This window comes from Bactrocera dorsalis, chromosome 5 (assembly GCF_023373825.1).
Source record: "Bactrocera dorsalis isolate Fly_Bdor chromosome 5, ASM2337382v1, whole genome shotgun sequence".
Classification (NCBI taxonomy): domain Eukaryota; kingdom Metazoa; phylum Arthropoda; class Insecta; order Diptera; family Tephritidae; genus Bactrocera; species Bactrocera dorsalis.
In genome coordinates this window covers 25,426,075-25,553,055 of record NC_064307.1, presented here as the reverse complement: position 1 = coordinate 25,553,055, position 126,981 = coordinate 25,426,075, and the positions used below count along the sequence as shown (strand labels likewise).

The following is a 126,981-nucleotide window of genomic DNA, read 5'->3' as shown; positions in this document are numbered from 1 at the left end:
TGGATGAAGGAGACATCTTTCCATAGCTCTGAAAGTATTCAAATGCCCCCGCGGAAAGACAGAGGTGGAAGACCTCCACTTGTTTGGAAGGGCCAAGTGGAGAAGGACCTGTGTTAAGTCTTTCCCAGGTTGGCGCCACGTATCGAAGATAAGAAACGACTGCGCGCTTTTGTTGAAATTGGCTAGTATCCGTAAGCGGTTGCCATTGAAGAAGAAGAAGAACATCTATCGCATTTTGACTCGAATTGGCATTTTGGGGAAAGATGTGTGTTTCCGGCGCAATTGACTGACAACCAAATATTGCTCAGAATCCAACATTCGAAGAACATCATTTGACCGTATTCACCTGATGATGGCACCGTGCGACTCTTTTTTTTTCGAAAAAAAGCATTTGCCCATGAAAAGAAAGCGTTATGCAGACGTAGACCGTATTGTACTGAAGCAAAAGGAGACTATTTTGAATAAAATAAATAGATTTTTCCTAAAAAACCATTTGTTCTGTTTTTTTTAAGTTCTGTTTACCTTGGAGCGCTCAAAAATTATTGTTCAAGCCCACAGGTACTAAAAATATGGACCCCAGTTAATATTGCGAACTTTTATAAAAAATATAGGTCAATCCGTGAGATATGTTACAAAAACTCTGATATTATTATGTGCATGTGCTAAAAATGGGTTCAATCAGATAAGTAATTCCCTTAGTGATCGTGTTTTTCTAATAACGATGCATCGATTGAAATCTTGTATTTGCCTTCTTAGTTGAGCACTAACAACTGGTGATTGTATGTGAATAACCTTATTGAAACTCTGTTCTGTTTTTCTGTTAACCCCTATCCCTCATACGCCTAATACAAGATTTTCAAACTTACTGTAAATATCGGTCAATATGTTGAATATCTTAATAACATAAATTGAACGTATAATATTGGATATATTATAGTTTAATGCCGAAAAGATGTCATATTGGACTATGAATCACCCAAATCACCCACTGTCGGTCAATGTATTAGATATACATATATTTATAAAACTACTTGAAAATATGTTCTTGAATATTCCTGAGCAATGTGAAAAGTTAGTTAAATCAGGCCGACACTTTCCCGCCTGACTTTATGATTTTTTAATGAAATTAAATGGAGAAATTCCCTTGAAAAATGTTCAAGATCGATATAAAACGATTTAATCGACCAGTGCTTGACCCTAGAGACATCTATTGGAAAACGGCGGAAGCAAAGTTGTAGACCTATAGCGGGATTCTTTAACCAGTCTCTATGGCTCTATTTGAGACATTTTGAGGCAAAGTCAATTTGAGACTAGTTTCCATTTCACTAAACATCTCCGAACTGAAATATTTTCATTCATGAACGCAAGCGCACTTTCAACCAACAAACTCGCCTCATTCGTTAGCGGATTTCCGCAATATACTGAATTTAGAGAATCATAATATATGAATCGATTGTCGTATTTTTTATATTTTGTAAGCAACTCAACACGTGATTTAAAAATGAATAAATTTTCTGGTTGTATTCGTAAATATGTTATGAACACGGGTGGCTAAACTATATTTTATTCCCATTGTCGTCCAAAGGTGGCGTTTTTGTACACAGTGTTTAGCTACTATTTTAATATCGTCGTAAGATGCGCCGTACACTGCTCAATTAGTATTTAACAGAAGTGTAAAAACATCTCTGAATGATGAATGTAATCATTTTGTGACTGTCACTTACAGAATTTTGAAAGTCGTCTCAAGTCTCAAAAATTTTCTAACTTAAAATCTCAAATTTAGAGACTTGAGATGATATCGTTCAGAATCGCACTTATAGTTTAAAATCGAATCTCAAACTGGCTTACAAAAAGTCAATTTTGCAGCCAATTGCGAAGCCCAAAAAATTAAAGTAGTACTCCGAACTAATATTCTGAGTTTTCAGCATGTGAGAGCCATTACACTTTCACATCACACTTCAGGTCGAAGTCTCTGTTCTTCGATAGCGATTTCCGAAAAATGTAAACTATAAAAATGTCACAATATATGATACACGCAGAAAACATAGATTTATCTACGTGATACGTGATTTATCTACGTTTTCTGGTTGTATTCCGTAGTGTGTTATTCCACGGGTGGCTAAACTGTTTTATTCCCAATTTCGAAAAGCGTGGGGTGCTGTACACAGTTTTTGCATATATCAGCTTCACTACTCTTTTCAGTCTTACAGATGGCGCCGTAACAAAAAAGCGTTAATCACACGAAGGTGCCAAAGCAGAGAATGTTCATAATTGAGTCCTTGATTTTGAAAGGTACGAGTCATTTTGCATTTTTATCAGCTATTACTTATCAAATCATAATAACGAATCTGGAAGATGCGATTAGCAGCATCATGCGTATAATTAACTCTTTAAAATGACTTGTTATGCAGGTCGAACTCATAATACCCAGATATGTTACATCGGATAGGTATAACAATGCTCTCACAAAAAGTAATTTTGTCATTCTTCACGATATGTGTTCAGGTGAAAAGTAAACTGTTTACGGTACTCTTTTTAAGAGTCGTGCAAGAACGCGTTTCATACTCAAAATATTCACCAAAATCATTCGAATGGACTCGCGGATGATGAGAGCTCTCTTGCTATCTCTTTAACACTTGTCTGACGATTTTCAAGCAGCATATTCCTTACTTTTTTAATATTTTCATCAGTTGAAGAGGTCGAACGAAGGTCGTCCAGAACGAGGCATGTCTTCAACGATCTCTCGACCTACTTTGAAGGCTTTATACCACTTCTACATAGGTTTATGTTTTTGATAAAAAAAATCGCAACGCATTACTGAGGTGCACCGGCTTAAGCAGCTGTTGTAAACAAACTTGTTGACAGATCGCGCTTATAATAGATACATATATTAATTAGGGACAGTCCTTACTTAGAAAACAGAATATTTTCTGTATGGTTTGATTACCCGGGGAAAACAATAAATAAACAAAACTGTCCCAATATATTCCCAAAGTTTCTAAGTTGTATTTTTCGATGTTCCCTCTTGTGAGAAATACAAATTAGAACTTTTTAATACTTTCGCCTTCTCTATTTCGTAATATTCTCTGCTATATTTTGACTTCAGTTTCCTCTTCTCAACGACTTTTGCACAAAACTTGTGAATAAAGGGAATGACACACACACATCTAGGGATAAACTCTACCCTTGAACACATTTGACAGGATTTTCCAAGATTTGGACTTTGATTTCCAACGATAAATTATTTTTCTCACGTTTATTTCACATTCCAGCGGTATACTTTAATTTTTAATAGCATAAAAACAGTTTTGCTGGATAAAAATCAACAAAATAAAAGTAAAAAAATATTCGAATATGCATTATTCGGGTTTTTTAATCGCATTAATAAAGCTTTTCTGGCAACTCTAAAATTTATGAATGTCTATGAAACGGATTTCCTGTTAAATTTAAATTCGAATTCTCTGGAAATATATCACTGAAAATAAATTATTGAAGTATTATCTAAAATGAATCGCAAAGAAAATAATTCAACGATGGAGCAACGGGGATTAGTTCTCCAACAGCATCTGAACTGCTAAACATACGAGTACAAGGAGACCAGTGAATTATTGCATATGAAGCCAACTACGTGGAAAACATAGTGCGCAGATTCAAAAATGAAGGAAGGATCGCATCAATATCGCAAAAAAGCCAGCCGAAAAAATTGACGGTCAAAGGAGAACAGGGAACACGAATGATAACTCCTCGCAAATATTCGATTGACCACTCCAACATTGGCTGTGGAGCATTCTGAAGTGTTTGGAATTCTATGTCGGCACAAACTATTCGTCAGGCTATAAAAAATCAAGGTTCAAATGACCGTGTAGCTATGAAAAAAATTTATATAAGTGAACGTAGAATTGTCGATATTAGATTTTGCATTTTGCATACATTAAACAATAAAAACTGTTGAAATGTCGTAGTCTTGTTGAAAGTGAGTTTGTTTGACAGCGATGGTAGGACAATGGTGTGGCGTAAGCCGAATACAGAGCTTCAAAACCGGATTAATAAAAATGGGGAAACACTGAGGCGAGCATGTTATGGTGTGGAGGTGTATATCATCAAAAGGCGTTGGAAATCTGTTTTTTGTTAATGAGATTGTGAATCAACACACTTACATGCTAATTTTCGAATCAATTTGAAATATGGCTGTTAAGGATATATTAAAATTATATCAGGATCACAATGACCCAAAACATACAGCCCATATCGTACGGTCTTGGTTGATTTACAATTGACTTAAGGTCATAGAAACGCCGTTGTTGAAAATTTTATACCCTTACAACATTTTGCTGCGGAGTATAATAGTTTTGTTCACCTAAGAGTTATTTGTATCTTCTAAAAATAAACGAATTAGATATGTCAATAATAAATAAACGAATGAGATGTCATAATGAAACTTGATAAACGTATTCCTTAGCAAAAAGGAGAAGAAGAGTTCGTATGTAATTGAAATTCGGAGAAAATCCTTCCCTGATGATAAAATGTCTGAATGTCAAAAGAAAATGGGCTGAACCCGGTCAATACTTTCCTGAGCCCACATATTTCTAAGTAGCTATCTAAATGAAAATGAGAGAGTGTGTTTTAGTAATAACAATGTATTTTTTCATCATTTTATTAGTATGTGGCATGTTAATAGTATATAAAATTGATAAAATCGGGTCGATACTACCCCCAACTCCCTTTTTTTATATATATATATTATATTATATAACATTTTGTCAGCATCTGAAGATATTTAGCCGGCTTTGGTCCTTGCAGAGTATAAAATTTTCGGCTACACCCGAATTTAACCCTTCCTAACATGTTGAATTATCAAATTAGATATAGGAATATATCGAAGAAAACAACTGAAGCGGAACTTCTCTCACTTCGCAGAAACTGGGCAACAATATGTGATTAGAGGTGTGAATGTCTGATAGATATTCGAATATGCATACATACATATGTACGTACATATACTATATGTATAGGTATGTATGAGAGCAATATTGAATAACAGACAAACACACTTTAAAGGGCAACTGCAACTCAATATGCGGTTGCGATGTGAATAAGCCAGAAAAACCACATATTCAGATGTCCCCGAATCTCGGTCGCTTTCAAAAGTAATATATGATATTAAATAAAGTTTCAATAATATGAATAATGTAATAAATGTGCATATACATACATATGTACACTTTAAGTAGATATGTAAACATGTAAAAACGTTTCTAACATTTTTGTGACTTCCTTTGTATTTGTAGAGGTAACGCTACACATACATATATAAATTACATATTGAACTTAACCGTTTTATCCAACAAGTCTGTAGGAAAATCAAAAACTTGGTTAACACCAAAATCGAAACGAAACGAAAACGTTAACTTTAATAACGGTTTCATATGTGACTTTAATTGATGAATACATATAAAGGGTGATTCATTTCGAGGTTCCCTACTTAAAAAAAAAAACAGAAACTTAAAATTAATAAGGAATGTTTATTATCATTCGAAAGAAAGTTCTTTGGAATTAATTTTTTGAAGATTATCTCTCACCAATTTTCGATGACTCGTTCGAGCATTTCGACTGGTAAGCAGCGAATGAAACGCGTGATGTTTTCCTTTAAGGCCTGAATCGCGGTTGGATTCTTTGTATAGACTTTACAAGTAGACTTTACATATCACCACAGGTAAAAGTTTAACGGTGTGGTATCACATGATCTAGGAGGCCAATCGACCGAAGATTCCAACGGCCCACAAACCACACCAAACCAGGCTCTTGAATCTCTTCTGGATGCTCTTCGTTTGAAATGCGGCAATTTTGCTTGTTTACATACCCATTGAGCCAGAAATGGGCCTCATCGCTGAACGAAATTCGTCTCGAAAACGTCACATCTTCTTGGAACTTTTCAAGAGCCCATAGAGCAAAACGATGTCACTGGGGAAGAGGGAGCGGCTTCAGTTCTTGCACAAGTGTATTAAGTCTTTCCATGATCAAATGCCGAACAATACCGAACAAAAGTAACAAGACAGCATGACACGACTTACGTTGATCTCACGCGTGATCTGTCAGAAAAATTCAATTCACAAAATTCACCCGTTATAATTTTGTAGGACGCCTTCTGAAAAGGAGCCAATTTATTGGATATTAGTATGAAAGTGAGTGGACCGAATAAGAATACGGTTAACAAAAAGACCACTATGATGTTAACATTTTTTCACCACAAATTTTGTAAGCTTCTAATACTTATTATCAGCCGTAATGTCCAAAAATACTTTTTTCCTTGAGGGTACGAGTATGTTGGTATATATTCACCCACATCGATGTACGCTTGTTCTAAGCGAGGCGTAGACAGGTGATACTCTTATTTTTGTGGTAAATAAAATAAAAATCTGCTATTGAACTGCAACTTAATGTTCGCGAATTAATATATCGAGCGCTTGGCAGAACATTGTCAGTACTAGTCCGACTCTGATATAGTGCCGTATGTCGCCCGAAAAAGGTCGCAACGAAATAATTTGTCGCCCTGCTGTAAAAGTGTTTGTTTGAAGCATTTAAAGATCCTTGAAAAACAGTTAAATTTCGGTTGTAATTTGCATTGGCTTTACATTTATGCTTTCATTATGGTTGGGATTTTTTAGATCAGCAGTTAAATATTTACGGTTTAGACTGAGTTTAAACAAACATTCTACTGGCCTACTAAGTCCCAACATAGTTACAGCAAATTCCGCGTATATACCACACATTTCCGATATATAGCAGGCGATTTGAAAGGTTTTTGCGAGGTTTTTTTGGAATTTTCTTGCGGCATCAGCGTTACACTGCAGTCCTAATGCCCTTGGAAATTTCAAATAATGGCACGACATAATGCAAAATACACTTACTTTAATGTGACATAAATTTAGCAACAAATGTCTAATTAATTAACTGCTGATATAAATTTGCAATCGGTAGACGGAATGGAGAAATCGCGAGGTCGGCGTATGCTTGCTAAAATTTGTCTTCAAATTATGCTGCCAACAAGCAAAGGTGGGTTAGTGTATCACAGTTGGCTGTGTTAGCGTTCAGGTGAACAAAGGCAAAGAGGAGAAGTTTGTATGTTTACCTGCTTATTTATAAAAATAAATGTGTAAAATAAATCTTATTTGCAATTCACAAACTGCTACTAAGTAAATCCTAATGTTAATGAAGTTTAAGATATACTCAGCTATAAGAATATGCAAATATTGGTGAACTAGAACTAATTTAAAGCAAAAGACGCTGGTGAAGTGGAAAAGTAATAATTTAAAATATCTTTAATAAACCAATTTCGAGAGAAAGTGACTTAGAATGTGTTATCAGAAACTATAAAAGACAATGCTTCGCTAATTGAGAAGCATATTAAAATCTATCATCAGCATGAAGTTCAGTCTGAATTCATATTTTATTCTAATTTGTTTTGGTGTGAGTGCTTTGAACGCAGCTACTCGTAAACAAGTTAGAGACCGAAACAGAGAAAATTTAATTATTGGCGGACAAAAAGTACCAATTGATGGAGCACCCTGGGTGGTTTCTATCGTAAGAAACCATCAGTTAATTTGTGCCGGCTCCTTATTAACCAATGATGTCGTGCTTACAGCGGCCAGTTGCATCAAGGCTGTAGAACCAGCGGAACTTTTGGTTCGAGGAGGCACGACAGCCTTCAAGAATAGCGGTAAACTACGCAGAATCAAGGAGACCATTCATCATCCAAAATATGTGGAAGGCAGCCACGCTTATAACGTGGCTCTGCTACATTTATTGCGACCATTCAATCATACTGATGACCATGTGGGACAAGTAAAATTGCCTGATGTGGATTCGACACTGCCATCAGCAATAAATATATATGGGTGGGGGCTATCAAGCAATAAAACTAATGTAATAATGACTAAAAATTTGCGTTTCACAAAAACTAAAATATATTCGGATAAGAAGTGTGCCCAATATCTGACTGAAGAAGAAGAAGACACTGATTACGTATTTTGCTCTGGCGATCGCACGAAGATTTCAGACATTTGTACTGACGATCCCGGTAGCGCGGCAATATTCAATGACAACGTTCAGTTTGGTGTGGTGTCGGATGGCGGAGCATGTTCAGAAACGCGTACGACAATTCTAACTAATTTGGCCAAACACACGAGATGGATTAAGAATTTATTAAACGAATTCGAGCGTGAAAATAAAAATAAGAAAACACACTAGATTTGTGACAGCGCCGTTTCAGTAGTTCTTAAGTGAAGACAAATGTATTATGTGTACATATGTACATTCTGATTAACAGTAGCACTAAGAACGTTGTTTATTGGGATGTTATTTTACTTATACATATGTTCATATTTTTTTTTTAATAAACAAAATGTTAATAAAAAATTGCGGATCTTAATTTATGTGTACAAATAAAATACTCAACTTAAATGAGAAAGTAAATGCGAGAATTCCCCCTTACAATTCTATTCCACTACTTGTAGAAAATTTATAAGATTGCTACGCAGTACACTGGTTTTCTCGTCCTTGATGTAAGATCTATTTTGTACATACATACATAACTAATCTTTGAAAATATGTGAGTATATAAAATGTTACAGTACACCGGAACTCAGTTCTTCCTTACTTGTTATACGGTATGATATACTACTTATTTCCCAATATAGCATCCGATCAAAATTAACCCGCATTGGGCAGTTTAAAATGCGCGTGAAAACCAGGATTCTTGGCATCTTTTTTAAAGTTTCATCTTCATGTTTTCATTAGTGCATGTTTGGCAGCTGTTTGTTTTCGACGCGGCAAGTTTACTTTGTCCCACATAGTATTTGAGTAGGAGACTTCTGTTGCTTGAAAATCGTCGTTTTGACATTAGAGAGAGATCAGAGGATCTCAACATTTTTGTTTACTGTGTGTCAATGATCAACTTGTTACAAAATATCTGAACCAAAACGACGTCTTCTCACAAGAGATTATTGATAAAGTAACTGAGGACCACATATTCATCTAATACATCATTACTGGTGACGAGGGTTTATGAATATGACGTCGAAATTGTCCAATAGTCTAATGGATGAAACTTCAAAAACGAGCCGAAACCGATGAAACCGAAATTCGCTGAAGGCACAGAAGGCCATCCTATCCGGAGTTTATCATTAAGCTTTTACATGATTGCATAGTACTATTTTGAGCATTATAATTAAACTTTAAGAGGAAAATCATAAAATTTTATTTATTTTACTTAATTTGTTTTTGATTGAAACACGAAGTTTAGTCGCGGTATTACTTTAAAAACAATAAAAATATATACATAAGTACAGAAAACATAGTTTGTGTTTTACTCATTGAACATAATAAATCAAAAACTATAATTAGATAATATAATTTAGTTTACTTATGCTTACTAAAAACATAAAAAAGCCAAGTTGATAAAAAATCCTGAACGAACGAAAAATACTAAAAAAAAGGTTAAGAAAGTATAGTGGTAAAGTTTGCGTGGCCACGAGTATATACATACATATGTATGCATTTATAAACGATTGGGATGATAAGCGGAGTTGAAATCCGGGTGACTATCTTGATGAACCTTGGTGAGCGGGTTCCTTAGTGCAAAACGCCGTTAACCGAAGCCCTATAAAAAGCGCCTGTGGTGAAAATTTTTTAAAAAGTGGGCATGGAACCGCCCTTTCATAAGTTTCATGAACATATCTCCTAAATTACTAAAGCTTCAGCAACCAATTTGCTTTGGAACCCGACAGACCGATTTCGACTAAATTTAGTATGTAGCATTCTTCTCATATTCCTATGTCACAGTGCGAAACTGAGCGAAATTAGATCACTTCCACTTCCCATATATGTACATACATAGCACAATTTTAAATTCCATTTGATTCTTTCATTTTCCAGTGTACGAATCAAATAGCAATTAATATAACGGGATACAAATTTGCACTAATAATTATTTAAAAGTATGCCCTCTTTTAACCAAATCCAACCAAAACTGTTCAAGACCCCAAATACCGAAATTGACTTTTGACCGAAAATATCGGTCAATGTATGCGATATACAATTGAAATTCAGAGAGAATCATTTCCTAGCAATATCTCTGTGTATCAAAACTGTGTTGAATCGGGTCAATACTTCGAACCTTCAGATGACTATATATGTATATCCACCAATATTTGAGTATGTATATGCTTGTGCTTAAAATATATACAATTAGGCGAAAACTTGACCTAGCCCCCGCATAACTATTACCAGTATTTTCAAACAACCCGCAGACTTTGCACCATTTGATTGGTGGCTATATGGGAGGTACCTTAATGAAACCCAGGGAACATTTTTTTAGTATGTGGTATGATAATAGCCATATACTCCAGGTAATTATTTTCGTTTTTTCTAAAAAATATTATGGCGAATTTGTCGGTCAAATTGCTTAGATTCCAATCCTCAGGTTGACCTTTTACACTATAAAGTATTTCCCCGGCTTTGATTGTTGTAAGCTGCAAAATTATAAAATGTTCGGTTGCACCCGAACTTAGCCCTTTCTTACTCGTTAACTCCGCTTGAAGAAAACCCATGCTGTTTATGAATTTTAAAAATATCTTAGTTTTTTAATTAGGAATGCCACGTCAGCGTTAACGCTGAACGGTAAAAACGCGCCGCTCAATGCTTTTATTTAGGGATGGCTGTAACGGCAACGGCAAATTGCTGTCAAAATTTCTTCATGCTAATAGATTTTGTAAGGCGTTTACCTATTGATTGAGACTGAATGTTGCACATTCAATATTTATCACATTAGTATTTATTCCAGGCGAAGCGTAAAAGATTTTAGTGTAATGTTTATTTAATTCTTCGTACGTTTTCTACGAAATGTCTCAGTAAAATCAAAGAAAAGCATGTTTGGCTATTGTACTTGCTTTTTCTTTGAAGAAAATGAAGAAATGTCGGATTTTAAAAATTGTTTTGCACTTCCTCATTGACAATTTCGAAATTCGCTTTGAATTAGTCAACCCATTTTTAACAAGGAAAGGCACCGTTATGAGAACAGCAATTACGGTTAAGAAAAAATCAGTCAAACAGTCGAAGATACATGCCAAGCGTTATTGTATGTCCTTAAGGAATATGTATATGTATATGCAAGTGTAAGATAATTCATAATTTTTAACATCACTTTATAAAATTAACTACTTTATTATTTAAAAGACTGTGTCCATCACTGGTCTGGTAAATTATTCTGGAAAATTCGAGTGCGCATTCATTTGCAAAGAATTTCTACAAGTATTTAGCGCACGCAACTCACTCTTCATGTTGGATGTAAATTTTTTCAAGTTTTTGGTTCCAGTATAAGCTGCTGCGCTCATATTTGTAGGTTTTGCTGTCTCTAACAGTAATGAGCTTGCCTTTTCAGTTAATTAATTTTGTCTCTTTTCCAAAGAAGAGCCTTTTGCTCACCAAGGTGTTGTCTTTATGTCAATTGCTTATTCTAGAAAGGAGTTCATAATGATCGATATTGGAGTTTATGGTCGTATATTAGATGGACGAAAAGACGCAAGAAATTCGAATGTTGCGTACTGGAGACTTACGTTTTAGTGGTATTTTTTCAGCTACCAGGAGAAATATTTTATACAGCCGATCTCAAGGAAATGTTGCTAAAAAGTTCAAATCTATAAAGACGATAAATTTTCAAAAAAAAAAATGCTTGTGTGACAGCTAATTTGCAGTTGTTGCAAAAGAAGTAGCTCCATCGTAACATCGGGTACAATCAAAAGCGAAATATGTACATATATGTGAAGGAATGTATTTTCTCTCAGCACTTTCACGACTTCATTTCCAGCGATTTTAAATTCATTCTGTTTGTTTCTGTTTTGTGTGCCACCAACTGATTTCTGTTTACGTTTCTGTGTCCCTTCAATTCTGTTTAGAATACTGTAACTTAATTCTTCTTACTTCTTAATTCTTTTACAAGTGTGGCTGTCTGGGTGCAATTACTAGCTTAGTTCAGACATTCACCATTCACAATAGTTATTGGCCGTTCGCCGCGTTTACTAAATACCATTTTTTTTTTATATAAAATCGTTGCTTTGCTCGCGCTCGGCAGATGTCGCCCTTAATAGTACGGACATTTAGCAGGAAATGTTAATGAAAATGTGAAAACAGCTAATGTTAAGGATTAACATACAATATTAACACTCTTTCATTAAAATTTCTATTTAAAAGAATATTTCCGCTAATTTTCGTAAAGCAATCAAGTTTAATAGAACAAATATTTTATAGTCATTTTTCAAATTTTATTTATTCGACTTTCTCAATGCAAAAGCTATTTACTATATTCTGTGTTTATTTTACAGCCTCATGAAAATGGGCCGCACCATTGTGTTAATAACATTTGCCTTTATAATTTTTCGCAAAAATACTTGGGACTAAACAAGCATAATTAATTTACAAAATATGTTTATTAGAAAATGTAAATACATACATACATACATATAGACAATATACAAACCTATTGAGTTAAATTTTAAATGAATTTATCAAATCATGTAAATTTAAAATAAAAATCGTCTGTAGTGAAATTTAAAAAAAAATATTTGAAACTACAAAAAATTGTTGTAGTAAAAATTGTATTCTAACGGTAAAACAACTTGTGGGTAAAAGGTAAATTTTTCAGTACATTGAAGATGCTATACATATGTAGGAAAATATTTCTTTTATTATTTTTTTATAGCACCGCTATTAAGATTATTTTATATCATGCGATATATGTTTTTTAATTTCATGCTATCTTCTCAATTCCACCGGTGTTAATATTATTTTTGTTGAAGCACAAAACGTTCTCAAATGATGTAAAAGGAATTTTACTTATTTGACCGTTTAATCCACATAGGTATATGCATTTACATATGTATATAAGAGCGGGTCGATTTTTTTATATAAAATATTGTAAGCGGCAAATGTTCTACGGATCATTCCGAACAACTTTGCCTAATAAATTTTGGGTCTAAATCCGGTTTAGAGCCAGCGATTTTTAAGCAAAGTAAGTCAACTCTACTTCTTCTTTATTAGTGTTGTCATCGCTTATTCGGTTATAGCCGAGTTTACAACAGGGCGCTTGTCGTTCTTCCTTTTCGCTGTTTGGCGTCAAATGTAGGAGATTTCATTAAGTCTTTCCAAGTGGCCTTTTTTACCGACCCTTATACTAAAGATACCTTCTTTGCCCACCGTGTGGCAGCTCTAATAGGTTCGCTTCGCTTCGACGCGAATTGTGGCTATACGTTCATCCACCTGGTGAATTCCAGGACTCGCGACGGAGTCTCTATCTCACCACGAATCCCACACCGAATTTGCACACCTTTGCGGAATCGCTAGCAATGCCAAATCCGCTTAACTAGCCAGGGGGCCCGTTTGCCCGCACATATCGAAATTGAACCGAGTTGGATCTTCATTGACGTTTGCGATCTAGCACTGGACCAAAGGACATCGCATGCAGGGCGATGACCAGCTCCTGTGCGATTATAAGTACCTTTTAGCCTAGATCAGATCTTCCGAACTGCTTTCCCTTAGCAAGGCTCATCTTGCCGAAATAGTAGGTTCTCTTACTGAACTTTCTCCGTAAGGCATTTTATAAGTAAGGATAAAAATCTTGCCAGACGCAAGTTGAGGGGGAAACATCCAGACACTTTCTTTTCCAAACCAGGAGACTAAGCCGAAATTGACCTTAGCCGTCTCAACAAATTTGTCACAGGTTCAAAGCGATTTGACCGTAATTACATAGGAATTTTAGGTAACATAATTATCATTGTGTAAAATCCCAGAGTTGTCGGCTCATAATTTCGGCTTGGTTTACAAATAGCTTCGCGTAAACGGTGCTTAACACTCAAATAATATTCCTTGTTGACAATTTCGCCCGTCAGAAGGAATATTCCGCCGATTAATCGTCTGTTTCCGGGGCGTAAGCATAGATCCACGACTCATCGCCGTTAAAAATATGTTTCATGACAACCTCATAGTCGGAAAGCATTGTTTCACAGACGTTAATACGACACTGTTTTTTGAAAAAAATTAGTAATGTTGGAACTAATCGTGTTTTCACTTTTCTTAGGCTCGAATGCTCTTAAAAAATCGTTTTCACTGATCCTTCCGATATTCCAACGATGCCAAAAAGATATCTGACTGTTAATCAGCATTTCTTAAGCATCAATTCCTTTATTTTATTGACGTGTTGATCAATGATCATGCACTTTATACATACTATACTTCAGATAAACAGACACGGTGGAGTTAATTGAGGACTAAAGTTCACTTCGGAAAATAGTTTATGGTTCCATCCATTAAACTTTTATGCAACTATGTACATATATACATATGTTTGTAAGTCTACATCACATAATTTCGCTGCTCAAAACCGAAGGAACTAAACTCATTTGGTGAATTTCTCCAACAAGCGCCACATGCCGATCCGCGCAGTCGATTAAGAGAACCGAAAAACAAACAAACTTAACACATACACAAAGACATACATATACATATTCATTTATAATTAGGCATACAACGCATTTATTCCTCATAAATATATTTATTTATGCCCTAATCACACGTGCGCGCCAATTTTTTTGCGATTTTATTTGCAAAAATTTTCCATTGTTGCCTTCATAATATTCGCCAGTTGTAATTGTACATTCATATGTACATACATACTTATGCGTGTGTAATTAGTTGTGGATGTGTGTTTTATTTAATATTCTATCTGCTCAATTTCGATTGCACTTAACATTTTACTATAAGTCAGCTCTTTTTCGATTTGTGTTTATCCACCTTTCCGCCTATCCACTTGTAATTAATGTAATATAATTTTCAAAACAATTGAAAATATGTACATATGTATGTGAACAAACAGTTGTAACTATGCGCTTATGTGTGTAAGTGTTCACACTTAATATAATAATAATAATATTTATTTTGTGCAAATATTTACATATAAACGCTTCCAGCGCTTGGAGAGTGTCTTTCACCTTTTGCTGATTTTAATTTATTCTTTTTTATTTATTTTTGTTTACTTCATATTTACTTACAAATACTACATATGTACATATTTTAGTTAATAGTTTTGATAATAGGCGCACAATTTCTACAAAGCTTTGCCGGTGTCCCCTTTTTCCCTCACCTGTGAAAATTTATTACAGTCATTAGTGTTAGATCTTGGAAAATAAATACGAGTATAATGTGATCCATTTTGAGGTTCCCCCACTTTTTTAAAGAAAAAATAAAGAAACTTCAAATTTAATGGAAAGTGTTTATTATCATTCGAAAGATCATTCTTTGACGTTTATTTTTCGAAGATTATCTATTTCAAATGCGGCGCGACTACGCTTCAGATGCTCCATTCGTTGAGTCCAATTTTCGATAACTCGTTAGAGCATTTCGACTTGTAACTGGCGAATGACACGCGTGATGTTTTGCTCCAAGGTCTGAATCGAAACGGGATTGTCCGCTTAGGCTTTGGACTTTACGTATCCCCAGACGAAAAAGTCTAACGGTGTGATATCACACGATCTTGGTGGCCAAACGACTGGCCTAAAACGTGAAATTATTTGCTCATCAATGTGTTCTCTCAATAAATCTCTTAATTGATGCGATGTGTGGGAAGCGCCTCCGAGATCACGAGCTTCAGTTTCAAGCATTGCTGATTCCACCGACCCACAAACCATACGAAACTGTTGTTTTTTTTTATGGCAGCTCTTGAATCTCTTATGTTGGTTGCTCTTCGTCCCAAGTGCGACAATTTTGCTTGTTTACATCCCCGTTAAGCTAGAAATGGGCCTTATCGCTAAACAAAATTTTTCCCGAAAACGTCGGATACTCTTTGAACTTTTCAAGAGCCCATAGAACGAAGCGAAGTCGCTTGTGAAGGACGAGTGGCTTCAGTTCTTGCACCAGCCGTATTTTGTACGCTTTCAATTTAAGATCTCGCCGTAAAATGCGCCAAGTCGTCTCATACGTCAGTCCAAGTTGCTGAGAACAGCTCCGAATCGACTCTCCACGATCTTCGTGTACACCCTCAGCTACATAACATGACAGCTTAACATGATTCGACCATGATCTGTCAAAAAAATACTTTTGTGGTATCGAACAGGAGGAGTCTAACTCGTCTGCTTTTTTCGTTACCCACTGTGAGTCTAGTTATTACCTAACCTAACGCTGACTGATTATATCCGCTACAGATAGTTATAATTGCCGCTTGCTGGTTAGAGCAGGTGAGCTTCTGCTGCACCTGTCTGACACCGTCTGTTATGTCAACTATTTCGACCAAAAATACTGAATTGTATGTAATCATTTAATTTGAAGCAGTCTTCTGCGGTTGAATTACAACAGAAAAAAGGCTGCTCCTGCTCCTATTTCACACTGTGAAACCAACGGTGTATATTGGGTCTATCAACAAGGACGACATAATGTTAAAATGAAATAAAACATTCCAATTTGCTCAATATAGATTCCGATTTTTTGTGGAGCAGATAATTTTATGACATTTATGATTTGAGGAAAATATCGGTCACGGTTCTATTTGCATATCTCCACCCGTTTACTCCAATTTTCGATAACCCGCTGCAGCATTTCGACTAGTGTACTGAATGTTGTCTTCGAGCTCCTTGAGCGTTGCTAATTAATTGGCGTAAATCTTTGATTTAACATACCCTCAGAGAAAATAATCTAGAGGCGTTAAATCGCAAGATCTTGGCGGTCATTTAACCAGGCCATTTCTTGCCAAACTTTCCACCCAAAGTATTCATGTTTAGATACACGTGAAACATGAGGCGACGCACCATCTTGTTAGAAATTGTGATTTCATCAAATCCCGGAAAAAAGTCGTTCAACACCGTGTTGATGGTAAAGACATTTCATGCTTAATTTCGAAAGCAATACGGCCGATGATGCCGCCATACCAAAATTCGGACTAAACGTGCGTCATATGAGGTTTTACCTTACGCCAATATCGACAATTTTATTTGTTGATAAAGACATTAAGCCACAATTGAGCCTTATCTTCGAATGTGATTTTTCGATGAACGTGAATTTTTCAGAAAACGTGCTTCACTGCCTCCTGAACGTGGTCTATTCGGTCGAATATTATCCAATAATGAATCCTGGGTTTAAAGATGTGTGATGGTGTTGCGAATAGTACGTTCAGTAGGCCGATTATGTTGACCATAAGTTGAGCAAAGCTCGCGAAACACATTCTTTACAAAACGTCAAAGGCTATTGAAAAACAGTACCTCTACTTAGATCACCCGTTAGATTTCGCAGTGGACACTGTCGACCACAGAACCACTGGTCTTCTTCCCTCTACTACGGAACGAACACGCTGTGTTTAATTCCTCATGGATCTGCTCTTTTCGGTCACAATTAACCCCAGCTCATCATTTACAAGACCATTGTTGTCTTCTTCTTCGTCCTGAAACAACAAATAAGAATGCAGCGACTACCAAAATTTATTTTTTCTCTTTGATTTTTGTGATACACTCGGAACCAGTAATCTCAAGCAATAAGGTAACCCGATTTCCCAACCAAGTACTAGACATTTACCCAAATCTTGCCAAGCAAAAGCTCAATTAATAAATGAAAAGAAATTCTTTTGTTTTGTTGTTGTAAATTTACAGTCGACTTTTTATTTTAATCCGTAATTTTAATAGTAGATTTATTTTGGGTTTCATTTTATTTTAAATTATTTCATTTTTTTTTTTGTTGTTTTTTCTTTAGTGAATTTTGCAACTCCAGAATTCATTTTTTCTTGCTTTTTTGTTTTGAATAATTTAACTTAAGACTAATGGTTGCATGTGTTTTTATGTTTTTTGCTTTAACTATATGTTTATATGTAATTATAATAATAATAATAATAATAATTTGCATAAATTTAGCTTAGTTGTAAATAATTAATTTTAGATAATTAGCATAGTTGTAATATAAATTAATTCATTATTAAAATTAACATAAATTAATTAATTACAAAATACAAGTATAATTCAGCTAATAAGCATTAATTAATTTATATTTAATTAAATAAGATATTTAAATTATGCGCGCGCTTAACTGCTTTTAACTACAAATTAATTATGCTATGAAATATTGAAATATTATGTAATTATGCAAAAGTTGCTACATGTTTTCAATTTGTAAATGTATACGTGTATATGTGTGTGTGTACATTATGCATTATTGTTTAATGCGCTTTGATGTAGTTTTTTTTTATAATTCATGTGTTGTTGTTGTTCTTTTTATTTCCTTTTTTTTTGAAGGAGTTTATGTGTGAAAAGAAAAAAATTATTTTAATATTTTTCGCGTTTTGTTGTTGTACGCAGTTTGGTACATTTGTTGTAGGTGTGTGCATGTACAACACTAATTATGTAATTACAAAGGTTTGCCACTTACGACAACGCAAAAAATGCTAATAATAAAATTTTAATAATTAATAATAAACACAGTAACAAAAAGTAGTGTTATAATACAAACAAAAACAAAAGCATAACTGTGCATTCGTAAGAGTCTTCATGTTCAATGATTGATTGCATTTGTCTTTGCTTTACAATTTCACTACCAACTATGCTTAATTTCAGCGCTGCACTTTATTGTTGTTGTACAATTGTTTTTTTCCGACTTTTTGTTGTTCTCTACAGCCATGTGCTAAATTTAGTTGCTCAGAATTCCATACAAACACATGTATGCGACAGTTTAGTGCAACAATGGCAAGCTGCTACATACATACATTTCACATTCTTGCATTTTCGTTACAAAACAAATGTGTTTTTGCATTTTTTTTTTTAGTATTTTTTAAACAAAATAAAATTTTTACGGCATTCACTAGCAAACACGAATTTCTACACCCGCTTCACGCTTTTTGCACTACTTTTATTACTTTTTTGCGTTTGTATACGTCGACGCTTTGTTGCTATTGTTTTTGCTTATGCTTGGCAGCAATATAAGTGTGTTTGTTTGACACTTTTGCTTTCGTGCACTTTATTTATTCGCCACCTGCTGATTTGCTTCGAAAAGTTTTGGCGCTTACCAAGCACATTTCAAAAAATTATTATTTTTTTTGTTTTTGTACCAAAACTTTTAGAAAATAGGAGTGTTGCTTTGAAAAAGCGAAATTATAATTATATTTTTTTGTTTTTGTAACTATAAAATAGTGATTTTTGCTAGTTAGAACTAAGTGGTGGCGAAATAAATTCACTTTTCCGTGCTAACGGTACTTACTTTCAATATAACAAATTAATTACTTTAAATATTTTCAATTACAACGCAAATACTTTATTTTTAATGCTTAGCACTGTAGCTTTTAGAAAGCGGCAACCAAAGTGAGTATACACAATATTTAGCTATTCAAAATGAAAACAAACAACAAAAAGTTTTTACAAAAGAGAATAATGCAAAAACAAGAGAAAAAGTAAAGAAATGCAGTTATATAGACTACTTTACAGCTAATTAATTTTTTTTTTTTTTAATTTTTACTTGAAAAAATAGTTTTTCAAAATATTTTTTAAGCTTGCAGCTGTCGTACACATTGTATTTTAATTTATTTAAATTTAATTTTTTTTAATTTAATTTTGTTTAATTGTTTTTGCTAGTTTTTTTTTGCGTTTAAATTATTTGAAGTACATACTTTTAAGAGAAAAATTTAATTAAAAAGAATTGAAAATTTTGATTAAATAAATAATTTTAATGAAAAACAATTAATTAAAGTTCAGTTTAGTTTAGAAGAAAAATTTAAAGAAATAATTAATTTTTATTAATTTAAAAATTTTAATTAAACAAATAACTTTAAAGAAGAACAATTAATTAAAGTTCATATTTTTAGAAAAAATATTTGAAGAAAAAATAGATTTTAATTAAAAAACTAAATTAAATTTAGAAAAAAATAATTTTAATTAAACAAAAATACAAATTTTAATTAAATAAATAATTTCAATGAAAAACAATTAATTAAAAAAAACGTTAATGAAAAACAATTAATTAAAAAAAAACTTTACTGAAAAACAATTAATTAAAAAAAATCTTTAGTGAAAAACAATTAACTTTGATAAAAAAATAAGTTTAATAAAAACAATTAATTTTGATTAAAAAACAAATAATTTTGATTAGAAAAACAATTGTTAATTTAAAAAAAATATTTTAATGAAAAACAATAATTTTTATAAAAAACAAATAATTTTGATTAGAAAAACAATTGTTAATTTAAAAAAGATTTTATTGAAAAAAATTATATTAAAAAATTAATCATTTTAATAAAAAAAGTAATTTTAATAAAAAAAAAATTAATTTTAAAAAAATTTATTTTAATTGAAAAAAAATGATTAGAAACAATTTACTTTTAATCAAAAAAATCAATTTAAATAAAAAAAAATTTAATTGTTTAAGAAAATACAAAGCAAGTCTACAAATTGCTGCTATTTTGTTGTTGTATTTCTGTTTTTATACGCTGCAATACAAATTTAGAGTTAAAAAGCTGAGTTTTTGAGAATTTCAATTATTTTGCTGCCAATCACGCTGGTCAGTTTTCTCTCGCAGCATACAAAATTCTACTTTACAGTTAATTTAGTTACTGCTTGCTTGTTGTTGTTGCTACTGCTGCTATTGTTGTTACTACTTGTTTACATTTCAATTTTTGTTGCTTTTTCGGTGCAAAAACGTTGCATAAACTTGTTTTTGTTTTTATCAAATAAGTTTTTTTTTTGTTTTTGCATTGCATATAGCTTTATCTTTTGTCTATATTAAGTATCAAGTCTTATGCGTTGCGTTATTAGGGCAAAAGTACTGAGTAAGAACAATATGCTAATGGAAAATTGCAATTGTGAAGAGAAAAAGTAAAAAAAAAAAAATTAAAAAAAAATTGAAAAATTGAAAATAAATTTTTTTAATACAAAAAATAAAAACATAAAAACAATTTTTACAATTTTTAATACAACACAAAAAGTTATATTTTTTGACTTTTAAAAAAATGTTCAAAATAATTTCAAATTCAATTCAATTTAAATTCAATAAAAGTATTTAACTTGATGCACAAAACAAAAATTTGAACACGGCGGCGGCGGCGTAACGGTAACACTGCATGTATGCGCCTGCGCATGCCTATGTGTCGGTGCGACGACTGGTGCGTACTTTGCGCGCATTTTGCATAAAAATAATTTACATTTGTTACAGTTTACAGCTTACAGCTATGAACACACTACATTTGCAACGCTTAAAATTCCCGCTAATCGCATAAAAATACTTTTAATTTAACTTTTTTTATTTATTTACTTTTTGTTTTTTTTTTTTACTTTTACTTAGCTAATTATTTTTGTAATTTAGCTAAATGTTGTTATGCGCTGTGACGCACCAGTGTTACCACCTCGGCAGCTTTAAGCGGCTGGCGCCCTAAGCCGACACGCGCTCACGCATGCGTGTACACGCAGTTGTTGTTACAATTTGTTTGTGTTTGATGTTAATTGTATAGGGTATATATGCATGTGTGTGTGTGTATGTAATTATGTACTTTTATGCTACATTTTTGCATATTCGCGAATTCGCAATGCAATACAAGCGGTAAACTCGCGCATGCGCAGCGCACAATGCATGCTTAAAACACTATGCAATCGACATGCTCTATAATACAATGTTGTTGTTTTTGTTGTTGCAAAATGCGCGAGTTTCTCTCTCATTGCAGTCAGAGTCATTGCTTGTTCTACATTACTTTTTGCTTACTTGCTTCTTGCGTGTATATGTGTGTTATACATTTGTCTTGCTTGTTGTTGCATGTACAATATTATTTTGTTGTAAACATAGTTGTTGCACAATTAGCATAAAAAACTCATTAACTAACTGCTGGTAACTGTTTGCTGCATATGTACGTCTGTCTATATGCATATAAATAATTACATTGCATATATGTATGTATGTATATTATATATATATTTTTTTCTGGAAATTCATTTACACGCCTGTTCAAACGCCTGCAAGTATGCAACACATTGCTGCGCTTCGCCCGTTTTCGCTCTCATTTCATTTATGTATACATATGTATATGTAGAGTATATATAATATATATATAGTATAATTTTAGTTATGCTTACTATTACATATATATGTATGTATGTATATGTACGCATTTAATAGTATTTTAGTATGTAACTTGCTTTATATGTATGTACATAGTCTCATACATATGTATGCAATGTTTATATAGTTCGGTTTTCGCTCTCATTTTTGCTATGACACGCACATATGTATGTATGTATACATATGCACGCTGTTTTTTGCCTGCTTGCTGCTCTACTCTGCTGTGTATAATTCATTTAATTGTGACTAACTACAAAATATTCACATTTGTTTACAATTAGAATTACATTAATTTAAATTATACTTTTACACGTCAATATGTATGTATATGCATGTAGGCTTATATACATGTACATATATATAGAATTTTGCACGTGTTTTCCTACACTTTTGCCCACTACACACTATATACGCCTGCTTGCAACTGCATGTATGCATATACAATGTATGTATGTATGTATGTATGCATGTATATATGTGTGTGTCCGTCTGGCATGCATTTATAATTTAATCGCATAATTAGCATGTGTCTTAGTTGTTGTAAAGTTAGCATATGCATAAATATTGTAAAATTTACCGCGCTGCTTCTTCTTCTGCTTCTACAATTTCTAGCATTTCCATCACGCCACCTCACACATTTATACATTCTGCCACACCTACACATTGTCATACAACATATTGCTCGCGCCTCACCTTTTGTTTGCCGAGTGTCAAATTCGTTCACGCATTTAATATCAACTATTGTTGCAGTTGTTGTTGTTGCTGTTTTCACACATTTACATTTTACTAAGCACATTTTCGGACCATTTCACTTAAACGCTAAGTATTGTTTGCTAAATTTTTGCTATGTCCGCGCACAACACGCCACTCCTCGCTACGCTAATTTACTGTTACTTAATGCTGTTACATTACTAGGCTGCAATTAATTGTTACATTATATTAAATTAATTTAATTTTTTGTTTTTGTTTTTTTTTTTTTTGCTATTCGCTATACTTCACTTCTATTTTATATATAAGATTAGTTTAATTATTAATTATTATTTATTAATTATAATTATTATGTTTAATTAATAATCATTTTATGTATTTGCTGATTTGAACTAAATTTGTTCTAAACATTTGTATATGTATGTATGTGTGTGTATATATATATTTTTTGTTTTAATATTACTTTAAATGTTTTGCTGCGCGCTGTTGTTGTTGTTCCACTTCGGTTTTAGTAGTTTTTACTTTTTTGTTGTTGCTTTAACAGCGCTGCTCTGTGTGGAGTCACAGCGGCGGCAAATACATTCTGCCTTGGAACACCTAGGTTTTTAGCTGCAATTCGGCACGCATTTGTATGCTGTGTGCCTTTGCGTGTTTTTGTAGAATTCTTGTTGCATTCTTTAGTAGATATATAATATCTGGTTGACGACGACGACGTGGTGGTGGTGGTGGCGGCGGTCGCTTCATTCAATTCGACGCCGTTTTCGTCGTTCGGCCTGTGGCGGCGGCGATGGCCGCGGTCAACATGTTGCCGCTGCTGCTGCTGCCGCTGGAGTGGCTGCCGCCGCCGCCGCTGCTGAAGAACGTTGGTGAGTTAGTTCGATGTGACGATTTCGGCGAGGTGCCTGTCGCCGTCGACGTCGTCGTCGCGCCGGTATCGCTATCGGGGTAGGTGAGTTTGTGCATGCGTTCAATGGAGTCGACCCATTCGAGTGAGTAACCATCGGGATCGTCCAAATAGTACGTTCGGTTGGGCTGAAAGGAAGTAAAAGAAAAAAGTTTGAGGTTAGTTATGGTGTTTTGTTAGGAAAGCATAAATTTATGCTAATGCATTTAGATATAGTCGGAACATGTGGTGGAGAATGACCAGAATTAAATAAAAAAAAGTCTAAAAATACTAATAAATAAAAGAAGAAGAATATAAAAATAAAAAAGTAAGCAAGAAAATTTTTAAAAATTAAAAACACCACAAAAAAAACTCAAATACCCAAGAAAATTTAAAATTGCTTAAAAATTATTTAAAAAAAAACAACCAATTAAAAATTAAGATACGAAAAAAATAACTTCAAAATTAAAAAAAGTCATTAAGTCTAAAAAAAATAACTAATCTAAAATCATAAAGCTAAATTCACGAAAAATTGTAAAAAAAAACTTTCAAAAATATTTTGTACATAAAAAATGTATATAAAATATAAAAATTATGAAACAAAGTTATGAAATAATTAAAAAATACCCTAAAATAATTATAAAAAATTAAATTTTCGAATAAAAAAAAAGCAATGAAATTAAAAAAATTTTAAAATAAGAAATAACTAATTAGAAATTTAAATAATTAGAAATAGTTAAAAATTATGAAACAAAATACTAAAGTAATTAAAAATGACCAAAAAAAAAAATTTCAAAAAAGAAAACATTTTAATAATAAAATTCTCAAAAAATAATAAATAAATAATTAAATAATAAAATAAAAACAATAAAACTCCCTAAAATAATTATAAAAACTAAACTTTCTAAAAAAAATTAATATTTAGTAAAAAAAAATCTCAAAAAATAAGCATTTAAAATAGAAGTTGATTTAAAAATAGAAATAATGACAATATAAATATATAAAACTAAGCAATAATAACATTAAAAATACTAAAAATATATAAAAATACTCTAACAAACTAGTAAAATAAAAAAAAAACTATTTTTATTTAAAAATTAAAGTAGAAATAATAACAACTGTACAAAATGATGACACTAAATACCTAAATTATTAAAAATGCATAAAAAATTATAATAAATAGAATTTAAATACATAAAATTTTACGGAAAATGCATTTCCGAATACAGAACTTAGCAAAAAAAAAAATACAAATGTGCAAATTTTAAAATCTGTGAAAACAAATCCACTTTCCTACACGTGCCTTGCAATTTGCCCCCCCAAAGCCTTCACACTTGTAACTTAGCACGCCTCATTACAAACAGATATGTGTGTAGTGTGTAAAAACTGCAAATAAACTTTGCCTGCGCCCCCTCTTACGTCATTATTTAGCCGCACGTGTCAACTTTAGACTATAGATTTTACGACCGGGCAATAAGTAAGCGCATGCAGCGCTCATAAAATTCTAAGTGTAATAACAGCAGCGCGCAAAACTCATTTCGGCATGCACATGCGAACATAATATACACACATACATGCAATTATGTATGCGCGTGTATGCGTTTATTTATTAAATTAATATACACTTGCCACAGCAATAAATGCCGCTACATGCACATGTATGTATGTATGAATGAATGTTGGTGGATAAACAAATAAATTTGTTTGGCTAAGATATATGTACATATACACTTACATACTTGCAGGTACTATATGTGTACACACCCCCACCGCCACCTACAGTGCCGCACATAAGTATTGGCACAGCAATCATTTTGTGTTTTTCGGCTATTTTAAAAGCAGACTAATAGGTTTTTTAGTGTAAATATATTTTCCCTTGTTAAATCCATTCATTAACTACCATATACACTAATTTTTTTATAATAATTCATTTTTAATTATACCTTTTAATTCATATTCATAAAAAATAAGCAATTTCTGCGACACAAAAGTATTGGCACACCCGGTCTGTTAATTAAAAAATACTCAGTCTGGCCGCTACTTTTCCGAGAATTCAACGCTTTTCTTTTCATTTATTAACAGTTATTCAAATTGTCAATCATTTTTGCTTTGTGAAATTCGTTTGTGTTCAATAACGTGAAAAGTTAAATTTTTTTTTAAAAAATGTCTTCAAAACAAAAAGAAACCACTGTATCTCAGCGAAAAATTATTTTACATATGCACAACTAAGGCAAATCGTATGCTGAAATAGGTGAAATGATGGACAGAAGCCGGTTCACAATTCGCAATATCATAAAGCGGTTTAAAGGAGCATCATGTTTAAAAAGTGCTGAGCGTATCGGTCGTCCTCAGGTTTTAAGCGATCGCGAAAAGCAGCACATTGTTCGAAAAGTCAAAAAAGATCCGAAAATATCATCTACGCAGATTGCTGCTGAGGTGAAAAATGAATTTGGAAAAGATATTCATGCGATGACCGTTAGAAGAGTACTACATTCGGCTGGCTATAATTCGCGTGTTGCTCGAAAGAAGCCATTGATATCTTCACGTAACCAGAAGAAGCGCCTAGACTACGCAAAAGAGTATAACACAAAACCAAACACATTCTGGGACCAAGTACTCTTCTCAGACGAGAGTAAGTACAATATCTTTCGGAGCGATGGTGGTACTTCGGTGTGGAGAAAGCCAAACACTGAATTTGAAAAACAAAATCTTGCTCCAACAGTGAAATACGGTGGTGGTGGTGTGATGGTGTGGGGATGCATGGCTGCTGCAGGTGTGGGTGAGCTGGTATTTATAGAAGACATTATGGACAAAACGGTTTATTTAAATATTTTGAAGCAAAATTTGAAAAAAAGTGCTCAAAAACTAAATTTACCAAGCTCATTCACATTTCAACAAGACAATGACCCGAAGCATTCGGCCCATATTGTAAGAATGTGGTTAACTTATAACACCGCACACGTCTTGCCCCATCCACCGCAATCTCCTGACCTCAACCCAATTGAGCATTTGTGGGAGGAGTTGGAAAGGCGGGTGAGAAAGCGGGCAGTTTGCAAGAAAATGGAGTTGAAGCAGGCTTTGTTAGAGGAATGGCACAAAATAACCCAGCAAACAACCCAAAAGCTAGTACATTCCATGCCAAGGCATCTAGAAGCTGTAATCAAACAAAATGGACTACCCACCAAATATTAATTAAATTGCATAATATCTTTTTTCTTTATAACTTACGGAGTGTGCCAATACTTTTGTGTCGCGGAAATTGCTTATTTTTTATGAATATGAATTAAAAAGTATAATTAAAAATGAATTATTATAAAAAAATTAGTGTATGTGGTAGTTAATGAATGGATTTAACAAGGGACAATATATTTACACTAAAAAACCTATTAGTCTGCTTTTAAAATAGCCGAAAAACACAAAATGATTGCTGTGCCAATACTTATGTGCGGCACTGTATGTGTGGGTTAGTGTTACGCGCTAGTATTCGCTTACACGCCCACTTTTAGCGCTATTTCGGCACAAGCAGCACACATAAATATGTACATATGCATATGCTGACCATAATATTCATACACACACGTACATATCAACATTTATAGCTATATAAAATTGCTAATTTGTGTAGCGGCTATAAAAGCGCTGCAGCGCTGGGGCAATCGGTCGGTGTTGTTGGCGAGGATCAGCTGAAATTTAATATTCTCAACGCCGCACACGCTAAAAGCAAATGCACTGACGCAACAGCGCGCTGTGCCGCGCCACCCAGCCACAAGTAATCAAGCTACCAAGAACGCCCACTTGCTGCGTGCATGAGCAGACGGACGGACATATGTACATATGTATGTACTAGCAGAAGCGGCTGCTTCGCTTTTCATGGCTCAACCGCCAGCTATGCTGTGTGGGGTACACTTAAATTACACACACACATATACATATTCATACAAACATATATTTATGCATGGCTATATTATGTTGCCCATGAAAAATGCGTCATTGCCACATTGAGCGTGTGGCGTAAGGCGTGAGGCGCGCAGCAACAATAATCGCGGAAATCTAAATATTTTGTTTGTTTGTTTCGGATTTTCTTTTGGCAAATTTTCAAAATGTTTGCAAATTATGTATACGAAAATGAAATTGCTTGCAAATTCGCGCATGCCTTGTGCGCACAATTTACATAACCACAACTAGCAGCATCTATGCATGTGTGTGGGTGTGTGCGTGTGTGTGTTTGGCATAAACACTGCACTTGTTTATAGAATTTCAACGGTTTTATGTGTTTACTTGCTGCAACCGTGGCATATTCATTGCCATGTGTCGATATTCAAGCAAGCATTGTATAATTTGCAAACGCACACACACAAAGAAATATAAAAATATGGATTGCATAAACACTATAAACAAAATAACTCTGAAATGCTGAAAACTGAATTTAGCACTTGACTTGGACGCACATATAACGGCAGTTATATATAGCAAAGTGACTGTCACTTGCGTTGTAAACGTGACAGTGACACGCGCATTAGCGCTAGCGGCAGCCGATTTACAAAAAAACGCGGCGTTTAACACGAAAACGCCGTTCAATTAGCGGCGTCTAAGCGTAAGGTGATAGCTTTATTTATTATTAACAAACATACATACATATGTACATATATTACGAACTCCAGTCGTATGAAGGAGCATGTGTAGCGGTATTGTGCTCGATTATGTAATATCTACAATGCACTGTCGTGTAATATGAGTTGGTAAACAACAAAAAACAATAACAGTGGAAAAAATGTATGGAAAATTATTATTTTCATTATTGTTGTTTTTTTCAGGGCAACAATTTTGTTTAAAAATTGCAAATGAAATGCTCTGCTGTGCATACAGCAAGCTGTCAGCAGTCTGTTTTTGAAGAATAATTGCTTTGAAGACAATGTTATTTAAACTCGAGCTTCTAATAGGTAATACAGGGTGGTTCTTCTTATAAGAGTGACAAACAACGTCAATTAGGCGCTTCATTAAAAAAAAAAAATATTTAAAAATATTAAAAAAATATTGAAAAAAAATATTTAAAAATATAAAAAAAAAAAATAAAATATTTAAAAATATAAAAAAAAAAAATAAAAAATAAAATATTTAAAAATATTAAAAACTATTAAAAAAAAATTAAAAGAAATTAATATTCACAAAAAATAATCTCCAAAATTTCCTTTTCGGTGTTAAAAACTTTCGTTGCAAACTTAATATACCCTGTACAGGGTATAAACAAATACACTTCTTTGAAATAATACTCTTCTGCAAAATTTTGCTTTGCAAATATGCGACAGTTTTGTCTAAGAATCATGCATACGTAAGCTGTAAGACAGTTAAATGACACTCAAAGCATTTCAGACATTTCTGAAGCATATCTACTTCCTTAGTGACGTCAGAAGCGAGACTTAATGATATAGGAAGGCTTTATGCGAGTGCAAAATGGGACTGTGAGTGCTTACAACCAGCAACAAATTTTATAAATCAAGGAAACAAAATTATAAATAAAAAAAAAAAATACAAATAAAAAGAATATAAATCACAAAAGAATTATAAATCACAAAAAATATATATAATTGAAGCAAAAAAATATTATTTTCTCTAAAACTCGGCCATCAAATGTGCGAAATAAATTAAAATATCCGAAATAATGAAGTAATTAGAAATATATGTAGCTCTAGAGTATAGAGAGGCGTGTATAAGTGCTCACAAGCGGCCTATAAATGTCAGTAACACTACGTACTTATAACAGCACCAATGGGGGAGTGCTCAGTCATACTTGTTATAACTACTTGTCTATGCATGTGTATAGCTAGCTTACGTTTTTATAGCCCTACGCTTGACGACAGACAGACAGACAAGAACGGGCGCGCGAATGGCGCCAAATTGAGTTTCGCTTACAAGTTCAATAAACCGCGTGTGCTTGCTGTTCCCTAACAGAAAACTAATACGTGTGCAAAACACTCACAAGCGCTTCCGTGTGACTTCAAGGCCGTTTTCTGACCTGAGTAGTTACTATGTATGAGTAGATTACAAACTCATTGTTCATTATGCGGTCATTTCTACAACATGTGCGCGAGTAATAAAGCATTTTTATTGCAAAACAAAAATAAAAAAATAAAAAAGAGAACGGTGGCGAAATGAAATTTGAATGCCAAAGGGTGCTTTTACACTAACTTTTCTATACTATATTTGGCATTTATTTATTTATTGTAACGCATTAGTACAACAGGTGTGCGCACTCACAACAGCACAAGTCGCCGGCGCATGATGTAATATGCTATCCAAATCGCTTTGTTGCGAAGAATTTGCAAAATTTTTGCAATTATGTAACGCTGTCGCTTTATTGTGCCACACAATTTTTGCGACTATTTCATAATAATTAGAGTGCCATGGCGCCAGTTGGCTATGTGGTGTACAACAACACGCCTGCAACACCAGCGCGCACGGTATAAAAGCAGACGTTGCGGCAAGCAAAGTGGGGCATCATGTGTATGGCTGTGGATGCACAAATAGTAGCGCTAAATTTAGCGTACTAAATATGCGGCAAGTATGCAAGTGTAAGCGCACATTTTTGCATAATTCAACGCAGGAGTCAGTAATCAACAGAATTAAATGTTTTAATATACAATGATAGCGACAATATGGGTGGAAATATAAACAAATAAACAATAAATTTATTTGCGCTGTATATTATATGGCTTTCACAAGCCTCAGACCGCTAGCAAAGCTTATCAATCAATTGTTTGAACTTTCACATTTCAGTAATAATAACATCCGCTGCTTTTTAACGCCAGCGCACACTGATAAAGCCGCAATAAAAGTCATTTAAATGTTTAAAAATATAACAAACGCGAAAAAGTGTATACAAAACACACATAACCACACTTTTTTACATACTACATTTAGCGCTGCAAGCTTTGCAATGCAATTAAACTTCGACTTACCGTGTGCACAAAGAATATTTTGAAGTTTTTCGGCTCGACACGCAATTCGCCGCTCCATGGTATTTCGCCTTTCTTCACCATCTGCACGGGATCAATGTAGATGAGCCGTGGACCCGTTGTTAATAGCAGCATGCGTTTGCGCGCGAACAGACCTTTGCGTTTGTTGATGTAACCCTTCTTCAGGATGACTTCGTTATCGGCGAAGACGTGCCATTTATCAGACTTTTGTTGCTCCAAACGTTTTTGCTTTTCGCTCTCCGAAAGGTCGTAAATATCTGCACAAATATGGAAGCGAATATGTTAATATTTCTAAAAACTATACAAATAATATTCTTACTCACTTTTTACTACAGTCTTTTTCTCAATGTATGTGCCCAATTCCATGCCGAGCAAACGTGTCAGCTGCTTATCATCCAAGCCGGGTTCTAGATTCTCTGGCATAAAATAATGCGAACTAAAGCCGTCATCCTTCGATACGCCCGGCAAGTATGGGTAAATTGGTGGCGGTGTCTGCTGACGTATTGTCGCAAAATCGATGCCATTAAAGAATGGATGCGCACGTATGCTGACATAACTGCCTTTGGCATCTTGTGAGCCCAAACGTTCCTCGGGTCGTATCTTCAATAGTTGTCTGACTAGATCTTCGGCATCCTTATCGAAGCCTTGCGGAAAGTCTAGATCGCCGGAGAGTATTTCTCTGAATATGACATAATCATTGCTGCCACGGAACGGCGGCAGACCGGAAATCATTTGATACACTATACAACCGAGTGCCCAGAGATCAGCAGCAGGTGAAACGAAACCATTACGCAGCACTTCCGGCGACACATATTGCGCTGTACCAACAAAACTGCCCTTACGTCCACGATAATAATACAGGCCACCGCGTCCACCGGGCGCATTATCATCATCGCTACACGTATCATTGGTATCCTCAGTGTCGTCATCCTCATCATCGTCATCATCGCTGCGATTCTGTGAATTACGTCCGCTACGACGACCCAACGAAAATGGTGCCGGTTTGACGGGATTAATACATTCTTCAGGTTTGAAGATTTTCGCCGAACCAAAATCGGCAATCAACGTATGCATATCCTCATCTAAGAGTATATTCTCTGGCTTCAGGTCACGATGCACCACATTGCGATAGTGCATTTGCTCGCAAGCTAATACTAATTCGGCGACATAGTGGCGTGTGCAGTCCACATCGAAGGAGCCCACCTTGTTGATGTACGGCAGCAAATCGCCGTTTTTGGCATAGGTCATCACAAAGTACAGCGAACGACGATCCTGGAACGTGCATGATAAATTCACGAAACCCGGCACATTGGTCATCATGTGTAGCGCTTCGCGTTCACGACGCACATACTCCTGTTTGTCCTCGCGTATGATGTGACGTTTTTCGCAGACTTTAACTGTAAAGAGAAGAGCAGCAAGAGAAAGTTGGCGTTTAGTGGTGAATTTTTTGTTCGAGGTGAAATAGTATTGTATTGTAGATATTATTTTCAAATTTGCAATATAAAAACTTTTAAATTTTTTATTTTTTATAATTTTTAAACAATTTAAGAATTTTTTAAATTTAAATTTAATTTTTTAAATTTCAATATTTATTTTTTAATTTTTTATTTATTTTTTTTTTAATTTTATTTTTTATAAAATTTTTATTTTATTGCTAATTTAATTTTTTGATGAGAGCTAGTTGCAGTTATTTGCTTAAATTATGCATTATAATTTCTATTTTTACCTTTTTTTATAATTTTTATGTATATTTTTCAGTTCTAAATTTTTTTGTGGTGAAATAATCGAAGGCATTCATATACAATATGATTTATAAATTTTTTTAATAAACTTTTTGCTTTCTAGTATGCTTAATTTAGCATTTCCCATACGATTACCACTACCGGTTTTGTACTCCAGTAATACCCGCCCACACAAACATATGCATTTCATTGTGGCTCACACCCTCAATCAATTCTATAGCAACAAGGCGTCGAACAACGGTTTTTATAGTAGACGAGTGTGACAAATAATTGAATTATATGAGTATATATCAATATATATTGGATTAAATATTTATGTGGCGACGAAAAAACATTGCAAGCGTGGGCTAGTTGAGGTACTACATAGAAGAACCAGCAAGCAAGGCAGACACGTGGGCGTAGCGCTGATTGCATATTTAAGCCGCGAATAATGACCAGCAATGTATATATAGACAAAAAAGAGTACATACAAATCTGCATATATGTATGCATAGATGTACATATTTATATCGAGACAAATGAACTGGGCAAACTTTAAGAAGGGAAAGTGCACAACAGCTGTTCCAGAGCAACGCGACAACAAACATTTCTTGATGGATAAATATGTAAATAAGTACACATGTATGATTGTGCTTGGCTACTATATTAATATCACGCTTATAGCGCATAAATTGTTGCATATTATGTAATAAAGACTACAAGCATACATACATACATATGTTATATCAAAATAGAACTCTACTCAGTTGCCTACATAAAAATATGTAGTAGATACATAACTATATAAATATACATACAAGTTTATTGGCATAAGTATGTATAACGCCTGCATCACATTTGAAATTGCGAAAACCCACACATTCACACACCAGCACACACACAGCTAACTGCATATACCTACATATGAGCACAATCAGGTATTAACTGTAAATTTTCAAAACGTGCTGCTTGCAAAAAAGTGACTTTGAAATCAAAATCGAGCGCGGCAAAAGCAACAGCAAGCAGACAGACAGACACACGCGTGCGACAATAAAATTCATGCAAATCTCATAGCGTTGACTGTGCCGCCGTTGCTGCTGCTGCTGTGGAGCATGGAGGCGTACGCTGAACGAGATAGCATACACACATACACATGCAGGCATACATAAATATACATATTCATTTACCGTTTGGCAAATGTGCATTTATAAGCTTTTTATTAGCAACAAATGATCGCTGAATGCTGGCCAAATGGCTGCAGAGCGCGAGCACGCCGGCAAGCAAAGAGCAAGCAGGCGGTGGTTGAGATTTTTTTTTTTTTGGTTTTTGTTTCAAAATATTTTGTGACTTTCATTGAAGCGTTTGGCAACAAAGAATGTCTATGCTAATTTTTGCGCACACAAAAAGCAACAACAACAGCAATAACAAGCATTTTTAATACAATTAGCAATTAATCCACACGCGCAGCATTAGCTGAGAAAAAAGTAAAACTTGATTCGACAAACATACAAGTATATACATACATAAGTATGTGCATACATTTGTGTATATATTATTAGCAAATGCACTCGCCCCCACTTGCGTAGCTCCCAGCGCCTTAAATTTATTATTTAATTCACCGCAAATATTGAGGTAACCAACTGTCTTTCTTTCGTGCATTGAGTGTAGCCCACCACCCGCCCACATTGCGTCCGTTCGGCCGTCTGTAGGTCGTTGGGTCGCCTGCCATGCGCTTTTGCTTTGGCTTTGCACGCACTGTGCTTGTGGCTGCAAAATCAGATCTTAATCACCCCACTACCGGTCAGCTGTGCCACCTAGAGAGCACCCCCAACACACATGCACACACGCCCATATTCTTTCTTCTGTGCCGCCTCTTCCACACGCCTTGCCATGCGGTTGATCATTGTTTCTTCAAGTGTGTGCCTGTCGCTCGCTTTTGCTGCTGGCTTCTTATCGCTTTGCCTATAAAATATTATATTTATTTATACATTTGCAGTTGTTTCCCACATTTCACTTGACAACGACACTCGACAGAAGTTGCTCGCCGCGCCATTTTCATACAGTTCATTGCTGTTTTTTGCTGTCTCTTTTGTTCTGCTTATTTCTGTTATTTAAAGGGGATTGTTTTTAAATATATTTTTTTGTTATTTTTTTTAATTCGTTTGCTTGTTTTTCAACTTTGCTATTTTATTGCTGAATTAATTTTTGCAAAGTTTATATTTTTTTTGCACCTGCTGGCGCAAAAGAAAGTCAAAATGAGAGCTTATGAAACATACATACATATTTGCATAGATACTACACAAAGATGCGAAAAAAGAAATAAATTTATATAGATAAGAAAGAAGAGAGATGTTATAGAATGCTGCTTGAAATGTTAAAAAAATAATAATAATAATTTAAAAAAATTAAAAAAAAATATGTATGTACATATGTATATGTATAAAAATAAAAAAATAAATAATTTAAAAAATATAAAAAAAAATTACAAAAAATATTAATTAAATCAAACCCAAAATAAATAAAAATTTTAGTATTAAGAAGAATTAAACAGATAATAATTACAAAAAATCAGATTTGTAAACACATTATTAAATAAAGACGAAATAATTTAAAAAATATAGACAAAAAAAAAGAAATATTAAAAACAAATCATTAAAAAAAATAAAAAAAAAAATATAAAAAAAATTAAAAAAAAAATCAAAAAAAATTAAAAATATTATTAAAAATGTTTATTTTTTTAATATTATTAACAATTTTTTTAATTTTTGAAAAATATTTAAAAAAAATTAATTACGAAAAATTACATTACAAAAAAATTATTGAAAGAACATAATAATTAAAATGAAAAAATAATAATAATATAAAAAAAAAAACAATAAACAAATTGATAAAAATTAAATCGCGTGCGCCATTTTGTAGCCGCAATCAGTGAATGATAATTGTAATCAATGAATGGTGGTGCTTAAAAAATTAAACTAAACGCAAAAAAATTATAACAATACAAGTTGTAGGCAATATTTATACAAATATGTATATGTATGTATGTACGCATATTTGTTTATTTTTTAAAATAATTTTTGCCACTTTGTGCTCGCAGAAGTCACAATAAGGCACCACTTGGCGCAGATCTTCAGATTCGCTATCGCATTTAGTGCAAAAAAAAGAAAGAAAAAAAAAACAAATAAGAATGCAAAAAATAGTAAAAAAAAATATACAAGTATATATGTATGTATATATGTACATATAACAAGAACAACAAAAAAATAAAGTCGCTGAATGAATATTCTTATACTCAGCAATCGCGACGCCATCAAGGCGACAGCAAAATAAATAAAAAAGATATATTTATTTATTTCAGTGCTTTATTTTTAAACACAACGAATGTTAGTTTATTTTCGGTCGGTTTGTTGTGTCTAGGCCGAATAGTTTTTGGTCGCACCGCTGACCGATTGGTGGGTTGGTTGGCTGGCAAAAAAATAAGTTGGCACTGCACAAACAAAAGATCAGATATACGCGAAGAACGCCTGATTAGCTGTCAGCGGACCCACTAAGACCTAAAGCCATTTTTTCAGCTCACAGATGTGATGTATGCATGTGTGGGTGTGTGTGTGATCACTTGAGAGAAAAATTGTTGTAGCGAAATTTTGTTTATAATCCAATTGGATTACAAAGTAAGCGGTGATTTGCTGAAATCCACAACAGGAAGGGATTAGTGTGTGTAGTGCTCGAATTTTGAGCAGAGAATTATTTTTACTTTATCTTTAGTAATGATTTACTATTTTTTGCGTGGCTTATGGTAATTCATTGATTGATAGCTGCGGACTTTTGACTGAAAGTGCTAAGCAGATAATATTTTGTATGAAAATACCGATTTACTTGTAGTTTGCTTTCAGCAAATTTCAATATTTAGAAAAAAATAAATTTTCAAGTGTTTTAAAGCAACATGTCCCTGAGCAAAAATAGCATAAAAGCGGGTTTATGAGCTAGATGCTAAAAAAACAAATTATTTTCATATAAAAAAAAACTATTTTTGAAAGAAAAAATATTTTGAGATAAAAACCAAATGGCGACAGAATTAAAAAAAAGCTAAAGCGCTGAAAAGATTACTTCAGTATTAAACAAATTATTTTGAAGCAAAAAAATACTATTTTTGAAAAAATAAACTAGTTAAAAAAAAAATGAGAACTATTTTCGAAAAAACACGTTTGTGAAAAAAAAAACTTTGAAAAATAATATTTTGAATCAAAAAAATTTAGATAAAAAATGTTCCCAGAATAAAAAAGTAATATTTGAAAAAAAATTTCGAAAATATGATTTTTTTGAGAATTTGGAACCTAATTTTTTAAAATTTTAATTTTATTTTTTTTTAAATTTTTTATAACAAAAATTTTTTTTTTTTATTATAATTTCAAAATGATTTAAAAATATTTGAAAAAAAATTGGAAAAAAACTAATTTTAAAAAAATATTTAAAAAATATATGATTTCAGAATTTGAAAACTATTTTTAAAAAACTTTAACCAACTAAAAATAATAAATAAAAGCAACATACATATGTATTTATAAAACCGCAGCGCTAGGTCTGTGCGCAACAAATATCATTTTCAAAGTAAAAATAATCCATATTTCGAATTTCAACTCTCCATTATCGCAGTTCGAACTGGTTGGTACATGAAAAAAATATACAAAAGCAGAGGCAAGAATAAAAAATTATCTCAACATTTTCCACGAATTCGTCACTATCTTCAATGCCGCCAATTAAAAAAATTATTACTAAAAAAAAAAAATTAAATATGCAACAAAGTTTCAATTGCTAAAATTTCAGCGAAATTGTGTTTCTTTTTGTTGTTATTATTGTATTTCTTACGCCATCCTATATTATGTTTGTATTTTCAATTATTTGTACATTGTATTTTAGCGCACATTTTTATGCTGATACTGATATTGCTGTTGCTGTTGTTGTTTGAGTTTGTGTACCGAGGAAACATGTCATCGCTTAAGAATGCGTTCAGCGGAAATGTCACTCAATTGTTGGGGAGCAGTAGCAAAGGAACAACAACAAACACGAAATATGTTATAGAAGTGCCATTATTATAAAAAAAAAAATAAAAAAATAGATTAGAATATACATAAATGTGAAAGAAGCGCATACTCAAATATTTGGACTGCATCACGTGGCAGTAAGAAGCTTGAAATTGGCGTGTCATAGTTTGGGCAAAAAATAAAAAAAAAATTGTTAAAATGTAAAGTATAAGAATTAAGTAGTTAATTAATTGAAATAATATTTAATTAAAGACAAAAACCATAATATAAATAAAAAATAATAAAAAGCATAAAATTATGAATTGTAAAAAAAATTAATAAAAGATAAATGCTATTTAAAAAAATTATAATAAAAAAAACTAAAAAAAAAATATAAAAAAAATTAAAAAAAAAACAAATAAAATAAAATTAAAAAAAAAATAAAATTAAATTAAAAAAAATATAATAAATAATAAAAAAATGTACATATGTTGTTTTTGCTTTTGCCGTATAAAAAGCGTCACATTTGCTGATCGACGATTTTTTTTTTACATAAATAAAATTTAGGCAAATAATTTCAAGTTTTTGTTGCCAGACATTGTCTAGTCGCATTTTGTTCATTTTTTATTTTTTTAATGCTTAAGCTCGAATTAAACTCTGATAAAAACGTTCCCCCCTTAAGCTTTCACCCAAGCAAATTAGCTTATTTAGACAAACTCTGCTTTGTTATGCATTTTCATTGCTTTTGTTATTGCAAATGAATGCGCCCGAGGTTGTTAACTGTTTCACAGCGTCTACAACAACATGTGCAATGCACCCTAGCGAGTCAGTAGTCTGCAAGAACACAACAACAGTTGGGAATATTTAAGAATTTATGACTCGACTACCTTTGCCTCGGCATTATGATAAAGTATCGGTGGTCGATGCATAATATTTGCCTGGAACTGACTGACTGAGCGCCTTCTGTTTCTGTGTGGTTTGTTGGTTGGCCCGACTGGCCTTTTGTTGCCACTTTTTGGTATTTTCCTTTCTTCTTTACTGTAGCGCTCTTGTTCGAACACAATCGTTTTATTATTGCCGCTAATGTTGTTGTTGTGTATATTTTTATATTTGTTTTGAGGTTGATTTTTATTTTTGTTGATCTTGTTTTCTTTGCGCTTCTTTTCTATTTTTCGTTGTTGGTTTATTTTGTTTTAATTTTCTTTTTTGTTTTTATTATATTTTTCCTCTTCGCTTTTATTATATTTTTTGTTATTTTATTATTGTTCTTGTTATTGTTTGTGCTTGTGTTTTATACGAAATTCATTTAGGAAATGTTTTTTACGCCACTTTTATGTTTTCAGAAAAGGCAGCGGCTTTTTACTGCCCAAAATAATTCCATCCAGCGACGTCCCCCCCGACCGCCCACCCCCTCAGAGCGACTTGAGCGCAGCTCACCAACGCGCCTATAAACATCAAAACATAGCAAAACGCTCGCTACGCACCGATTCCAAACAGGCGGTGTACGCGGAGAGTGAGGTTAGGTTGGATACATATAAATTTCGGCTCCGGCGACCGGCTAGCTGACAGCTTTACGTGCGCTGTGCGCAAATGCTCCTACAAAGCATACACAAGCGCAACCATCACTTGCAAAAGCGAGCGCAGAACAGTCAGCAAACAGTGTCAGGCTGCTGCTGCTGCTAACGCCGCTGCTACTGCGCCGCCGCTAAGCGGTTAATGAACGACCAACCAGATTAAACGGCGTGTAACCTTGAACTCCTATGTTGGCGCTGTGCTGTTTAAAGAACACAAAAGCAAAAACAAGTACAACAACTTTGCACACACACAATACAACAACAAGCAGACAGCAAGCAGCGCCGTCAGCAGCATACCAATTAGAGAAGGTGTGTATGGTTAGAAAATTGTTGTTGTTTTTATCATTATTGCTGTAGCGCTGCTTCTGGGTAAGCAAAATGAAACAGCGTCGCTTTGTGTGTTGTTGTTGTTTTATAGTAGAGCAAAATATTTATCGTTTTTTTTAATTGCAGGCGCAAGTGTTTGCGGCGTCCAGCGAACCCTCCGAAAACTTGCAAGCAAAAAAATAACGGACAATGGCTTGAAAGCTGTTATGCGCTCACCGGCGCGTGGCTTGCAACATTTAACTTTTCAGCATGTCATCAGATATTTTTGGCGTCAGCAAACATCAGCCGCCGCCAGCAGACAGCAGCAGCAGTGTCAACAAACAGCAAGAAAGTACAGCAAAAATGCTGGCGCTGCCAAAAATAAACGTTATAACTGTATGTACATGTATGTGTATGTCCATGTGTAATGCAAATATGCGCAAGTCGCTGCAATTTTCGTTTATGACAAGATGGGAGCGCGGCGGATCAACGCCACCACCCAGCAGCAGCAACAAAAACAACAACTATTGCGTGCATAGTCAAAATGACAACAACAACAATAAAAGTTGAAAAGAAAAATAACACTCAGCAAATATTTGCGGCGCACGACGACTGTTCAAACACGCGAAAATAACAACAACAACAGCAACAAATATTATTGGAAAAGTCACAAATGCGCAGAGGCGAGCGACCCAGCGGAGCAATGCCTCCAAAACTACCGTCATGCAATTGATTATAAGGTTGAACACGGCAATTTTGCATCGCATGCAATATTGTACACATTTATATGGATGCGTATGTGTGTTTTGCATATGTATGTATGTGTGTATATGCGCTTATTTTTGCACCAGCCAAGTAAACAAGTGCTGGCGGTCGCTCACTTGTTTTATTGCCGTTTAATTTTCGGTATTGACAGTTGTTATTGCTTTATGCGAGCACAACAACAATAACAGCAGTAAGCAAATAAGCCGAAAATTATTATAAAAAAAACATTGGTAACGAGGTCATTTGCACTTTACGCAATTGGGAGAAAGAAGTTCAGTCACAAAAGTACTAAATGGAACATGCAACGTCAGCGCAAATGCGGAATGCAACACAGCAAGTGCAAAAGCACACATACAGGACCCACGTATTTAACTTATGTCAAGAGTTTTGTAATTATTTATTTATTTTAAATTTTTATAATTAATTTCTTTATATTAATTTTACAGCTATTTTTTAATTTTCTTAATTAGTTTTTTTACATTTTTTATCTTCATCTTAATTAATTTTTTTAATTAAATGATTTTTTACATTTTCAATTTTGATTTTTTTTCTAATTTTTTAAATTTTCAATAATTAGTTTAATTTTCAGTTTTTAAAGAGCAAGAAATTTTCATAATTTCAATGTTTTTAATTTAGTTTTAATGTTTATTTTTCATTTTATTTAATTTTATTTGTTTTTTTTTTATTTAATTTAATTTTATTTAATTTTTTTTAATTTTACTTAATTTTAATTTTCCAACAGTCAATTTAATTTTAATTTTAATATTTTTGTATTATTTTTATTTTTATTTATCATATTCATTTTCATTTTTACTTCGTAATGTTTTAATATGTATTTTAATTTTTAATACTGAATAAACACCGCACAGTTGCACAAATAATCGCAATGCACCTAAAACAATTCAAATAACAAGCAGCAGCACCAATGGGGAGGAATGCCCTCAAAAAAATGCGCGCCAATTTCTGGCGTTCCCAAGCAAACACGCACATACACAAACAAAAATATAATACAAACGAATACACACATACAAGGGAAAAATGCGCAGCTTCGGCCGCTGGAGAAAACCGAAATTGAGAAATAAACAAATCAAAGTGTGGCAAAAAGCAACCAACAATAAGCTCCAAAGAATGGTAAATGAGCGGAGATGAACTCAGGTTGGATGCGGCTGCCACAAATACTATCAGCAGCAGAGCAACAACAACAACAAACACAAGTAGAACATACAGAGGCTCAGGCAGTAATGGCCAAAGCTATAAAACTTCACGTTTGCTTGCTGTCATTCGCTCAGGAATGCAATCCGACAACTTTTGGTTTGCGCGCATGCGCATTGCACTCTGTTTGCCAACACACCAAGGCAGAAACAAACACAAACATCAATTACCGCTGTTGTTGCTGATGCTGCTAGAAATAATGCCATAAAACTTGCAGCAGCAAGCAAGCTACAAAACATAAACAAGAGCTTCGAGTTGCGATGAGCCGAGCGAGTAGCGCGTTGCTGCCACATAAATCGCAAAATGCATAACAGCGTCAGTGTTGCATGCAGCATACATGTGTATATGTGTGTGTTTGTGTTGTGGCAACGACATCCGCCGCCACCACACTTAATAAATAACACACATACGAGCCAAGCGTATGGCGCATGAGTGTTAATGGTGGTGAGTTGTGTAGTGTGGTGGAAATGCCAATCAGCCCCTGTTGGAGCCGAAAATAGTTTGAATTTTAAAATATTTTTTACAAAATATGTATGTATATACAAATTATAGTTAAAAAATATTATAATTAAGAACATTCCATTCGCCTAATGTAAAGAAGTTGTAATTCTCAATAGGTTAATAAAAATTACAAAAATCCATAAAATGCTGGGAAATATTTAAAATTTTGACTGGATTGTTTCATGAAACGCAGAGTTCAGCGAAGACGACATAAACAGCCTTCAAATTTATCCTTATGACAGCTGCGGAGTTAACGCTGTGTAGAGGCTAACATATAATGAAAAGCAGGACTTTGCATGCAAAACGCCTATTATTCATACTTTTTCATTACTTATAAGCAGCGTGCCGTATAATTTGATAATACTGAGTTCGGCTTAACTTTTAGTTAAACAGCGCATGAAATATAGATATTGGAACCCACATAGCGCTGCCATATTAGTTTAAATGAATTGGACCGATTTATTAGAAACCAAAATACGCCGACAAAGAGAGTGAAAAATATGTTTTTCCGTCGCCAATGCTAATTCGTGGCAACACAACAATTAGTAAACTGTCAGGGCGACTATTTTGTTAAGGTCTAAAGGGAGTGAGTGTGAAATATAGACTACTACATGCACACATAAATTTATGTTTAGGGTGAGCATAAAATAAGCACATAATTAATAGTTCGGCTATTAATAAAAAAAAGTCGCACAGCGCGAAGGGGACATACATACATATATTTTAGAAGTAAACTAATTTTAAACGTCAAAAAACTAACAAAGAGTCATGAAGCTTGGTCTAACATAACTTTTTAGCTTAAATGTTGCAGGAGTTACAGGAGAACTTGAATTCCCCCCACGCACAATTTAAGCTATAAATATACAATGAAAAAGTGTAAGAAAATCGGGGGCAAAATATCTGAAAAGCGAGGTAGGTGTACGAACACACTACGAGATGTGTAAAATTTCACACTTGAGCTACAAAAGTGAGTTGGCGTGGCGCAGCGGACAACTTGAAGCTACATGCAGCGCTAAATCATAATAAAAGCAACAACAAATGTATATATTTTAGAACTGGTCGAAAAAATGTGGCATAAAAATGTGTAGGCTGATGAAACATTTATTATTATTATTGTATATACAAATGTACGCTGCATTTTTGCATTATTGTCGGGCAATGGCGTGACACAGAGTTGGAAATGGATAACAGTTATGCAGTTTTGAGTAACTTTATTGAACTTTTAGAAAACCATTTGGTACAAAAGCACACTTTTGTTAGGTTTTCATACAGAAAAAGTAAAAAGAAATGTGGGAAATTAAAAAAAAAATATTGAAAAAAAGCAAATTATTGATAATTGAAAAATATAATTAATTAAAAATATTTAAAAATCATTTAATAGTAAAAAAATATATATAAAAATTATAATAAATGAAATATATTAAGAAAAAAAATAAATGTATAAGCAAAATATTGTAAAATAAAAAAAATTTAATTATTGAAAATAAAAAAAAAAAATTGGAAATTTAAAAAATGTTTTGAAATTTTGAAAATTATTGAAAAAAAAAATTAAATAAAAATACCTTAATAAAATTAAATAATATTCAGAAAAAGAATGAAATTTATAAGAAAATTATTGTAAAATAAAAACCTGAAATTACTGAAAATTTCAAAAAAAAAAATCGGAAAATTAAAAAAAACAGTATTGAAATTTAAAATTCTTGAAAAAATTAAAAAATAATATTTATTTACTATTGATTAAGAAAAAAATTAAGCACATAAAAAATATTGTAAAATAAAAAATTTTAAATTACTAAAAATTGCAAGAAAAAAATTTAAAAAAAGTTTTGAAATTTGAAATTTTTAAAACTATTGAAAAAAATTAAAAATAAAACATGAAATATTAAATTAATTTCAAATACTTATTTTTACAGCCGCAAATAATTCTGAAGAAAATATTATTTTTAACTACCCAATCCAGAAATTTAAACCACGTGGTCCACACCAACACTTTTATCTACTTTTATATAAAATATATAGTCAAGCATACGTCACTAGGCTCAAGCAAATCAACACAAGCGTGTTTGCTGCTTGCCTTTACGCGCCTCTTCTCGCAGCAGGCTCTAACCAACGCTTCCAAAAACAAGAAAAATGTAATAATAATCAGAACGCTGCCGAAAAAGTGACTCATAAGACTTGCTTCCTCAAACGAAGCACACACAACTGTTGTCGTTTGACAAGCATTTGCTGGATTACTTTTTCTTTACTTTATTAGTAGTTTTATTGTTGTTGCTGCTGCTCGTACACGCGGCTAAGTTTATTGCCCTTTCGGCGACATATTGACTGCACGCAAAGGATTTTTTAAATGTCATAAACGCTGCGCTGCTGCTTTGTGCTATATTACATCATGTTGTTGTTGTTGGTGCTGTTACTTTACTTCCGCTACACTTTGTTTTTGCTCTACGCGTTGCTGTTTTTGGGAAGCAGAACTCAGAATAGCAACTCGAAACTGAAGGTTATACCTCAGAGTTGTTCTACAAAAACAACAGCTTCAAGTTGTTGTAATTAAATGTGCGCGCAATTGTTTGTCGCTTCAAATGTGAAATGAAGGACACCGCAATTGAGGACTCAAGCAACGTTTATAGACTTAAATACAGCCATTAAACTTGAAGGAGGGAAGCAACAGCGCACAGCTGTCGCTGCTAACTGTCTGTCTGTCTGTCCGTCCGTCCGTATGTGCGCTTGTCCTCATTCTGCAGCTGTTGACGCGCAGTGACCAAAGCGCCGCAAAGCCAAAGGTTAAGTGAAACATGTTAATCGACGGCGAACAACACTCCAGACACAGTGCAGCGAAGAACAAAGTCACAAAAACACGACTACAACAACGGCAAAGTAACAAAGCAGTCATAAATATTGTGGGAGAGTCAAAACAGAATGCGCCAGCAGTTAGGCAGGTAGCTTCCTACACACGTCTGTATGCATATATATACTTATAAATTTTTAAACAAAGAGTGCGTAGTGGTCTTCTCCTTTGTCTTTGTCCTGCAGACAGACGAGACGTACGACACACAGACCAGGTGCATACATATGTATGTATGTATACACAAGAAGCGTGAAATATGATGACGAAAAATGAGCAGAGCAAAATTAAATATGAACTGCAACAACTACAACCAACTACTAAGCAGACAGTCAGGGTCTGATGTTTGAGTGTGGGTGACCTCTATACTATAAAAATGTGCTCGTGTGTGTGTGTGTGCGTGTTTGGTCAAAACTAATGAAAATGTACAAAGGACAGTGGAAAGTAATAAATAAAAATCCAATTGAAAAAGCCGAAGCAGCCGAGAAATTAACGAAATGCAAGCGAGACATACGCACACACACACACACACGCACGCACGTGCATTTAATTTCATGCGACTACGGAGGTTAATGACCCAAATTGAAATTCATCGGTGAGGGACAAAGTTCGAAAAACCGTGTGTATTAAATTTCATAAACACGCTGAATTGCATACACTGTGTGTTTGCACTAAAAAAAGGAGGAAGAAGAAGAAGAAAAACGCACATGCGAGAATATATGCGAGCGGACATTATGCAAAAACAAAAAAAAAAACAAGGAGAGGAGTCATAAATGCAATTAAAAAAGTTGCTTAACGCCAACGCAATGAGGCATTAGGGTGTGTAAACAAGCTGAGAAGGTTTGAGCTGGGTTTTTGGCACATTTTAGTTCTAAGGCTGGGTGCGTAATGAAAGAAAAAGCAATAAACTTGAATGACATAAAATTGGGAAAATTCTAAATTTTTAAGTGATCATTAACAAAAATCATAACCTTAAATATTGATTTTGTATAAACATTGCATTTTCCTCCAACCTTATGTATTAACCAAAGCTCCACTATGTGCCCAGTCTCAGTGATATTGTGAATTTTTCTTTTAAAAGACAAAAATCTTCAAAATTTATGTGACATGCGTGAAACTAAATCTACAGCGTGTTCTTTCTTCTACAAAGTTGAGTTACAAGTTGTCTACAGCAATCATTATCGCATGCAGGAGTGATAAACCCCCAAAACTATTACAAGGCAGCTCAAAAAAGGTGTACAGTTGCCACTTACAACAACAACAGCTGTTAAAATTACAAGCAGCAAAGCAAAGAAGCGAGATTTGAACCGACGCGTTACAAACTCAACACAAGTCGCCGCTATTCCCGATTAATTTTAGCCGTTATGTGTTTAACGCGCTGATGGATTACTTGCTAGGCAGATGTCTGAGTAAGAACTCACAAAGAAAAGTATGAAAAAAATAAAAAGAAAGTTAAAAAAAAAAATAAAAAAATTAAAAAAAAAATATATTTAAAAAAATAAAAAAATAAAAAAAAATTAAAAAAAAATATATATTTAAAAAAATTAAAAAAAAATATATATTTAAAAAAATAAAAAAAAACTAAAACAATAAAAAATAATAAAAATATATTTAAAAAAATAAAAAAAAAATTTATTTAAGAAAATAAAAATATATTTAAAAATATAAAAAAAATTAAAGCGAATAAAAAAATAAAAAAAGATAAATTAAATAAATATAAAAAGTTAAAGAAGACACAAAAAGTCCAGAAAGAAAAAAAAATAATAAAAATAAATACAATACAAAAAAATATTTAAAAAAAAATTGAGAAAAATAACAAAAAAGAATAGAAAAAAACTACAAAAAAAAATAGAAAAAAAGAAGAAAATTGTAGAAAACAATTACAAAAAGAAAACAACAAAAAATCCATGAGATTTTTAAAACATTTTCTTTCCTTTCAGCAATACACCAAAAAACCAGACACACACGTAGAAGATAAACGATGAACAAAAAAAAAAAGAAACATTTCAACAGCGCTACTAATGTAAAATCATTTGGAAATTCTGGGAAATAGCTTACAGCTGCTAAGAAGGGGCAGCGCAGCATTTTCAAAGGCAGCAATCAGCAGGCGGGCAGGCAGGCAGGCGGTCCAACGGCTTTTATAAACAACCGAAACAACACAGACGGCTGTGAGTGAGTCAACAACAACAACAACTATAAGAAAAACTAAAACAGCAACAACAATAGCAAAAACAAAAACAACAACAAAAAAGGGGAAAACAGCAACAACACTACCATGCATTTAGACAAAAGGTAGCACAGGAAGAACACATAAACGTAGCCGTTGCAAGAGAGCGGGCGGGCGGGCCAGAGTCCGCAGACTGTTTGGAATGCACTTGAAACGAAAATAGAAAATTAAGTGCGAGGAGAAGCAGCAGCGACAAACATTACAAAACTACACAAACATACATGCAGACATGTACATATGTGTGTGTATTGTATGTGTGCGTGGAGCATGCATGTAAAATGGCGGGAAAAACATTGCTGCGGAATGCAACAGTGCGGAGCATGATAAAAGCGCAGCGGAAGCACGTGTTGCAGACAAGCGATACAAGATGAACATATACCCACACACACACGCGTATATTACCGACTTTTAGGCGTAATAATTGCAATTTGTGGTGATAAAGAGCAGACAATGTTTGGACTCAATGGTGTAGCTGATAGCGAACGATGTCTAATTATGGCACAGACGAGACACAATCGTTAGTTATTTTTATGAAAATATTTCTAACAAAACACAGACACGCAATTGAGCATATAGTAACTTATCTGCTGACCATACTCCGGACAGGCCACTAGGACCTTGAAGAGCTAGAAGGTAAGCGCTCGACATGCGCTACAACACGAGCACAGTTAGGCCAATAATTTTTCTGGTCTCCACTACCTTGAGATACATGCGTTGCTGCGCAAACCGCTTATCATGTGACAAAATATGTGCGAGTGTGTGTGTTGGACGGACGTCATGGGCGTACTGTCTGTCAGCCGGACGCACAGCACAAATCCAAATCTACAACGTCAGCTGTGGCTAGCGCTAGTTAGGTCTACACCTTTGTGCAAACCGAAACCGGCTGATCGTCGCGGCATCGTTGTCGTCATCGGCGTGCGTCAGCCATTTGCGGTGTAGGCAAACGCTCAAGCATTTATGGATATACGCAAATGGCAAAAACAACAAATGTGTGAATGACGCAAAAATATTTTCATATATGTCTGTATGTATTTTCTAGAAAATAATTAGTTACTGTTTTTGCTGAAAACAACCATGCAGTGCTGATAAAAATTACAAAGGCATGAATGGTTGTTGTCTGGTTTTTTGAGGCGCTGTCGAGGAGGGTGACAGCGCGCAGTTTAAATATTATAAAATTGTTATCAATTTGCAGTCTACCCATGTGTGTGTGTGTGAGTGTGTGCGAAACGCAGCAAATTCGTCTGCACATAATTCGTTTGTCGTGCGTCAGCGTAGCTGTAAATGACGAAAGCCACGACGAAGTCAATAAAAAGTGAGTAGTAAATGACAGTTATAAGTGGCAAGCGTCAAAACAACAAAGAAATATTTTTGAAAGTTAATTTATTAAATCTGATATGCGATTTAAAGAGGCACTGAAACTTGTAGAAATTGATGAGTTAATGGAATTTTAGAAATTTAGATTGAAAAAAGTATAAAAATTAAGAAAAAATTATAAATAATTAAAACAAATAATTAAAAAAAAATAATTAAAATAAATAATTAAAAAAAATAAAAAAATAAAAAATTAATTAAAAAAAAATTAATTAAAAAAAAAATAATAAAAAAATAAAAAAAAAACAATAAAAAAAAAATTAATTAAAAAAATATAAAAATTATAAAAAAAAATTAAAATTCAAAAAATGTATAAAAAAAAACTATAGAAGCAAAATGAACTGTATGACGCACATGGCACCAAAAGGCTACCGTGGCCAACCAAAAACAAATAACTTGTTTTGCTATTTTCGGCAAATTTTATGCATACTTCTTGTATTAACCTCAAACTACGGCTACTTTAAACCAGTTATTCTGAAACTTTACTTTTATTAAATTCCGCAAGAAGGCTTGTAGCATGTGTATGTAAATAAGGGATCATTCACTTATGTATGTACATATGTACATATATATTTACAGAAAATTTTTGAGTAGTGAAAATAGTTTTTTAGTATTTTTTTGGTAATTTATACATTACTTGTATGAAGAATAATAAAAAGGCGAACAAAAAGTGTATGCAAAAGGAACATAAGGGTAAAAGCAAGCGGCGTTGCGAAAGGCAATGGAGAAAGAAGGCAGTAGAATAAATAAAATAAACATATAGTATGTATAAATAAGTATGTTTGTACATATGTAAGTACATATAAAAATCAAAAGTAAAGTATGTATGTATGTCTGCACGCATTTTTATTACCAAGCAATAAAAAGAAGTCGAGCATATATAAAAAATAGTGTCACCATTGTTGTTGTTCAAGACGCTTTTTTTCACTACTTTTTTTCTATATTTTTTTTATTTTACTATTTTTTATATTTCTTTATTTTTTTTATTATTTTTTGTGCGTACATGCTCGCTGGCACGTAAGCCAGCTAAACACCGGCTCAACAGTAGCGCTATCAGCCATCCCTCAAGTCCAAGTACGACCGCAACTATGATATAACTAACCAAAAAAAATGTACAAAAACAACAAAAATACACCGGCATTCTAAGCAAGTCAAAAAGCTGGCTTGACAATTTTAATGAAATGCCGAATAGTTGGCGAAATTCAAGTGAGCAAACACAAACAGCAACAAAAACAAGTGCGTTGCTAAGTACAGGCACAGACTTTATGTACACGCGGACATACATATTCAGTGCGTAAGTAAAGGGTTAAATGTGGGGAAAAGTGGTACTCGTACTTTATAAGTATTTAAAATATAAATAAAAAAATTTTGTTCGACAATTTGCTGAATTTGCGCTCAGAAGAGGGTTGGAAATAAAGTTAGCGGCAGTTATGAATTTTATATATTTTTATTTTTAATATTGGAAAATATTCATACAATCGATGTATTTTCATTGACTGACATCAAAATACATGATTTTAATGTAAGTATTGCTAAAGTTTTTTGTAAACACCTACAAAAACACCCTCTACACGCAACTTCGATTGAGTTTTAGTGCGCACCATGCACAAATATACATTTTTTTATATACTATATAAATATGTACTTGTAGTATACACTGCTCAAACTCATTAAAAATTTAAAAGTGTGAACAAAACTTAGATCTAAGCCTTGTAGTGCGCATGCATTCAATCATAAAAAAGTGAAATAATGGGCAAGGGAGGCACGCATAAGTGTGGGGGACACTAGTGCACTGATACTTACATATGTACTACGTAAGCGACACAGTCAAAGTCAATATAATAACGAATTTCACATTTTCAGAGGTCAAAAAATAATTACAAAAATAATAAAAAGCAACTTTCTAATAAAATATTTTAAACATTTGACTGCTGCTACAGTTTCTGTGACCTAATGAGTTTTGTTGATTTCGAAACACTAATTACATAACCGAATTGCTGCTAACACACACAACGTTTTGGTTATAAAAAAAAAGAGTGAAAAGGGTAAATGTGTTAAGTAGCTGGGAAGTAAAACGAAGTGTTTGCTGTGAAGAAAACACAACAAAAACAAAAATAAATATGAGCAAATGGGGACACAACAAACAAACCAACAATGCATGAATGAAGGCACATACACACATAATACATGTATGTATGCGTGTCTGTGGGGGCAAGTTAATGTAGTAATGACAACGCTGACACTTTGAAATTATCCAAAATAGTGCGGCTACACTTCAACAACTTAAAACTCCGTTAGAATAAATATTCGACAGAGCGACGACACATTTTAAGTGTCTGTATGTATTTGAGATAGCGATGTACTCGATTACAACAAAGGGGCGCATAGACGAAGGAGCCACTAGGGGCGAGAGAAAGAGTTGTGTGAGCAAGCAAAATTTATGTACATAAAAAAAATGTTAGTATGTATGTATTACTGTAGATATGTCAGTATGACTTCTGTGTATAATAGTGTAAAGGAAAACAAAACTTTTATCGCCTACACGTGTCGCCATTTCAACAATTGTCATCGTAAGCACCGATATTTTAAGCAATCAGCGGGCGTAGAGCAAGTGAGCGTATGTGAGTGCGAGGTATGGTTGAGCGTTGGGAGGGTGATGGGTTTTAGGTTGTAAAAATAAAACACACGGCAATGAATTGCAATTACTTATTTTTATGAAAAAAACAACAACTACAACTTATTTTTATGAATGTGAATTGTTTGTACGTACATATGTATGTATGTATGTCAGGTAATTATACATTACTACTAGCATGATTTACTTGCTAGCTGCATATTACTTACATATAAATATGCATGCAGGTATGTTAGTATTTACACAAGAAGATAGATTAGCCATAAACATGAAAAATATTGCGGGAACCGGTTACTGCGCTGAGATGCTGCTGCACACATCATAAACGATTCTTATGAAAATTAATTACAATTAAGGAATAAAAAACGTTAACTTCGGCGGCAGCGCAGCTATAATACCCTACACGAGCAGTGCACATTGCAAAAAGGTAATAGAAAGTTCTTTATGTTGATTTTAATCGATCCGTTTGTACGGCAGCTTTATGCTATAGTGATCGGATGAGAACAATTTTTTCGGAGATTGCAGTGTAGGCTTGGACAGTATTCCATATCAAATTTAGTGAAGATATCTTGCCAAATAAAAAAGATTTTCATGCAAACTGTTGTTTTAACCGGTAAGTACGTATGGGAGCCATATGCTATAATAGTCAGATATCGGAGGTTCCAACAAGTAAGCAGCTTCTTGAGAAGAAGAGAACATGTGCAAATTTTCGGAACGATATCTCAAAAAGTAAGTGACTAATTCGCTTATATGCAGTCAGATCGACACTCGAAGAAGACTAAATGGACTCAGCTTGTCATACTTATCAGTAATTTATACACTTTCTAGAGTCTCCGAAGTTTCCTACAAATTTCTTGGCAAACTTAATTTACTCTGTTCAGGGTATAAAATTAAAGATGCAATACAAAGCAGTAATAAACCAGTATGGAAGACGTTGGCGATTTTGTAATAAGCGTGTGTAATTGCTATAAAAAACAAAAACAATATTACAAAAGCATGTAAATATGAATATAGTATGCTTATAAATATATGCACATATATACATACATACATACTATACACATGTGTTATGCAGCAGATAATTGCTCTGCTGCCTACGGATTTGATAACAGTTTCGTACTTTGACATTGTTATTGTGCTCATACTTTCTATATATTACATAAGTACAGACATACAGTTATATTAAAATATGTATATACATAGTATAATAACAATATTATTTCGACGCTGTCACTTTCTTTGCGCACCAACACACCGACCATTGTTGACTTTTGCTGACACTTGTGTCGTTTATTGGTCTCTGTCGTCGCTGCTAACACCCGCTGACGGCTCAACACCCGCCTGGTGTGCGCCTATTTTTCTCGTGCCGTGTGTTGATTGAAGTAAACAGATTTATTTGTGCAAAATAATGGCAACAACATCATTTTTATACACACACACACACACACATGTATGGCAGCTATTATTACTTGCATATACATATTTACATGTGGGCATGTAATTTTATACGTGCATTGCTGCTTGCTGGGCAGGTGGCAGTGCAAAAACAATATGTTAGAGTTTGTTTATAGCGAAAACATCGCTATTAGAAAATCATATTGCTAATAAATAGACGCGGCCATTGCAAATACATACATACAAATATATGAATGTGTGTGTGTATTAACGCTTATGCAAAAAAATTCACATTAAGTGGTTAATAAATTACACTTATGGGGGAAAACAGCTTGTATTATCGACACTTATATGTTTGTTGTGTGCGTGTGTATATGTGTGTGTGTGCTTTCTAATGCGATAAACAACAAACAGGAGAAAAAACAAATATTTTTTAAATGAAATATTAAATAAACACTCTCGTGATTGCCTATCGCGAAAACTCAATCGAAATTTGCACGATTAGCGGCGTCAGCAGATAAGCGGCGCTGCTGCTGCGCAGCCGCTTTGACTAACGTCACACAAATATTCAATAAAGCGCATTGAAATATTGTTTTTGATGTTCGATTGACTGAGAAAGCCTGTTGACGCTAACTAAAGTCAGCATAACTGTATGCCTGTATATTTATGCGTATGTATGTGTGTATGTATGCTTCGAAATTAATCGAAACGTCAGCATGAGTATCAATATAAACAGGAAAAGGCAAATCAGTCTAAAATTAGCAAAAATCACAGCTAAAAAAGCAAAATCATCGCCATAAAGCCTATGGAAATATAATAAAATGTAAAAATGTGCAAAATAATAGTTAAGCGTGTACGGCAGTCACAAAATGATCGTAAAAAAGCCACTAATGGCACGGACAGCAGTGTGGTTCGCGTGTTTTGCTTAGCGCTCGGCCGCTGCTCGTTGGCTAGCTAACTAGCTACCGATACAAAAAAAAACTGATTTTGAAACAGTTTACAACAAAAAGACTGTTGCTATAACAACTAAAACTGCTGTTACAACAAAAAGCTACTGCTGCAACAACAATAAACTATTGCTACAACAAAAGCAGCTGTTATAAAAAAATATACCCCTACAACAACAACAAAAACTGTTACACCAACCACAGTAAAAACTACGAGCACCCATTTGCATGCGTCGACGTCAATGGGGAAACCCAGCGCGGTCACCCAGAGAGTGAAAGGTTGAAGCTAATCAAAAACAACAACAACAACAACTTTTCATGAATAGTGGAATATTGGAGCAGTAGAGGGGGGCTTGTGATCACACATAACACCACTTAGCAGATAGAACTTTCTACCGATTAATGCGTGGCGATAAGACTTCGCACGTAACGCACGAAACAGAAACACGTTAAGATATTGAAAAAATTTAGCGCCGGCATGTGATCTGGCAGAAACGGAATAGCTGATAATGGCATTTAAAAGGCGCCACGCGTCATATAGAAATTTCGTGTTTAAATAGCCAAACAAACAAACAAATAGTGCGGCGGCAACCGGTGGAGGTGCGTTTATCAGCGTGGCATATGAATCAGAAATTACTTGAACAGTTGCAATATCATCATGTATAGGCGCTTATTTGAATTTCACAATTAGTCACAAGTGTGAATGATGTGCGTGTGTATGTGTGTTGAATGCGCGCTGTCGTGGCATAAAAGTTGCTGTGACGCTGCCCAGTCAAGTCAGCTGGTTGGCAAAAGGCTTGTGGGCACAAACATCTACGGGAAGGCCAACAACTTGTTAATGCCACACAATTACAAGCACACATACATATTAACATACAGATATTCATATATTATGCATTCACTAGCGTACAACTAAGCGCGCTAGCGATTACTTTTGCAGACAATAACTGAAATTAGCACCTGATCAAGTGTTAGCGGCTTGCGGTACAAGATCGACTAATCAATAGTAGCGTCCATTAAACTAAGCGCTGGCCGATCGACTAACTATCGGGCCACATTCCACACTAATTGACACAACTAGCGCTTATATTAATAAGCGGCTAATAGCAAGCGCTACAATTGGATTCAGTCGAAAGCAAATATACATATTTACACATATGTATTTAGTTAGCTTGTAGATGTGTGTATGTATGTAGTGGCAGCGTTTACATTTCAATTCCAATGGCAGTTGTTTGTTTGCACACCTTCTTTTCGTGTCAATTTTGGTATTTCATCTCGCTTGTTTAACAGCAATGCGCGTTTGTTGTTGCAGACGCCGCTGTTGTTGTGCAGCGCCGCTTTATTGGCGCCAAGCGCAAATAAACAAGCCGAGTTGTAGATGGAAAAATCCCATTGAGAATATTATATTTTCGCTTGTATTTTTTGTTTTTCAATTTATTTGCTTTGCATTTCACTTTTTCGAATGCCGTTATAACTGTCAATCACACTGTAAGCGGCCGTTGCTGATAAGCGCGTGTAATTATTTGCAAATATTTGCACGAGTGTATGTACAATTTGGTAATTGCTGATGATCCTCACAGAAAATTGCAATTAATGCATGAGAAAATAATTGAATTTACATTTGAATTGTTTTTTAATTTTATTTAGATTTCTAAACCTAAAACCAGATTTGAAAAAGGAAACATGTTAAGACCCCAAGAAAAAAAATAATTAATATAAATAACAAATTAATTAATTTTTTTTAATAATTAAAAATTTAAATAAATTAAAAAAAAAAACTTTTTTAAAGTTAAAAAAAAAATATTTGAAAAAAATTTAAGAAAAAAATTTTATTTCAAAAATAAAATTTCCAATTTGATATTAACCCAAAATTGAAATCAAAAAATGAAAATCTATTTTTAAACCAAAATTTTCGTCAAAAAAAAAAAAAAATCGCAACCTTGCGCCCACCTACAATACAAGCATGTATTTGACATAAATTTAAATAATAATTATTGCTGTACACTTACTTGCATATTCACGTTTCGTATTCACATCGACGGCGAGATAAACATTGCTGAAGCTGCCCTCGCCAATGTATTTGCCGAAAATATAGTCGTTTGGCGATTTCTTTGGCGGCGTTACGGCGACATTTGTGGGCGATGTGGATGCACCGGTGGAGCCGATGTTGGCAGCAGATGCTACTGAGAGTGTTGCGGCGGTCGAGGCGGAGATATTGATGGCGGTGGTGGGTGGTGCATTGCTACCACCACCACCTGCTAGCGCATTGTTGTTGTATGTGCGTGACAATTGTTGTTGTTGCTGGTGTTCGACGCTGTCATAGCCATTCTGTTGTTGGTGTTGTTGCTGTTGCTGATAACGACAACATGTCGGCGTGTGTTCCGGCGTTGTAGCGCCGTTCTGCTGTGCAGCGGCTACAGCGGCTGCCAAAGGTGATGAATGCCCTACAAAGGTGAGAGAAAGGGAGCGCGGAAAAAAATTACAACTTAGTAAACATTGTAAATATTATTAAGTGTTGTTGTTGTATGCAGAATGCTTACCATTTGTTAGATATTTACTGCTGCCATGATTTAAGCTGCCCACTGACTCGGGTATGATCGCCGAGATGTTGCCGCAGCCGCATAGGCTGTTGCGCGACTGTGACTGTACCATTTGTTGTTGTTGTTGTTGGCTTTGGCGTTGAGTCCAATGATGTGGCATTGTGGGCTGTTGTGTGGTTGTAGCTGTCGGCGCTGTTGCTGTTGTTGTGTTTGTTGTCTGTACGGCTGCTGCAGGTAAATGATGTGTGGGTGGCTGTGTGCTATGCTGATGCATGCGACTTGTTGCTGTGGTGGCCATTGTGGCGGCGCTGTTGTTTGTTGTATTCAGGGATAATTCTTTGAATTTCAATTCGGTGAAATTGCTCTCACTTAACGATACTGCGGTGGCCTTTTCTTTTGGCATCGCTGGCATCGTGCTGCACGGCGACAGGATCTGTTGCTGCTGTTGACCGTTTATCTGTGTGGGCGAAAGGAGAGAATTTGAAAATTTGTTAATAATTTGTATTTATTTCACAAACTTTTCTTTAATTTATAAATATTAATAATATTGGATATATTAAACATTTTATAAATATTATAATTTTTTTACAAACTCAAAATTTTCGAAGAATTCAAAATTTTGTAAAATTTCAATATTTTCGAAAGATTCAAAATTTTTTAAAATTTCAAAATTTTCGAAAAATTCAAAATTTTTTAAAATTTCAAAATTTTCGAAAAATTCAAAATTTTTTAAATTTTTTTTTTTAAATTAAAAATTTTATAAATATTAACAATTTCATAAAAAATATATTTTTTTTATTTTTAGTAAATATTTTATGATCTACTTCGTATCAAAACAACTGTTAGACACCTGCTTTATGTGTGCGTGTTTTCAAAACAACTTCACGCATTTATTTAATCAAAATACTATAAATATGCTTCTCTACACAAGCCCAACGTTTGATTAATGAATGGCCGTCTCCCATTGATATCGAAGTTGTTTTTGGATTGTTTGGGAAACAAGTCTTCAAAATACTGCGCGGCCGAAAAACAGTCTACAACAACATATCATAAAACTAATTTCATAGGCTTATACGAAAAAAAAATATTTGCTTTGATAATACAATCCACGAGCGAAAGAAATTACAAAGCAAAATGGAAGCGTGAAAAACAAGTGTTTGATATACGAAACAAATAGCTGATGATGAAATCAAAGAGATAATGATGTTTTTAAAATCGCATAAACAATATTATTGAGGAAAAAAAGTTGTAAATACAACTGTTACGAAAATGTGGTTAAAACGTAGACTGCAATAGGAAAAACGAATAGTAAATAAAAAATACAAGGTAAAAAATAAGAAAACAATAAAAAAGGCAAAAACATGCTAGAACGCAGAGAAGCAGCAAATCCGAAGAACTAAACCGTGCAGGTGATCAAGTGAGCTGTGTTTTATGATGCTGCGAAGCAAAGGGCGAAGCAAGACGAAGGCTAAAAGTGGGAACACCGAAACAGAATATCATAAATCATAAACGGGTTCAAGGATCCCCGCATAAGAGTTCATTTACCGCACGATTGGTCAGACTAAATGCTGGCTTAAACGTGTTGAAATTACTAAGAAGAAGAAGCAGCATGCCCAAAACCATGGGAATTGTATGCGTTGTGCGAAGAAAGAAAAAGAGAGCGTTGGTTGAAAGAGTGGGAACAATATACATATAATAATAAACGGCAGTTTGTTGTTAATTTGTAGGTACACAGGTTTATAATTATGCGCAGTGGGTGGATTATAGAACAAAATAAACAATTTGCCTGCTTTTTTCGCAACTTTCAATGTTTTTATTTAACAAGCGTATATTTGCGTATATTTACGCATTTTATGGCGCTCATATGGTTTCTTCCACGCACACGCACACAAGGTTAACATTTTATATAACAATTCGCGGAAAACAAAATAATTATGCAATTTATCGTCTTTTTTTGCGCTGATTTACAGTGAAAAGTTTGTACGGAGAAATTCGCAAACCGTTATTTGTTAGCAACGCCCACCTTTTTTTGTTATTTGTTTATTTTGGAAGAGACTACACTACACGCTCCAATTAGTATTTCATACTATGAGTGGTAAACAGCACCCACCACGTGCCCCTTTCTTTGCACGGGGCGCCATTTAAGCCAATTAGTGCTTGCTTTGTTGATATGTGCATAAGTTTTTATATAGTTTTTAGCTTTTATTTAAATAAAAAAATATATGTATGTATATATTAAAAAAATATTAAAAATCATTAAAATAATAAAAAAAACTAAAAAAAAATTAAAAGAATATTAAAATAAAAAAATAAAACTTTTAAATACAAAAATAAAATTACACAAAAAAATTAAAATGCAATTTATTAAAAAAAATTTAAATAATACTTAAAACAATTCACAAAAACCAGAAAAATCTAAAACAAAATTTCAAAATCTTTAAAAAATTATTAAAAAAAGAATACAAAAAAAATAAAAAATTTTAAATTAATGAAAATCAAAAAAATATAAAAATCTACAAGAAAGGGTAAAAGTAAAAACATAACAAAAATGGAAAAAATATAACAAAAATAATGAAATAAAATGTAAAAAGTAAATTTGTAAAAAAAGCTATAAGAAAAACATGTGAAAAAGCAATTTAAACAATATAAAAATTGCATAAAAACTTAAAAAAAAAAAATAAAAATTGCAAAAAAAAAACTTAAAAAAAATAAAAAATGCATAAAAAAATTAAAAAAAAAACTAAAATTCTATAAAAATCTATAAAAATCTATTAAAAAAATTATTTAAAAATATGTAAATAAAAGTTAAGTTTTTTTAATATATAAACTTTTAAATAAAAACTTATAAAAAATTATTTTGAAATTATATAAAGAAAAATATTTAAAAAAATAACCAAAACAGAATATAAATTAAAAAAAATATTATTAAATAACTGTTTATTTAATGTATGCCACATTAGTGCATGTTAGCTTAGCGAAATGCTTACTTAAGCTAACAAAAACACCTGAACTAAGCGCTGCTTAAATTAGCACATATCCTTAGGTTATATACATACATGTACATACAATATAAAAACATACATATACATATACACTTAGTACAGCGCGTTCCATTGGAATGTGGACTGGCCGGATTTGGTATTTAGTCTTCATTGATTACAATTCAATATACATAAAGACGTACATTCTATAGACATGCACACATATAATAATACAGTCTTGTATATCGCTATATGCGTATCGTACTATATAAATACATAAATGCAAGCATGGATATATACTGATATATAGGTGAGAGGTGAGCACAACGTGTCTATGTGCCTATGTAAAGATCATGATCTCATATTGACCACAGAAATAAAAATATGTAGATAGTATATGCTCTTATTCCTGTTGCCTGACTCACAAGCAGGTACATATGTATGTGTTTTTCCTTCAATTGTGCCTTACTCTCATTCATCTCGATCGGCTCGGCTCTCAAGATGAACTTTTGAGTTGTTATCGAGGCAACATTCAAAAACAAACACGATCATATGTCTTTATGTATGTACGTATATACATACATACATATGTATGTATGTACATATGAATGATCAGCTTGGCTCAGCTTATTTATTAGCCTAGTCATGCTCCAATCATGCTCATGACTTTCGAGCGCTAAGCGAAGTTCATTCTTTGTTCCGCTCGCTTTGTTCATAGCCTATGATTAACTGTATAAGTTGCACTCAATTATAAGATTGTGTATGTGTATGTAAATGTGTGCATAGCAGGCCATTGATCGATGATCAGAACAGAGATCAGCGAATGCTGTTAATGAAATGGGATTGTAATTAAATGTGTGCATAGTGCTTAATTGTGTATGAAGACTTAAACCTTTTTTGAGCGCACATTAAGAATTGAAAAAAAAAAAAAATATTTTTGAAATTATTTTTGAAAAAAAAAAACATATTATCAGAAAATATTACAACAAAAATGTGATTTTCAAATATTCTCAAACTTTTTCTAACTTTTTATCTCACATTTTCAAATTCTAAAAAAAAAACAAAATTGCAAAAAATTTCGAAAACACTACTAAACACCTTGCCTTTGCCTTACTCACCGCTCGCTAAGTGATCCGTGATCGGATTTCACTTTCCATTGTGAGCATGTGCACACACAAGCAAGCGATTATTCAATTTCCTTTTCAGTTGCTGATTTATTTTTAGCAATCATTTATATTTAACAAGAAAATATTTGAAAAATGCATAAATGCCGCAGACAAGTGGAAGTGGCAGACTATAACGTCAATAGCTGGCACGTTATACATATCAAAGGGTGTGCATATGTATTCGGTTTGTTGTAAATAAATGTATGTACATATTTCATAAACATTTCAACACATGCGGAATGAAAATTATTATAAAATGTAAATGAAAAATTGGCAAAAAAAATTAAAAAAAAAAAAACAAAGATGCGACGTGCTGCAGTACAGTGTTTAATATAGAGGAATTTATATTTCAAAATTTTGAATTTTTTTTATAAAAATTATTTACGTTAAAATTTTTGAGTAAAGATTTTATTACTATTTATTTTTAATTATCTGAATTTTTTCAATTTATTTATTTTGCTTAAATTTCAGTTATACTACTTTTTTATTTGTTTATTTATGTGTAATTAATTAATTTCTTTTTGATTTTATTTCTATCTATTTTCCGTTGCGCTCTTGTGATTTGTCTTCGGCGCTGTTTGTGCAACAGTTTTGAAAAATTTTCCTACAACACCTACACACAGCCAGCGAAAGTCTCAACGCCCACAACAGAATGACTACAAAACCAACAAAAAAAAATAATGGTGTGGTGGATGTATTTCTTAAACAAACAAACGATTGCAAACATTCAATTATTATTTGTTACGAAAATACTAAGGTGTGACGATTTTTATCTTAAATTAATTTTTTTTTTTTTCAAATTTATAAAACTTGCTGTTATAAATGTAAAAAATATTGAATTTTAGAAAGAAGCCCTAAAAATATAATTTAATTCAGTACAAAATTTTTTACTCTAAAATTAAATTATATAAACGAAGTTGACTAAAATGCGTCACCCTAATATCAGCATATTTATTTTTATTTAGGCATGTAGGCAGATTTTTGTTTTTGCACTTGTACTATATTTTGTTGGCAGAAAATTGTATTTGATTGTTGTTGTTGTTAAGATGCTGTCGTTAATGTCTAGACTAAAATGACATTTAAATAAAATTAAAATTAATCTACTTTATGATTGTCGTGTGCGTTGCCGAAGTGTGAAACGATAGCGACACGTTGGCAATTAAATATTTTTCATGAAAAATAAATAATAATAAAGGCAGAAAGTCCAATATCAAAACAAAGGCCAATTGGCAACAAAATGGGGCAGACACAAATACATACATACATGTATGTCTGCAATCTGATATTGTTATTGATGGCGCTAAAATGAAGGGAGGACCATTTTAATTTCAACGTTATTGATTTCAATCTAAAATCTGCGACCGAGCAGCAGATATGTAGACTGGCTTCGATATTTACATACTTATGTATGTATTTATGATATGGCACACTTTTGCTGTATTATTATTGTGAAATTAGCTAAATCCAATAACTCGTAGATACATATACATAAATACATACATACATGTGTATGGGTTATCAGCGCAGCATTTTTGTCCGCCTTGATATGGCGTAATTTTGAGATATTTATAGATTAATATCAGCGTACAGCCAAATGCAAGCAACAAACTGGATAAGGCAAGTTAAGTAAATAATATACGCGAAATAATAAAAAACAGACATAAATATATAAGATTTTTCTTGTGAAAATTAACATACAAAATAAACAACATATTAAAACAAACAGCTACACACACACACACTGAAGCAATAAAGATTGCTAATTTTATAACGATTTTTTTTGCGAATTTTCGCATTTTCTATGAAATTTTGTACTGACGCTCAAATATACACATAAATACGTGTGTCTGCGTCTGTCTGTTTACATTATGCGCACACTGTGTGTTGGCTGACTTTAGCCTGCTTATCTTATAATAAATAACTAGTGTGTATGTATGCTATGTATGTACTTATACATACATATATTTATTGTTGTGCTTTCTTTTTTTTGCATTTCTACCGGATACATTTGATTTAAGCGTACAGCTTAGCTTATTTCAGCAAATTTTTTCGCGCGACTGCAATGCGCAAAAAGTGCAAAAGACGCAAACAAATTTTTGCGTATTTACCAAAGTTCAACTTGTTATATTCGTAAATTGCGACAAATTAAGGATACGTGAGCAACGTATGCTATATAACACACTGACGCACATAAGAAAGTAGCTTGTTATTTCAATGTTAAACTGCGTTGCAAATCGCACTATACACAACATAAATTAAGAAAATTTGACGCATTATTCTTTGTGTTACACTTGCTGCACGTGCCCGTATTAATTAATAAATTGTCTGATTGTTACTTTTGAAATGTGTTGCGTTTATTGCGCTTCTTATTAGCAATGAAACGATCGCAATATTTACGCTGCAATTGCATGCTGCACGTTTAAGTCAGCAACAGCTTACAACACGCCACCCACTTCCCAGGCAAGCAAACAGAGCAGAGCAAGGATTTTTCCCGAAGCAAAAAATTACCTGAAACAGCTGTTGTTGCAGCTTTTCCATCTATTTTATGAATAAACTCGTTTGTATATGTAAGTAGTTGTTGTTTTATTTGTTGCAACCACTTTTTGCTGTTTGTGATTATTGCTGCAACACGCAAAATACGAATTTTTATTAGAAGAAAGCCAAAGACGTTTGTTTAAATGAGCACGAAAAAAACATATAAAGCAAAGTCAAAAACAAAGGAGCTATAGCGGAATTCTCAGCATGAGCGCATGGAGAAGTCGGCGAGTGTATTATTTTAATACAAATGTATTATATTTAAGTTTTCCATTCAAATTCGCACACACAAACACAAAAATACGCGCAGTTTAAATAATAACACTATAATAAGAGCTAGCGCAATTAAAACGCGTAAATAAGTTGACTATTAATGGCTGCGTTGTTTCAGCTTTGCGAATTTAAGGCGAGTAACTAGTAGTTGATTTCTTGCACAAACCGCTTGTGAGCAAATTCTTTTTTTCACTTTCACAATTACTACAGTAAATTATGAAAAGTCAGTAAAAACATTTGATGCACGAATTACTTGTATATTTTCATATTTTTTCTTATACAATAAAGCAGTTGCTGGCATTATTATTTGCCAAAGCAAACAAATGCTGAAATTTCTAGCTGCCATTAAATAATGAATTTCTTGCCGAATTTGATTAAGCACAACCTTTGCGCTCGTCACCGTGTTGTGCTGGCAAAATTTGTACGCACACTCGTTAGTCCACTACTCACCGATTCACACACGCTCTCACCACACTCTCTCTGGCGGCGCTAAGCTTTGCGAGCGTTTAACAATGGTTTGTTGCTCCAATACACCACCACCACACCCCCTCCAAACGACGACGCACCATAAAGTGAACCAAAACAAGCACTAACATTGACAACTTCACTACGTAATCCGCATAAGCAACCCCAGTAGAGTCACGGCATTGTACGTACCCCCTCCCAACTTAACAACAACAAACTGTATAAGTATTAGCTATGCGTGAGAAGAGCGCTCACAAATACTAATAAAAAATGCGGTTTATTGAAGCAACTACTACGCATTGCGTATGCCCAAATGATGGGTAGTTTTTCAAGTGAGCCTCCTATGATATGATCTGCTTTGTGGCGGAATGACGACACACGTTAATACAAACATACGCAGCGGCTACGTAACAGCGTACATATGTATGCAATGAAAAGCACGCAATGGCAGAATTTTATGACATAAGCGTACAGGGGGGCTGAGTGGGTGAGCGGGGTTGAGAGCTATACGCACAATAAACAAATAAATATAGTACATAATACGAGTTGAGGTGAAGCTAGATAGCAGCTGTTGGTGGTGGAGAAGGCTGGAAAGGGGTGAGCCACTGCACGCGCGGTGCGTGAGTGCTACAGACAGACATATGCACATACGTGCGTGCGTATTTATATGTATGCTGTATATGCAACGGGGTACAAATTCCAAAACAATGCGACTCGGTCGAGTTGTAGCGAGTTGGCTGAAGAGAAGCCGCAACACAAAGACAACATGGCACTAAAAATGCCATAAACTAACGGCGGCAATTATGATTAGTGGCGTATAGCTGAAGGGTATAAAAGCGTAAAAGTATGAAGTGTATATAATTTGCAATAGTAAAAGCGAATAGTACACATACGCATACATATGTATATTATAGTTGACATGTCAATGTATTTGTGCATGACGAGCCAAAATTCTTATGGTAATATCGGTTGCTGGTGGTGAGGAATGAGTTAAAGAAGGGTACGTGTATGTGTTTTTTTATACAAATAAGCAGAGGTTATTTTTATTATTGTTTAACTACAGTACGCTATTCGGCTAGAGTTTATCTGCTCTATGCTTTTCGTTTTTCAAGTGCGTCAAATAAATATAAAAAACATTTATGTCCATGTAGGTATGTATTTGGGCATATAAATGTGTACTTCAACATTATACAGCGGTGTGTAGGCATTTATGATTTGCGTAAATGCCCAAAACTACAAAGATCGTTTACAGAGTGGTAGGGATGTTGCGAAAAAGAGAGGGGTGGATTTTACTATATCTGCAATATTAGTTGCTTTATGCGTACATACATATGTAAGTATTTAGTTTTATATCTGATAAATAATATTTTATTAAATTTCACTTTTTTAATTTACTTTTTTTAATTAATTTATTTTTATTTAAATTTTAGTATTTTTTTATTTAATTTATATTTAATTTTTGGATCATTTTTTTTCAAATTATTATTTTTTATTTAATTTTAATATAATTTAATATTTTATTGTTTAAATATAACTTTTTAACTGTTTTTTACTTTAATTTCTTCCAACTTTTTCTTATTTTTTTATAACTAAAAATTATAATTTACATAATTTTACATCAAGACTTTGAATTTTGTCTTTATTACTTTTTTTTGCATAATTTAATTTCTATTCTATTAAATTTTGTTTACAATTTCCAATAATATAAATTTTTATTATAATGCGTTATATTTTTTCAGGTTTTTGCAAAAAATTCGAAGTTACTGTATTATATTTTTTAAATAATTTTTGATTGATTTTTGTTAATTTATATTATGAATATATAATTCTGATTGGGGGAAATTAATTCCCATTAAACTTTTCACCTGAAACCTCATTATTTAAGTTTTTTTTTTATTTATAATATTATTTAATTATTTCGCTTCGGGTTATCATATCGTAATTAATTTAAAAAATTGTTACATGTTTCAAGCGCTTTTAGGAAAAAATTAATCGCATTTATTATTTTTTAATTTTTATTCTATTTTTAATTACACTTATTGTTCTTATTATTTTTTTTCTTAATGATATTTTTTTTCTTATTATTACTATTTTTTTAATTTATATTTATTGTTTATATTACACCCTTCAAAACCTCTAAACCCGGTACTACGAATTTTCGAGAACTTGCTAAAGGTATTTTTTTAGCTTTTCTCATTGTGTTAAAAAGCGATTAGCTAACGGAATGTTATGCCATCGAGACGACTGACTAACGCCGCTATACATTTTCAAGTTTACCGCAGCCGCCCAAGGAAGCGCCATTGAGTGTGTGTGGCGCACACACACAGTGAATAGCAAAACAACAAACAGAAAATAAGCGAAAAAATCAATAACAAACAAAAACAAATATGTTTGCAAAAATCACCTTTTGTCTTATACGCTTTCCGTAAAAATTGAATAAGTCCGAAGAACACACAAATTAAAATAATAAAAAAAATTAATTGAACACACACACACTTAGATATCTGTTTCGAAAACCACTCTTAGCACAATTTTTTCACATTGCATTAATGCTTTTTCATGTGCTGCTACTACAATTTTAAATTAATTAAGGTGTATATTTCTTTAAATTGAACTACATATGTATATAGATAATTTTTTTAATCTCACTACAATTGTTTACTGTAACATTTTTTAACACTTTTCGCAAAATTTTTTACAATTATTTATATATACAGTAAGTTTAACTATATATATTATACACAATTTCTTAGGATTTTTTGCTCTCTTCAATTATATATGTATATGTATTTATTTTTTTCTTCAGCACTGTACTGTTAATATTATATTTGTCCGTGCAGCTTTCTGTTAATTCAGAAAGACGTCCGTCTCGACAAAAGCGCCACAGAAACTAATCAAGAATGAAAAAATTATAACATTCGTAACCGAATAAACGAGCGCGTTTCACTCGCTGGCGACCTGCTGAAGCTGTGCGAGATTGGCAGAATGGGGCAATTCCTAAAGCAAATCTCTCTGCTTGCTGTGTGTTGTTGCTATTAAAAAAGCTAGGCGCTTACGTACTAAAACATATACACTACTGTATACGCGAGTGGCGCTCACTGAAAAACCGCTCCACATTACCCTGTATAGGTACACTTCGGTTGCGCTCAATCTTGTGGCGCCCCACATACACACACACATGCGCATACTTGGCGAAGAGTCAACAATATAGCTGTTGACGACGATGTTACGACGACAACAAAAAAGCAGCCATAGGCGAGGAATGTGTAATAGGTGTACAAGGCGAGCAACTATTGAGCGAGCAAGCCATGACGTACGAACTCGTAGCAAAACCCAAAAACAAAAAATCAATCTTGAAATCTTGTGCTCTCTCACAAAAGCTGCAAGCAGTAGTGAGTGAATGAGCTTAAATGCAGCATAAATAGTTTTTCATATAAAGTTTATACGTAAATAGTTTGGATAGAAAAATACTTAGCTGGCTGTTATTATATTTTTTTTTGTTTTTATTATTTAGGTGGAGCGCTAGAAGAGGTTGTTTTTGAGCGCTCGCGCATATCGGCTGAAAAACGACTGTTTTACGGTTGTTTCTCAATGAATTTCGGCGTTATTTTGTGTGAGCGCGCGCCACGAAAGGTAATCTGAGAGCATGTGCGCGTCGCCCGATTGGTTTGCGCCACACCACCAAAACGCTCAATGGCAGCTACAATTTACTAGCTACACTTGTTTTGAAGTTGTTGAGTGTGGAATGTCGATTTTATGCGATTACGTACGTTCAAACATAATTACAAGTATTGCTCTATGTATGGTGTGTGTGTGCGTGTGAATGTGTTTGGATATTTATGTGTGTGTGCGTGGCTATGCAGGCGCTGCGGTTGGGTGGGATTGCAGGCAAAACTGTTGGGTGAGCTGGCTGTTGGAGCGCTTGCTTGCTTGTTAGTAGATTTGTATTTAAATGTATGTGTGTTTGTGTGCGTGTGTGAAGGTGCGCTGCCTTTCAAATTGTGCGCCTGCGAATTCTCTGTTTTTGTTTTTCGTTTTTAACACACATTTTTGCTTTCGATTTTTTGTTTTCGTTTTTTTCTTTCTGTTGCTTTCAATTAACCTTCTCGAAAACTGCAACTCACAACAACAACTATTTAGCCAAGAAAGCACACAAACAACAACAAAGCAGAGCAGCAGAGGAAGATAGCATGACGTTGCAGCAGTCAAATAGCCTCGTAGCTGTTTACGGAAACGGAAAAGCGACGCATATACAAAAACAAGCACATACATACATTCATATAAATGTATATTTTCACATACAAACAAATATATTTATGTAAATGTTTAAAAGCATTACGTTTGCGGCATGAAAATGGAGCACGGCAACGCATTCTTTGTTTAATTTTCGTACGCAATGTGTATATGTGTATTGTTGTTATTATTATTGTTGTTATCTGCTCGTTGCATGAGTTGTTGCCGCTTTTTAAGTGCCACCAATGAGCGCAATCAAAACAAGACTGTACAAAGCGCGACCCAACAAGCAAGAGCGATGTAATAAAAATGCAAGCAAAACAAAACATCAAAATAACAACAAAAAGAAAGAGCAGAAAAACAAAACATCACACACACAAATGCACTGAAGCCACTTGTGCATTTTGACGCTGTGGGAACAAAACAATAAACTGGCAATCAGACATCTGCAATGCCATGCAAAAGTACAAGCGAAAACACACACACACACGCACATGCATGCACTTGCATGCAGTCAGACACTTTTGAATGCAAAACAAGACAGTGTTTACATATTTCTGCATGTATGCGTGTATGTAAAGAGAACATTGAGACATTGAGGCCAATCAAGCTGACAACAAGAAAGGGGAATCTTCTAGGCCCACAAGTAGGTGTGTATATGTGGATGTGTGTAAATATGTCTGCTGTCTGCCAGTGAAATACTAGTACCTTCTACCTAACTACAAAGCTATGCGCAGCAGTTTACATTTAGGCGAAATAGTGCTGAGACCAGCAATCAGGAAGTAAAAAACTGTAAAACGAAACCCCGAGCGCTCGACGTAAAAGAGGCCATAAGCGAACACGAGTCGTGGAGCAGTGAGTGACGTCGCCACTTAAATGAATTTAACTGAGCAAGAATAGACAACAATGTGGCGTTACAGGCAGGTACATGAATATGCATGTACATATGCATGTGCGTCTGTGTAAATACAATATATTTAGGTAAATCTATGAGTGTATGGACTACTATAGGATGATTTGACAATTTTTGTCTCCAATTTTTATTAAATTAAAAAAAACGAAACCTGTGGGCGCTGCCACCTCGATGACAGAAGAAATAGAATAAATAATAAAGTATGTAAGTATATGTAGAGAGGGTAAGCTTATATGATAGAGTACAAGAAAATATTAAGGAATTGGTTATAAGATCACAAAAATACAAAAGTCACAATATCTCTTTGAAAAAAATTGGTTTAAAACTTAAAAAAAGCATGTAGTCTCATTTATGTGAACAGCACTGTATGTGAACAGAAATAACAGCAATAAATTACAACATACGAAGAATGAAGCCACCAGCAAACAACAAAGTAGATATGTAGAGACAAGCAGAAGACGTATGGGTGACAAGCGAATAAGCGGAAAAGTAGAATATCAAAATAAAAAAATACAGAAAAAGGAGAAAAATTCATTCGCCGTCAAAACAAAAAGGTAGCCACAGCGATTTTGATACAGAGAAACAGAAACCGAAATTAAATCAACTGAAACCGAAACTAGGCTGAGGCAACAGCAACAAGAACAACAGTAATAACAAAAATAAAAGTTACAACAAAATAAGTAACAAGAAATGTAACCAAAACAACAAAAGACAATAACAGCAACAACATAAAGAAATTACAACAACAAAGAATAAAAAGCAACAAAAACAACAGTGGCGGTGGCAATCAACGTGAGGTAAGAAAAACAGTAACAACAACAACGACAAAATACCATATTGAATAGCAGTAAAAGCTAAACCAAACAGCGCATAGCGAGGCGATGCGACAGATAAACAGGCAGACAGACAGACACTGAGACAGGCAGCATATACAAACAAATGCAGATAAGCGCACAAAGTTGCTACAAAACAAAAAAGCAAAAGGCAGCAAGGGGAAGCCAAGAGTTAGCTGAAAAGTCGTTCGCGACGCCAGCAGCGACGCTGACGACAACAGCGGCATCAAGTGACAGCGCGGGGTGTAGTGCCAGCGACGGCAAGATTATGCATTGCTTTTAGCTACAACAACAACAAAAAGTGATGGCAGTGTGTTGTAATTGTTGGCTGCCATGTAACGCATTGCTGCAGTTGTTGCCACTGCCACACATGCAACGTGGTATGTATCTTCCTTCTAGTGCTTGTCGTTGTTGTTGTTGCCTTGGTTGCAGTTTTAGTGCGTATTTGTTGTTTCAGTTGTCGTTGTCGACGTCGTCGTCGTCATTGACGGCTGCCGCACAAATGAACGGGGCGCGGCGAGAACGAAAATGAAAACGAGGCTGAAAGCAGAAAACATTGTAAAGGGGCCTCGAGTTTTTCTGTAAGTGCTTACATGAGTGCGACTGTGTGCATGTGTGTGTGTGTGTGCATATTACATTTGCTACAGTCGCGCGAAGGAGAAGGCAACAGATGCGAAGCACAGAACAAAACAGAGAATTGTAAATTTTCCATAGTTTTACAACACGCACACAGCCACACACACACACACAAACTAACAACGAGTGGTGGCAACAACAAAAATAAACAATAACAAGTCATAAAATGCAGTGACAGCATGAAAAAAGCAGCTAAACAAGAATAAATAAACACGAGGTAATGGAAAACTAGCGCGTGTGTCGCTGCTGCTTCTTCTTTCACACTAAATACATATGAACATAGATGCATGTGTGTGTATGTATGCGAGGAAGTAGGCGAAAGGGAGTGAAGCGCGCAAAGCGGAATTGAAAAAAAGGGCAGCCATAAATTATGTAGGTACTTGCGGCGCAGACGCCATTAAAATATGTAATAAAAACCAATAGTTGTTGTAGACAACACACAAGTACTTGCAACAGCCGTCTGACTCAAGTGTGTGCTACAAGAGCGACGGCAATAAAGGGAGCGAACGGAAGTGCGCCAAGAGATAGAGAAAAATTCCATAAAGGAAATCATGTTACTTCCTATTTTATTGTGCCACAAGCAGGCTGACAACATACACACATACAGATATATAAATTAAATGTTTACGCGTGCATGTGAATGTGTGGAGTTTGTGTACATTTTGCGCTTGAACGAGGGCAGTTACCTAGAGCGAATTTAGTTAACAAAACAGAAATTGACATTAAAAGGATAAAGGGATATTCAGGTGTCTACCATAAACAAACCGTTAAGTTGCGCCAAATGACGTTAGGGTGGTGGGTTTCGCGCACACACATCCAAGTAAACGAAGTTTTGGGTGGTAAGGCAACAAGGTAAGGGTAGAGGAGCAATATTATATAAGATTTTTTTGGTGCATACAAAATGGAATAAGTGTTAACAACTATATAAAATGACATTTTATAAAATAATAAAAAAATTTATAAAATAATTTAAAATTTTATAAGAATATAAAAAACTTAAAAAATTAAAATTCTTCGAAAATATTATTAGAGAATTTAAATTATATAAAATTGAATTTATTATGTACATATGTATGTGTTATAATAGTTATTTATATGAAGTGAAAAACTTAACAAAAATATTAAAATTGTTGTTGTTGTTGTGAACATAATTTTTGCGGTAAGGTACAAATTTCCATGGTTAAACTATCGCCAACTGTACCTACTAAGTTATATAGCTGTATATATGAATGATATAGTGTAAATTAATTGTAGTAAAAGAAATTTGTTTCATAAATGAAAAAATTCAAAAACAACATTACAAATACAAAAATAACAGTTCATGCTTTCAAAAAATATTTTTTTATCCCAGAAAAAATTTTTCTGAACGGAAAAAAAATCTAAAACTATGACCTATTTAAAATTTTACATTCAAATTTTTTTTTCTGAAATTAGAACAATATATGTATTGTGATTATTTATTCCAAATTAAATTAAATTTCTTTAAAATAATATTTTAATTTGAAAAATATATTAAAAAAAATAATAATAAATTATTTTCCACTGTCATTGAATTCTATACTATTACATATGTATGTATATGTCTTAGTATCTAGTTCTACGTGGAAATATTGCGCGTACAAATATATATTGTTTATATACAAATATTATAAACATAAAAAATGAGAAATTCAGTCGACATACCAACACGACATACAAACAAACGCAGTTAAGTGAAAGGCGGAAAGAGCTGAAAGTAAAAGAGGAACTCCAAGCCAAATAGCCAAGTGAAAATAAACAATATGGCAGGCAGGCGGTAGCCAGCGGAGCAAGCGACAAACGGCAAAAATATGTATAAGAAACTGGTAAGGCAATCTAAGCTGGAGTAAAACAACTGGAAAGTCAGCGCCAATGCCACAACACAAACAATAATAAAGCAAAATTTCACAATTTACAAAATCAAAACAAAAAACAAGAAAAAGGAAGAGAAAAAAAATGAAAATAAAGAAAAAATTAAAACAAAATAAATAAAACAATAAAATAACGAAAAATATAAATAAACACAATTAAAAACAAATACAGTTAAAGATATGTGCAAATTAAAACGAAAAAATCGAAATGATCAACAATAAAAAATTAAAACATGTCAAAAATATATTAAAACAACACAAAAGAAAACAAAAATACAATAAAAAAATAAATAAAAAAACTAAACCAAATTAAAATATTTTCGCTTAATTTGCTTTTATTTTTGCGTATTTATTGTGAGATTTGTCTTTTGAATTGCCTTAATTATGTGTCGCTTAAAGCAATGCGTGCCGCTGCTGCATTTTTATAAACACACACACACATTTACAAAAATTTCAATCAAGCTCTGCTTGTTTGTTTGTTGTTGCTTTTCGCAACACACTATATTTACATTAATTTCGCATTCCTTTTTGTGTGTGATTATTATTGTATTTATTAACTTTTTTGCAACATTTTCGCATTTTGTTTTGACTGCAGCAAAATTGCTTTATGAGCTTCTTTTGCGCCAGCAGCAGCAGCAGGCAATCGAAACAGCTTGCAAATAACAAAATAAACGGCGAAGAAAGAAAAGACCAAAAGTCCAAACGACCAATACACAAACAGACAGACAGACAGCAAGTCAGTCAGCCTGTTAGGCCGTCAGTGCGTCTGTTTGTTGTGACTGTCCAAAAGTCGCTGGCGCTGACGCTGACGTTGGCGATGACGACGACGACAATGACCTGGATTTATGTGTATGCATGTTGTTGTTGTTGTCGCTATTGTGTTGTTATTATTATTGTGTTTTTTACTGTTACTGTTGTTATTATTATTGTTGCTGCTTACACTGCAGCATTCAAGGAATTTCTTTTGGCCGTTGTACACAAACACAATTGCATACACACATACACATACTTACACTTACACAAGTAAGCAGCATAATCTTTATTTTGTTATTTTTGTGTGGCCTTTATTATTGTTGTTTACCGAATATTTTGCTGTTTTTAGTTATCTTTTCGAAAAAGACGTACAAAAACAAAAAATGTAGAAAAACAAAGCAACTGTAAATGATTACATTGTAGCAGCTGCTCTCTGCGCTCCCTTCTCTTTGTGCGCTGCAGCCGAAATTTCCGTATTTATTTACATACCTAAATAATATATTTCTTCTATATCTCGCTTTATGCTATCAATTTTGCTTTCTGGCAAGGTGTTTTTCCTATTATAATATTATAAAATATTTATTTATAGTTTTGTAATAGTACTTTATTTTCGGTTTTTCAAGTGTTTTTCTTTTGTAATTATATAAAAATTTTGCTTAATATTTTTTAATGTCAAAAAATTTCATTTTTTTATTAACTTTACGGCAGCAAATTTTCAAACATTTGCAAATTAAATAACATATAAATATAAAATAAAAAAAAAATTATATATAAAAAAAATAAAACTCGAAACCACCATAAGGATATAAATAAATAAAAATCATTTGCCTATCTATCACTTATTTTGCCACATCTGCTCCAAGAAATATCAATTTTGAAATTTTTCATAATAAAATCTACTAAAACCCTTAAAAAAAGTTATAGAGATTATTAGGCATGCATTTTCTTATCGCACACAATTTTGTATCTCCTCACAGCACAATAAACAATAATTTCAGGGTACATATAGTACTGCCTTTTATTTTTTGTAATAAATTCCAATTAAACACAAAGTGTTTTCCAAATATGAAAATATATTTCGTTATCATTACAATTTTATTAAAAAAAGTTTTTCAAATATTTCCTGATGCCTTAATAACTATATAACTTTTAACTACTGTTTATATTTTTTATAATTATAATGTTTTTAAATTTCATTATTTTTTATTATAATTTTTTATTTAGTATTTATTAATTTTTATTTATTTTATAATAATTTTTATATTCCATTTGTTTTTATTAAATTTTACCTATTTTTTTGTTATATTTTTTAATGTTTTATAAACATATTTTCATTTTTATTAATTTATTTTTTGATTTTTTAAACTAATACTTTGTAATTTTGTGATGTTTAATTGTTTATTTGTCGCATATAAATGTTTTTTTTTTATTAAATAAAAATATTTTGTTCCCTTGTGTGTTTCGCATATATTTTTTTCAAATAAAAGTCCTTTACACAAGCCCATGTGATTTGTTTGCTACATAAATAAAGAAAGCTATTGCTCGTGTAAGTATTTATAATGATAAAATGCATAAATCACATTAAACATGCAAAAAAAAAAAAATCAAAACAAAATGCGGAAAATAGTTTTTCTCACATAAAACAAAAGTGTTTGTCCCTGGTCCAGGTTTTAACTATAATTTTTAATAGTTAAATTGTTATTTTATTTTATTTTCTCCATGCTTTCTGTGTAAACCACATTTTAAACAAAAGTTAAAAAAATAAATAGAGAAACAAAAGTTTTCAAAAACAAAATGTAGAAAAATCGATTTTGCAAAGCATAGTTTTTCTCATTAAAAACGAAGTGGTTCCGCATTCTTATTTTTACAATATAAACAATTTTTACAACCAACACAAATTTTTAATAATTCTATAACTGTTTGCATAAACCTCAATTAACACAGAAAAGTTCTCAAAAAGCAGTAGAAAATTGCTTACGTTTCTTATATGTAAATTTATGTACATTTTGCCCAAGTTTATTTACCTTTATAGACTTCAGGCGACGCACAACAAAATTGTTGATTTTATTCGACCAACTTTTACATTTCATTGGGGAGGCTGTTTTCATTTGGAAACCAAATGCAATAACTTAAAAAAAAATATTTGTGGAAAACGCACTTCAAAGAACTACAATAAAAACTGGCATATTCACGGCCATTTGCAGAACTTTTATATTAAATTTTATTGGCTTGACTTGAGCTGCCACAATTTTCATTAAAAATTGCAATTTCAAAACAAAAAATTTTTACGCTGCACGCAATTTTGCAATTTTACCTTAAACATTTGTTGCACCGAACAATTTGTTATTTGCAAATATTCACGGGCTATCAGCTTGCAGCCTTTTGTTTTGCTTTTTAATGCACTGCCGAATTTGCAAAAATAAATATTTCGCGTTTATTTTTTTAGCGCAGCAATACTGCACTTTTATTTGTCAAAATCAATAATTTTATAGATAAGCACTTGTTTGTTGATTTTTTGAAAACACTTTGTGCTTATATCACTTCATAGGCTGTTTTCGTGTTTTGTTTTGGTTTGCTACTTAGCACTGCACTGCTTCACTTAAATACGGTGAATTTTTAATTTTAATAATACTGTTTCACATTTTTTTCACAAAATATGCTTTTAATCTTTAATTATTTAGCTATTACAAGCTTTTGCTTTATTTCACTTTTCTATGTTTTTTTTTTTCAAATATGTAACTGTTTGGCGCCCCAACTTAAAAGTAGCGCACACTACACGTTCTACTAAATTTTAAAAGCGTCCAAACCGACCAAAGTTTAAAAATAAACTGTCGCTACATTAGCGCTGACAGTGCCATCGAACTGCATCGCTTTCAATGTTTCGGCAAATCTCACAATGTTCCTATAGGCCATAGCATATGCCTTGAGCTACGAGCGCAGTGGAACGAAAATGAACGGTGCTGTGTTTCCCCTTGCTAGTGGAGCGCTAAATAGCAATGAATATTTTTGAAGAGGCCACTGCTAGATTTTCCCCGCTCGCAGCTAATAACAAACGACACGAACGCTGCCGTTTGCGACTTCGTGCGCTGCACGACCAGAGAACATAAAAAAATGCTTTTATGTTCTCTGGCACGACTCTCTGTTTTGCTTTTTTCGTTGCTGTTTCACTTGTTTTTCGGCGCATACCTACTTAAATGAAAACACAGCACTAGCTAAATTTGTTGCTGTATGTTTGTGTGTATATTTGTTGCATGCTGCCTGTAATTCGAAAGGAATTTCAATAATGCTGCTCCGTTGAGGAAATGGTGTCGTTGCCGTAGCACATACTCACAGCAGACATCATTTCGCTCACGCGCTGAGAGATCACACACTGTTGGCATTTCTTCGCTGCTTTATCGCTGCAGTTGCTGCATTGTACTGTTCGCGCGCGCGTTTCGTGCGCTCACATGCAATCCACAGTTTATTCCTTGAATTTCTCCGTTATTTGCATTGCATTGGCGCAGCCAGCGCGTCAGCGTACCACCCAAAACCAAAAACCAACTCGACTGCGTTCGTTCAACTCGCATTGTTGTTTGTTGCTATTGTTGCTCTGCAGTTGGATGGAATATATGTATGCACATATGCATCTGTAGATTTGTAGGTACATACTTATGTTTGTGCGTATTTACTTCGTATTCTTTTGCTGCATCGCTTCGCTGTTTTGTTTTACTGTTCTGTTTTCGTTTTCGATCTGGTCGCTGGTTTCTGTTTTGCTGTTTGATTACAAGCGGAAGTTGAGCGTAAAGATTTGCGTGGCTGTGGCGCTCGGGTTTCTTGTTACACATGTTAATATGTTTGTATGTAACTACTAAGTATATAAAAAACAACAACAAATGAAGTAACACCAAAAAGAACAAGTAAGTATTTGAGTAAATGTAATAACAACAATAAATACACTTTGTGCGTGCTCCACACGGAGTTATGGCAAGTTGTGCAGACTTTTGGCGCACACTGTACCTCGTACGCTGCTGCTCGTGAGTAGGAGATTAAACAAAACATTAAAATCGAAAAAGGAGTTATGCAGTCGAAGTATTTACATACATATCTACAATGTAGATTCTACATAAATATGTACATAAGTATGTAAGTTTGTAAGTACAGAGGAGAATGCGTTATTCGGTTCGTTCTCAGAGGTGCGAAATTGAGGCAAAACAAGATGCTATAATGTCTGGTCCACTAAAACTCGTATGGCAGAGAATGTAAAGATATGTTTATACATTCTCTGCTCTTCTTTTATACAAATAAGACAGTCCTGTTCGATGGACGACCCCTACTCGTTACGTGAGATGATTCCGAAAGTGAAGAAGCGACTTGAGCGAAATCCACGACGAAGTGCCAATAAAATGACTAAAGAACTGAAAATATCCGACCGCAGCATCCGACGCATTTTGAAAGATGAGCTCAAGGTCAAGGTTACAAGTTCAAAAACGCCCATGATCTCACACCGAAGCAGCAACAAGTAAGACTTGAGAGAGCGGAGCAGTTGCTTCGCTTGGCCGAAAGCGCTCAAATTCCGAACATTGTGTTTTCTGAATTTTTCCAATTGAGCAATTCGTAAGCTCTCAAAACAATAGGGTTTACTTGACCGATTTCGGTTTTAAATTGGTTACACTTCGAGTGCCGAACTCTGTATACTACAGTGGCCCGATATCAGCGGTTACGACAAATGAGCAGTTTATTGGAGAGAGAAGGACGTGCGTACAATTTCAGATGGATATCTCAAAAATTAAATGACTAGTTCGCGAATATATAGACAAACCGACAGACCTAAATCGACTCAGCTCATCGCTCATCACGCTGATCGTTTATATACCACATAAGCATATTTTATAGTGACGCTTCCTTATGGGTGTTACAAATTTCATACCTTGTTCAGGGTATAAATATAACAGATTGTAAGTGGCGGTATTCGAATAAGGCTTGATTGAGTATTTCAAGAAATTAACCGTTATGGAGAAGCGTTATTTGTATTACATATCTGTATGTATGTACATACTTACATATATTGCTGGAAAGAAAGTTTCAAAAATTAATTGTTGCATTAGCAGCAACTTTTCGGGGTATCAAAGTGATGGCAGCAATAAAAGTTACATGTTGAGGCGTTTCTAATACAGATGATTTATGATATCTGCCGTTGTCACGTTGAAATTTTTCTAAGACTTTGAGCACACATGCAAGTATATGAACATACATACACAGATATATTAAAATAGCTATATGAGTATACATACATATATGTATGTATGTATGTATGAAATTGAGAGCATGAAAGAGTGGTAGAAAATCAGTGTTATAAATTGGTTATGAATTGGTTAAAAGGGATATAAACTGGTTAAGAGTGGTTATGAACTAGTTATGTACCGGTTAAGATGAACCGAATTAAAGCGCTTTTTGTCTTTTTTTCATGCCAGGAAAAATGCATTATATTTTGGCCTGTTACTGTCTCAAATATTAGATTTTGACCAGGAAAGTACCAGTTTCATAGTAGTTGAAAACAGTTACATAACTCTATAGTTCAATATACAATCTCTGAAACGTATTTAATTTAGATTTGTTCGGGACATCCAGGTTTATTTAATGAAGAAATATTGATTCTGAAACACTCGCGCTCTTCTTTTCTGAACCATCTGTTAAAAGTTTGATATAAGCCTAATGTTTCCCTGACTAGTTCAACTTTTTGTACTTTCCTGACTAGTTTGAAGCTTGACTGTAGAGTGTTTATCATATTTCTGTAAATATATCAAATATACAAATAAAAATATACAAACTGAGATTTTTTAATATATATTTTTAATATTTTAAAATATATTCATCTCTTCGCCTGTAGAAGCAATCCGCGATTCGTTCAGGTCTGAAACTCGTTTCACTTGACAGCCTCTAAAATTGCTGCTTTTGTTTCATTGTTTTCTTCTATTCAATAACATATTTTACTATCTAGTAATAATTGGTAAGTTAATATTCAAGCCTTTGCTAATTTTATTTATTTACTAATTCATCGACAAAATGCAAATACAATTGGCGTCAAAGCCGTTTAGCAGCTGTGCTGGTTCACGCTCGAGACAACCTGTTGCCAGCCTGCCCTACTGGACCGTTTGGCGTATATCAATTTTTTTACAGCGAGACATAATGTCGCCTTAGATTTCGAAACGCGCTTCGATAACACACACTCACATTTACATACATACATACATACATATTACTGATAAATTTTAAAGCTCGGTTGGCGACTTGAGGTCTATGGCAGAGGGCAGTCATGACTATCCAATAGCTTTGGAAATTTGAAAGTGTTTTTGTGGAATTATTAAAAAAAAGAGGTAGGTATGTAAATTAACACATGCATACATACAAACAAACATAGGCGTTCATAAAACATAAAAAATATGCAAAATTTTATTTGTTTAATCATTTAAGAGGTTTGACGAACAACATAAAGTTTATACGCTTAATTAATTAAAAATTAGTAGGCAAGGTTTTGGGCACAAAGCGGACCGCCTTTAAAAGCGTGTTTACAGAAAAATACTGAAGCTGTACCAAATATTGTCTCCATATACATATGTACATATGTATGTAGGTGAATACTTAGACAGCAAACGATCTCAGAGACGATCGAGACAACTCCAGCTGGACAAGTAGACCAAAAGTTTCGCGAAATTCTTAATTTGATAGAAATTTAGTTATCTGCCTTAGCTGAGACCGAGTTGTTCACGGTTAAAAGTAGTTAGATGGACATATAGGGTTTTCGGGTATCTGCAAAATATCTAATTATTACCGTTTACAATAGGTCCCAGCAGCATCTTACTCCAGTGATTATGGCCTTTTGTTAAACGCGGCACTTTGGAAACCTTTTAATTGACATTAGACAAATCATCCCGACATTTGCGAATGACAACCATCGGTTGGGCTGCCCACAATGTTGCCATTATTGGATTTTCCAAAAAAAAAAAAAGTTGTAAAGACTTTTCCGGTATAATTTTCTTAGATATAGTCTAGGTTATGATTTTTAGTATACATACATATGTACGTACTCTCTACATCCGCAAGTTGATACCAAATAAAAACAATCTTAGTGGTTTCGACCCATTTTCAATATACTTACATATAGATGAATTCCGAACCGAAAGATTTCGGAGAAGTCGAAATATATCCCTTATTAGCTTATACTTGCACATGCCCGAGCCTAGTCTCTACCCAATTCATGTCTCCAAGTAAAGTGAAAGCCAAGAACTTTCATTTCTCGATCTCGACTGCTATTCAAAAAAGCACATCGTTCTTATAGTGATCCAGAAGTCAACATTGTATATGAGGTTCTATCGAGCGTACTGTGTGAAAAATTAAAGCCCACTAACTATTGGATCTTATCAGTGTGGCTTCAGGTTTGCAAAATCAAAAACTGCTTTCGGGAGCACGAAAGAAGTTGCCTTTACGCCGCTATGTCGGAATTTTATATTCCCGCAAAACTAATACGGCTGTGTAAACTGACCAATAGCTCCATCAGGATGGGGATGGGGAAGAATCTCTCCGAGCCGTTCGATACCAAACGAGTTTTCAGACAAGGAGACTCTCTATCGTGCGACTTCTTTAATCTTCTACGAGTACGTCGATCATAAGGTGCTGGCGTACGCCGATTACATCGTTATCATTGGCCGCGATGTTAGTTCTACTTTCTCCAGTCTGGATAAGGAAGCGAAAGGGTCTGATACTGATCGATGGCAAGACGAAATATTAGCTGTCATTAAACAAACAGTCGTCGCACTCGCGACTTACATAGCTTCAACATCACTGATGACAGACATAACTTTAAAGTCGTAGATAATTTCGCTCTCTCTTCCTGCTATGTGGTGCAGAGGCATGGAGGATGACAATATCTGATGAATCGAAATTACACTTTTTTGAGAGAAAAGTTCTGCGGAGGATCCACAGTCAATGGAATGATGAGCTATACGATATATACGACGACATTGACATAGTTCAGCGAAATGAGAGACTACGGCCGTGCTGGCCAGGTCATGTTGTCCGAATGGATGAAAACACTCCAGCTCTGAGAGTATTCGACGCAGTTCAACAGACTACTTTGAACAGCCTACCTTTATTCAAACCCTCATTGAAATAAGTACATATACTTTCAGTCAAACTCTAAGAGCTTAAGAATCTCTTAAGACAACATTGAAGAAAGTTCCAAATTTATATACACACACAAGCAGACAACTGTATGTGAGCACCTGCATTGCTAAACTTGTTGATTTTTATATTTTTTTGTATTGTTTTCCAATAATGTTAACAGAAAAGCTCCACGCATACAAAACGGCATTTCAAAATTCGTTAACGTTTCATTAACATTGGCCAAGAGCGTGAGGCGGACACTCTACACATACATATGCATGTATTACGTTGCTGAATATGTGCTGTGACAATACCTGTGCTTTTCTGTGTATGTATGTGTTTGCTGGGGAGCAACGCTAATCCAAACACATCGAACCGTGTTAAGCGTGTGCCTCGTTTCATCTCTGCCGCTAAATTAGTGAGCCATCACCATTCACCGAAAAAAGCACCCATTGACCAGCAGGTATCATTGCCAGCGCGACTCGATTTCAATTTAAAATACAAACGACTTAATGGACAGGTGTCCACATGGCTTACACAAACATGCATACATACATACATATTTTAACAAATATACATCTCAACATACATATTTACCCATCTATGCATATACAGGTTTACATATGTATATATGCTTGTGTGTGTGCGCGCTGGTTGTTGTTTACACGCTCAGGTGTTTGTGTGCAGGTCAGCGACGTCAAATGGATCAGTGTACGCGTCACACGCGCAAGGCTTTTAGCTTAATGGCGCATACAAGTGCAAACATATAATTAAATATATACACAAATACATATATATATATACGTATGTACGCTTAGTTGTAAAATTGCGCGCGTGTGTGTGCGTATGTGTGGTTTGACGCGGCAAAGAGGTCAATAAGCGCGTCATTCATTAATGAACTTTTAGTTTGACTTAATTGTTTTGTTGTTGTTGTTATTGTTGCTGTTCTTTTACATTTTATAGCTGAGTATGGCCAGCGTTTTCGATTTTTTTTTATTTTTCACTTAAAACCGAAATGTGATATTGATGGTTTCTGCGGAAATATGCAAATCAGTCAATTTATATATAGTACATACATATGTATGTATGTATGTGTGTATTTAAAGGGGAGGTAATCGCTTGGCTAAATTTAATACCGAGAAATGCCACAAATTTCATATTTTGCCTGAAAGTGCGAAGACCACACTGTATGTGTGTATGTATGTGCACACGTGCGCTTATTTGAGTGTGTGTAGGGATGAATGTTTAGTGGAATATTTTCACGGAACATCAAATAAATAGTTTTTGGCTAGTAGCAAACTACTTATAATTAAACTTCAAGCACAAAAAACGACAAAAATATTTTTTTTTATTTTTTGAAGGCAAATAAAGTAAAGAAAATACAAAAACAAAAAAATACAAGATAAAACATTATCTTCGGTTGCCCTGAATGTATAATACCCCTATTCGCAGGTGCAGTTTTTAGAGTACATAAAGATATAAAGGGAGCTCTCTTTTGATTATAATCGGCTAGTTTGTATGGCAGCTATATGCTATAGTGCTCCGATCTGAACAATTTGTAGAGACTGTAGTTTCGACTTGGATAATCTTATGTACCAAATTTCATGAGGATACCTCGTCGGATAAAAAAGTTTTTCATACAAGCACTTGATGTGGATCGGACATTTTATATGACAGCTATATGTTATAGTGGTTCGAACTAGATATTATATCCGGTGATTGTAGCTTTCACTTGCGTACCACTATGTACCAAATTTTGAGAGGATTCCTCATCGGATAAACAAATTTTCCATACAAGAACTTGATGCGGTCGTGTCATTTTGGACGACAGCTATGTATTATAGTGGTCCGATCTGAACATTATGTTCGTTATTATTTATGTTATTCTTCCGCCGCTACTTCGGAGTGTACGCGCACCGACTGGATTCGAACGAACGAGCGGCTGGTCAGCTGTCTCCGAGCACCTGGAGAATCAGGATAAACATTTTCAACCGACGTGTTTTTGTGAGTCGTACGCGATTAAATTCTGTGAGACATTCGGAAATCTGCGATGGACACATTTGAAGACTGGAAGAATGAGCAAATTCAAAGTGAAATCGATGCTCATTGTCCTTTTTAACATCAAAGGCATCGTCCACCGTGAATTTGTTTCTTCTGGACAAACCGTCAATGATCAGCTTTACGTGGAAGTCCTCAAAAGACTCAAACGAAGGGTCAATCGGGTCCGAAATAAGATTGCAGCCGATTGGAAGTTGCACCACACAACGCCTCGGCTCACACCGCCTTTCTTGTGAACAGCTACCTAACCAAGGCCAGCATCCCAACGCTTCCGCAGCCGCCTGACTACTGCCCGGACTTTTTTTTATAACGTTTGGCTCAATAAATTTTTTTAAATCGACTCAGTCCTATTGTCAAATAAAAAAGTTCAGCATGAAAGAAGTAGTCTATAGGGCGTTCGACGTTTCCTTCTGTGTGCTAAAAATTTTGTGGCAAACCGAGTATACGCTGTTCAGGGACAACAAAAAAAAATGAAATGATGAATGAATCGACAAAATATTAAAAAAAATACTAATTAAAAATTCAAGAAATAAGCAACAGTAACAACAAGTATTAGAAATCGCTAAAGGGCAAAATTGGCAGATTACTGAGTAGCATGTGTGACTTAACGGCTAGACACTAGTAATACGAGTACGAATCAGCTTCTAGGTCAGATGTTTACAAGTGGAAATGGAAAAAAACAACGCACGGCACGCGTGGCCCATTAATTCGCAATATTACTGACTGAGCAAAATTTTCAAAAGACAAAAAAATAATAATAATCAATAATAATTATGAAAACAGCAAAGTAAACAACTAAAAAAGAAAGCAACAAAAAGACAAAAACAAAACTATAAAACAAAAACAATAACAAACAAAACCATAAAAAAATGAAATAAAAAATAAAAAAATACTTAAAACAGAACCGAAATGAAAAATGCTAAATATTCACACTAAAACATACGAAAAGCAACAACAAACTTTTTTATGACAAATTTTAATGTTTTGTTTGTGATTTAGTCTATTTTGTTTTTATTTTTTTTTCAAATTACCTACATACATTGGCGCATATTAATGCCAATAAACAATGAATTGGTGATTCTCAGGGTTTTTAAAAGCTTTTAACAAAAGTTTTACGCACGCACTTATACATATGTACATACTTAGACATACATTGCTTGCCCTGATAGCATTTGTCGGAATCACTCATCAGACATACATATGTATATTGTTCAATCATCTTAATTATTTAACTGTGGGAATTTGATTAAGGCGATCGCCTTGATCGCTATCGGTTTTAGTCTTCACGACAACTCAATGGCGATATTTGTTTGATTACTCATCTTCAAGTTAATGTCTTAGATTCACTGCAACGATGTTTGCCATGTTTGAGATTTTATTTTCTATTAAAAAGTAGCTTAAGTCAGCTTACCTTAGGATCTCTTCGAATCGCCAATTCTCAGCACTTTATGTATGGTATGTCAGCGCTGTTCTCTAAGGCAGACATTTTCATAAGCAAGTAACAATAAAGCTAACCGTTTGTATGCCATAGACGAGATTATGGAACGGAATCCAAGAAGATCCGACGTTTTCGTGCCAAATTTTGTTGAGCGAAGAGGTCCATTTCTGACTCGATAGGTATGTAAACAAGTAAAATTACCGCATTCGGGACGAAGAGCATTCTGAAGGGATTCAAGAACTGCTCATTCAGAAATACAACGGTTTGGTGTGGTTTGTAGGCCGGTGGAATCATCGATGCTTGAAATTGAAGATTGTGATATCGGCAACATTCGGTTACAACAAGACGGCGGTCACTTCCCACGCATTGCATCAATCGATGAATTTATTGTGAGAAAATTTCGGTGAGCACATTTTGGGTCGTTCGATTCGCCATCACGATCGTGTGATATCACACCGTTGGACTTTTCTGTGGGGATATGTAAACTCTAAAGTCTAAAGTGTGGACAACTCCGCTTCGGTTCAGGCCTTGGAGCAAAACATAAACGCGCTTTACTCGAAACTGTGTTTTTGAAATCGGCTGGCAAGATTTCTCCAGAACTACTCAAACGATTTTTATGATATTTTACGCAGATTTATGAGATACAATTCTTAAAGACCGAGGTGTCACCGGAAATAGCGTCGTAAAGGCCGAAATTAAATTATTTTTCAAAAATTTCAGCATTTCTTTGTTAATAGTGTATGTTTGTAACACGAATAGAGGGAATAGATATAATTTCGAAATTTTGGTCAGAAAAAAGAGGAAACGGATGAGATATATATTTAAATCAATAGATTTATGGCCAACATGGGTTTATAAGAAAGGTACCAAGAAGGAATAAAACAACGAAGAAAAATAGATGAAAAGTCTAAAAATCGAAGCTGAGTCCAGTGCCTGTATTACTGAGTCTATCACAATCTATGTACATATAAAAGATAATGAAATAAAGATAGTATTCTGAAAATCCTGCTTGCCTCCCAAAGCCATACTAAATGCAGAGACCGGCTCCAAACCTTGGACTCAAAACGGCAAACTGCTCATTATGAGTAGTCAACTTTTGATCTTCAGAAATTCTTGCAGCACTTCACCAATAAAAAATTATCTTTAAACACGAATAAAATTAGTTTAAAAACAATTTAATGGCCGAACAAGTATGTGATTACAAGCAAGTTTTCTCCCGCCAAAAGTTTATAAATAACAACATACAAGCGCTCGTACGGCTTTCATTGCAAAAATCGGTGCATCTGTAAAGCGATCACGTACACCCGAGTTCCGAGTCATTGATATGGAAAACAACAAGCAGGTGGTTAATACCACACTTCCCACATATAAATCCGATAAACAAGATTGAACGGTAATTTAAGTTGTTTGTTTGTCGCGCGCATGCAAGAGATTCGTACGAACGAGCGTCGCGCGAATGCAAATATTTAATACAGAATATGAATTAAAATGCTAAAACAACAAACGTGAAAAGCAGATTTTTTTTCTGGTGGACACATGTGCCGCGCGCTAAACGCAAATTAGCCGCACTGATTAGATAAACGCGCATGCGACAAGTCACACACACTTACATACATACATACCTACATAGAGGGCAAATAAGTAGCTGGCAGCGAAAAATCTCGGTGATTAGGGAAATTCAAAAGATAATTAATGTGCTTTTTGCATATGTATACATTTTAAATAATTTCGCGAGTCACCTGAATTTTTGCAATTAATCGCAACGTTGCTAAAACGTATAAGCGTAAGCAGATTGATAGATAAGAGTAGATTAAAATAAAGTGAAACACGTGCGGCAGTTTTATAGCTTTATAGTTCCAATGAGAGATGTAGTATAATTATATAAAAGCTTTTTCGTAACACTATGTATAAAATGTAGACTACAGAGCACCCAAACGATCAAACAACTGGTATAAAGCACATAAACTGCCGTAATTATACATTTAAAAGCGAATATATAGAGAAGCCTAATGAATAGGGAGTAATAACATAACACAAACAACTGGTATAACTAACTTAAACTGGTATAAATCTATAGTGCATAGCTAATAGAGAATAATGGTGTCAATTTCAAAAGCCTTTATTTGTTCCCTGAAAAATTTTCTAATTTTAAAACTGGTATAAATTATAAAAAATGGTATAATGATATCTAAAATAGCGAAAAGCTTAAGTGCCTAACGAATACAAAAAAACAACATCAAAAAACAACTGGTATAATTTAGTAAACTGGTATAATCGTATATTGCATTGTAAAAAATAAACATGCTGCTTATCTTGATGGTTTGCGGTTCCCATAAGAAATGTTATAAATTTACAACTGGTATAAATTTCAAAAACTATTATAATCATACATATGTACATATATAAAATAGCGAAAGGATAAGGAACCTAAAGAAAACACCAAATAAACAACTGTTACAATTAAAAAAGAATTGTATAATCGTATATTACACTGTAAAAAATAAGCATGACGTCAATCTTAGTGGTTTATGTTTTCCATGAAAAAGGTTTTAAATTTACAACTGGTATAAACTATAAAAATTGGTATAATCTTATGTAAAATAGTGGGAAGAAAAGAAAGTTTAACAAATAGCGAATAATTATACAAATAATCATCAAATAACTGGTATAACTATCATAGTTAAATTAGTATAATACAATATAACATAGAAAATAGAGAATATATAGCTCAATTTAAATAGCATTTATGGTTTCTATGCAAACTGGTCGAAACCTACATAGATGCTTCCTATAGATATCCTATAAAATATTCGCTAGAGAATAACGAATCGAAAAAACTGGTATATCTAATTTAAATAAACTGGTATATAGGAACACACACCAAAGCCAAAGCCTTTGCGAGTTGCAAATTGGATAAACAACTGGTATAAATCATATAAACATAGCGAACTGAGTAACATAAGAGATTATAAGGGAGAGTAAGTTAAAATATTACTTCGCGCGTTCATCCCTGAAAAACGTTTACACATCGTTCAATTTTACTAGGAAAATTCATGCTCTGTAAAGATTGTGTTTCGCGATATTACTTCGCTCTGTGGGCTCTTGAAATTTTCCAAGAAAAACCAAAGTTTTCGAGCCAAATTTTTTCAGCGTGAGCATTTCTGTTTCAATGCGTATGTAGACCACAGCAAAATTGCCACATTTTGGACGAAGAGCAACCTGAAAAAGTTCAAGAGCTGCCATTTCTTCCAGAAAAAACAACGGTTCGGTCTGGTTTGTACGCCTGTGGAATCATCGGTCCATATTTCTTCAGAAATGATGCCGGTGAGAACGTAACCGTCGTGTAACCTAAAATTTAAGCACGTGATTTCAGCGACCTCGAAATGGATCAGTCTTATTTTATATACCACAATTCGTTCCATATTGGAAACTATCCGATTTGATCAACGTTAAAAACCTCAAAGGTCAAATAATGGTTCAAAATAACTGATTACTACATATACATAATAACTAACCACATAGAAGATTATACAATATATGTATGTAGATACATATTGCCTATAGTAGTCCTTTCGGTCGTCTATGCAAACGATAACTCACGTCAACATTGAGATTTATTGATCTCATTGCTTTATAAATAATTGCTCATTTCCCGTATTATTCACTCCGTCTTTTAATATTTCCTAATATTTTAATAAATTTTTTAAGTATTTTCATTACTCACCTTTTTCGCAACACGACCCAGTTTTTTGCCCATAAAGTAGTCACGTAGAATCGCAAACATAGACGCGCCGTTTCAATTTAACTTTGTTTTTTAACAAACACTTTTCTCCAGAATTTTAATCACTCATAGTCTCAGTCAGTGCCATGCTTACACTTTATTGCTTATATAACAGTAGTTTTTTAAAAATATTCTACAGATTAAGATTGCTTAGACTGTAATTCAAATAATACTGCTGCACATCACTTCAAGCGCTGCAAGACACAAATAAAAATTCAAAACTAACGAAAAAAATGTTAGCTTCTTGATTGCGTAGTTCGAATACTAGTACAGTTACACTGAGAGTTTTCCAATATTCTTTTTTAAATTTTTTCCATTTTCACTATTAGAAAATATTCAATATATTTTGTTCACTTTCAATGCTAAAAAAATTCTGCGCATTGAATTTGGAAACTTTTTAAATTTTTTTCAGCGAATAATTTTTTTAATTTAATGCGCACTTCTAAAATATCAAAAGTTTCACTTCAAGAATATTTCATCATCATTTCAAAACTTTCACTTCAAAAATATTTTTTTTTTTTATTAATCGGCATTCACAGCGACAATTGCGCCTTAATTTAAACCAATGTTCAAAAATAATTTCGAAGCCTTTTGGTTATACACTCAAAGAAACCACTCAGTTACACCGCCTACTTGTTCTCTAAACTGCATTTTAATTTGGAGTTTGCACAATATGAAACATTTTTTGAAGAATTTTAAATAAGTTCTTCAAATGCGACGCAGTAGGATCTACTACGCAGCAATAAATTAAAGAGAAAAGTTGAACCAAGCGATGCAATAAAAATGCATGCCTGTACTCTTTTGTAAAATATAGATATTGAGAGAGAAAGAGAAGCAGATATATACTTTTATGTCAAATATAGATATTGAGAGGGAGAGAGAGAGAAAGAAAGAGATAGATTTATGTACAGCAAAGAGCGCGAGAATAAATTATGTCTTGTGTCAGAAGATTTCGACAGTTTCCGTTTAGCATTAACAAACTTCAAATTCAGTCGGAAGTAACTGTACATATTATAGTTTAAACGAAGCAAAGTTTTTATTTGACATTTAGAGCCGTTTTCGAATTTCTAGTTAATTTAGCCGAGACAGCCTCTTTCGATAAAAACATGATTTTTAACCAGAACTTAACTGACAGATGGCTGCTAACCAAGCATTGAGAAAACGGCACTTAGTCATGAAAGTTAGACTAAGTAACTTTTATTTGGAAGATTGACGTCCTTACAGTGTATGTATAACCTTACAGGTGACTATGGGTTCTAGTTCTCTACTGCTCCTTAATGACTAAGACCCTATATAGATACCCATTTAGTATCCAAGATCATGTGCAAGAGGCCCTTTAGAAAACTTGCTTGCTACTTACTCACACGGTCTCGAAAGAACTGTAGGACGGCTGTTGGTCTATACTGGCATCACATGCGAGCCGAATGGGCATGAGTGTTGACGATACATGCAGAAAGTGCAGAGCAGTTGAGAGGGACTTCGAAGCACCTATTATGTCTGAGTCCAGCACTATCTAGAAGTATCTAAAAGCTTTGGAGTTCTACAGACTAGACGAAGTATCAAATGTGGATATCAAGACGCTCTTAAAGTTCCCAAAAAGCGTTTCCGTCCTATGTATATGATGAATACTTCACCTCAAACTTAACTGAACCGCCATCTGGCATTACTATGAATCAGTAGCACTATATATGGCGTGATAGCCGGCCAGTATAACTTAACCTTACCTTACCCATTTAGTAGTAAGCAATAGAAAAGAAGGCTCTAATCTGAAAAATGATGGTTGAAGGACCGATGAATAGTCTGTTTTTGCTGATTACAATGCGGCTTTATTACAATACTGTAAACCTGTTACTCCATTTTATTGCTGGAAATCTACAAACAGCTCATCGTCTCTAAAAACTGATTTTCGACACCAAAAATTTTCACGTCACTCAAGAACTTAAACACTCTAGAAACCTCTGGAGCAAGCACCAAGCACTTATGCTTAAAGGGTCTTATAATATAACCTCACTCGGAGTCACTGAGCACAAAAAAATCCAAAAGTCGCCACTTTATTGATTCTTTAAAAATATGTATGTATAATCACTCAGTTCTCGCAGCAAAGACGAGAAATAATTGTTCATTTAACACTTCCTATGCACCAAAGAGAAATTAACAGTTATTATTTAAAGCTTCAACTTTTTTCTTAAGCTACCATTAAGCAGTTTATTAAACTCAAACTCAAATCAACTTTAACTATTAATCTCACTAAGCGAAAGCTTATTTACGACATCATGAAAGCTAGCAAAGTCGACACTATGAATGCACTTTCGAGTTTATCGCTTCGATCGATTCTCCATAAACGACTGGCACGTGTGCGAAACATTAACCGTTATGTATGACATTAAGTTTTTTATGTAACAACGCTGCTAAGAATACTACGTCAACGTAGTATTTCACAAAAACAAATCGTTCTACCGAAAACAAAGAAAAACGAACTTTTTATTTTCACAAAACACTGGCGCTTCAAAAAAAAAAAACACCGAGAGCACGCGATTAAGCGGGTCTTAACACTGCGATAATTTGCGACTTAAAACACGGCTTGTATCTCGGCTATGCGAGCTGACAATATCCAAACGCCAGTGAGTGTGACGAGGCGCGCTTTTCAAGTTCAAGAGCTTCGGCAAACAACTGGTGACCGACTGAGCCAGCGCTGGCGTTGAGCGTATAATTTAAATATCAACAAAAACCTGAATGTTGTTGAAGACTGAAAAATGGAAAACTACAAAAACAATAACAAAAGCATGCAAAAAAAAAGAACAGAAAAAAGCAGCAACAAGAAATTGCAAAACAGAAAATGCTCGATTCTCGGTGTGCGAGCCACCCTCCGACTCTTGCGCCCACCGGATGGACATATGCATGCAACACCCCACACCGAGGCACCCTTACAACCACGGACAGATGTGTGCAATATGCACGAGTGCAGCGCGCTGCAATGCGGCCACATAGATGGGGACGGTCACAATTGGGCTGAGCGTCGCCGCGCGAACGAGCAGTGTCAGTGGGTGGTTGGTTGGCCGTCAGGTGGTGGCCGCCGTTTGCACTGCGCAAAAGTACAATTATTCTATTGCGTTGCACTTCTGCACTTGCCACCGTACGGCACTTACGCGACACAGTTCAAATGGCTGCAGCGTGAGCGCCTCCACAACCCGAAGAAGCCGTTTAGTTAGCGTTGACGTGCCCACGTCTTTGCAGCTCAACATATGTTCTTATTGGCCTCGTGGGTGGCGGAATTGTGTGTGTGGGTGTGTGAAATAATGACGACTGCATTTTGTGCAGTGCAGATTTGCTTTGCAGCCGTAGTCGTAGTATGCAGGAGTCCTTCACTGCAATGCAGCAGGAGACCCCTGTGAGACATGTTCAACCATAGGGTTGGAGCACAGAACCACGGTGTGATACAATTTTTTGTGAAGTTTAACTCCTAGTGTCGCTGTTTGGCTTTTCATAATGTAGTTCCATTTCTCTATAGAGGTACATATATTAGAATGGAAAGATGGTCGACAGAAGTTTAGTTAGACTGCAATCAAATCATATAAATATAAGGTAGATGTAGAACTCAAAGCAAAAATTGTTCAAAAATAAATGAATTAGTAGCATTATCTGAATTCTATACCACTTGTGATCCGAATACAAGATAGAGATAAGAGTCTTGATATTGTTCAGTTAGCACTGCTCGACGTTTGACTAAAACTTCGAACTTTAAATCTTCGTTTTATTGGATTTGATGAATTTAGGAGACGTGTTCAGAAATACAGTCTAAAATTTTTTTCTGCCGAAAGATGAACCTTTTCTAAAAAGTTTGTTCTATGGCTTTATATAATATCTTACTTCATGTACATATAATACAACCAAGCTACCCGTCGCAAGGTCTTTCTGAAGAAAAATGCCATTGATGTCAATGTTCTGACGTGTTTATTAGACAAGATCTGGCTAAACAAATTTAAGTTTTTTCATGGAATAAGATATCTTTTGAATTCCCTTTGCCAAAAGTTATGAAGAGTTTAGAGCCTCAAGAAGATTGGTCAATGAAACTTTGCACTATCACTCTTCGTACCAGAAGTAAATCGTCGACTGCCATTAGGCAAGTTTGAATTGACTGTCACCACTCTATTCCAATACAAAACTAAATTAGAGAAACCGAAATTCGAAATCGAAAACGGTTAAGTCACTCACATATTCTGAGACAACCGAGTGCCCTTAACTGATAGCGGTCCAGAGTATCTAATTAAATTTTTCGGACAGTGAGAGGGCTCTGCATTACAGAATACTTCTGTAGACCATTACGGGTATGACTACGGCTATAAAGCCAAGGAAATCTTCTACAAATCTTAATATTTTCCGATTTGGAGACGTAAACTAGATTATAAAGTCTTAAACCAGTTACTTAAATCAATGTTTGGGGTAGGTTAAGTAGATAGGCTAATATTCGTGAGACTACGAACAATCCCATTTAGGGTAGGTTAGTTTAGGTAAATATGCTGATATTCGCGAGACCACGAATAGTTCCATTTCCATAATCTAGTACAACCACAAATTTAGTAAACTGGCTGGTATCTACTCCAGCGAATACACCGAGTTCGTAGAAAGTATGGAAACCAAGATGCTTCAACCGTAGTCTGGCGAAAGCTGGGCAGTGAAGAAGAAAAAGTCTAGATGTTTCTCTGCAATTTTGACAATGTCCAGTTAGGACCTGCCATTGTGGCCATGTGGACCTTGCTAATAGCTGAAAATTCCATGGATCTTTTGCGTTCCACTCTGGACCAGAAGAGTCTCACAACCACACAAGTGTTGGCATTGACGAACGCTTGCTGAGTTCGCGAGCGATCATAGATCCAACGCCCGAGTCCATATCGACAAAGGAACATCTGCTTTTTCGCATCTTAATGGGATAATGAGCGTACTTTCTAGCAAGCTCATCGGCTTTATAGTTGCCGACGATTCCGCTTTGACCAAGCTCGGTTAAGGGTAATCTAAGCCAAATTTCGCGATAATATCTTGTTTAATAAAAAAGTTCCATAGAAAAACTTGATTGTAATCAATCAGCTTATAAGGTCTACGTTCGTATATGCTATAGTGGTCCGATCTGAGCAACTCGTTCGGCGATTATAGGGTTCCCTTGGATAATAATTGAAGTAAAATTTCGTGAAGACATCTTATCAGATAATCAAGTTTTCCTAACAAGAACTTGATTTTGATTGGTAGCTTTAGTATTACAGCAATTTGCTATGGAGGTCCGATATCGCCGGTTCTGACAAATTGAAGAGAAAAAGACATATGGAAAAGATTAGATCAAGATCTCAAAAACTGGTTAGCGTATATATAGAGAGACAGACGGACATGGCTAAATCGAGTCAGCTGATCATTTATATACTCCCTATATCTATGCCTACATATATAGTTTATAAAATCTCTGTCGTTTCCGTGTTGCTGTTACAAGCTTCGTGGCAAACATAATATACCCTGTACAGGGTATAAAAATCAAGGAATTTATGATATTATTGGAGAAGGCTCTGTGTTTATCTATATCCTTGGCCTTTCACTTCCCACTCTCGCTGCGCCCACAGAGGTCAACCGTAGGTTGCTCAGCTCAACATAGTGCGCGCTAACGAAGATTTAAAAGTGCCTGAAAGCTGACACAATTCTCTCACAAATCTGGCACACTCGTACGATGACAGCAGGTAAGCCTATTAACCCAAAATGAAGCTGCACGCCACACATTTCAGCGCAGCCGATTTTCCAGGAAATTAAGTATAAAATTTATGATACACCTGAATGCCTACATACGTCACTTAACTAACTGTCTGCTTACGCAGTGACCTGTCGGCCTATTTAGCGACCCATCCCGGTTTGACCTGACCCCACTGCTCAAGAGCTCAATACAGAGACCAGCCGCTTTTTGCAACACAAAACTCACTAGAGCTTCGCAGCAGCCACGAAGTGTTGCTGTTGTTGTCGCGCTGCTTTGGCTGTGCACGTCAATGACGTCATCAGCTACGGTTGCGTCGCTATACTGGCACACTATGCAGTGCAGCAGCAGCAGTAGCAGTGTGGCAAGCGTTGAGGGTCGACCTCATTGTGACGTCATAGTTGACAGCCCGCAGCCAGCAACACCACCGAGCAGTCTGTGCAGACAGAAAAACGAGTTTACTCGTACACTCGACTCAATATACGCCAACAAATCGATATTCTCGTCATCGCGCACGATGGCAGACTTCGTCGCTGCCGTGTGTTTTTTCCTATTGCTGCAGCTGTTCGCGGTAGAGCGGCCGATGTTGCCGCGGCATGGTGTGACCCACCTTTGTGGCTTTGCTTTCGTTTCGGTATGTACTCGAATGTAGGCAGTTGTATTTGCTTTCGTCTGTGTATGCGGCGTGGCTGGGTTCTATGATTGGGCGTCTGCGAAACGAGGTCGCCGACAATGGGGGAGCTTGCGCGGGGTAACCAGTACGGCACGTGGCACGTGGGTGTAGCAGCGTAAATAGGTTACTACGTTTTCCCCGAAAACCTACTCACAAATACGACATATCGACTCACTTTTTGCACAAACGAGTGGCAACGAGCGTATACGAATGCAAGTACGAAGTATGAACCATCAACTCCAACAATCAGATGGATGGATGGCAAGGAGCTGTTTGTGAAAACAGCAACAGTTCTGGTATGGGATGGCGTGCCGAATTGAGGGACGAGTGTGGACTCTGGGGGTTTCACTAGTAGTTTGCAGCATTGACGAACAATTACACAATCGACAAGCGTAATTCGTCACAATCTATACTCATGCAAATGGTTGCGTCACTGACAGCCGAGTGTCTGTGTGAAAATATTACGGTAAATAGTAGCGAAAAGCATTGCAACAAAAGCAAGTTAAAGTTAAAGTAATATGATACTCGAAAGTCGTATGTTGCAACACGATGGCGTTGCATGGCAAGCAGCTGCGCGCCCACATGTTTCCGCACGCTCCCACAATTGCCTTTCAATTGCATAAACAGACACTCACACACACATACACAGGCAAACGCTCACACGCCGCTAGCTGGTGATAAGCTTCCACGTTGTGGCATGCGCCTCAAGCGTGTTTGAACGGAAAAATACCCAATTCTCATACAACCACGCGCCGATTTATATGACACTGGCTACTTTCGCCTTCGCAACAGCAACAACAACAGCCATGCGAGTGTTGAAGGACACAACAGCCAGCACTGAGGCTGCCAGAAAGTAAGACAATATTCCGAGAATGTTCGGATGCCTTTGAGTCACAGCATATGTATTTCTTTGCCTTCTTCCCTTTTTTGTTAGATGCGACGTGGGTGCGAACACTCGGTAGTCGTCAAGCTGCGAGAGGATTCGGTGAGATGTAGGCTCATAAATTGGATTCAATTGCGCGCTGGAGCTGAGCATATATTGTATATATGTATGTATGTATGTATGTATGTACATACATATGTATATAACGAGGTTTGAAGACTCACATCTTTTATTCACATTTCCATGGTTAAAACTTTATGATCGAGTAATGAGCCTTTTATTGGACCAATTTTGAAGCATCTTGTTATTGTGGTGAGTATATAGAACCGTACATAAAAACAGACACATTTCCGTAAAGCAGACTCAGCTGTCTTGAGAACTGTTTATCAATAATTTAGACTAGATCCGGAGGCCGTCTTGTACGTACTGTTTCAACGGTCGTGATCAAATTGCGGTGAGTCGACGTAAACGGTGGCCAAGTAAGCGTTTGCGATTTTGTATTTGGTGGAATTGATAGAGAAGCATCTACTATGAGCTACTTCCCTTCGAATCTGAACTCCGATCTATACTGTCAACAATTGGGAAGTCTGAAGGAAGCAATCGCCCATAAGTGGAAAGTTTTGGCCAATAAGAGAGGAATTTGTGTTTAATCAGGACAAGAACAAGTGAAACACATCGCCAGAAGCTCCTGCAGCTTGATTGGGAGGTGCTTATGCGCCCATCTTATAGTTCGAATCTGGCACCATATAAGTACTACCTCTTCCTTTCCATAGTGGATGGATTTTTTGGTGAAAACTTTGCCTCAAGAGAAGCTTGTGAAATCTGTTCCGTCTTTTGCCAATAAGGATCGTATTATTCTAACAAATGCTAACGCTCAAATTTAATGGAAAATTATTTACTTATTTTTAGTACACCATATATGCATCTTTTTTTTGAAATACACCCCATTCTACTGAAAGTAAGCTATGGGATCAGCCGGTTTCCGAACATCCAGTCTCGGGTTGATCCTAAGTGCATATAGTACTAACCAATTTGAGGTCAAACAAAGTTGTTCTCTGTACCATGAGATAGCAAAGAATTATTCAGAATTTCACGAATGCTTTTCTGAGGATCATGAAGTGACAAAGACAGAGCTGCAATCATAAAGTAATTTTAGCTTTTCTTTATTTCACTGGAATTCAGTTTTCAGCTTTTAAATTTTAGACATTCAGTGGCTTTAATTAAGAAACTGCTTAATAGTTTTAGTATCTTCTTTGAATTATTCCTTAAAATAGGTACATATATTGGTCATAAAAACTGCGCCGTCAGTGAATGAGGGAACTCATGAAAAAAACAGTCGTCGCATTCGCGGCTTGGCTCCCACGTTACTGTCGACAGTCATAACTTCAAAGTCATAGATCTTAGAACAGCCAGCAATAACATCAACAACAACGACAGCCCCGAAATTCAACGCAAAATAATTCTTGCCAACTGGTGCTACTTCGGACTGAGTAGGCAATTGAACAGTTAAGTCCTCTCTCGACATAAAACGGATAAGCGCTATATATTTGTCCATTAGACCAAAGAGTACACATTTCAAACAATTAACTCGAGCTCATGTATGGTCGTGGCTTCTATTTTATAAGTTTTAAACTAGTTGCTCTACGTCTGAAAGTAACCAAACAGAGTGAAATAGTATATAAGGGCTATCTTAAAATGCCTGAGAAAAAGTTTTTGTAAAACAATATATTTGGACAGCATCGTCGATTATCACAACGAATAATGAGTTCTAATTCTATATATTAAAATCATGGAAATACACTAACCGAAACAATTTAAAATACCCAGACTGAAGAGCGTTTTTGTTGCATTAAAAGTATGTAGTAGTGCGAAATTGTTTACTCTCATGATTCGAATAGGCTTAGTTTGAGGAAACGAAAAAAACGCATGCCACAATCATGAAACCGTCACGTGCGAAGAAACAGAAATGCGTTAAAAACCTCACAAAATGTAAATGAATTTGTAAATTCTATGTGATGTTATATAATCCATATAATATATACACTATTCTATAAATAACATATTGAAAAAGTGAGAGGAAATGGGTGAACTTAACACACATTGTTGAAATGTCAACGGAAATTACTAAATACCGTTAAACTAGTCGTAGAATTTCAAGATTAGACATCTAGTATTACATAAATTTGATAAAAAAAAATTTGAATGCCTAGCAAATGTGCATCGCAGTTAATGGATTAATGCGTGATTAGCCTTATCATTGAGCGGAAGACGATTTTTCCGTTACTTGCTGATAATTGCGATTTTCAGACGATTAACTTGTCGGCGTAGAACGTAAACGACTTTTAAATGCACAAGTTTTATTGCTGTTGTTTTTTCCTTATTTTTTTCGCATGCTCGAGTTAATTGTTGGCATAAATTAGACCTATTAGAGTGTAACCTCCAACGGAAATAGAGGGTTAAGTAAGACAAGTGAATAAAATAATAAGTCTATTTTATACATACATACATACATACATACATACATATATGTTACATATAACTATAACTTATATACATAAGTTTATATGTATATTATATTAAGCTAATGCATAAAAAAATTTTACCAGAAAAATTAAATCATTCAAAAGTCCATAGGCAAAATTTTTTCCAAATCAGCTGATTGCAGCTGTAACTAGGCCTATGAAACGGCAAAAAACTTTAAGTTGTATATGGCAACCATTAGATATGAAACTTATTTGAAATGTATTATGGTACTAAACTTACCACAATTAATACCCTTTTCCGGCTTTCGGTCGAGAACGAAGTTAACAAAAAAGACAACTATAATGATAATGATCTTGGCTATTTCTGATTTCCGTTATTTTATCAAAACAAAACGTAGAAATGGCAGGCACTTTGAAAACTGTCGTTTTTATTAGAGGGTGTTACTGGAATTGAATGCTAATGCATTTTAGTTAGAATTCACATATAAGAATAATGGTGGCTAGTAAATACTTTTCGTTTAGATTCTTTGCACGATATGGTTGGATAAAAGATTCTAGCGAACTGCCTCCGAAGTATAATATGTGATATTTGAAATCTAAAACGTTATGTAAAGTACACGGAAATTGCAAATAGAACACAAAATATTTAGTTATAATAATTTCAAAGTAATCCCCAACAGATGTAATATACTAATGCCAAAGACTTTTTCAGTCCTCGAAACACTTTTCATAATCCCGTTTTGGGATGACCTTCAGCTGCTTCAACGAAATTTCTTTTATCACATCCATCCACTGTAAAAGGCTTCCACGGAGAGGCAATTTCTGTTTGCGGAACAAGAAAAAATAACATCGAGCCAAAGCTGGTGAATAAGGTGGTTGGCTCGATGATATTCATTGCATTTTTGTGGCTTTAAATTCGGTCACAATCAGTGCTCGATTCGATGGTGCATTATCATCGTGTAAAATCCATGATTTTTTATTATAAAATCGGAAGTTGCGCTTTTAAGCATTTCAAAGAGACCTGTTTACGGTACTCTCTTTGAAAAAATTTAGCATTATCGGGACTAGTCGAGCAAGAACGCGTTTCATACCCAAAATATCCATCCAAAATCAGACGAACGGACTTAAGAGAGATGTCGAGCTCTCTTGCCACCTCCTTAATATTTGTCTGACGACTTTCAAGCACCATATTCTTCAATTTTTTAATATTTTCATCAGCAGAAGAGGTCAAAGGTCGAACAGAACGATTTATGGCTTCAAACATTATAGCTTGGAATAATAAGGAGTTAGAGAGCCAGTATTCTTTTATATATAGAGCACTGTGCTAAGCTGATCATCAGAGATTGTGGGAGTATAAAAAACGTCGAATAGGTTTAAATTTCAAATTGATAGGAAAACAAAATATATTAATTCTGGTTAATAATTGTATTATTATTTTTCTTTTAATAAATAAATAAATAAATAAAATAATTCTGGTTATATACGTACTTAAGTCATAAGTCACTGGACATTGTCTTCAAATCATCACGGACGCGAGTTGTCCAAGTTCTAAGGAAGATGGTAAGGTGGAAACATGTAGGCACTTTCTCTTCCATTGAACAGCCTTTGCAAGAGTGAGGTTGAAACCTTTGGGCAGTCTCACCTTCTATGAACCAGGAGACATAGTCGAAACTGACATCTCAACAAATTTGTGAAACGCCCAAAGCGCTTTGCCGATTTGTAAAGGTTTGCTGATATACATACATATGTATGTTAATACTATGAATATATGTATATTCACACTAACATTGACGTGACGGGAAGGGTGGGCGACGAACACTGTACAAGGGGGGTTATTAGACCAACAGAGGTGGGGCCAAGTAAATGCAACTTGTAACTGACTGCATTTTGACCATCACGTACGCATGAGTGTCACTCAACCATCCTCCCGACGTAATACTTGACGGTGGTACCGGGGGGAACGGTACAGGACAGTAGGAGGTTTAGTTTGGATTAAAGTTCCACACTGACTTGGGGTCCAGGCTTTCGATGCTTCCTCCTCGTAAAAAAAAAAAAAAAAAAAAAAAAAAAAAAAAAAAAAAAAAAAAAACTATGTATATAGGAATTTTAGGTAACAACGGATAGGCGTTTTAAGTTGTCCATCATGGATCATTATACTTTCTGCTGCTGAGGCGGACTATCTTTCGAAGCATCATATGAGCTATCAACTACTACTACTTTTCAAGCCCAGCAAGGTACTGAAAAAGTCAAATTCGGAGTTGCTTCAGATAAAAATAAGTTTACCGATGATTCGATCGTGATCGCTTGATATCAGTTTTTGCCACTCTAATAATAAAGCGACCTTTGCTTTCACATTGATAAACTCTGTACCAACCATTTCAAATACCAACCATGGCTAAATTGCCTCTAATAACTGCTATTTGTTTCTGGGGAGTTTTATAATACTCTTAAAATCTTGTCTGGTGTCAGCATTTTATCTACAAAAAGTAAGTCGAATTACTGTTTGTTCCGTCTGGATCGGGAAGGACCTCTTCGAGCCGTTCGATACCAAGCGAGGTTTCAGACAAGGAAACTAACTGTCGTGTGACTACTTCAATCTACTCCTGAAAAAAATAATTCGAGCTACAAAGCTGAATCGAGAAGGTACAATCTTCTATAAGAGTGCCGATGATAGTGGTATCATTGATCTCAACAACTGCGCTGTTTGTTCTGCTTTTTTTAGACTGGCGTTATCGTGAGAGCTCCAATTTTCATGATCAATAACTATTCTAGCAAACTCGTCCACTCATCTCACACCCTTCCTTTGATTGTGGATTTCTTTTTAATAACAGTTATTTTAAAAATTCGTAGATGTTGGATCTTCACTATATATGAAGAGGTAAGAGGACTGTGAATTGATTGAAACAGTGGAGACTTATGTACAAAGGTAACGGTCTCTCTTTGAACTCGTCTGTATAACGAGGCAATCTAATTTATGAAATTGCAGACAGCTCTTGTAGGTCAAGAAAGTTTTTGCGTAAATTCTAGTAGAAATTCAACTAGATTGACAGTTTTGTTGTGTTATTGTCTTTTGGAACTCAAGTTTATCTGCCATATACATATCTACCATATGTGTCTACCTTCCACGCCACCCACTCGCCGTCACTGCTAAAGCGATAAACCAATTTAAATATGGTCCCTACGAGATGTTATTCTATAAATATTACAAGCAGTCTTTCAGATAGTCTGTTCCAGAAATAGATTTTTTAGTAATGAAATTTGCTTTGTACGCGTTATTCACAACAAAAACAATAGCAGAGGCGAGTCCATTGGTGCAATTGATGTGCAAATAAATTGCGAATTCATCACGCGTTCGCAATGACGCAAATGCTCGCGTTCGACCATATGGTCACACAAGTGTTGCACAAACGCTCGGCATTCGTCAGTGGCAAGCGGCGGCAGTAGCCTCGTTAGTGCATCATTTGCAACATCAATAATGATTATAGGAAGTTCGCAAGCGCTTGGGCGAAGCGACAACAACAAGCGTAGCGCCATATTTTTTCGAGCCCATATATTTGAGTGTGTGTGTGTGTGTGGAAAGCCCACGCATAAAAAGTGGACGCGCCACAAAATGCAATTTGAAATCGCCATTTGCTGGACCAGGCACCCGCCCACCCACTAATCCAAAAGCCATCAGCTGTCGCCCATAAGCAATGATGCTGTGAGCCCTTTATTGTTTTTATTATTGTACTGTTGTCCATCTGTTCGTTAGCAACGTCAATGGTAAAGCCAATCTGAATGCATACCCATGTTGGGGTGTCAAAAACGATATATTTCCCATTGCTTGATGTTATTGTTGGTATTGTATTTTTTTATACGCCTAAGGAACTTTCTGTTTTCACGACTATTTCACCATTTGCGCCCACATTAGTGTAATGTTTCCACTTTCTGTCGTGATTGCTGCGTCTAAAAATATAATACAAGGGGTGTTACAATAGGGTAGGTTGAATGTTGATTTGCAGGAAAGAAACTGCGCTATTATTTGTGGCGTTTGTGCCATTAATTACATACAGGGTTTGTCCGGAAAGGACTGATTCGATTTAAAAAAAAAATATTGAATCAATCTTTACAGTTTTTTAAAAACTTTCAAAATAGGCTCCTTCTGCGTCGATGCAGCGCTGCCAGCGCGATTTCCAAGCATTGAAGGCGTCACGGAAGGCGCTCTCCGGAATAGCCTTGAGAGCCGAAGTGCATGCTGCTTGGATCCCATCTGTCGTCTCAAAATGCTTGCCTTTCACCGGCCGTTTCAGGCAAGAAAGCAAAAAAAACTTCCGGAGGGGCTACATCTGGGTTGTAGAGCGGCTGCGGAAGCGTTGGGATGCCAGCCTTGGTAAGGTAGCTGTTCACAAGAAAGGCGGCGTGAGTCGGTGCAACTTCCAATGGGTTGTGATGTCTTGCCGAACCCGTTCGACTCTTCGTTTGAGTCTCTTGAGGACTTCCACGTAAAACTTGGCGTTGACGGTTTGTCCAGGAGGAACAAATTCACGGTGGACGATGCCTTTGATGTCAAAAAAGACAATGAGCATCGTTTTAACTTTGGATTTGCCCATTCTTCTGGTCTTCAGCAGCGACCTCTTCCCGGTCAAAAAGGCCTGGTGCCACCGAAACACACCACTTCTTGCTAAAGCAACATCATATTAACATATTGATCATATTAAATGTCTCTGTCGCAGATTAACCGAGTTTCATACAGAATTTAATCGCGTACCTCTGCTCGAACGAACGTTGCAATTTCGGCTTGCACCACTCATAGAAACATGTCAAACATCAAAATGTTTATCCTGACTCCCCAGGTGCTTGGAGACAACTAACCAGACGCTCGTTCATTGGCTAGGAACGCCTTCTACCGAATTCAGTCGGTGAGCGCACGCCCTGAAGTACAGTCGCAGCGGAAGAAAATCAGTCCTATTAGTTTCCGGACAAATCCTGTACTATAAAATGCTTAATTCAGATATTTTTTTGGATGAACCACTCGGACTTGTTTTGAATATTACGTCAAAATCCGCCGCAATTTTAGATTATATTGTTCGCAAAAGCCTTAGCTTGTTATAGGCAGTTCGTGTAAATCCAGAACTTTCATAAACTTGAACAAATATTGATTGATCATCAGACTTTTGATGAGAACTAGCCAAAATTGTACGGATGGTAAACATAACCTCAACATTTTTTCACTAAAAATTCAGGGGCTAGTCGCTTCTGAGTGACTTGCTTGAATCAGATGCTATAAACGCTTAATATGGGAGAATAATGAGCATATTGATGGTTTAAGTAAGGCATTCGGATTTTTAAGACGTCTCTTTTAACCAACTAATCATATATGATCCAACTGGGAAACCCTTTATACTTACAAATAAATACATCCATATAGAAACAGATGCCACAGGAAAGTTGTTGTCAGCTAGACAACAGTAAAGCTGTTAATAAAAAATAATGGCAGTGAAAATTTTTGAAAATAATAGCTTCTACTTTGAGTTCCTGCTAAATTCGTAATGTGACTCTGCAAGGATATAAAAGAAATTATGTAAATGTAAGTGTATGCATTACTGAAAGATGGCTGCCAGGAGCTGTGCATAAACTGGGGGTACACGTTACTGAATGTGTTGCGTTGTGGTCCACGGTACACGGAAACCCCGCAAGGGGAAGGCTGATGTTCGCTGTTTCGAGCGACCTTAGCATTCAAGAAGACGGAAGTGGCGATTTCATGGCATATTAACAAGGTTAGCCAATTGAGTTATTCGGGTGCAGTGCTGATAAGTGGGTTGAAGGAATGATGAAAGCGAAATGTAATTACATTGAAGTGAATAGGAGTAATAAGCGTCAATCCTACTCTTGCAACTATTGTCATGAAATTAAAAGTAGAGTTTGTAAGGGATGCTCTGGTTGCAGACACTCCACGAAATCACGGTAGTATTAGAACCGAACCTTCAAACTAGTACGCCAAACAAGTTTCTTTAGTCAGTTTGTGGGTTTTTCCATCTGAAGCAACTGAACTAATGAAGAGACTAATAGATACTCAGTGCTAGAACAAGGGAGTGAAAATCGACTGTCCCACATATCGATGAAAACGTTGCATATTCGACCTGAATTAAACCATTCTAACTCTGCTAAGAAAACCCGCAATTTAATATAAAAATAATGGAGCCAAAATTATTTTCCTAACTGTGGTGAACGCCGAGTTTATTGTATGGTATTGAAAAATCTAATCGAGTCTCAATAATAATACATACTATATTCAACTATATCGCTGATATGACACCAGACGTGACAACTTGGTCTTCTTCACATAAGTCAAAACTAAATTACGTGCCCAATGTCTTTTGTTACCGAAGAGTCCGTTAATGCACTGAAAAGCCATGACTTAGCACGTAATATCTGGTACGGAGTGATTTCGCGCTGGTTCATGCGTATGTGACCGGACAATTATTGTTTATTTATTTACTGTTCCGTATTTATTTAGTTTATTGTTATTGTTCACTGATAATTTTCATTATTTGTACAATCAAGCATAGTATATTGTCTAGACTCGGCTGTATTCTTGTACTGTCTTGGACAGTTGTTTGCAATAGTATAAAGAAATCGCGGGGTTTGTATTTGCATCACTCATATCATATTTACCAGAGAGGCAAGACGAATTCGTAGAACAATATGGCGGTTCCGACAAATGCGCAGTTTATTGGGCAGAAAAAGACGTGTGCAAAATTTCAGATCGATAACTTAAAAAGTGATCGACTAGTTCGTCTGTATACAGACAGATGGACGGACGAACACTAAGTCGACTCAGCTCCCATGCTCATCCTTTTTATATATAACGTGTGATTCAAGTAGAGATACTTTATTCAATAGCCTTTTTTTGATAGATCACGGTGAGTGATCTCATGTTTTTTGTCCAGTAGAATCATGGGTTTGGGATTTCATCATGGAAAGACTTATGAACAACGTTTAAAAAGTGTTCAAAATTGTTACGAAAACTCAAATTCTGTAAAGCACGTGTTTCGCATGCACGCTTTGAAGAAAATATAGCAGCTGTACCTGAAAGTATCCAGAAGACCGTAGAGAATCGATTTGAACTGAAACCGCTCGACCTTAACAAGCTAAACCGCTTCGCTTTATGGGCTCTTGACAGGCTCCAAGAAGATCCGATCCAAATTTTGTTGAGCGATGAGGTCCATTTCTGCCTCAATTTGTATGTAAACTAGCGAAATTGATGCAACCTGAAAAGATTCAAGAGCTGCCATTTCATCCAGAAACAACAAGGGTTTGTGGCCCGGTAGAATCATGGGTTTGTCGATTGGCCACCAAGTTCGTGAGCTATTGCACCATTTTTCTGTGAGGATATGTAAAGTCTAGAGTCTATACGGGCAATATTGCTTCGCTTCAGGCCGCCCAGTCGAAATGCTCATCCGAGTCATCGAAAATTGGACTCAACGGATAGACCATTTGCTACGTAGTCGCGGCCAATATTTGAAAGAGGTAATCTTTAAAACATAAATGCCAAGGAATGTTCTTTTGAATAATAGTAAACATTCCCCATGTAATTTGAAGTTTTTGTGTTTTTTCTCTTCCATCTTAGTTTAATAAACTTAATATTCCTTCTTCAGGGTATAATTACTGTTAACTCGTTTTAAAGTTTTTGAGTTTACGAGAATACAGCCCTCTTTTGAAACATAATTTCTGCGATGATTAAAAAAAAATTTACACGAAAAATGCCTACTTGAACCCAAAGTTTTTGTAAACTTCCTTCTTTGATGTAAAAACAATAAACCTTAAATTCAAGTCAATATCTAGAGTTACTTATGTATTATGTTGAAAATTGTAAATTTAGAGTTACATTCTTCATGGTCACTTTCCTAGTAATAGGCGCGAATTTGCAGATAAGTATATATTTGTGGTTTCATGAAAAAAAATTTGTGGTTAAAAAATTCCTAACATAGGCGCGCACACACACATAACCCCAAAACGTTTCACAGTTGAAATATTTCAACTAACATATGCGAACGCATGGTGTACGCTGTTTGTACTTTTGTCGATTATCAGTGAGAATTTTAAACTGTCCAGCATACGCGCACATAGCACAGCAGAGGACAGTATAGTCACATGGAGGCGCTGCTAAGTGGATGAGTCCATACGCGTGGCGAATGGCCAGTGAATGCATTCCAAATGATTGCGATAGCATTCGAATGAGTATTGAAGTGACAAATATTTCAGGCAGACAACACACTACATATTGTATTTACTATTTCCGCACACACTCAGGGGCGACGACATAAGACGAGCTTAGCAATCGGCCACTTGTTTGCGTAGCGCTTTAACAAGCTTGCCAGCCGACAGCCACAAAGACTAGCAATGGAAGGGAACTAATGAATGAATTAATGAATGAAATTAAACCGCAACGAAAGTTGCGATAGTAAAAATGTTGAATTCAGCACATACATACATATATGTATATAGTAATCGTGTATATACATATGTATGTACATATATTTGTCTGTGCCTTTGCTATGCCGTGGGAAGCCATGCGACCGAAAAACCCACCGTACATTGAGTGTAAACCTAAGTCTCTGATAATTCTCACACCGAAAATTGATAAGACAACTAATATTGAATGGAATTTTTTTGTAATGCGCTGTGTCAAAGCCCAGCGATAAGCGTGAAAACACTGTGGCTGATGGTATTTCTGTGTGTAGTGTGTGAGCTAATGGAAAATTTAATCACTCGTCGTGCCGTGGCTGAGGCATTCTATTGAAGCGGAAATTTGTTTACAAAGAAATATGGTCGCATGTAAGTAAGTACAGAGTGACCATGAGCAGTTGGTTGAAACTATTGCGACGCAGCTTGTGGAAAAATTAGTGATGGGAAAAGTACCCATTGTCTTAAGAATCAAAGTCCGTGTTATGAAGCTGAAAGCGTGGTTGCACGGAATGTCACCGCGGATTGCTTAGCCGAGTGGTTTTATTTCCAAAGGAAACCAATATTATAGTATTATACCTTTTGAAGTATGAGAAGCTTCAGACGCTTTAGTATTAAGCGCCATATTCCGCTAACACTCTCTCTTAAGCTGAATAAGTGTTGTGGTTAAAAAAGTCTAAAAAAAAGTCTGATGCAGAATTGCAACATTAATTTTCGGACTTATTGTGTATGCACATACATACATATGTATATTAGTTGGTACATTACGTTCAAAACATTTTCGAAAATCGTGAGGTGGTTGTGTAAAGCCGCTGAACCTGGAGAAGTTTTTCAGCTACGGCGGGATTTTCGCATACATTTTTACATATCAAGCACAATCTATGAAACACGTACCATAAAGACTGACTGATTCAGTATCTTTTAATATCTGACGGTCTCACAGACCACGTGAAATCCGACGCCGTGTGTGTCTTGTTGATCGAATAAAGGTTGTCAAATATCTCCCTTCCGTTTTTTGCTCTTTATTCAATGCTTTATAAAAAGTGTTACAGTGATCAGATTTTGTTCAAATATGCGCCATTTCTTTCAATTATCTCTTTCCATTTAGATGGTAAATTTATAATACCCCCCTCGTAGAAGCCCCCCTCCTTATTTGCGAAGAACTTGGACAGCCACTTTTCAGAAGCCTCTTTCGCGTTCAACTTTACACCAACAAGGGTGTTCGCCATGGACAGGAACAGATGGTAATCACTTGGCGCTATATCCGGGCTATATGGTGAATGCGATAAAACCTCCCATCCGAGCTGCCGTAGCTTCAGACGAGTCATCTACGAAATGTGTGGTCTGACATTGTCCTGGTGAAACACTACACCCTTCCTGTTGGTCAATTCTGGACGCTTCTGGTCGATCGCCTGCTTCAAGCGGTCCAGTTGCTCGCAGTACATGGTAGAATTAAGCGTCCGGCTTTATGGGAGGAGCTCATTGTGGACGATTCCCTTCCAATCCCACCAAATATACAGCAAAACCTTCCTGGCCGTCAATCCTGACTTGGCCACTGTTTGGGACGATTCACCGGTCTTCGACCGCTTCTGTTTTCGCTTGATATTGTCGTATGTGATCCATTTTTCATTGCCAGTCACCATCCGCTGCAAAAATGGGTCGAGTTCGTTCCGTTTCAGTAGCATATCGCAGGCGTTGATTCGGTCCAGAAGGTTTTTTTTGCGCCAAATCATGCGGCACGCAAACATCAAGCTTTTTTGTGTATCCAGTCTTCTGCTAATAGTTTGGTGACTAACTCCCATCTTCTGGGCGTTGTCACGAGATGCCACATGCTGGTCTAACATGATGTGTTCCATGATTTGATCGATATTCGTCGTCACAGGTCTTCCGCCGAGTGGCTTATCCATGGTGCTGTTTTCACCCGCTCTGAATCGTCGAAACCATTCCGCCGTAGATCGAAGAGGAGTACCATCCTCCAAAAAACGTTAATCTCACGGAACATTTCTCTAGCGGATTTGCTTTTATGTTATTCTTAAATAATTATTCAACCTTTTTCAAAAACCACACGCATATAGTTACAGAGCCAATTTGAAATTACGAATAACTACGAAGCTAGAAGGAAATATAGCAAAAAATTGTATCCAAGCTTTTGTAGATAGCTTTAATATTTAGAACACCTTTGCAATAGTTTTCGAACAGTCGGGATACTCATGTGTTTACGATTAATGTTTCCATGGATTTTAAGCATATTTAAAAAAATACTTTTCCGTAAATCTCAACCGAAATTGAAATATGAGTTAGTTTTTTCGTGGAGTTCATTTGTACTGATTGACATTTAATTACAGTCATAATTTAGAAACGATTGCTGTAATCTCCTGTCCAGATATGATTACATTGACTGAAATCCTTGAAGTATGTCGTCATGTGTGTTCATTCCAATCAGTGGAAAAACTTCAATGCATTTCAATATTCGTGAAAAATTATGCTAATCGCGGTAATACTATGCTGTCCTTTGGTTCTGTTTTTGTTGTTACTTTGACCGCCATATTGGGACTTTTTTTTCTGTATGCGTGTATAGTGAAGCCGTGAGTATTGTGAACATACACTAATATGTGCAAGCTATTGTTGTTACTACAGGGTGACGAAGTAAAACCGCTAGCAGGAAATTAAAAAAAAGCACAGCTGTTACGCTAATATTGTTATACGGAAACTGTGGCATGGTTCATATTACTTTTTTTAGTCGCTTTCACCTCAAATATGAATAGTTTTTTGCTGTAGCTTTTTCCAGAAAAAAGTTTTCCTTGAAGTTCGTTTTTTTAGGTTATGTTCAACGACTTTTGACCGTTCATCCAATTAATCATAATTTCTATTTTTGCAATGGCCTGATGACCAATATATGTAGAGAGCACGAAACTGATAGACTTGAATTTCATTTACTTTAAGTTTCAATGAGATGGTGCAAGTTGCGACTCAGTTCAAGGTAAATATTACATATACTTATGTATGTACAATCGTTATTTTAAAGGTTTTTTTGTAAGGTGCCGACCCAGGTTGACTAACGATTTGAAGATTCAAGTCAATGCAGTTTGCGTTATCGGGTTTCAAAAACCGGGAGTTGTCGGCACATAAATCCGGTCTCTCCAATAGCTTCGCGCAAACGACGCATAATACGCAAATAGTATTCTTTGTTAACAGTTTGGCCGGTCGGAAGGCATTCGTAGTACACCCCAACTCGATAATCGAAGAAACTGTCAACGTAACCTTGATTTTTGACCTGTTTTGACGTGTTTTTTTTAGCTTCGGCGCACCTTTGCCACGAATTCGATCGATTTCGATCAACTGTTTCGGTGCGTAAGCATAGATCCAAGACTCATCGCCAATAATAATACGTTTCATGACATTCTGGTAGTCGAAAAGCATTGTTTCAAAGACTTTAACGCGATGCTGTTTTTCTAAATTTTTTTTTGGATTTTGGAACCAATCATGCTTTCACTTTTCTGACGCCCAAATGATTTTTCAAAGTGGTTTTCACTGATGCTTCCGATATTCCAACGATGCCAGTAAAATCTCTACCTGTTTATCGTCGATTCTCAAGCACCAATTCCTTTATTTTATTGATGTCTATCCTGGACGTGTAATATATAATTTTAGGGAACTACCGTATGAACTTTGGTGTACACTTTCGAGCCTATGCTTGATAATCTCATAAAAGCCAATGACTATGTCGGTTATTTCTTTAATAGAATCAATACAGAGATCACTTGCAGAGCATTTTTTACTGTCCTCGATTGGAAGCATTAAGGTACAGTGGCCGCGTATCACCATACATGGATCCGTTTTGAAAACAGAAAAAAGTCCATGAGAGTCAAATCTGGCGAATATGCTGATTAGGCGATGACTATGGTTTCGTGTTTGGCCAAAAAGTCTGTCAAAAACAAGCTGGAATGTGACGGCGGATTCAGGTCTTTTGGTACGAGTCTCGTATTGACTCGTTTCATAACCAAAACATTAAGCAAAATATATTGAGTCGAACTAGGAACGAGCTATTCACATTAGGAATATTCGTAGAGGTCAACCCCATCGAAGCGAAATGACAAGGTCTTACTCCGGAAAATATAATTCGGTTTGCGTCCGCTGTTTATATGGGCAAGTCATATTCGAACCTGAGTGTTTGTGGATCTGTTGCAAAACTAACTGATACGGTGGATATATTTTCAAAATATTCCATTAATCCATATATAGTTCGTACTTTACGGATGAAGAGAATGTTCGTAAAATTTTCTGAGGTTAAAGATTGGAATCGAAGATACACACACCTAAGGTGGAGTTTTAGGAATTGTTGCAAATTTGGATGCCAGAGTTTAAGAGGAAATCAAAAGAACAATAACTCTTATTTAGACACCCTTTATAACGACCTTAAAGTAAACTAAAATTATGCAACAACCAAAGTCGCAATTTTTTATAATCAACATTAGAGAAATAATCTCCGAAAGCTTACTTTTCCAAACTTCCACTCTCATCAAATCGCCATCATTTGTGATATTACGAATTATTGTCGGTATTGAAGTGAAGTCTCACACATTAGTGCCACCTTTCGCCAGCTTCAATGAAACTAAATAAAATGTTTACCTTTGTCACTCAGGGACAGACAAACTTAAACACACAAACTTATATACATACATACATTTTATATTCCTATCGGCAATACCGCATTCTGTAACCTTTCCCACGAAAGCAGGCAGCGCGTCCAACAGCCTCTCAGACGATAAGCACCACGCTGCACCTCGCCGTCCTTTGATTCAAGCAGTCAGTCAGTTAGTTGGTCTGTCCGTTCATCAGAGAGCCAGTGAGTTAGTCATTTGGTCGTCCGCTGTTGGCTTAATGTTTTCCCGTTGCTGCGACTTTAATATTATTCAAAATTTGATGTAGTAATATTGTCGAAATGTGAAAAATCATATGGTGCACAGTGGGCTATTTCATTACTTTTCGTATAATTACTAAAAAAATTAATTTAAATTTTTTTAACAAATTTTATATATGTATATACATATTTACATGTACATTTAACAACTTCATGCGTATTAAAATTTGACGAATTTTAAAAGAGTTGCCACCTGATATTTAATTATGACAACAAAAAAATAACGAAATTAAACTCTTTACTTTTTTGTGGATAATTAAGAATTATTTATCGCCTATTTAATTCCATAAATTTAAAAACAGTTGCCACCTGATTTAAAGTTACGACTAATTCAAAATATGAAAAGTTGCAAATTTGAAAAAAATAATAAAATTTAAATAATGGGTGCAACAGAATAATTATTTTTCAATCGCTTTGAATAGTGTTGCCACTTAACGGCAAAATAAATAGTTACGAAATATTAAAATTATATATATTTATTATACTCGTTAAAATATTTTGTTGAATATTTGAGAATTCTTTATCGCAAATTTATTTTAATAAATTTTAAAAGTGTTGCCACCTAATTTTAAATTATGACTAATCATAAATATGGAAAGTTGCAAATTTAAAATAATTAATAAAATTTAAGTTGTGAGTTTAGCAGAATCATTTTTTTCCAATTGCTTTGAATAGTGTTGCCACTTCATAGCGAACAAAATAATTACATAATATATAATTATATTTATTATACTCGTTAAAATATTTTTTTTGGCTATTTGAGAATAATTTATTTCATATTTAAAAATTTAAAAGTGTTGCCACCTAATTTTAATTTATGACAAATTATAAATATGAATAGTTGCAAATTTAAAATAAATAATAAAATTTCAATAATGACTTTAACAGAATCATTATTCTTTACTGCTTTGAATAGTGTTGCCACTTAACAGCAAAATAAATAATTACGAAATATTGAAATTATATTTATTATACTCGCTAAAATATTTTATTGGCTAATTGAGAATAATTTATTTCATATTTAAAAATTTAAAAGTGCTGCCACCTAATTTTCAATTGATGAATAAAAATATTAAAATTTACGAATTTAAAAAAATTTTCATACGATTTTTCCAATCGAAAAATACAAAAAAAAACCGAAACATTTAAGCTCTACAAACACACATCTTTGTTCCACTGTGCGCGCTGAGAAGCTGTGCAAAAGGTGCGATAGGTGGTGTCAAAAAAATGAACACGACAAGCAATAGATCTGCGAAAGTAGTGGGTGGGCGCCCTATTACGTCAGACAGTCGATGGTGTTGGTGCACTCGTTGTTGCGAGCGGCGCACTGGTGCAACCAACTAAACAGGAAAAGTCATCGTGCCGCAACGCCAACGCGGCAGCGCCGACAAAGTTCGCAACTGTGACACCAATCCGCAACTTTGGGCGCTCACAACGCGAAGAAAATAAACAAAAATTACAACAAAAACAAAAAAATTGCCGAAAAATAATTCAGCAACTTCCTTGGCTTTTCGCTGAATGATGGAGATGGTGTTAGTGTTGCTGCTAGCGGGCTGGCTGTGACAGCTAAGTCACAGGCGAGCAGCCGTGGCCACGTGGGTGTGAGAGGCAGCTGGGCGCAGCGCGATTTTCGTGGATTATATTTCAGCTGTTGTTGTTGCTTTTCTTATTGTTGTATTAGCAATTGCATCCGCTTTGGTGGCGTTGATGGCAAGCTGGTGTTGTTGTTGGCCACTTGCAGCAGTTGTAGCGGGCCATGTGCCGGCCCGGATTGTGTAATGCTTCTGCACAGATGCAAATGAGCGGCAAATTTGAAATTTATCGCTTCAAGGCGAAATTTCGCTTTCCGCCCAAGAGTCATTCGTTGTTGTTCGCATACTTAAGGCTTGATTACGCAAATAACTGTGAATTTATATTTTGTTTCTGATTTTTATGAATTTTAAAATTTTATGAAACCATAAGCCTCTTGAAACAAGTTCAAAAATCTCGACACTTTAAGGTCTGATTCTGAAGAATTTGATAAACACACAAGCGAGCGTTTCTTTAGAATTTTGAAGAGCTAAGATCAATGAACTAGACCTTGGTAGAGGATTGGAAAAAAACAAAAGTTTGATGGATGAAAGTTTGAGATTAACTAGAATTCTAGGAATTTAAAGTTATCGCTTTAATATGAAATTTTGCTTTCCGCCGAAGAGTCTTTCGTTATTGTTCGCATACCAAAGACTTGATTACTCAAATAACTGTGAATTTATATTTTGTTTGTGATTTCTAAGAATTTTACAATTAAATGAAACCACAAGCTTCTTGAGGCAAGTACAAAAATATCCGCAATTTAAGGTCTGATTCTGAAGAATTTGATAAACGCTCGAGTCAGAATTTTTAAGAGCTAAGTTCAGTGAACTAGACCTTGGTAGAGGGTTGGAGAAAAACTCACAAAAGTTAGATAGATGAAATTTCGACAATGACTATGTTCTTAGGGAGCCAATTAAAATGCTTAAAACCAACACCGTTATCTAAGCTTTGAGCACAGTAAAAGTGTTTTGATAAACATTTCGATGTTTTAAGCCTACCTTTTCAACAATGTTTTTTTCTTACTTACAAGTGCTTATAACCTCTTAAGCCTAAGCTATTCTTCTCCGATTCGCATTTTTTCTCAAGTGAAGACTTCTCAACTTTACAAATAAGGTTCTATCAAACTTACTGTGTGGAAGATTAAAGTCCACCGTCAACAAACTGTTTGGACCTTATCAGTATGGCTTTAGGCCTGGAAAATTAACAACTGACTAGATATTTACCATGCGCCAAATCTTGGAAAAGACCCGTGAAACCAAAAAAGGTTTCAGACAAGGCGTATACATATCGTGAAACTTCTTCAATCTACTACTGAAAAAAATAAAGCGAGCCACTCAGCTGAATAGAGAAGGTACAATCTTCTGTAAGAATGCCGATGTTATTAATACAATATTATTGGCCTCAACAAACCCGTCGTTAGTTCTGCTTACTGCAGGTTGAACAAAGAACCGAAGCAAATGGGTCCGGTAGTGAACGAGAGCAAGACGAAATATCTCCTGTCATCATACAAACAGTCCTCATATTGTCGACTTGGCTCCCACGTCATTGTTGACAGTCGTGAGATCCCAAAAACGTGAGCCTCGAAATCCAACGCAGAAACATTCGTGCCAACAGATGTTACTTTGGACTGGATAGGCAATTGAAACGTAAAGTCCTCTCTCGACGAAAAAAGACCAAACTCTACAAGTTTACATCATTCCCGTCCTTCTATATGGTGCAGAAGCATGGACGATGACTTCTGATGAATCGGCCTTAGGAGTATTCAAGGGAAAGGTTTTGCGAAAGATTTATGCTCCTTTGCGCATTGGCCCCGGCGAGTACAGCAATCGGTGGAACGATGAGCTGTACGAGACATACGGCGCCATTGACATAGTTCAGCGATCCAGAGACAGTGGATGCGCTAGCTATGTCATGTTGTCCGGATGGAAGAGAAGGTTTTCGATTCAGTACTTACTGACTAAAAATATTAGATTAGATTTAAACGTCATCGGTAAAGAGAACAGGCCAAGAAGAGGTCACATTCTAAGGTGTTATGAGATCTGATAAGCATCCATAACAATAATATGGTCTGTGAATAAGTTTATCATATTTTCTGAGCAGCGAATGTACATTGTGAACTTTATTGACCAAAGCTTGCAGATTCTGAGATCCCAAAACTGTGACATAAAAACAAATGATTGTAACATGCTGGAAAATACTCTACACTCGTAATTCCCCATCTTGAAAAATCGCGGCTTTAAAGAGTTGCGAAAATACCGCTTTACACGTAGGCGCCATCAAAAGCAAAACTCGCAAGGCCGAATCTATGCATAAACAGAAAAAATTCGCTCACAAATGTGAATTGTGTTAGCGGATATCCGTAAGAGAGTAACGGAAAAAACAATAAATTACGGTAATTGCCACAATCGCCGTACAGACAGCGACGATGAAGCAGAAAGTATTATTTGTGGGGTTGGGGGTATGCGCGCCGCTTAACGATAGCGTGAGCCCTAGCAAAGTGTTAGCGCTCACGTTTATTTTCTTCAACGGCATAATTGTTGCAATTTTCACGCCTTCGCACCATACAGCCGACTCAAGTGTCTGCGACTAACGAGGGCGACTAGCAGTTGTAAAGCTCGTAGCTGATACACTCGCAACGGTGAGTGTGGGAAATAGTGTGAAGAAGCCACCGTGAACATGTCGTTAGTGGAAGACCCTCAGCGGAAATGCGTGCGCTAGAAGCGCTGTACGAAAGTACCAATGGTTGGAGGCAAAAGTGCGTTCACTAAAGGGTTGGATGAATGCGTGACTAAAGTATGTCTAAAAGTGTTCATGTGCGTGTTTTGATGACGCAGGAATCCATAGAAGCGCGTTGAAAAGTGAAGTACTCAGTCTTCGCGTAGCTCATAAGTTGTTTAAATTGTTTGTAAACGACCAAAATCAGAAGAAAGCCTATAGATATCCATTTATATAACGCAATTTTCTAAAAAGCACTGAGAGATATTTTTGAGGATCGGATCTTGAAAGTGCGATCGATAGTCTTGGCAATTTAAATTGGCGTCTGCAAGTCCGCTAGACCTTAGGACGAGCTTGTTCTCTGATCTTTGAGGTATACATTGAGCACAAACTCAAAAAGAGACCGCCAACCCTGATGTAATCACCGATCTAGCAGAGTTTAGCTAACTAACAGTTAAATGAACCATACTAACCATCCTTTTACAAGTCTCGTTAAATTTATTCGTCTAACCTATCCATAGACCATGGTGCAACCATTTCGAAATAGGTCGGTTTTAGGAACTGCTTCACTCTAAAACCGATTCCACTTATGGGACGAAATCTGTTTAGGTGAGGGTTTGTAATAAAGACCACTGTCTACTACTATGAGCTTACGGCGGATGAATGCAGATAAAAGATGGATTTATGAGAAAGAAACGGAGATTGAAAATTTAGATGACGCAGTGGAATTCTCGCAAGAGCCTCCACACTACGAAAGGCGCTGATGGATCTGTCTGGAAAAAAGGATAGAGATGCCCAAGTTCAGCTTCCATTAACTACTTTCTGTATAAAAAACGAAAAATGGGTTCGGGTTCGTGTCTTAAAAGGACATCTTATAAGAACGTAACGCTAGAAATTTAACAGAGTCTTTAGTTCATGATCGAATTTTGGCTAAAGTCGGCCAAACTCTCTAGATCTCTTACTAAATCGAACTTCTTGATACGATGAAGGGCAAACCCCCTCACTATAACTAAGAAACGTCTACTTGGAAACGAGCTGAGCTTTTAGTATTGTACTGTTATGTGGGAGTCAGTAGAATTGCTAGAGGTAAATGCTAAGCGCGAATGAAAGGGGAGTCCGGCGAAGAGACTAGCTAAGATAAGCTTTGGAAATTCAGCAAGATGTTCAACTGCTTCCAAACGATGTCCACGATGTGGGCTTAAACGTGACGGATTTGTACCTGGTTGATTGAAAAAGGCGCGATTTGTTGGATCCACATAAGGGAAAAGGAAAAATATGAGAATAAACTCAGCTTATAAGGAGTATAATTTTGAGGTTATAAGAACCTTTTGGATATTAAAATTTAAGCGGGCTTATTTTGATTTAATTTTCTTTTGATAGCACCAACAATACTTGAATACCATGAAACCAATAAAAATGCTTTTATTTTCAACAACAAGAGACCCCAGCGCATATATTTCATGCCACCTTGAGACGACAAAGCAACCTGCTGAAAATTACCGTTATTTGCAATATTATACTTGCAAATCCCCGTGCATACTGTGGCTACTCGTGCATTGTCAAGTGGCGATCAAGCTGACAATAACAAAAGCAACAACGAGCGTCACGTCCAACTGGGCGAAGGTCAAATTGAGCGCGCGCGCGCGAACACAGACGGACCACAGCGGCGAAGGCGCTGCAGTGGAAAAACGCCATTATTTCTCGAAATAAAAACGCACTCGAAATGGAATGCAAAATATTCCGCACAAACGGGCAAAAGGTGCTACCGGACGCGCTCTGTCGGTCCAGTCGGTGCAGGCGCACTTTCCATTTTGATTATTTTCCACTTATAATAAACGCGTCAAGGTTCACGCCGCAGCGGGCCTTTGCTCATTTCAATTTTCGCACCTTGTAAAATGTATTTAAAAATGCAACAACAACAATAAGAAAACCGAAGTCAAGACAGTGCAAAGCAAAGCTTCAGATAACTAACTGCAACGCTCGGAGGAAATGTGAACAACTTAATCCGCGCGAACACGTGACATAACGGCAGTACAGACGATATGTAAACAAATGTATTTATATGGTCGTCTGTATAGGGGTCCCAGTAGTATCTACTGCACACAAGTCACCTGTCTGTCTGTCCGACGCACATTCACCTCAGACGTCACACGCGCTGCGAGTAGTCTTGGACACGCGCTGCTCTCACGCGCGTACAATTTCTAGGTGCTGTTGTTGTTGCTGCTGTCATGCATTTTAGAGGTGTTAAGACTGCAATCAGCACACCTTTACCGAGGCACTAGCCGCGCAACGCAGCGCAATCGACGAACGCGTTCAAGCATTTGCATAGACACGTGACAAAAGTACAAGCTGAGTAGAGCGGCGGGCGGGACGGAGATCAGTTGAGAATTGTCGTTGCAAATGCATACGGTTAATAAGTAAGTTTCCCTGTAGGAAAAATAATGACTACAAGTTGGATTTTGGCGCACTTGAGAACTCGTAAAGTTAACTTTTTTGTCTCCGAGGTCGCAAGCGGGAATATTCGGCAGTTGAGGCTCACGAGTAATAGTAGGCAATGGGATCGTTCCCACAGCAGTCGGGTCTACAAAACCGAAACGGATTTTTTATCCGGCCAAAGGCTGTCAACAAGGCAGAACTCCGCCGTCACAACAACAAGCGCAAGACATTCATTTCTTCACTCCATTTGGTCCATGCAAAGTGGCGCCATTTGTGATCGACAGTTGTCATCTTGTCTAAATGGGGTTTTGGAAAGCAGAGTTGCAGAGTTCGAAAGCGAACTGTTGCATTTAAGCAAATGAAGTCTCGTATTAAAAAGTATCTAAAAAATGTAAAGATTGTGTCTTCTAAAGCTTGAAGTTTGGTATGAAGTCTATCAATCGTTGCTGGCTTGTTGGCATAGACAATACATAAACTTGACCTTGCCGCCCCACGTTTACCAAACTTACTTTTCAATAAATCGATTGTGACATTCGCTGTGTGGCTTGTGACACCGTCCTGTTGGAACCACATACTGTCCAAGTCCATATCATCCAATTTGGGTCAAAAATATTCGGTTATAATCGAGCGACTCCCTCTCACAGTAATGTGTCGGTCCTGATCATCACGAAAGAAGTACGGGCCAATGACGCCACCGGCCCATAAACCGCATCAAACCGTAATTTTTTTGGGATGCAATGGTGACTCATGGAGTACGCGTGGATTGCTGCCTGAGCAATAACGCATATTTTGCTTATTAACGAATCCATTCATTCAGAAATGAGCCTCTTCGCTGGAGATAATTTTTCGATGAAAATCCCGATTATTTTCACGATGTTGCTCAGCCCAATCCACAAACATCGACGATTCTGGTGGACATGCGGCTTCAGCTCCTGCGTCAATTTGATCTTGTGTGCTAAGGTCTTTTTGCAAAAGTCGCCATAACGACGTCACAGAGATGTCCAACACTTTAGAACGACGTGTGCGAGACTGATTTTGGTGTTCCTCAATTGATGCGCCAGCGGCAGCAATATTCTCGACACTACAGGCAGATATTTGTCTCACTGACACGGGAATATTTTGTGCTGAACCTGTGGATTTAAATTGAGTTCAATTGTTGATCTGATCGGACGATTATGACGACCCTAAAGCACTCTTAAATTTGAGGCCACAGACTATGACTTTCGGTAATAAATTTTAATAATCTCGACTCGTTGTTGGATTGTATATCCCGAGATTATCGAAATAGTGCCATGAGACTACCGATTACCACAATCATTAGCTGTATTTTCTCCACACTCGTTTGTAGACTGTAGCGGTGCTATAAGTAAGCTGAGCTCACAACTTTGGAAGATCTATGATAAGATCTGGTTTTTCTGGGTTGTCAAAAAAGTTTTGCGGTATTTTATTGAATTAATTTGTGTGGCACCCATACATCGAGCTTCTTAGTGACTCCAAGCTTCTTCAAATGGTTTATAACGGTTTGATGACTACTATGCCGGTCTCATGTTCTTGTACATGTGTGTTCTTAGGCGATATTACTTTTTGAATTTTTAGCTCACATATTTTATAACCGAAGCAGAGTATTAAGATCAACATGTGAATATTAGAGGAAGACTTGGTCAGGTGACGCTCTGGTTGACCGTTATATCACTAAACTAATGAAGTATAGTATATACTCGTATCCGACTCTGTCTTGCAATTATTGTGATGTTGGCTTCCAGCACTTCGTTAGTCTCAAGTTGTAGTGGACACATTGTTTTAAATATTAGCAAACACTCGAATCTCGAATCTCTAGAAGCGCATATGTAAATCGTGGCTGCGGCGCTTTTACAAGTTCATGGCAGGTGACTGATTGCCAGCGCCTACATAGCTGTTTATGCAAGCGTTTGGGTTCGTCGTGGCGGATGGGGCTACGAAGCGCGTGCCAACACGTTTCGTGAGTGTGAACAAAAGCGGCGACGACAAAAGCGTGCAAGCTAAGTGTCATAGAGAACGTGAGAGCAGTAAACTGATAATTGAATATAAATATGTACATAGAATTTATGAAGAGTAGTTATCTAATAATAATGACTTTTTAATTTCGCAAATATTGTCTTAACCACTCAAGACATAAAGAGAGTGTGTTTGGGATGAGTGAGGTTAGGTAAGTTTTTAAGCAAACTAACAAATAACGCACGATTGAACTTTTCGTTGAGAATTTTGCACAGGTAATCAAAAAGTAACTTGAATTGTGGGGCCAAACTTGGTTTACTGTTATAAGGAGGGTTTGAAAGTTCACAATTATTCTCATTCAAGCAGTAAATGTTGACGGTAAATATACTCGGTCTAGGACAATTGGAGTATTCGCAACACATCATCAGCCTTCTTAAAGATCCAGCGTTCATTATTGTATAACATTCGACCGAATAGCCCACGTCCAGCACTCAGTAAAGAAAATATGTCAGCGTTAGTTGAAAGTGTACACGAAGACCGTGGAGAGTTTATTCGGCGTCGTTCGCAGCAACTCGGACTGACGTATGAAACGACTTGGCGCACTTTACGTCGAGATCTTAAATTGAAAGTTTGTGCAAGAACTGAAAACGCTCGACTGGGCTTTTGAAAAGTTCCAAGATGATCCGACGTTTTCAAACTAAAATTTGTTCAGCGATGAGGGCCATTTTTGTCTCAATGGGTACGTAAACGGTCAGAATTTGCCGCATTTTGAAGGAAGAGCAGCCTGGGTAGATTCAAGAGCTTCCATTTCTACTAACGACTAACAGATTTTTGAGAGATTTTATTAAATGGTTCACCATTGCATGTTGAAGAGCTATTAAAAAGTCTATACAAGTTTGTAGAGAGATGCGATGGAACTCAAGAACAACTCGATCGCTGATGTGCCGTCTTCATACTGACAATACCTTTCATAATAACAAAGACCAAAATCCAAAAACTAACCAGTAAATATAAATAGCTTCAGACAACCCGGGTTGAAGTCCTAAACTGCATGTTAACTTAAGTAAATAGCACTAAGCCCAGGGGATATCTATTATATCTCCGAGCTCGCTGACTCTCAAGATCAGACAAGGAGTACATGACCTCATTAGATATATGTAGCTTCAATAATTTTCCATATTAGACTTGTATAGATACTCGATTACTGCGGATTCGCCGAAATCTGTAAGGCCGCTGAGCTTGAGTGCACCTTTACTTCAATTTCAATTGGAAGCGAGTATAATTTGCGAAGTCCTCTTTCGTTTTATCACTGGACCTATGGACCTTTGGTGACTTCGACAAGCTCTGATCAACACCCAGAACTTGTGCGACTGTCAGATCCTTCTGCCTCATAAGTGAACCGTGAGAGGTGCTCCGAACTACTTATACTTAGAAAAGTTAATCTCGCCGCAATTGTGGGTCGTCTGACTGGACACTGTCCAGTGTGTACACATGCAGTCCAAGTAAATATTTTGTCCCTCTCTCTCTCTCTGCCAAAACTATATGAAAGGATGAAAGGAAGGCGGGGTGGAAACATCTTGTCACTTTCTCCTCTATTGCTCGGTTTTTACCAGACTGAGGTTAGAAATATCTCGATGGATACTCCTTTGGAGGCGGTTAGAAATCTATTGCTAACCTGGAAGTTCTTCAAATAGTGAAAAATATGTTGCTCGATGTTGAAAACAAACATCCGAAGTTTTAGTCCTGAACTATTCAGGTAAAGTGTTTGCACATGGCGTAAAACCCAATAAGAAGCTTACAGACTCCTAACGCTTTTAAAGTGGGATCCCTAATAGCTGGTAAATTAGCATCGAACTCGGATAAGAAAGCAGTTTTAAACTGGAAGGATTTTATCTTCAGTTATCTACTATTTTTGTAAATCATTAGTTTCGAGAGTCACTTGGTCGATCAATCAGTCTTCGTTAAAAGACAAATCGAAAAATGTTACAACTTTACATTGGAATACCGCAAAATCATAACGAAGCCACTTACGTGCGTACAAGCTGTCGTGCTTTTTCAACTTCCTGACACCTACAAAAGTGCCACCGTTTCCCTCTCACCATTAGATTTATGTCATTCATTACGATTTTTCTACGCAATATTTCGCCGCAATTTGTGCGAACTGCTGTCAATACAATCACTGGTGTCTGTCACATTGCGGACGAGCGGCGACGGCGGCTATCGGCAGTCGACGGACTGCACCTTAAAGTGAATGGGCTTGCAGTCGCGGACGCGTACGTACCATAAGTGCTTACACATGCACGTAATTAAGTGCTTAAATGCGTTTTACGCGGCCGCCGCACTTGTTCCAAACACTAGGCCGCACTGGTAACTATGTATCTAGTGGAAGGCCAACCGGCAGCCCAGTAGCTCAGTATTGGCGACGAGCGACGAGGCGACCAGCCCGGGTATTGAGGCATTCGGCAGTCACGCATTTGGTGTGAGTTTGATTTACGGCGAATATTCAATTGTCGCTGGCCGCCACCATTGTTGCTGATTGTACAGGCAGAGTGGCAGCAGTAGCAGTTGGAGCTGGAGTCGCTGGGAGGCTTTTAAGACAACACACAATTTGTGGCGGCAATAAAAAATGCAGTTACTGCAGCAAATATCCAGTCACAAGACAACGCGAATAGCAAATGGTGAATGGCGAGCGATGGCCGATGGTCGATGGACGACTTTCAAAGTTTCTATGCCAATTGATGGCCGCACCCAACGCGCAATTCACAGGCGAGCTACAACTGCAAAAATATTGTAAAAGTACACATGGATGTACATATGTAACAACATGGATAACTGTAATTTTGGATAATGCATTTGCAAGGTACTCAAGGAAAACAGCAAGCGGGCTGAGGCCGTAAAAGCATTTTCTCATCAATATTCAAACTATTCTACATATGTACATACATACATATGTATAGTATATAGGAGTATTATGAAAGTTCCCGCTTAGAAATTGTTTTGTATAGAATTTTTCGTCCGAAGTGAGAGTGTCCAAGCGCAGATTTTAGATGCTGTCATGTGATCTAAACTTTTCAAAATACTTACTTTAAGAACTTAATGGAATGAATTTTTAGTAAGAAAGCGAATTGAATGGGGTTGCCAGCCATTTGTCTGATTTAAATTATTTCAATAAATTTGGGAAAAAAATTACATTTTTTACAACTCAATGAAATTTATTTCTACTTTTCGTAAAAAAATTATAGTGTCTCGAAAAATTTGATAGTAAAGAGTTGCCACCTGTTAAATAATTTTTAGAAATTTTCAAAAAATACAGTTTTTAAGCATAGAAATGATGGAAAAAGTAGTTATTAAGCTTTCATTAAAAAAGTTTAAAAGGGTTGCCAGACTTTTGTTAAACGAAAAATTTAATAGTACTAAAATACACACTGTATGAAAAAATACGAGTATTAAGGAATACTGTAATGCATTTTTTTTGTTCATTATTTCCAAACCTTTCAGTAAAAAGTGAATTCAATGGGGTTGCCAGACATTTGTCTCAGTAAAAATTTCATTTTATAATTAAAATAAAATATTGCTATACGCATTAGTTTTAAACAAAAATTTTGAATACTTTATAAGATGCCACTTAATTATTTTCAAAGAATTTATTTAATAAATTGTTCATACAAGTATTTCATAAAATCATTTTAAAGTGTATATAGTATATTGGAATATTGGCCATTAATCGAAAGGTGTTGGAAACACACTACACAAAAGCAATATTTATGGAAATAGAGTTGCCACCTATTTGATGAAACTAAAACGCAAATGTTGAAAAACTTAGTTATTTAAAATTCGACTGAGGGAAAATGCGTTTAATTTCAATTAATTAAATTTTTAATCTTTTTTTGCAGGGTTGCCAACTATCTGTTAAATTTAAATCAATAATAAATATTATTTATTTACATTGTACACACATACACATATTTATGAAAATGTAATAATTAACTGAAAAAAATAAGAATTTTGCATTGCAATAATAATTTTGTGCAGAGTTGCCAATTATATTAAAATAATTTTTATTAAAATTTTTTTTAATTATAGCTGACTTTACCACCCTTAACAAATATTTGGGAGAAATGTTCGTTTAAAAAATGTTTAGAATTTTTTAAACATTTCAAAAACATTAAAACGCAGCTAAGAAAAAATCATAAATTTCATGCCAAAATTTCCTACTGGGCACTTTCTTACAAATATTTCAACGTACTCTTATTTTACAAAAATTTACAGCTCTTTTATGGAATTATTTTCAAGTGTACTTATATGTATGTACATATGTGCGCACATGCCTCTTACATTAACCAGCAGTGTATTTTGTTGCTCTTTATAATGTTGCAACACATTTCCATTTATTTTGAGGCCAGCACAGACGAATTGCACATGTCGAATTGATTTGAGGCGCCAAAAGGACATTTTTAGATTAGACCAGACTGACAATGGTCCAACAGCCAGACACTGCACATGCATGCATGAAAGGGCTAAGAAATTTCTTGACTTTTAATGCTACTACATTTGAAGATGGCTAAGGTTAGGAAGGAAAGAGAGTGTGGTTGTCGCACGAAAATGGGAAAAAATCTCATTTCTTCCACATGCAGACATAAAGAAATGTGTGTTGTAACCAAAAAAACGAATGTTCCTTTGCATTACGAAGAAATTGTTAACTGTAGATACATAAGAACAAATATTTTGTATCATACCTGAAGAATTTTTAGAGTAATAGAGGCTAGGTAAATGTTTTTTTTTGCTTAAATTTTTTTAATACAGAATCATAGAAGAAAAAAAAATCTTAAACTCAAATAAACTTTATCTTTCTTCCATTCATCAGCTATAATCCTTACAATCCCTTAAGGAGTGCCTTGTCAGTGGCCTTAAATAATTTCTTGGTTGGGATCTGGGAGCAATATTTAGATGGACTTACTGAAATTCTTGACAAGCTGTCTCGATTTTTTCTTTCAGCGTTGTGAGGTCACTTAACTATTGTCAGCCAATACCGTTTATATAAAGAGGGGTAATAATTGTGTTGGTGGCTATATACTGCCCTCAGTTTTCTCTCGGTGTGATTCGGTTTTCTAGAATCCATACTGTTATTTCAATACTTCAGAAACCATCATAACCCTTTCTTCCTGACTTAACATTCCTGTTACCTGACACACTAGAAACACTCAATGAGACTTTCTGTTCCTAGAACTATAATTTGTATACCAAATGAGATCGGATTTTTTGAATCATATAGTAGTTTCTTAAGTGCACTATGGCGTATACATAATATCTCGAATCCGACGAGTCGATCAGGGTTGAGAAAATGGGAAATTCTTCAAATATTGTATAACCCCGAATTTCGCTTTGTAGATATCTCATTCAGTTTCAGTACTTCATGGCCAATTCCAACAATCGTTATAAGGGTGATGTCTTGAAAAGGATGAACTGCTAACATATAGTATAAACCTCGATCTTTCCGAAAATTCGGTACTTTCTAAAAATTCGGTTTATTTGCTCCCCAAAGTGACATAACCCTGAAATCAGGTTCTAAACCTCGAGAATGTGGCTTTAGATGACTGATACGCACTCTGTCCTGGTTCCTGATGGCTAGTCCCAACAATGCTTGTAAGTATGCTGCAGAGAAAAACTATCTGAAAATATGTATCTTTTCGGAAATTCGGTGTATCATAGCTATTTGGACTATTTTCGCTCCAAAGTGATATAATCTTGAAATCCGACTCTAAACTTCGAAAATATTGCTTCGGGTAATTAATATGCGTCCTTTGTCTATTCCTAATGCTCGGTCCCAACAAGATTATGCTTTCCTTTATATTGTGCACCATAATGCCCCTGTCTTCCGAAGAAGGTCCGCTTTTACAAAAAAAAACTTTTCGGTCGTTAATCGGAGTAGGGAATCGAACTCAGATTATCATTTATATGATATGACTGCTCAGTCTTTTGAATTGTTGTTATGATGGTGAATAATGGGATTCAGATTCAAAGTTGCATAAAGCCCAAGCAGCTTTTTCGATGAGGTTACACAGCACCGATCTAGAATACTTTCAAGAAATGGCCTTTTCTTGAACTCATTCTGATAACCTGGTATCAAGAACCAGTCCGTTGGAGATGCCAAGAGTCACAAACCAAAACCACGCTCACGGTTTTTTGATTTTTGTGCAGAGGAACTCGTGGTTTTTTGAAAAAGCTTGGAGGATCAGTGTCGCTTTTCGTTTTTCTCATGAAAAACTAGAAAAGTTATCGACTTATCAAACAATCCGTGTAACAAGTCACTATGTCCGACCAATAATTGAAAACTTCTGTAACCCCTTAATGGCCAGCCACACTTCGCTTCCCACTCACTCAGTCCAAATCAGCGTCGCGTCTTCTGTGGAATAGTGATTTCTGGCAATATTATATTTTACGAGCAACTCTTTAACAGTTACAACACTTTTCGCACATCGCAACACTCGCATCCACTTGTTTCACTTAACGCGCTCGACTTAACCTCACTTCCTTCTGTGTTCGTTTCGTTGTACGCCCTTTGGCACACAGTCGCATAATTTACATTTTTTCGACGACGGACGAACTTCTCGTATTTATTTACATGCGTGCCGACAAACTTATACGAATTTTATGTTTACAACAACAACAACAACGGTAATAAATGCGAATTGGAATGATTGTTGTCGCTTGATTGAGTTTGTGGCAGGGGGGTTGTTGAGTGACAGCGTTGTTACCCTTTGAGGGCAACGCAACAAATACAACAATAATAATAATAATAATGTGTCGCGATTTGCGGAACTTGTTTTTGCTTTTGTAGCATTGTAGCAACAACATAGGTCAGGGAGGTGCGCGGTGCCAACGCTGCGTGTCTGTCGAAATTTGTCAAATGCGAAAACGTTATGTTGTTTCATTGTATGTATTTCATGCTAACAAGCGTGTGTGTGTGTGTGTGGAAAGGATCATGTCCTTGTAAACACTCTATAAAGGATGTCAAAACATTTATGGCAATTCTGTCGATGTGAAAGCACATTTTATAGCTTGTAGACAATGAAATACTACAAAGGATGCGGGGTTACCTACACATACAAACACACATACATAGATAAATATAAAGTTGGTGGTAATATATTTTCAATTGTGCGTATGTATGAGTAGCCTGTGTGCCACCGCCGGATTTCTGGCTGCTTGAGTGCGTAACTAATCATAAATAATTGGCATGTGGCATGCAGTTACAGTTACACTCCACATACATATAAATAAAGCAACTTGACAGAAGTGTTTGCCAAACACTGGACGCCAGTGGCG

At 35.3% G+C, this 126,981-nt stretch overlaps 2 protein-coding genes across 7 annotated transcripts; one reads left to right on the top strand and one right to left on the bottom strand.

Moving 5' to 3' along the window:
• Positions 1-6,471: 6,471 nt before the first annotated feature.
• On the top strand, positions 6,472-8,323 carry LOC105225578 (trypsin 3A1). Its single transcript, XM_011204109.3, has one exon. The coding sequence runs from the start codon at positions 7,423-7,425 to the stop codon at positions 8,245-8,247; it is 825 nt and encodes a 274-aa protein (XP_011202411.2). The 5' UTR covers positions 6,472-7,422; the 3' UTR covers positions 8,248-8,323.
• Positions 8,324-21,022: 12,699 nt separating this feature from the next.
• Positions 21,023-90,496, bottom strand: LOC105225577 (3-phosphoinositide-dependent protein kinase 1). 6 transcript variants are annotated; one of them, XM_049458985.1, is made up of 7 exons: positions 90,307-90,496; positions 87,772-88,022; positions 55,736-56,192; positions 55,205-55,639; positions 31,005-32,078; positions 30,664-30,938; positions 21,023-23,856 (listed from the first exon to the last, which is right to left on the bottom strand). In XM_049458985.1, the coding sequence occupies exons 2-7, from the start codon at positions 87,829-87,831 to the stop codon at positions 23,569-23,571; spliced, it is 2,589 nt and encodes an 862-aa protein (XP_049314942.1). In that variant the 5' UTR covers positions 87,832-88,022; positions 90,307-90,496; the 3' UTR covers positions 21,023-23,568. The 6 variants fall into 6 exon arrangements, with proteins under 6 accessions (XP_049314942.1, XP_049314943.1, XP_011202407.2 ...); XM_049458986.1 differs by lacking the exons at positions 87,772-88,022; positions 90,307-90,496 and adding exons at positions 62,391-62,504; positions 65,560-66,611; XM_011204105.4 differs by lacking the exons at positions 87,772-88,022; positions 90,307-90,496 and adding an exon at positions 74,437-75,305.
• Between the last annotated feature and the right edge of the window lie 36,485 nt (positions 90,497-126,981).

Bases quoted from the DNA above. Each gene is read 5' to 3' on its own strand.
- LOC105225578 (XM_011204109.3), top strand. From the start codon at position 7,423: ATGAAGTTCAGTCTGAATTCATATTTTATTCTAATTTGTTTTGGTGTG.
- LOC105225577 (XM_011204105.4), bottom strand. From the start codon at position 74,520: ATGAAAACAGCCTCCCCAATGAAATGTAAAAGTTGGTCGAATAAAATC. The intron at 56,193-74,436 runs GTAAATAAACTT...TCGCCCACACAG, and splicing joins GTCGCCTGAAGTCTATAAAG to ATAAACGGTCAACAGCAGCA. The intron at 23,857-30,663 runs GTAAGTCGAAGT...ACTTCCTTTCAG, and splicing joins AAATATTCTTTGTGCACACG to CCCAACCGAACGTACTATTT.